The following is a 144,179-nucleotide window of genomic DNA, read 5'->3' as shown; positions in this document are numbered from 1 at the left end:
AATTATCTTTCCTAAACAAGCCTCTATACAAATATTGATTGAGCTTGCAATTTCATTATTAATACCTTTGGTTATTGGGCGTTTTAGAGTTAAATACCTTTGGTTATCGAGCGTTTAGTTTTTAATTACCTTTTCGTTCACGCATCGGAAATGGACTGTGACACAGAACTTGTTATGTTCAACTTTTGCCCCAAGCACTTTCTTGGTCTTATCCTCCAAAAGTTTGAAAACCTGTCCAATAATCCCAGCACTAATCAACTGATAAATCACAAGAACCATGCATGGATAGCTCATTGAAGTCATGCAAAATTATTGCATGCAGCAGTGATAAAAGTTCGTAAAACTTGTTATGAAAATATAAGTATGAATCTCTCTCTCTCTCTCTCTCTCTCTCTCTCTCTCTCTCTCTCACACACACACACACACACACACACCCACCCATATATATGGGTAAAAATCAAAGGAAAATAAAAAATATATAATTGAGAATATTACTGGAGGATTAAGGTAAGCTCTTTACTGATCAATTGCTTCAAATTAAATAAATAAATAACGTATTTATATAAATTTAGAAATATGAATATAGTACATAACACATTTCAACCGTAATTGTGTGCCCAATCCGGAGGTTTACCTCATCAATGACAAGCGTAAACTCTTTGGCTGGCTGGACGAGTACCACCTCCTTCCCCTGCATTTTCCATTCCAATGCACATTTATAACACTCAACAAAAGCCAAAAAGAAAAAAACGACAAGGTGCTACATTCTTCTAGTGCCACCCATCATATAATCCCTCCATAGCAAAAGTATCCATCATGAAACAAGGTGCTAAATTGTATTCCCAAAAGCAAAAGCATCCATAGAATTAAGGCTAGCCTGGTTGCTTAATTATACCAATCATTTGCTTTTAATACTGCAAAAACATACACTATTAGGAGTACTTGCTTAGATTTCAATATCAACTATCATTTGTTTAATCAAAACCCCACTAACTCCCACCCCCCCCCCCCCCCCCCCCCCCAAAAAAAAAAAAAGAGGAGGAAGAAGCAAGAACACAATGGATTTAAGGTACTGTTTAGAGCTTTTGCCATTACTTGAAAGCGAGCTGGTTTTACCTTTTCATGTGATGCCCTTGTCTCTTCACAATTAACACCACCTGCACCAGTATTGCATGCTTCTCTAGGTCCCATGATGTCCATCCCATGACTACCTGCATAGTATAGCTCTGGTAGTTGTACAAACTCATATATCTGCATATTGCACCCCAAAAAGATGCTAGATAATTTGGACTTGACTGAAATCATAATGCATAAAATTCCACATATATTGCTATCTCGAATGATTATTTAGACAATCTTCCTTTTAAGTACAAGGCCACAAAGCACAATGGGATCTACTTTTATCTCATCACAGTGAGAAATTCAGTTTAGAACACCACAAAAATGAAAGCTTACACTTCAAACACACAGAAAGATCAAATTCTAATTACAATGCTTAATCAAATTCATATATAGTTATATATTAGGAGGCAATAATTGATCTATGTACAGGACAACCCAAGGCTTTACATAGATTAAACAGTTTGGATACCAAGTAAGCCTACATAATTTTTTATTTTCCCATTTTTTTGGGTATTTTTTGTTTTTAGACAAAATAATAATAATAATAATACCTTTTCTCTGCATCTTCCAGATATGATTGCCGTTGGAAAAGTAATAGCCACTTCCTTCACAATTGCACGCATCTGCAGAAATTTCAACCCAAACATTTGGAAGAAATTAAAAGGTTAAATAAAAATAAACACACACATTTATACACACGTGTGTTTTGTGTGTGTGTGTGTGTGTCTGTGTGTGTGTGTGTGTGTGTGGGGTTATAAAACAACCAATCAATTCTCAAGCAAAATTGTGTGTGTGTAAAAAACAACCAATCAAATATCAAACAAAATTATGAAAATTATCAAGCAAAATTGTGAATGATAATAATAAACTAATTACCACGCAAGGTTGATAGAACAAGATTAGTGAACTAGTAAATTAATATTATCATGTAAGGTTGGCATGAAACAACACCTCGTCGGACATAAAAGCTCGTTCAGGGTCTTCTACAATGGGTGAGAGGGTTCCATCATAATCCAAAAACACAGCAACACGCTTGCCACTCGCAGCTTCAATTATTTGATCGAACGTGTCCAGTGCAGAGGGGACCTTTGCCTAAAAATAGGGGAAAAAAAGGGTTTAAAAATCAGAAAATAATTCTAATAATTCCTTCTAATAAAAGAAATCATAAGCCCAAAAGGAAAAATGATGTATGTATTGACAGAAAAATGCTAAAGCTACACACACACACACACACACACACACACACACACACACACACAATTAGCATCAAAACACACAGATATCAAACTCCAAACGAAACCTGGATCAAAGAAGCAATTAGAGATAAACCTGGATATTAAGATCAAAATGCAAAATTAGCCTAGGACTCAATATGATATTAAATCTCTATTAGCATATGAAGATATAGAAAAATAGACTCACAATCCATGCTCTCTGGCGTAAATCACTGGCTTTGTTGAAAGGCTCATTGTGTGGCGTTGTAGGCCTGTTTCGAGGGGGTGAGGACTGTTTCATGGCCTCAAGCCACCCATGCACCACAGTACTGTTCTCGCTGTTCAGGAGGCTTAATCTTCTCTTTGATGAAATGCGCCCACCAGTACTGATGGTATTCGTGGTGCCAACTGCAGCATTGATGGTGTTAATGACACCGCTAGTGGTGCTAATTGCAACATTAGTGGTACTAGCCGGACCATTAGTGATGCTAATGACTCCATTGGTAGTGCTAATTGCACCCTTAGTGGTGCTGATGGTAACAGTAGCTGTTGTGTCGATTGGAGCGTTAGTGGTGGTGATTGCTAGTGTTGATGCAAGGCTATGGGTGTTGCTTGCTGCAGCATTGCAGCAATCCAAAGATGGGAAAAGATCCAAGGATAATGGCATACATGAAGAACCCACACTTTGCTTTGATCTTAGAGTAGACATCTTCAATAAAAGTGAAGCAGTACTCTTGATATTATGATGAATGCTCACTAGCTAGGCTTGTACATTTGCCTGCATTCACAGGAAAAGAGAAACCCACTTGAGACACTCCCACTTTTCCTTTATTTAAAAAAAAAAAAAGCCAAAGAAAAATCCTGGTTTACAACCAGAATGTACTTAGGCCATCCCAAAAAGGAAAAAAAAAGAGGGAAATTTCAGGGTTTTTTTTTTGGTGGTTGGTTTTTTTTGGCTACCCTTCTTAAGCTACTACGTGTTACTAATTACAAGTCAAGCACTGAAGGATAAAAGTATCACAGATATATTAATCATGACTACTGTTTGTATTCGGTAAGTATTCAGATTAAAACCAAGAGGTTTACTAGTAGGTGTTTGCAACTTACTTTAGGCAATGAGGGCTGCAGCTCTACTTTAGAATGTTTGCATTAGGAACCACTTAGATAAGTGAAGGGATTAGTCGCCTTATTAAGCAAGTGGAAGACACTAATCCCAACTAATTACTAAGCTAATGATCAAAGGCTCCAGATAAAGTTAGCATCTCTAATTAACCAACACAATGGAGAGCAATGAACGTAGAGGCAAGAAAGGTGACATGCACTAGTGCTCAAAGATTAACAAGCAGCTTAAGACCGATGATTTGTAATAATAAGAGGGGGGGGGGGGGGGGGGTAAATGATTAACAGGGATTATTAGTGTTTGGAGGTAGGAATGAAGGGGATGAAGTTTGCATTCATATATATAGACAGACGTATATAATGGAGGTAGGGGAATATACTCTAAAGGACAGTGGTGTCAAGGAAGCAGTTCACTTGCCAAGCGCGCCAGCCCCCAAAAAGAAAGAAAAAAAAGCTTCACCATCATCATCACTTTCTTCTAGTAATTGACTCTGATTCCTACTGGCTACTGGTAATGCCTATACTGATACTGAATTATTTTGAATAATTTTGATATAAAGATTACTCCTCCTCCTAGAATAACATCTTTGAATAATTTTTGATGGTGGGCACTACTGCGAGATTCACTGAAGAAGGGATGGGCGATAGAATTGTGGAGTTGGATGGGCTACTGAGAGAATCATCGAAGAGCTTTTTATTAGATGGTGGGCAATTGAATTCAGAAGCTTACTGTGTACCGACATGAAGTGTGAAATAATTCAACAGTTTGGAGCGATGGGAAATCTTCATCAATGGAATTGAATAGAATAATTGGGTACTTGGCAGCTTGCAATCTGGCAAAGCAAAATTTCCTCACACATGGGAGGGCTTCAGCAATAAACACGTAGAGATTGTACACAGACACACTCTGAGAAGGTAGCATTGAACACACACATTCTCTCTCTCTCTCTCTCTCTCCCTCTCTCTCTCACACACACACACACACACACAGACAGTCATCAATCCCTCCTCTGTGTGTGTGTGTTGTTTGTCAAGGGATTGTCTTGTCTTGTCAGACCTCCCCCCCTCCCCCCACCGTCTTCTTGTCCCTTTCAGAGCTTCAAGAGGACCTTTTCTCTTTGGCCTGCAGACAGAGCCTCAGGAGAGAGTTAAGGCCTGCATGGGTTGATCTGAGAGCCTTAGAAGTCGAGTCCTCCCACATTGAACGACACAACCTGATGTTGATGATGATGATGATGATGATGAAGAAGAGGGGAAGAAGGAAAGCCAAGTTCCAACCATGAACCAACAAACAAAACAGTACCTTGCCTAGTCACAAAGCCCTCTTGTTTTGCCCAAACAAAAAAGAAAAAAAGATAAAAAGAAAAAAGAAGCATGCCAGAGTTGGTGATGATGATGTTGAACTCTCTCTATGGAGCCACAAAAGGACTCCTCCTCCCTCCCTTGCACACGTGCCTCGCTTTCACATCGCACGTGCTTGGGTTTCCCCATTGGCAAAAGGCTTTGTAGTGCAGAGCGAGTGAATTGCTAACACGTGCCATGAGGGCCCTCTTATAAAAAATCTCCCCTCCACTGCCATGTCCATTTTGGAGCACAGCTGGGTGCACACAACTCGGAAAGTGCACACACATTAACATTTACACCTTGTTGGGCGAGCACTGCTTTCATTGGTGGTGTCTCCCTTGTGTGTACTCTCCCCCCAAGAGTCCTCGAGCAAGCCACCTTCCCCACTTGCCTTTGCTTCCTCTCCATTTTGGACTTACCATCTTACAACATTTCACACTATTCCAAGTCATAACCCTCCACACCACACTAACCACTCCAAGTCATAACCCTCCACACCACACTAACCACTCCAACTAGTCATAACCACTCCACCTTCCACACTAATCCAAGTCATAACCCACTCCAACATCCACTCTAATCCAAGTCCTAACCCTCCACACCATACCCCATTCACACCCACCCATGGACTTTTAAAAACCCACCCTTTAGCATCACTCATACACATGCTCACAGTGCTTTATGCTTCCTCCGTGCAAACAAATATTACCCAAATTGCACGCTCATGGACACGTCATAACAAGACATGTTAGTTTATTTACATGCCAATTTGATCTATTCACAATTTCAAAACAAAGTGCGATTTTTTATTTTTATTTTTCTATGCACAACAATCGACAAAAGGGACAGCTTGTGGCACCAATTTAGGCAAGCACTTGCCAAGACCAATCATCATCACATGAGTTCGAGGTGGCACTCGTGTCCCTAGTCAAGGAAGAAGTTGTTCCCACACACTACGACAAGGTGGAGAGCCCCTTTCCAACTACCACAACTAGCAAATTCACATGTCAATTACATAAAATACCTTCTATATGCCCTTACAATTTATAGCACCCTACATGGACGTGTTATCGTCTTCAACAATCCAATTCAAGACTTCATGTATCATTGGGGTTATTCTACTTTACCTCTTCTTCTTTTTTCCTCCCTTTCTAAAAACAAAGTACAATCATTTGCAACATCATGCTACCCAACCACCATAGCTTACAATGTAAAGCCTACATTTCTTTCAAAATCTATTTTTAATGCTTTTTTTTTGGCAAAGTTTTTCCTTATCAATTCGGCATGTCTCAACCTCATTTTCCATTCTATTACCTCTTTTGTTTTGTACATGGGATTGGTCATTGGAGGAATTAAGTCTCCCCCCAGATTGTGTGGAACCATAATTTGGAATGATTCCACATACATTATTGGCACTTTATAATGACCCAAGTACCATAGATTGAAGGAATCACATCATTGCTAATGTATAACCTAGATGAGTTTTTTAACATGGTAATTCATGTGCAACCTGCTTAAACATGCCAACATATGCTAGTCTAAAAGGGATGTAGTGCTACCAAAAAATAATGATCAAAGCTAAAGGAAAGAAATAATGTTTTCGAGTTATAATTACATTCCATTCACCTACATTATCTTATGTCATCTAGGAAACTTTATGCCACATGTTTTTCATAAGCCAAATAATTGACATTTGATCGTGATTGCATTAGGGAATGTGTTGAAAATGGTTGTTTTGTGTTGAAGTATGCAACCTTGAAAATCGAGAGCCATGTTGCACTCACTTGTGTGAAGGACCATGGGTAACTCTATATTTAAGTTACCCCTTGTCTTCTTTGTAACTATATAATGAAGGAAATTTTAAAATAAGGCAGCCTTAATATTTCATTTCAAATCAATGTCATCATTGGCAAGCCTATGTTCACCACTTTTCTCTTTAGAAAACTAGAAATATAAAGTTAAAATATTATCAAACTTGTATTTTTTTTGCATGAGAACGTTGAAAGAGTTGCTAGAGAAGAATCATTGCTCAAGTTGATGAATATTGTTCCATTTTCCAATCCTGGAGCTAGACCTACACTTTGAGATGTAAAAGCTTTATTCTTTATTCTCTTTTAAAATAAAAAAACAAGTATCAGATGTGATTCAACCCCACGATAATAAGCCTTCTAGTTACAATAGTCCCAATAAGACTAATTAAAATTTTTAGGGCTACATAGACTCTTTCATTGTGGAGAATTCTATTTTAACTTTGAAGGTATGATTGAACTTTATTTATTACTATTCATGTCTATATCTAGGGTATCCCTTAAGCTTGCACTACTCCATACATTGCCCACGTATTTGGACAAGTTTCTCGACCAAAATTTTGATCCACAAGAGCTTTTGATAAAAGGCTTTCTAAATGTCCCTTGAGCTCTGATTGAATATAAACTTTTGTGTTAATGTATATTCTTTCTATCTTTGAGTGTCATTTCGATAGTTTCGATAGTTTCGATAGTTTCCATAATGCACTTAAGTTAAGAAATCATATAATGTTGATGATCATATATTCTACATATCTTCCAAACTCATTACAATGTGTTTTTAAAAGTTCCCAAAAACACCTTTTTTCACTTCTTTTTATGCTATATGGCACCCTCTTTCAATTTCTAAAATGGCACCTTCTTTTAGTTGTTTTTACATCATATGTTTATTGTGCTATGCTTACAGGTCATATTATCTCTATAAATTCTACCCCTATAGCTCATATAGCATGTATATCTCATTGTTTGTTAATCACTTTAATTACAAAAGAACTCATCAATACTAAGTAACTTCTTTAAATTATTATGAATAAAATAAGAAAAAATGCTACTTAGTTTTTTTATAAAGCTTGAGCCTATGTCCATGGTCGTATATTACATTGTGTAAGTTAAATGTGAGTGAAAAACATTTCCTCGCATATGAGAACTCATTAGTAATTTCTTCAAACTATCATGAATAAAATATGAAAAAATGCTACTTAGTTTTTATGAAGCTTGAGCATTTGTTTGTGGTCCTTGTGATTATGTGTTTTTATGAAGCTTGAGCATTTGTTTGTGGTCCTTGTGATTATGTGTTTTTATGAAGCTTGAGCATTTGTTTGTGGTCCTTGTTGTGATTATGTTATTTCTCTTTGTATATTACATGATGTAAGTTGAATGTGAGTGACAAACATCTCCTCATATTTTTTCTCATACCAAGTATAAACATAAAAAATGAAAATTTCTCTAGAGCGGTACTTGAATCAAAACACCTTACCCTTTGAGATGCAGTAGTAAAATTGTGACGCATGCATGTATATACATATCTCTCTTCGAAAACGGATCCACTATTATAATGATTTTTCACTTTTGAAGGCCTTTATCTATACGGAAAATGAAACAGCACTCACTTAGTTAAAGTGAACATACATCACATGAAGAAAAAAAGAAGAAACAAAATGAACAAAATTTGTGATTAACGTGGGTTTCCTCCTTTTAAAAGAGAAAATAACATTAAAGCATTTCTGATAATTGTATCATTTGAAGTGTTAACCTTTAAATGTACATAACACTACTACAACCTTTCAAAAGTTTATGGAAAAACATATGATGCCCACTCTAGACAAGACTTACCTACTATAGCACACATCTGAAGATGATAAATCCACACATTAACTTGATGTGACCAAAGTCTTAGTTTCCATTATTAGGCATCCCACTACTTTCTTCTATTTTTAGGGAACTACAACGATGGAAAAGTCTTATAAATGCCTTATTAATTTTTGTTGTTCATTTTAGAAAGATAATTAGAACTTAGTATTCTTATACTATGAATTCATAGCAATGTTGTGTGTAAAAGTTTGTGATTACTTTTGTAAATTTTTAATCGTGTGCATGGTTGATTAACACAGGTTACAACTAGAGAAGGAAACATTTCTTTCATAATGGCTTTCTTTTTGTGGAAATTACCAAGCACAGTGCTCGTGTGTGATTCCACACTTGAGAGACAATTTGATATCGTACCTCTTACATACACTTAAAATCCAAAAGAAAGGGTGTTTGTTTTTGAGAGATTAAATAATTATGTAGGTTCTAGGGCTCTAAAAAATAGGTGTTAGTTTTTCCATTGTAAGAACCATCACAACTAAGCATTGTGCAGATTGAAGAGGTATTGAAATATGTTTCTCCTTAAAGATTCCCTTTAAGAAATTCAAAATTGGCTAAATGGCTAAAAAATTAACATCATTATTTTTGAGAAAGGCTTATTTTACATGCCTTTGCTATTTTCTTAAAGAAAAACTCAAATTATATTTCCAAAGACTCTAAAAATAGCTAAGAAATTTTATAATTATTTCATGCAAGAAAAACTTAGTGAAGAAAATAACCATTTTCAAGGGTTCTAACAAGGGCATTAGGGAAAATTTTGACTCAAATTGGGCACTTTAAGGATTGCTACACATTCTCTTAGGAGGCCGGACACTTGGATGTCGGTCAACCCTCCCCAAAATCTTTGATTCTCGTTCATTTCTCAACCGGTTAGAGTGGTCAAATGACTCAAGTTCTAACTTTTGAGATTTACTCATAAAAAATTTGCCAATTTAAATCTCAAACCATGGTTCAAACCCCCCAAAATCTAATGTTGGACAAAGGCTACAAACAACAAGCTAAAACCTCAATACAATGGAAGTGAAGGTTAAAAACCAAGAATCTAAAACCTCAACACAATGTCCAACATCGGATTTTGGAAACTACAAGGTCGGACATGGAACAAGAAGCTAAAACTTCAACACAATGGAGGTGAAGGTTAAAAACAACAAGCTAAAACCTCAACACAATGTCCAACATCAGATTTTGAGGGGGTTGAACCCTCAATTCAATGTTAACATTGAGCTTGAGGTCCAAATCTGCCAAAAACGTCGAGTTGAAACCTTCAACTCGATGTTTAACATCTAATTTTGGGTTGTTTCAAACCCAAACTTGATGATGTTTTTGAAAGTTCAAATATCATGTTTGGGTCACTTGAACTCTCAACTCAATGTTCAAGTTCAAATTTTGCCATTTTTATTAGGAACAATTTTTTCTTTACCTAAACTTTCGTTGGATATGTTCGGCCTTGATCGATTCCTCCCTTTATGCACGTAATCATAAGATCGACACCATAGTTGAATTTAAGTAGTAGGATCTTCATACCTTGAGAAAAGTTTTTCCTTGATGATTTTTTGCACCCTTCTAAAAGAGTGTTTGGACAAACTTGGATTACTGAATAGTTAAAAAGTCTTTTGAAGGTGTGATTTATCACCACAAATAAATAGGCCTTTTAGAAAATGTTGTAATTGTTTTTGATTACTTTATATCTTGATTTTTATTTTCAAACGTCACACATGGCACTCAAGTTCTTGTTCTCAAGTCTCATTAAAAATAAGAGTTTCTTGCCTCACCAACTGTGGGGCAAGAAACGTTGCTATAAAAGCTCTACACAAGGTTGAAATGATGTAACTAGTATGCTACTCCTAATTAAAAGAAACTGTGAAACCTAAATTGTACTATAATCATGATCATTTCTCTCAAATGTTTTCTAGTCTTAACATAATCTCCCAAATGGTCCTTTTCTTCTACACTTAATTATACTCAGCACCTTATGTCTTGAACGACAATGAAGTGCTTGTTATGGCTCACCCTAACCCTCCTTGAAACGCATCCAAAAAGAGATTACCTGGTGAACCGCAACTGTCTCATGAGGATCTTTCCAATGGGCCGAGCTCGTAACCCTTGAGGTCTCCAAGCTCTACAACTCTTTGAGAAGCAATTCCACCGCGTCTCCAAGTGCGAGCGTTGTCACACCGCCGCGTTGCACTATGGGTCCTCGTCCCTCCTCTTACCTCACTTCACTCACACACACTCACTAGCATGCATTAGGGAGAGAGATTAGCAAGAGGATTAACAAGAGCAAGACTCAATTGCACAATGGGAGAGTATGTTGTATTATGAGAGAAATTCACTTATATACATGGCCATAAGTGTTCACACTAACTTAAACTATGGCTAGCCGGGCACTTTAGGCTCATAAGAGGCCTAATGCTATTACAATGATTACTCTCATAATATATCCATGAAGTACATCACTTAGGACATCATCCTAACTTGCTACCACACGCTCTTGAAGCGGGAATCGCCATAAATACTCCATCACACCATTACGGTGGCGGGCGCCCGTCCAACTTGTAGCTTTGGACACTATTGCTTCATATCATGAATGTATGACCCTTTGGTGTGTATCTATCGTGACTCCTTGATGTAAGATAATGGCAGTAGCTCTTGTTAATCCTAGAATTGGATTAACAGTGCTTTAAAACATACATAATTTAGTTGTTGAATTGTTGACTATTACATTCCAATTAGTTAGCATGACTTGATTTTGGTTAGCTCAAAATTAGGCCTTTTGCATGGTGGGTTCACAGACACACACACGTGCATGTACACACCAAGTGATTTAAAGGCCATAGTTACACTATTACACACCCCAAATGATGTCTCTCTCTCTCTCTCTCTCTCTCTCTCTCTCTCTCTTTCCCTCTCTCCCTCTCTCTCTCTCTCTCTCTCTCTCTCACACACACACACCAAGTGATTTAAAGGCCATAGTTACACTTACACACCCCAAACAATCTCTCTCTCTCTCTCTCTCTCTCTCTCTCTCTCTCTCTCTCACACACACACACACACACACACACACACACGCACACACACACGCACACACACACAAAATGATATGATATAAATTAATTGCTACCTCGTCCTCTTCTTGAACTTGTGTAGAAGGCTTGTTGCTCTGAACTGTTTTTGTTTTGTGAAGACTGTTGGTCTTCACCCAAGCTCTTCTCTTCTACAATCAACATAGACACCAAATCTGTGAAATTAGGAATGTTTTCCTCCCGAGTCTGAATAGATGTCTTGAACGCCTTGTATTGTGGCCTGAGACTACGTAGATAGACTTCCACCTTATCATCATCGTCTATTGAAACGCCAATAGATGTAAGGGATTCCACAATACCCTTGATCTTCAATGCATAGTCATTCATAGACATACTCTTTTTCTCCACAGTATGAAGTTCATTCTTCAACTGTATCTTTCGGGCCTTGGTATTCATTTCATAGAGTTTTACCAAGGTGTCCCATGCCTCCTTGGAGGACTTGGCATCCTGTATATGCCCAATCATGGTATCCTGTACACTGATAGAGAGCTAATACATAACTTTTCTGGCTCCTTGGTTCCAATCCTTGAACTCTTTCACATATGCAGCAGTCGGATTGATCTCCGATATCTCCGCCGGTGCCTCTTCATGCTCACCTGCTATATAGTCCCAGTAACCCTTTTCCCCATCAGGAAATTTGTCAGCTTGAACCTCCAAGCATGGAAGTTGTTCTTATCAAGCTTCTCAGCAACAATCTGGTTTATGCCATCATTTGACATCTTGCGAGACACACAAATTTACCAGAAACAACACTCTGGTGGTTTGTCCCTACACAAACTGTTATATTTTCTGCAGCGGTACTGTACTACACTCAAATGTCACAACCCAGTGACCTCAATGTGCATACATACACCCAATGGCATCTGTTGACCTCCTTGCAATACACACAATGTCTGCACAACTAATCTGTCTTCCTGCAGTTCTTAAAACAGAGTTCTGTAGAGAATCGATGACTTACCCACAGTGCTCAAAATCGCCTGCTTTCTAAAAAAACGGAGGTCGTAAAACAGTTCTTAAAACAGAGTCTTGCAAAGAATCGATGACTTACCCGCAGTGCTCGAAATTGACTGCTTTCTGAAAAAACGAAGGTTGTAACGCGCTCGAAACGCGTTTTAGGCCCAAAAAATTTTGTTCGATAGGACTGTTCAATAGGATTGTCCGATAGGACACTATAGTTGCCCTTTAGCTTTACTCCCGCGAAGAAAGCTCCTCAATCAGAGATCGTTTGCCGGTGCCTCCCGTAGAGCTCCCGACAAGGGTGTAGTCGCCAACACAAATAGGGAAGAGTAGATGAAGCTCTTACCCTCGTACCGCTTCCTGTGCTTCTCTTGCTTGCAGCTCAGCCCTTAGCATGAACCAAGCTCTGATACCATGAAAAGATGCAGGGGAGAAGAGAGCTTGAGCTCTTGCAAGCACACACACACACTCACAAAACCCTAAAAGAGAACACACAAGGTGAGAGGCTGAAAATCTTCTTCTTCTTCTTCACACAACACTCAACACTCTATATACAAAGATAAGAGTACACCATATTTAAAGGTACTCAACCAAATACCTACTAGGGTTCTCTATAGTGTGAATCCAACTAAATGAGCTGGCGCTATAACTATGCCAGCTCTAGAATGGTTGTCACACAGCCTGTCATCCCACTGGCCGCATATCACCCATGATCTCACCAACCATGCCAGTGGTGTAAGTGGGGCCTATCCCCCATGCGGGTCATCAATGTCCACCGCCTCACTAGATGAGCTCGATATCTCAACAGTAGCATGATAAGCTCGCTACTTCGTGATAGTTTGGCAAGAAGTGGGACATTTTTTAGCCTCCCGATTTCGTGTCAAGCGTATCTCGCACAAGTTCACATATCTCAGTCTCGTCGAGATATGTGTAGGCCATGTAGGTTCATGAAAATTAGCCACGCAATCTCAATGTATCTTAGGCGAGATAGGTGGAGTTGTTGACTAGATTGCCCAGTCATGGTGCCATGCCAACTCAGTATGTATATTTATATCTCGGGTGAGATAGGTGGAGTTGCTAACTAGATTGCCCGATCATGGTGCCATGCCAACTCAGTATGTATATTTATATCTTGTGGGTGAGATATGAAAATTGATTAAATGTTTCTCGGGTGATATACGAAAATTAATTTATCATATCTCGGGTGAGATACAAAAGTTTATTGAACATATCTTGGGCGAGATACAAAAATTGAATTAATAATATATGCGTTAAATTGAATTATCATATCTTGAGAATGAAATTGAATTAATAATATATTGAATTATCATATCTCGAGTGAGATATTGAAAATTGAAAGCATATCTCGGTCAAGATACTGAAAATGAAATTGGATTAATATATGCGTTAAAAATTGAATTACCATGTCTCGGACGAGATAAGAAATCGAGAAAACATATCTCGGGTGAGATATAGTAAATGAAATTGGATTAATATATGCTTGTAATTAATTTACCTTATCCTCGGGCAAGAAACAGAAATTTATTTAACATATCTTGCGCAAGAAAAGGAAAGATATTTAACATATCTCGGGTGAGATATGGAAATTGAAATGAATTAATATTTTTGCGTGACAACAAAAATGAATGTCAGTGTGGCCACGTATCTTGCCTGAGATATTTGTACCCTAAAACTCCTAAACTTTCCTCGTCTTTTATTATTTGTTGTCCTTTTCTTGTCTTTTTCTGAGCTTTTAATGAGTACCTGCACACTAGATCTCAATCGACCTATCACCTACTACTGCTGTTGATCTCGCCCGAGATATTTGTACCCTAAAATTCCTAAACTTTTCCTTTCTTTTATTATTTATTGTCCTTTTCTTGTCTTTTTTTGAGCTTTTCACGAGTACCTGTCCTCGCGCCGTTCATTGGATCTCAATCGAGTTGTCACCTACTACTGCTGTCAATCTCGCCATCAAGTAATGGTTTTTTTAAGCTTTGAGCAAAACATTTCTATTAAAACCTTAATTAATAAAACTTGATTATTGAAAAGCTTAATTAACGAAACCAATCTTACAAATATTACGTGGATCGAAAAGCTTAATTAACGAAACCATGTTTGATTTAACACAACAAAACCCAGTCTACATTCGATGAGATGTTTGATTTATTTCAACGAAACCAGACTGCATTCGATGTCAACGTATCATGTTTGATTTAACACACAACGAAACCAGTCTACATTCGATGAGATGTTTAATTTATTCCAACGAAACCAGTCTGCATTTGATGAGAAACTGAGGAGAAATAGAGGCCATCCTGTATCACTACATCATGAAAAGAAAAAATTGAGTATCCACCTGCATGTGCTGGCCTCCTGAGACATTGTGCCCTCTCTATGGTGACACCTTGGGTCCGTAGTATAAGGTTTTAATTATTTGTGATTTATTGTTGGAGACTAGCAATCTAGTTTGTTTGAGCGTTTGTGACATGGATTTGCCAATCCCAAAGGTCATTAACCTTTGGATTTGACAAGCCCAAAGGGTGTTAAACTTTGGAGTGTACTCTTTTGTCAAGATATTATGCACAAATACTCAGACATATTTTTAAAGGAACCGCTTGTTAATCCAATTCTAGGATTAACAAGAGCTACCGCCATTATCTTACATCAAGGAGTCACGGTAGATACACCAAAGGGTCATACATCCAAGATATCAAGCAATAGTGTCTAAAGCTACAACTTAGACGTGGGCACCCGTAATGGTGTGACGGAGTATTTATGGCAATATCCGCTCAAGAGCGTGTGGTAGCAAGTTAGGATGAAGTCCTAAGTGATGTACTTCATGGATATATTATGAGAGTAGTCATTGTAATAGCATTAGGCCTCTTATGAGCCTAAAGTGCCCGGTCGGGCCATAGTTTAAGTGAGTGTGAACACTTATGGCCATGTATATAAGTGAAGTTCTCTCATAATACAACATACTCTCCCATTGTGCAATTGAGTCTCGCTCTTGTTAATCCTCTTGCTAATCTCTCTCCCTAATACATGCTAGTGAGTGTGTGTGAGTGAAGGGAGGTGAGAGGAGGAACGAGGACCCATAGTGCAACACGACGGTGTGACAACGCTCGCGGCGGGAGATGCGGTGGAATTGCTTCTCAAGGAGTTATAGAGGTTGAAGACCTTGTGGGTTATGAGCTCAGCCATTGGAAGGATCCTCATGACAATTGCGGTTCACCAGGTAATCTCTTTTTGGATGTGTCTCAAAAGGAGGGTTAGGGTGAGTCTTAACATTTTTGGTGCCGCTGCTGCCGGGGAGTCATCCCTTGGCTTTTTCCATCTTTTTGTCTAATCTATGCATAATCCATTGCCCATTATCTTGATTAGTGGTTTTCCATGAAAAAGATGTGGATTTGATGGTGATTTGTGTGAGATTTGGTGTAGAATAGCTCTCTTTTTTGTTTTTGAAAAGAATGCTTTTTGCTTAATTTTTAGATTAATTTATTATTTTTGTGGTTTTTCATGTTCTTAGGGCTTGCACATAGTTTGTATTAGGCTTAGTTTGCATCAATTGCATCAAACAATGCAAGAGAATGCGTTTCTTAGTGAATGTTCGCTCTCTTTAGTTTAAACATAGATCTAAGATCATTAATTTTAGTTTAATTGTGTGTTTTTGTTGAATTTATTTGGATTAGAGTGTTAGCAAGCATTAGGACTAGCTTAATCTTTCAAAAAATTTCTTAAAACCATAAAAGAAAACCCTTGAATTTGACTAATTTCTCTTAATAGACTAGTTTTTGTTATTAAGGGTGATTAATCTTGATCAAAAGGCTAAAAATTTAGAAAATGTGTTAATTGGGGTCTAAATTGATCATTTGAGTAGTTGAAATTATGGTTTTTGAGTGTTTTTAGAGCATCTGGATACATCAAAACACCTAATCACATCAATTTTTTGATCAATTGGAGAAATTTGACTCTCTTTGCTTAATTTTGCCTTAAAAAAGGAGACTATAATTAAGAGTCTAATTAATCTCCTAATTTAGATTAATTTATATAATTGTTGATATACATAGATTAGTTTTTCCTTGCTCTATCCAATGGTGTGCTTAATTGTGTGAATTAATTAGGGATTAGTGATTAATTAGAGTCCTTGACTAGTATAAAAGAGAGAAAGATTACTGAAAGGATTAATCCTTAAGCACTTTTTTACATTACTCATTAAGGCTAATGAGCATTCAATGAGAAGATGCTCATGAGTTGTCAATTTGTCCATTTTGGGGGTCATTTATGAAGGGTGTAAGGTGTGTCATTAAAGGGTTGACTTTTTTGATTCCACTTATCTTTTTTGGAAAAATGCCCATATCCCTTTCATTCTAAATTCAAAAAATATTTTTCCCAAAAAGGAAAATTCATATTTTCCACTAGACTCCCAAAAAAGAACCCACGTGAATGAAAATCTCACGTGAACGGAAATATGACGTGAACGAAAATCTCACATGAACGGAAATATGACGTGAACGAAAATCTCACATGAACGAAAATATGACGTGAACGGAAATCTCACATGAACAAAAAAATCACGTGAATGGAAATCTCACGTGAATGAAAATATGACGTGAACGAAAATCTCACGTGAACGGAACTCCGATGAAAAAAGAAATTTAAAATTTAATTTCCACGTGAAGTCTCGTTCATGCGTGCAGAGTGTTTCACGGCGTGAAACAACAGTTCACGCGGCTCCAAAAAAAAATCAAAATTTAATTTCCACGTGAAGTCTAATTTATGTGTGAAGAGTGTTTCACGGTGTGAAAACAGCAGTTCACGTGACCAAAAAAAAAAGCCATAGTTGACTCTAGAAACCATGTATCTCCTAAACCATGTATCTGATAAAGGCGCTCTACAGCTCATTGGAAAGCTGACATCGAGCTCTTCGACTTTGGACTCGGTCGTCCGAAGTCAAAATCGATCATTTTGACCTCTGACCAGCAGCCTCAAAATTTGACCCGAAAATCGAGGCAAAAAATAACCCACGAAAAATCACAAAAACAGTGCGAAAACGACGATGAGCTACTTTTTGAGGGTATAAACGATAAAATCGCAGACAAATCAGGAAAACAAAGTTGTACTCCAAAAATACAACTCCCTCATACAAAGTTTTTCAAAATTCCTTTTGGAACACCCTCAAAAACGTGCTGCGAAACAGGAAAAAAATTCTCAAAATGTTTTTTCGTCTTGAGACAGTGATGGAAAATAGGTTTTAGGACCTCTTCTTCCATCTGGGAAGTTCCTAGCATACATTTTTTTCGAAAAAATATCTTAGGTTGTTCACGTACGTATAGCGCCTAAGCTAATTAGGGCAAACGGACACCCGTTTGATCCAATGAAGCATACACCAAGCCTCTTGAGGCTGTAACGGGCTGTGGGAAAGTAAAAAAAGAAAAAAAAACTGTGAATGCTCATTAAGGAGCATTTAGGCACTCTGACATGGTCAAAATAGAGGGATTGCCTACAATTACACAAGGACTGAACCCAATGGCTGGCATCTTCGAGCCATTGAGATCTATGCCGCCAATTCACCTCCCCATGCCATTGACCATGCCTATAACAAGCGTGTCATCGGGCTTTACACCCCCTGTCACTTCGATTCCACTAGGCTTTGGCCCCTTGCCTAACATTCATGCTAATTCTATAAGAACCAACCCTTTCCTGGATGCCCATACCTTGGACATACTGACTAGTCTAGGCTAGTCGATGGTTCATCGCATTGATGCCAATGCTCAAGACCAACTTCAAAACTTTGAAATCAGCCTTTATACATGGCTTTTCCATACAAGGTGATCGGTGGAGTGCAACAACACAACTCTATTCAATTGAACGTCAACCAAATGAATCCGTTAGAGATTTTATCCTTCGGATAAAACTCTTGGACTCACGTTGTGTCATGGGAAAAATTCAATGATGTTCAATTGAGGAGATGTTTCATAATGGGCTTAAAGAATAACAACTTACATAACTTGATCATTGTATCCAATTCGGAAACATTCGATCAATGTTACAAAGAAGCAATACATTTACATGACAACATGCTAGAAGATGATCATGCTACGAGATGTTTCTCATCTAAACCAAGTGAAGCAATGGCAAAATAAAGATTGATCTCAGAATTGACATTTCTAAAATTTTATGTAGCCTTGCTTAAAACCTTATAGCTAACATCTGTAAGAGAGGATGAAAACCTTCAAAACCAGACATCCTTAATGCCTATAAAAGGAACGAGCGAAATGCCTTGTGATGCAATCACTAGGACCATCCCAATACTCATTGTGCATACAAGGCACTTGTTTTTCTATACTGCATGTATTGTAAAACCTTTGATCATGATACTAAGAAGTGTCCCGCTTCATCTACAATGGACTCAAACTCTCCATCTCCTGTGCACAAAACAAAAACTGTCCAAAGGGTAGAAACTTCTCAGGAAGCAGTTAATCAGAAATTTCAGTGTTTCTATTGTCGTGGACCTCACAACGTGGCAGACTGCACAGTTTGGAATACTTTCATGCCCATAATCACTGACACCTTGCAATCCATGTGTGAACGATGTGGCATTGATCACATGTTCCAAGATTGCCCAAGATGAGTTGCTTCAATGTAACTTGTCTCACAAAATACAACTCTTAACATCTTAAGTGTACAAAATGGGCAACTGGCCACAGTGCCATTGAATGTGCTTACAGGTTTACAAGCGCCAAGGCACGACAAACAGTCAAAAAGAGCGCAAAAGACAATACCTTAACATGGGTAGAAGAACATGCTTTAAAATAGAACACAACACCGTCCACAAAAGCCTATGCGAGTTCCTCAAAGAACTCCACCAATGCAACAAGTGTGGGTACCAAAAACATTGCTGCAAGCACAAGGGTACTACCAAAGAAATACCAAATCTTGTATCCCCAAGTGTATCACAAAGTCTCCTAAGCTTGCACAAATAAGGAATCCTCAACACTAAGCACATCGGCCACCAAATTATAGTGTTCATCAAAGATGGGTACCTGTGCATGTGCTTCAACAACAAGGATACTATGATGGTAATTCCATCATATAGTTGCCAAAATCAAGCAATGTGAAGAAAACCTCACCACCGACTTCAACCCCAACAACTTCACCTATAGTTCGACAAGAATAGAGGCCCAAGAAACAGCAAGCAAATCCCTCAACCACTCTCGTGCATCCAGCACCAACACAAGAGCTTGTTTGTTCAAGCAAACAATCACCAGTCTTCCCTACTGCCTCGACATCATTTCAGCAAAAAATTCAAGATCAAATACGGAGACTTAAGAGCACATCAAGAACAAAATAACAATGCTCTTGTCACCCCTCTGGACATGATAAATGATCCATCCTATGCAAGTGCAAACATAGTTGTAAAGTCACGACCCATGTCAGTAGTATCTTGCTGATCCCAACTCTCTTGAGTCTAATTGCATCATAAGATTTCATAAGCAAAAATCACTCTCTTTTTACAAAAAAAAACGCATCAAAAAAGAAAATCATTGGTTATAGTCATCGAAATGCCTGGAACTCCCACCAATCTTCCCAATTTCATGATTATTTGTGGGGTTATCAAGGTCTTCACAAAAAAGTGATGATTCTCTTTTTCTGGAGTGAAAATTGCTACTCCATCCCACTTAAACCATTAGCATTCTTGCCCAATTTTGTAATCTTTCACCTTCATCGCTGAAACCATTAGCATTCTTGCCCAATTTTGTAATCTTTGTGTGCTCATTATGTCTTCACGAGTCTTCGTGGACATATTCCTAAGTGTCTTTTGTCTCTTCATTGTCCCATACGCATGCAAAGCCGCTCTGTTGTGTCCAACCAACCACTCACACCCCTTGGCACATATGCATGTATCACCGACCCTGTAACCTATCATTACGAGACCACGTGCGGACACCGGTACTGCAGTTTGTGGAGTTTGCCTCGGTGAGTTTAACACTTGGGGGTGATACACATTAGGGTGCCACCACTAGTTTCATCTTTAATGCCTTGTCCGCTCATTGGCGAGATTGCTAGGTGTCTGACTTGTTGTCAGTGTAGAGTTTGGCCTATATCGCCTTTGGGGGATAGAAGACTTATACCCAGGGTCAGCAGTGAACTGTGGATCTTGTCTCACACACACGGAGGCCCATCGACAGCACTGATCATCGACGGGCTATCCTAGATATCCTCGCAGATGATGGATATGTTGCTGAGGATATGCCTTAGGATTCTGAGATTCTCGTAGAGAGGAAGACGAGGCACAGAGAGTACGATGGGCCGTATCGATGAGTTTATCTTACAGGCTCGGAAGAAGGTCGCTTTACGCACCCTAGTTGGAGCAAGGAGTGTGGTGGACCGAGGTCTTGAGGCACGTATCAGGTCGATGGAGCAGTCTACACGTGGTCCTTTTGCTACTCTCGTCGTGTACGCTGACCTCCCCTTATGGGAGATGAGGCACGAGCATACAGGCGAGGCAATTGACCAGGAGCTTAGTGATGTAGCTACTGCTACACGTGGTGAGTCCTCAGCCATGGCAGAGGAGTGTCTTACTCAAAGAACCATTGCAGAGAGGGTTATACAGGAGCCAAGGAGGAGGAGATAGTGAGCACGTCATCCTAGAGCTTATCAGGTCCTCTCAAATGAGGATTAGCCATCATGTAGATGTATATCGCATCATTCTTTTGTATTGACCAGTCTACATGCCATTTGTATCTATGGCCTCATGTTTCTATGTATAACATCCACCAGTTGTATCACATTTTGTTTTATATATTGGACTATGTCTTTTGTGATTTTGTATTTCTATAAAGTTTTATATATTGGACTATGTCTTTTGTGATTTTTTATTTCTATAAAGCTTGTACATGTAAGGTGCCATGCTATTCTTTGCATAGGGGACCCCTTGGGCACTATGCAAAAATAGTCGGGTGGCAACAAACTATCCTGCCCATTTGGCGTTTGATAGTGGTGATGAAACTTTGCGAGTGGAGGGGTAGCAACCCCATGGACCCGTTCACAAAATTTCACCCGCATTGGATGCCGTATGATAATGATGCCCCACCCAAACCCGCTATTTTTTTGCATAGGGGACCCCTTGGGCACTATGTAAAAAACAGCGAGGGTGGTAGCACATTGTTCACCCACATCAAGCGTTCGATGGTGGTGAAACTTTGTGAGTGGAGGGGTAGCAGACCCATGGACTCACTCGCAAATTTTCATCTACATCAGATGTCATATGATAATGATGCCCCACCCAAACCCCCTATTTTTTGCATAGGGGACCCCTTGGGCACTATGCAAAAAATAGCGGGTGACAGCACACCGTCCTGCCCATCCGACAGTGAAACTTTACGAGTGAAGGGGTAGAAGCCCCATGGACCCGCTCACAAAGTTTCACCTACATCTAACATCGTATGATAATGATGCCCCACCCAAACCCGCTATTTTTTGCATAGGGGACCCCTTGGGCATAATGCAAAAAATAGTGGGTGTGGCAACACACCATCCCGCCTATCCGCGGCATCCGATGGTGGTGAAACTTTGTGAGTGGAGGGATAGCAGCCCCATGGACCCATTCGCAAAGTTTCACCTGCATCGAATGATGCACGATGATTGATGCCTCACCCAAATCCGCTATTTTTTGCATAGGGGACTCCGTAGGCACTATGCAAAAAATAGCGGGTGCCAGCACACCGTTCCACCCATCCGGCATTTGATGGTGGTGGTGAAACTTTGCAAGTGGAGGGGTAGAAATCCCATGGACCCACTCGCAAAGTTTCACCCACATCGGGCACTGTATGATAATGATGCCCCACCCAAACCCACTATTTTTTGCATAGGAAGCCCGTTGGGCACTATGCAAAAATAGCGGGTGGCAACACACTGTCCCGCCCATCCGGTGTCTAATGGTAGTGAAACTTTGTGAGTGTAGGGATAGCAGCCCCATGGAACCACTCACAAAGTTTCACCTGCATTGGATGCCGTACGATAATGATGCCCCACCCAAACCCGCTATTTTTTGCATAGGGGACCCCTTGGGCACTATGCAAAAAATAGTGCAAGGGGTCCCCTATGCAAAAAATAGTGGGTGGCAGCACACCGTCCCGCCCATCCAGCATTCGATGGTGGTGAAACTTTGCGAGTGGAGGGGTAGCAGCCCCATGGATTGGCTCACAAAGTTTCACCCACATCGGACGTCGCACGATAATGATGCCCCACCCAAACCCGTTATTTTTTGCATAGGGGGGTAATGCGAGAGGATCAAAAGTGGTGGGGGGTAATGCGAGAGGATCAAAAGTGGTGGGGGGTAATGGTCCTCGCTCTGACCTCAAGTAGTGTGAGATGATCAAAAGTGGTGGGGGTTAATGCTCCTCGCTTTGGCCTCAACACTTGCTGCAACCAAGGATCAGTCCACTCTCTCATCTCACATAGTGAGTAGTCACCATTGATGCATGGCCTGCACAAGCATGAATGGCACCGTGTGAAGCTGGTGGGGTCATCATAGGATGTGCTCTTAATGGAGTGTAGCCTAAGTGTGCCATCCACTGTTGCACAATCTAGAGAAGCACCATCAAAAAAAGGACACTATTGTCAACACACTAAAAGAACCTTTTGACAATCATGGCATCTCGCCGAGGGAAGGAAGGGGCAACACTAGTGGTCAAATGCGCATTGCACCAATCCACTACATTATGTGCATCTCGAAAGTGCTCACTATCATGATGGAGCTGGTGACATCTAAGGGCGCGTTTGACACATGCACCTGCACCATCGTGCTACCCCTTTTCATGCCTTATCTCTTGAAGAAACTCCAAATCACCTAGTAGCATGCCATGCGATGCCAAGAATATAGCCCCACATCCATCAGACCATATCCATCGCCCTCTCCATGTGCCTCCATGCCAAAGTTGGTGAAGCTCTAAGAATGAGGGAGACTCCAAAAATTGGGCTATATATACCAAGCTAGTTATCATTTCGTTGTCGGTTAAATTAGATTATAAATAAAATCTAGATTTTTACATATAATGATATTTTTGTAAAATACTAAAAAATATTAAAAGATAATTACAATTTTTAGAAATTATGAATGAATTGATTATTTTAAGTAACAAATATTATTTTTTTGTTTATTTAATAAATAAAATTTATTTTTATAATACATAAAATTTATTTGATTAATAAATAATATTAAAACTTCTTTAGATATATTTCAAGTTTTGTCCCAAAAAGATATTTTTAAAAATTATGAATTTTTTAAATAGTAAGAATTTATTTAATTGTATCATAATATTCACTTGATTGAAAATTTAAAAAATAAATTTTAATAATATTTGTTAAATAAATAATATTATTTAATTTAAAAATTATATCTATTTTTTATTTTTTTGGAGGAGAGCCTTAAAAGTATATTACATAATTTTGTTTCAAGATTTTTTTAATCAAAAATTTTATTTTAAAAATGATTTTTTATTTTTTTGTATTAATTAAATCATGAAATATAATGGTGAGGTGGCAGGTGTTTTGCCATGTGGCAAAATTTTGCTCACATGGAACCTCCACGTGAGCATTCCTCATGCTCAAGTGTGAGGTGGCAATGCCATGCATGTATATGATGTGTCATGCCATGTAGGCATAAAAAGTCAACCAAGTTAACTATGCTAAGGTGGCAAGATGACATGGACATTCTTGATTATGTGAAAATGCCATGTATGAATTTTATGTGGCATGCTATGTAGGCTTTAGGGAGTCAACCTTGTCGACTAAGCTAAGGTGGCATGATGACATGGAAAAATGCTTATGTGGAGTCTCCTCCATATGATGTGGCATGTACATGTAGGACTAAGCCTATGTTACCATACCTCAATTGATTTCAAATGGCATACTCTCTAGGTTTGGTGAAACACCAAGCCTAATAGGCATCCTTTGTTTTAGACTTTGGGCGGAGAAACAGTGAAATTTTGATGAAGATGGCTAGAAAATGGGCTTCCCTTACTCGCATATACTGCAGTAAAGAAAGTTGGAAAATGCAAATGCCAAAACTTCCATGCACAATGAAACAATCACTAAAATAAATTGGATTTCCGATAAGGGGGTGCCATTTGAACACCCACTATATGTATAATGTGCCCCAAACACCATGCCACTAAATTCCAAACATAACTATGAGAGATTGGACCTTTGAGTTGTGAATATGCCTATTTTTAGGCTACCTTCAGGGTGCCCAACTATCAAAAGTGGTGCCCCTTACCTTGCAACCACCCACTTATGTAATAGAATTCTTGCACAAGATTACAAATTCAACGCTTGTCCAAAATTTCAAATTAGATGGGTTAATGATAAATATTTTAGTATTCTATTTTTTATAGATTAAAGATATTCTATTTTAATAATAAATTTTGAATTAGATGGGTTAATGATAAATATTTTAGTATTCGATTTTTTTTGTAAATTCAAGAAGTAATTCTCTATAGTAATAAATTGGAATCATAGAGAAAACTCTTGAATCTATGAATTTGCACCTTCCATTTACTTTTTAGTTTCATAATGTCACAAAATCAAGTGTTTTTTTAAGAAATTGTACCAATTTTAATTGTTGAAAAAACTCAAAATTTTATTCAATTTACAGTACCACTTTACTCATGAGAAGGTATTTTTGAAATCCTATTAAAAATTGTTTTTTTAATGAAATCTTTTAGAAGATGGAAAATGTTTCTTCCAAGCTAGCAATATTACCTACTCAATCTTCAATAGTGTTACTAGGGCTAGCATGGGCATGATATAATGTGGTGATGGTGAGGTTAGGTGGGTTTCTAGGCCAAAGGGGTTGTGCTTTTATGCTCTCGTGCTTTGTAGGAGTATAGTTATAATAGTTACAATATACAATAAGGATATACACATGAAATAGGGGTTGTGCCTTTGTGCTCGTGCTTGCTTAGAATAGTTACAATATTAAAAAAATAGTTAAAGTTTGTGCCTTTGTGGTCATGATTTATAGAAGGATAGCTTATAATAGTTACAATATTTAAAAATATTTCTAAAATAAGGATATGTACATGAAATTATAAATCTTAGCCATTATAAAAAGTTGTGCATCCTTGTGGGCACTTAAAATGAAATTTGTAGAAATGGTTAATTAACAACTAAGAGAAAAAGATATTCCAAATTGCGAGTTAAATTCTTTTTGCCTATCAAGAACTCCATTGTATAAAAGGCTATGAGTGAGAATTATTATCGTCTCCTAGAGGCAACTAATAGGACACCCAACTTTTGTAACCAATAAAAGTGAACCATTTCAAGGACTAACAATAAAAAGTGAGTTCTCTAAATGATGGAAAGTTTACCTTATAAGAGTAAAAATATAATAACATCTTAATCATTTGATTAGATGATGTTATACAACATTGATGTTTATGGTACTAGACTTGACTTATGGGCTTAAAAGAAGAAGCGTACAACATGATCAATAGTTAATATTTTTATGTGTTTCAATCCTCTTTAGAATCTTACTTTCAATATTTATGACCTTTTGAAGATTCCATATTTTTAGTGACAAATGTTCTTTTCGGATCTAATCAATCATAAATAATTATAAAAAATCCTTTTATTTGGACCCTAGTTTATTGCATATTTTTCAGTATTTACGTAGAGTTGACCTGTATCAAAGAACCTCAAAAATATTTTCTACAACCCAACCTCTATAAACAGCACACAGCCAATTCCTTTAGTTTCACATACTCTTTTGACCTCTAAAAAACACAAAAATATAAAGAATAGACCTTGATTGGAAATACACTCTACTTGAGTAAAAAGATATTGGTACTTGGATGCTAATTAAGTGCATTTCATTAGAAAGAAGTATCTATATGATGAATAAAATACAATCATACATGACTTGTATCTTACAAACTATAAGTACTCATATGATGAACAATGAAGCACGTAGAACTTCAAAACCTAATGTTTTGAACTTATTTAAAACCCACTAATAGAATAACCTATGGCAAAGCCACGAGTGTTGAACTTAATTTCCACTATTCACTCCCCCCCATGCCAAACATTCACAACTTATGAATGGGAATTGCAACAAACATACAAGCTTCACATCAAGCTTCCAAGAGAATATGGTCCATTGCAAAAGTAAATAGGAAGAAAAGCCACACCTAGATGAAATTTTTTAAGCCTCAACTGTGATAGTGTAGATTCTTCATGAAAATATGATGCCATAAAGAGAAATAACCTCAAGGTCCATCCAACAGTCTTCATGCACCTTTTAATAGTCCTATAAAACTTATGGTTGTTTTAAACAATCCTAAATGTTCACTTCTTTTTTTAAGAGCACACACCAAAAGAACAAAACTCTGCTCTTATGCATGTTAAGCAAACACACATTTGCAAAGATTTAAACCTCTCTCTCTCTCTCTCTCTCTCTCTCTCTCATACACACACACAAACACACACACGCACGCGAATTAAAATCTCTCATAGCACACATAAATCAAGTCTCTCTCTCTCTTTCTTTGCTCTTATGCATGTTAAGCAAACACACATTTGCAAAGATTTAAACCTCTCTCTCTCTCTCTCTCTCTCTCTCTCTCTCTCACACACACACACACACACACACACACGCATGCAAATTAAAATCTCTCGTAGCACACATAAATCAAGTCTCTCTCTCTCTTTCTCTCTTCACAAGCACACACACTTGCAACTCGCATTGAGCACACACACACACACACACACACACAATCACGCACATTAAAACGTTTCTCCCTCCCTCTCTCTCTCTCTCTCTTCACACACAATCTTGGATACACACAAAACCTACATTAAACACAAACATACACATTACAATTATTTTTTAAGCCTCTAAGCAAAATCTCATCTAAACATGCATTAAAATCTCTCTCTCTCTCTCTCTCTCTCTCTCTCTCTCTCTCTTCTCACACAATCTTGGCCAAGTACACACAAAGCCTGCACATTAAACACATACACATTACAATTATTTTTTAAGCCTCTAAGCAAAATCTCATCTAAACATGTGTCAATCTACATGAATGAGTTACTGAAGTCTCTAAAGGATGCTACGAAAGGCACATGCGTCCAATTAATTTTCATCCGACCGCCCTTCGTCGCCCAACTATCACCATCCCAGATCGTACTGTACGCGTTCATCGATTGGTTGTGTAGGTAAGGCACTCTTGTCTCTGCCTCTATGTTGGGAAAAACCCTGATCGGCGTATCGTCCACAAAAAATCTGTGCCACCACATCCACACCAATGGTCCAAAAACAAAAAGCCTCAATTTTTTAAATATATTTTCACCGACCAAACCCAGCAAAATTTTGTTTAAGATAGTGTTTCAACAATCAAATTTTTAGTTAGTGATTGTGGCCATGATTGATTATGAGTATGAGGGGGATTGCCGGCATGACAGCAAAATTGATGACCCACATTTCACAATAAGAACATATTTAAATTATGAGAAGAACCCACATTTCAAAAAAAAAACATCATTGCAAAAAAAAAACCCCTAATTGCAAAAAATTAGACACATCCCCCTGACACTCTTCTTACCCTGCTGCTGCTGACTGGACCAATCTGCCTTCTGCTGCAGCATCCGGATGCAGAATTCTGCTTCAGAATCCTTCACAGTCAAAATCCCTCATCTCTGCATCCGCAGACTCCTCTAAACACTCAGACTTTACTCCAATCGAAGGAATATCACATAAAACAACCTCTGCTGACAGCTGTAAGCTCCCTGCTGCACTCAGAAACTGACTGTATCCCTTCAAAACATAGAACTGGCTCAGCTGCACTTAATTTCCCCTCTTCTGCGTCCGCAGGGGCCTCAAAAATCACCAGCCACTGCAACCAGAGCAAGATATCACTTCTACTACTCTCTCCTGCACCCAGCTGCACTCAGAACAGATCAGAATCCATCCAACTAGACTAACACCCTCAGCTGATGCAGCTGGTACCTCTAAACAATCAGCTAACCCCTCAGGAATCTATAAACAATCAATCCCAAGTACTTAATTGCACTTCTGCTGATTGTACTACAGCTTACCCTGCTGCAGACCTCTGCCTCAGGATTAACTGATGCAGAAGGCCTCCCTAACTATCCTCAGACCTCGGAATCTCACCAAACCTCATATCAACCCCTAAACTATGCTCTGCTACATGTCTTCAATCTTCAATTGCACCAAAACAGATCAAACCTGACTCAAACACTCAGATAGAGCTGGCTGATGCAGCTACTACCCCCTTACAATCAGCTCTCTCTCCGAAGACCTCTAACCACAGAGACAAAATCAACTCCAGGCCATAGGTCACAGCTGCACACCTGCTGCATACTGCCGCTGCAGAAACCCTGTGAAAACACTAGATCTTCTAGCTTCTGTCCTCTGCATGCCCTGGACCTCAGAATCACCTTACTCCAGCACAATTAAACCATGGTAAGCCCTAAATACTATTAGCTGCATATACTGATGCTCAGCTGACAGCTGAAAGACTCTGTACAGTAGCTCTTCTGTTCATGTCTCAGAATTGGACACACAGTCAACAGATTCACACATTTCAGAACTCCACCTCCACAAACTCACATAAGAAACCATCTTCTCGCAACAGGTATAGCGAAACAAGAGATAATACAGCCAATGTCACAGCTGATATTGCTGGCACAAACCAAACACCAGATATAGAAACAGGAACAGAGGGGTCTCAACAGCCCTGAGACCTTGGGCACCCTGATAGAAAGAAAATAACACAAGCTCTAAGATCCCTTCTGCTGGATCACGATAATATAACAGAGAAACGGGGGCAAGACTCTCCCAGACCTCTGGTTCCTGCGCTCTCAACCCGCTCTGACCTAGGACTCCTTTCACACCTGCATATACAGCTTACTTGTTCCTTTTTCTTTTCTTTTTTTCGTACACACCCGGGGCCCACTCAAGTGTGTTTGTATTCAGCTCTTTTTCTCTCTCCCAACGTCCTCCTTCTTCTTCTTCTGCCTTCACGTCTTCTTCTTATCTCAGAAGTCTAGGAAGAACTGAGTGCAAAAGCCATGCATTCTTGTGAAAGAAAGGGCAATGGTGACGATGATGGTGTTGGCTACGTGCGTTTGAGAGAGAGAACCGGATCTCTCTCTCTCTCTTAGAAAATGAGCTGGCATGTGGTTGGGGTATTGCAAGTGAGGCAACAAAAAAAAGCTATCATGTGCCCTAACTGACACTGATAATTATGAAGCCATCTAAAAAAACAACAGGTTGCCACGTGACAATGCAAAGCCCTGTAATATATAGAAGAGTAGAGAAGAGAAGGTTTGAAGGGCTTTGATGCCCTCTGAAGGCTTCAAATTTCAAGAGTGGGGGAAAAAGGCAGGAGGCTTAAGAAGTTGTACTGGAGCTTTGGGTTTTCTTTTGGCTCTTGCTTGAAGAGTTCCCAAGCCAGGTAAGTAGTCGCCTTCCTGAAAAAGATTAGGTTTCAACCCGGGTGGTGATTGGTCTTTTGGGTGTTTACAACCGAGCTTGTGGGCGACATGGCAGGGCACAGAGGGCCATGGCTAGAGGGTGTAGCCAAGGAAATGCCCGAGCAACTCGATGTTAATGCAATATACATTTAGTACTACTCCTTGGCAAAATGTAGGGCATCGGAGAGGATGCAGAGCACGTTAACCACACCAAGGCATATCAAGAGGGGGACAAGGAAGGGGGTTGGCTTGTTCATCTTTGTGTGGCAATTGCCAGAGGAGGGGGACGCAATTGCCAAGGGATCTCCCTCTCCTTTAACTGATCCTGGTCCGGAATGGCTTGAGCAGCTGCTATGGAGGTCGCATGATGGAGGTAGAGGCGATGGAAGAGGTTGATATCTTGAGGTTTTGAAGAACATATCCCAAAGATGTGGTAATTGGGAAGGCGATTGGGAAATCTAGGGGTGGCAAGGCTAGTGTTGGCACTAGTGGGAGAGAAACAAGGGCATGGGAAATCTAGGGGTGGCAAGGCTAGTGTTGGCAATAGTGGGAGAGAAACAAGGGCATGGGAAATCTAGGGGTGGCAATAATGGGAGAGAAACAAGGGCATGGGGTGCATGGAAGGCTTAGTGGTGGCCAAGGCAACATAAAGTGCTGATGTAGATGGTGTTGAAGCAGGTTGTGCTAAGGCCATTGGTGCTATCATAGATGATGGTGCAATAGAATAGGATGGGGGATTTTGTGGGACTAGCTACAGCGATCTCTTGTAGTGGGATCATCCATGTCCTTAGCTGCCAAATCCTTTGGATTATCCTCACCGCCCCCTTCATCACCTGGCTTAGGCTTTAGTGGACGAGGGCGTATAGTCTTGATGAATTCTTTTACCTCCCTATTCTCCTCTTCAGCTATGTTGTAAGGGTAGGCAACATGAATCAATGGTTGATATTACCGAATGCGGAGCTACACCAACATTTTTGCCATATCATTTTTTTACTGCGCACAAAGCGCTTCATGTAACAGATTTTGAGACATTTTCGAGCTTACAACTTATGTAATGCTAGATGAGAGTCATTTACTATCAAGCTTTTGACTTGTGTAATGTTAGTAGTATATGCTTAGCCTAGGAAATAAGCCTAGCTTTTATGCCCATAATGAGAACACATATAATCCCATTATTACAATTGAGTTTAGCTTTGTACTCTTGTATTGATGCTTGCTTGCTTGTTTGGATTGTAATTTGACTAATGGGAACATACACAATCCCATTATCACAATTGAGTCTAGTTTTGTGCTCTTTGTGTTGACGCTTGCTTGCATGATTACTCTCTCTTTGATGTATGCTTGCTTGTTTGGATTGTGTGGGGAATGTGTAGAGTGCTCTCTTCTTCTTGTTCTCCCTCTCCATGTCCATCTCTACCTCTTCTTCTCTATTCTCTCACTCATGTAGGTATTGAGGTTGAGATTGAGCTTTCTATAGCTACCAAAGTGCTAAGCTCCCTTGTGGTCACACTAAGGGAGGTAAGATCGAGGGCCTTAGCTTTCTATAGCTACCAAAGTGCTAAGCTCCCTTGTGGTCACACTAAGGGAGGTAAGATCGAGGGCCTTAGCTTCTCCATAAGAGAGGATTTTTGTTTGACCACAAAATGCTAAGGGTGTAATCTAGCATAGATCCTTGTATTCTTCGTTCCTTTCCTCCCGTGCAAGGCTCTAAGTGTTCCTAAAATGATAAACATCTTAGATGTGAATAATCTCATTTTGGGATAAACAAACCGCTCTCCACTGCTAAGAGGTTTAGTAACAAATGTCATGAAAAGGCACTATATACATTGTAATCTTCATAAGAAAAGCTAGCTACATCCATGCTACCTAGCTAGTTCATTAAATTTTTGAGCATCCAAATGTGAATAACGGTCAGATGTATATAAGTCATTTCTCTTATAACTTAAAGACACAATATTCCTTTGTGCTAATTAAGCTCTTGTGTGCTCCTTGCTCTTTGCTCGTGTGTGTGTGTGGGGGAGAGAGAGAGAGAGAGAGAGAGAGAGAGAGAGAGAGAGAGAGAGAGAGAGAGGATTAAGAGGATTAACTTGATGTTCTTAGTACATGTGCCTCCCTATGCTTTATGAGAGAGAGTGTGTAGAGAGTGAGAGAGGGGTGTTCTTGCAAGGCGGTGCAACAATTTCTTTGTGATAGCAAGAGGTGGTGATGCTTGGGAGAGTGGAGCTATTAGTGGAGTTGGTGGATCTTGGAGGCTATGGAGATTCCAAGCTCATGTCATGAGTGACTAATTCATGAAAATCACATCTTCAAGACTAGATCAATTATTACTTATTATGGTAACTTTACTATTGGAGCATTACTTATGTAGAATTAACACCTCATAGCTGAAGGGCAAGGAAAAATCTTAAACGTGAAAATCTAAGAGTTATTCACATCATGATTAACTGAGCTTTTGGGTAACTAGAGACTAACATATGGTAAACTTGGGTCCAGAGATTGGGATTTGGCTTGCTGGACTACCTTACATGCACTTGAGATCACGGAAAATAGTTGAAGACAAACTTGCTCTAGAAGACAATGCATCAAGCTACCAAGGATCTTCCTACCATAGAAGCATTGGATCAAGTTGCTTGGTTAGCACACATTAGAGTGTGATTTCTTGGAGATGACTGAATTCATTCAACACTAGTAGCACAAAATTAATGGAAGATGCTCCATTCGATGAAGAGTGTGAAGAGGAGAGAGCTGAAGCTTCTCCCATAATATCTTATGGTTTTTTGAACATCGCCAATGGGATATTTGGATACCCACGAGGTGTAGAATAGGAGGCTTAATCCATTGACATGAGTCGAGCAATAAATAGAGGTCAAAGACAACACCCCCCTTATAATAATCTATGCAGAGGGAAACCCTTGCAAGATAAAACACGCAAATAACTTACACTCCTAGATTTTGGAGAGATAGTGAAGGTGCCTCTAGGAACAGGAAAAACTTCTTTCCCACTCCAAAGGAGTTGGATGTAGAAGAGAAACTAAAGGAAGCCATAAAAAAGGTGTAAGCCCTAAATCACAAGAAACAAGAGTTTCTCTTCTACATCCAAAGGAGTTGGATGTAGAAGAGAAACTGAAGCCATAAAAAGGTGTAAGCCCTAAATCACAAGAAACAAGAGTTTGATGTGCAAAGGGCACTAGCTGAACAAAGAAGCTTCGGAAGATAGCAGTCCCTCGGAATGAGATCACGACAAACGCGGGTTAGAGAAGACCCTAGGGCGCACGCCTCAAGTTGTTGCTCAAGCTGTAGGAGAGGGAATTCCACCATTGGAGTCTATTCATGAAAACTCAAAGGAGGAATGGGAAACAACTACCCTTCTGGATATAGATGAGCCTAACACTAAGAAGGATGAGGAGGCCAAAGAACAAATGTACATAAGGGAAGACATTAATAAAATGATAACTGATCCTGACTTCCTTACCTGTATGTGGTAAGTGCTAATGTAGGAGATAATTATAAAAATGTAAGGGACATAGAAGGTGCTCTTTCCTCAAGGACTAGATGCAACGCTACTCTTTCCTTGAGGACTAGAGGTATAATAGACTCTCACCGAGAAGTCAATGCAAGAAGGAGAAGGGGAAGACTAGTCACATTTCTAGCGAGACTTATGTGGAAATCAAGTTTAGACTTAGCCACAACTACCCCAGCTGATTTGTTAAGAACGGTAGTTGAAATAGGTAGGAAGGTATCAAGGAGAAGGGGAAGAATAATCACTTTCCCAATGAGACCTATGTGGGAATTGAGTCCAGACTTAACCACAACTACCCCAGTTGATTTGTTAAAAATGAAAACTAAAATAGGTAGGAGGGTAGCAAGGGAATTGGGAATCACCCATATCCCCAAAAATAATCTCATAAAGCCGTATCATATAGCAAAGCTTATGGAAAGCTTTCATAAAGATGGAAACCCATCCAACACATGGAAATATTTGACTCTACATATGAAACTTGTGGACCCATTGATATTACAAAGATCCATTTCATTTTTCCTGACATTAGGTGGGAAAGCACATCAATGGTATAGGACTTTTAAGCCACATGATAAAGTTACTTTCACTCGGCTTAAGAATGTGTCCGTAGTAGTACCAAGCGTTGCAAGTGGTGATAAGTAGAGCCTAGTGGCACACAGCTCTACAACATCAAGCAGCAGGAGCACAAATCATTGATGAGAGATTATGTCTCTCAACTCAAGCATTTGAACTCTCAGTGTAAACTTTGGGAGAAGTTACTCGATGAGCAATTATTTCCCCTATTTTCAAATAGAGTACAAGATTCTAAAATGTATGATTATTTACTTTTATCCAAGCCGATTTTGTTGGATGCATGCTACAAAGGTGACCATAGAATTTGAGAATAATATGTTAGAACTGACCATAGTGAGATGATAATAAGACTCCCTCATTGGCCATACCCTCTTGTGTGTCTAAACGTCATGACACATGCTGTGGGAAAGAGCATGACAATTGATAACCTCGGCCCCATCTTAGAAAAGGTTAAACTAAAGGACGTAAGGGAACCTCTAAGAAATTATTATCTATATCCAAGAAAAGAGCTTATTTGGTATGTAAAAAAAAACATAGAGTGGCCTCATCTAAGACCTAGGCCATTGCTCTTTTATGCAAATTGTAGATGCCTAGGGAACCACGACACTCTGATGTTGCGTTGCGATTAAGTTAATACATTTAATGGGGCAACAATGTGGCTTGATAGTACACTTATCAAGTGAAGGCCTATTTGTCGTTGGATAAATGATTTGTATGGACAATCCTTAATTAAATGATCCACTCCACATTTTGTACATGTGAGTGCTGGAGATGCTACTGCTTATTGATGTCGAGCCTGATATTGAGAAACCATTTTAAGTGGGTATTCTGCAATTGTTGAGCCTAATGTTGTGTTGGAGCAACCATTTTAAGTGAGCAACCATTTGATGAGGTCCTTGGCAATGGAAACATTGTATCAGGGGCCTCCAAACTATTGTCTTCATCTTGTGTTATTTCCATTGGGTTGAGGTCTAAAATATAGGCACATCCATGGTTCCTTGCAAGTCAGGCACTATATCTCATAATAGTCATTATTAAGTTAAGGTTCATGAGGAAATTCGCTTTTCCCCAATGGTTCTTTGACCAAAATCTAATTGATTAGGGTAATCTTTGGTGGGGGTGTTGTGGTGGTAGGACTAGTGGAGATAAGGGTACGTGTATGTCAAGTACCCTTACCTTTTGGTAGGGGGTGGTTATGGTGGTAGGACTGGTAGAGGTAAGAGTATGTCAAATACCTTTACCTTTTGGTGGGGGTGTGATTGTGGTGGTAGGCCATGCAGAGGTAAGGGTACATCAAGTACCCTATACATTCCTCGTGCATAGTTTTATCCTTTGTCTGTATAGGTCCTCTCTCTTGCTACATTGTTTTGTACATATGGTGTGGATAAAGCTAAGGTAGGCTTTGACATTGGAAATTGTGCTAGTGGTTGGGGACCATATCTAAACTATGCCAAGACAAGGTAGATGTATAGTTATCATCTTCAGCCCTCTAAACATAGCCAAAGAAGACATGTTAAGCAAGTGGGTAAGGGTGACTCAATACTTCTCATCCAAGATGGATCAAATTATGGAGCCGTGGATACATCATTAACTAAATCCAGTGAGGACAACTCCTTAGTACAAGAGGTGGTCAGGGAAACACAAAAAACCCAAGCAATGCCAGCAACACGAAGAGAGTTGGCTGAATATCCTAACATTGATAAGGAGTTTGTAAACTCAAAAGCCTTAGTCCAAGATCAACACAGACTAAGAAAAAAGTGCATTACTTCTTTTAGCAGTAGTGTCCAGTAGATCTTAAAACCCACTTGGAGACACACTTGTTGGTGAAAATTATAATTAATTGTTTATAAAATCCAAAAAATACAAACATAGTCTAAAACATCCTCCTAGCCCTAAAACAGCCTACCAATGATATGCAATTTTTAACGATCTAGGCGCATTTTAGAGACACGTTTAGAGGAAATTGCGTTGACTCAATTAGGCTCTTATCAATATTGGATGAGGGAGTAGATGCTCTGCGCACACGCACACACACACACACACACACACACACATGTGCGCATACATAGTCAAATCGAGATCAGAGAGCGAGCGAGCGAGAAAGACAAGAAGCAATAGCTGGAAGTACTCGATGATAATGATATAAAATGAGTGGAGTACAAGAGTACTAGTAGCCCTAGCCCTGGGGTTGATGTGACTAACACACAAGAGTGTGTTCACACACGGAAAAAACCCCTGCCATCACAAGGTAAAAAGTTCTCGTGTGTAGGGCTATTCGCACTAGAGCTTCCAAGGCTAACAAACCCCCCTTTTGAAGTGAATGGTGTGAACGTGTACAGGGTGTAATAGAGATTGGGTAAACCCATCTACCACATTGGCCTGTGTAGGCACATAAGTCAAGGAAATCTCTCCTGCATGGAGCCTCTTCCTGACATAATGATAATGCACCTCAATGTGTTGTGTTCGTGCAAAAAAATTTGGATTTCGCACGATTACATATGCACTCTAACTATCAATGAAAATGGTGATAGAAGACAGCTATCCAATACCAAGAGCTACCATTAGATGGGGGAGCCATACACACTCCACAATAGTTGTGAATGCTGCTCTGTACTAAACTTCATAACCTAAAGTGACTATTGTCAGAACCAGTTACCACCACTATTGGACACCTTAGTGTTAGAACATCATGCCCAGTCGCTGTCAGTGACAAGCATAAAGAAGATGAATACATTTAATTGCTTGTTGCCAATGCTGAGTGCTGGGGTAAAGTTGAAATTTGCTCAACTATGACACTGCATACTGAGTATCAAGACGGGTAGTGCACAGATAATAAGGCATCCGATAGTTCACTAATAAGGGGCAACATCAAAAGCTTCTTGAGATAGCAGGATACTCCCCTCAATTGGTATAAAGTAGTAACAAAAAGCTCCATCTCTGAAACATCAAATCTATGTTGTACGTCACGAGCAAATCATCAAGGCTAATTTTTGAAACATCAATTGTATGCCCCCCCTCAATTGGTAAAAAATAGTAATGCAAAAGCTCCATCTCTAAAACATCAATGTATGATGTATGTCGAACAAATCATCAAGGCCAATTTCTGTTGAATCTGTTGATTGTCAATAGAAGTAGGCGAAAGGCCAAACGTAAGGCTGTAGCCCAATTATCTTCCTCCAATGCATGTAATGTGGAATAAACAAGGGTTGTATATCAGTAAAATAAGATGTATATATACGTCTCCAAGCCATAGCACACCTGAGAGGTCAGACATCACCAACAACAATACACATCATGTGTCCCTCCTCAAATGCAAAATCCATAGAGAACTTTGTTGACAATTTCTAAAAAGCATTATCAGCAAGATCATCACTAGGATCAATGTCAAGCATAGCACCAATTGATAATCCTGATTCAAACTCAAGGTACCAATCAGCATTTGATAATGACAAAGAAGAAGCAGGCAAATCACTGCATGTGACTGTTAAAGCATAGCCATCATGTGCGAAATTTGCTTCCTCTACATTGCCAATTGTGGTGGCATAGCAAGACCTTGTTGCTTTTTCTACTCACTCTTTTACCACTTCCGGTGGTTCCTACAATAGTTACATCTCTTTTTCTAAGATTTGGCCCCTTCGAACTTCGAAGGATCTGACTGGACTTGTGCTTTTCCTTTAGGTTTAGCACTAGAAGTAGTCCCAGATTTCCCTTTGCCATAGTGGGAGGAAGCAAAAGCCTAATCAAAAGGAAGCATGTTGTTTTGATTAGAACAAGACTACTCTCAAGAGAGCTATCAACTCATCAAATGCATACAAATCAGGAGGCGAAGAGTGGTAGCAAATCCCTGATAGGATTCAAGTAAGCCATTGAGAACTAAAGAGACAAGTGAACTATCAGGAATGACCTCATCAATATTGATCAACTGCTCTCTTAGATCCTTGACATGGGTGAGAAATGCATCCATATATTCACCCTCAGTCACATGCTCCAAGTCAAGCTTTTTCTAGTGATAGGCAACTCGAACTTCATTGAGGATCTAATACAGAGAGGTAAGTATATCCAATGCACTTTTAGAAGAGGTACATGAATGGATATGAGGTATGACTTGCCATTTGCAGGAGAGAGTAATTAAGGCATGCACATGTGCATCTTTAGTATCCCATCTAAGTTGTTTTGCTAAAGAAGGAACAGGTGCAAGTGGTACACTTCCACTGGTGGAACCAGACTCATTGGGCCCGATAGTGGAACCATCTGACATGCTGATAGCCGGATGCAGGCCCAGCACGCCTTATGTACATACACCCACAAGTTCTTTGCCACCAGTACATGCCTCATCATATATTCCCACATGGGATAGTTGGTGCCATCCAACTTATCATCAACAACATGAGAAACAAATCATTGGTGTTTCCAGACATCTTATGCAGCAAAGGAATGTGCAAACTGAAGATATCTAACACAAGAAATAGCTTCAAGTGACTCAGAGTACCTCAAATGTCTTCTCAATGCATGTGCAAACTCACCAGATTAGCAATCTGTGGGTTGGAAGCTGCAAACAGAATCAACAGTCTCGGAATCGGTAGGTGTGAAATTTGCTGCAAAATCAATAGGTCTAAAGTTGATGTAGAATCAACATATCGAAAGCTGACGTGGAATCAACCATAGTGGGTCAAAAACTGACATGACAGTAGTAGCAATAGTAAGTCAGAATATGACGGCGTGGAATCAGCAGGACAAAATGGGTTGATGTGGATTTTGCAGATTAGAGTGTCTGGGGCAGAAGCAGCTAATTCTGAAGTGTCCCATTGTCATCAAGGACAATCCACCAGCAAATATACAATCTTAAGGGATTGTTTACAATGTTAACTGTGGCTTTTATGGGTGCTATGGTCACGAAGCCCTAGATTGTCAACACACCTACACGCTATTGCCAACACAGTGAGACCACTGCTAGCCTTGCCACCAGCACTTCCACAAACACTATCCCTTGGTCCTATAAACAAATAAAGTAATGGTTGAACATCCCATGCAACAACTCCTATCAAAGGGATGTGCAATACACCCAATGTGCTATTACCTCCACCAATCTTAGGACCACAACCACAACCACCAAGGGTGACACCTCTTAATCAAGTAAGCTTTGAGGAGCCTACTAATTATCAAGAATATGAGGTGGATGTCAAACCCATTCCACACTTCTTTTTGAGAACCCCACGGAGCTTCATCTAGACTATTATATAGTGGATGGGAGAGGGGAAGTCAAGCCAATTTATCAACTTGTCACTATGGAGAGGGGCCAGGACATAATGCAACCGAAAGGATAAGTCCTCTTGAATGTTACTACTGTCAAGGTCCCCATTCAATATAGGGAACAACCCTATTTGCAATACTACTATACTTGTAAAGAAGAGACCAACATAGGGAAGAACCCACCACACAAGGTGGTGAAAAACAAGCTATTGAGCCTAAAGATGATCTAAATTGGTTACATATGATGGCTATAATTGATAGTTGGGGAACCAGAGGATCTATATGGGTTACACCTACTCATGGTGAAGAGCTCCCCAAGGTTGTTCTATTACGAATGGTTCGTGCTCCGCATTCCGATGTCGAAGGGATTGGTTATAGTGAACTTGAGTCCACATGGGATGACTCTGACACAGGCACCAATGGTGGTGATGAGGAGTCTAAAGCAGAGACTGGAAGTGACACCAACTTCTCAAATACTACAAGAAAAAAAGAACTGACAACATTAAGAGAAACCAAGGGAAGTGAAACCAAAAAACGGCAGGGAGTAGCTATGAATCTAATACTACTAAATCTCAATCTAAAGAAAGGGATGAGGTTCCTCAAGAAACCAAGGAGTATCTTTAAAAATGGCAAAGATGAAAATGGCATATAGCCAATCATCATAAAAGGGTGCACAACAGAGGACGACTACTACCCAGTGGCTACAGTATGTTGGTGGATTCAATGCACATCACAAGTTGACGAGACTGGGGAGAGGAATTACAAAAATTTATGTATTGCAACCCTCCTCTGAGTTGATAACCAAAATTGATGTTGTTGACAAACTAAAGCTTAATTGTTTTGCTAGGCAAAAGAAAAACAAAGAGTTAGCCCAAAAAAAGAGAAAGAAGTGGAAGCTACAGCTAAAGCAGCCTTTAAAAAAAATCAAGAGAGTCAACACCTAATTTACATCCTACCCCATAGCACTATGAATCTTTTACAATCGAGGAGACCGCAAGCTAGTTTTTAATAATGCCACATGAAAACCAACAAGTGAGTTAGAAGGAGTCTATGATGGTCCGGCTGAAGTAAAGAAAGTAGATTTGACTGAACCTAGGGAAGACCCTAGGCTAATCTTTATGGCAAAAGACCTCACTCCAAGTCAGGAAGCTAAACTCATTAACCTCCTCAAGGAAAATAAGGATTTCTTTGCATGGACTTGCCATGATATGAAGGGAATATCTAACTAAGGTTGTGCAGCACAATCCCCATGGTACCAAATGCTAAACATGTCTCCATTAGCAACCTTATCCAATAAATACCAAATATGCCAAAATTGTGAAAGAAGATATTGACAAACTCAAATTCATTTATGAGATTGAACATTCAGACTAGGTTTCACCCATTGTAATTGTGCTTAAGAAAAATGAAAAACTTCGAATATGTTGATCTCAGGAAAGTGAACGTTGCCATGCTCAGAGACCACTACCCCTTACCATATTCAAAAGATGTGCTTGAACAAGTCCCAAGCAAGGAAGCCTACAACTTTTTAGATGGTTACTCAAGATACAATCAGATCTTTATTGCAGCTGAGGATCAAGTTAAAACTTTTGTATCATTGAAGATGGTGTCCTCTCATTCTCTTATGCTAATTCAATAGAGTAATCTTCTTCTCTACTATCTTATGCTATTGCTTGCTTGCTTGCCTCTTGCTTGTTGAGTTCTTATGTCCTTGCTTGCATGTATGTGAGAGAGTGAGTGTGTGAGATTGATTTGTGAGGAGGGTCGAGCTTCTATATTAGAGTGTGGCAGCATGGAGCTTTTAGGTGCTTCTACGCGACAATGCTACCTACGAGAATCCTAGGCAATCGGCTTCATGAGGTGAGTGACCCACCTTGATTTTACATTTGTGTGCTAGGCCATGGCATACTGGTTTCTTGGTTGAGCTATTTGTGCTCCCATGTGCGGTTGGGCAAAGAAGCCCCACAATATTGTGTTGTTCCTTGCATTCTTTCCATGGCACTAGGTCGTGCCATCCATGCAAGTAAAGCCTATGGATAGGTATAACCACATTGACCTCCATAAATTGTAAAGTAAAGGCCATGGATAGGTATAACCACATTGACATCCATAAACTGCAAAAGGTACACCTAAACTTGATAAAAAATGATCGATGGACATATTACATCTATAAGGAGATGAGAACACATACCTCCAAGCCCACAGGAGTACCATAGTGAACACCTTATCTATTCACAAAAGTTTTAAGCCCTATATTATAGGGACACCTCTCCCAACACAGCAAGAATATGAGCCTGCCAATCTCATAGAATTTTATGAGAAGGCAGCAAAGAATACCGATGATTACAAAAACAAAATAAGTTTTAGGAAAATGTAAATAAAAAGGTGCAAGCATGATTTGATCCAAAATGTACACCACTAAAGTTGTCAAAAGTAGAGGAAGTGTTGATTCAAAAACATGTATTGAGGTGATGCCCTCTGACAACTAAAGAAAAAGAGCAAGAGACGGAGGTAACAACATAAAAAAAACCATGCACTAAAGGGCTAAAAGATGAAGCCACACACTAGAGGAAGCAATAAGGGAACGATAAGAAAGGGAATGCACAATGGATACAAAACAGATAATTTCAGAAGAGCAACCACAAACAAGCACTTAATCATAATAAAAATTATCCAATACAGATTTAATCATAAAGCATAACCAAAGTGCTATATACCACTACCTCTCTGAGAATCTATCCTCAAAGAAAAGGTTAAATTACTCCAAGCCTCATTCCCAAGCTATATGTAAGATGAAATCCAAGAGAGTGGAGATGAATTAACACTTCAAATGCACCAATAATTGGTCGCTCATCTAACTAAAAGCATGAAGGTAGTGCAAGAGGAAGCCACTAGAGTGAAAAAGTAGAGGAAGCCACCACAGTAAAAGTAGAGCTTGTAAATGCACCAATAAGTAGTTGCTCATCTAACCGAAATCATGAAGGTAGTGCAAGAGGAAGCCACCACAATTAAAGTAGAGCTTGTAGGCACATGTAAAACTAGAATAGGCTAGCCAAGTGCCAAAAATTACAAATGGAAAACATGTAAAGCTGCAAATCACAAGGGCCACTCAAGTAGAAGTAATCATTGATGTATTGAATGCAAAAGATGCTAGGAATGTAGAATTAGAGATGTAGCTTGCTCAAAGATTAAAGCCATAGGTCGCAGAACCCAACGAGAAGATGAAGTAGCTCATTGAATGGGTGCATCACAATTGGTTTCTCTATCGGTAATAACTCCAAGAAGGGACCCTCCTCAAACTTTGACTTTGTGATTTTTTGGACTAACCTTCTCTTTCTTAGAATATGGCATTGATGTCAATGAGGACTAACAAGGGGGGATGTAGCTTTAGTACAACGAAACACATATAGCAATGTTGACCCAACTATCATAATGGCCATCTTTCATAAATGACTTTTATCTTAATGATTCTTCTCTTTCATAGCTTAAGGCTTCTAGCTCAATGCTTCTATGAAGGTAACCCCCATATTTGGATTCCAAGGTCAAAGAAACCCACACCATAAGCCTTTGTAAACCATCATAAAATGCCAAACCAAAGATGGAGTGGAGACCTAATGTAGTGCTTTTGACAATTTCATGGGTATGGAGAGAAGTGGCAACCATTTTAATAGAGCCCATGAGCTAGCACAGAGCCTCATCATCATGAGCCAGCACCACCCCAAAGAGGTTGAAAGATCCCATGGACAAACAAGAGGCAAAATACCGTAGTCTATGTGTGGTGGCAATCCCCCACCCACGATGCCAAAAAACCCAAGTGAGTGGCACATCAACCCTGTTGGCATGACCAAGCAATCCTAAGGCTTTGAGGGATCACCACAACCCCACTATGTGCACCACGCCACAACACCAAGTGGCCAGTTGGAAGGCTAAAGTTCAATCAAATGTCTCAGCAAAGTTAGCATCCAAGCTTTCATCATGGACAAGTAAGAGGTTTTCTATTATATCCACCATTAAATTACAAGATAATTCCCAACAGCCTTGTTTTCAATTGTACCAACAAAATTAGGGGTGGTGGCATCTAGGATTTCATCATGGATGAGTAGGATGTTTTGTAGCATTGCCCATTAACTTACAAGGTCAGTATTGACACCCTTATTCTTAATTGTACATATGTAAGGTATCCACCGATGTGCATGCAACTTATACTTGGGAATGATTATATATGATAGTAATAATAAGAAGTAAAGAACACCCCTAACCTTCACATACACACAACTACTTGGCTGGCCCAACACAAACACATGCACAGAAAGCATATGCAGAATCAAAGACATGCATAAACAAGCATATGCATAATCAAGCACATGCACAAAACACTCACACAAGCACTCTCTCCTCACACACACCTATCCCCCACATCTAACTGTTTTATCCCCAGGCCCTTTAATCAAGCCTCCCCGCCTCTTAAAAATCCCCCCCTCACTCTATTCTCTTTCTGCCATCATGTAGTTTAATTTAATTTTTTAAAGCTTAAGTTTTTCCTTAAACCCCTTTGTTACCCCCCTCCTCCACTCTCCTCATTTTCTAATTTGCCCCCCCCCCCCCCTTCTACACATAAAACACACACACACACACACATGCTACCCAACATCTTTCACATTCACACACACACACACAAACACCCATGCCCTATTAACTTAATCCCTCTCCTTTTTTATTTTTCTAAATCTCCCTAGTTGTCATTTTATATATTAAACTAAATAAATAAATAATATTAATTAATAAATTAATAAAAAAGATTCACCTTGTGGGAAAAGCATTTTCTCAATGCTCCGTCCTTATGTTATTACTACAGGTGTGACGGATGTGCTCTATTTTTGTAAGGTCCCCTACATGAGGAAGAGTCATTAATATGGGTGAAGGATGTGCTATATTTTGTAAGGCCCCCTTTATAAGGAGGAGCTGTTGTGGTGAGCACCCGCCATGGGCACTGTGACAGTTCCTAGTTTAAACACTACAATTCTTGCTAGATAGTTAGGAGACAACTTATGTAGACTTGGCACTCTGTGCTAAGTAGGATGCATGCTTGTGGGACTACGTGACTGTATTAGTGGGTGTTGGTGGATAGCAAACTGAGGACATAGTGTTCTCACTTTGTAGGGTCCATTTGAGGATCCAAACAGTCTCATATGTCTAATAGGGTCCCACTTGGCTGATATTGTCAATTTGTCACTTTGGACGAAGTCATGGGTTGGCCAACGTGGTAAACTTACATCCATGCCGACTACATAAAGACTATTTTGGCAACCTTTGTTTATCATCAAAATATCATTATGTTCAAGCCCTCTTGTAAGAAAGACATCCTCCATCCAAAGTCTATCTAGATTTCCATGCTCCTTACCCATTGCACATGGGTAGGTGGCCAACCAATCAGTATATAATCAAAGTTTGCAACCAGTAATATTGTTTACTCTCCCCTTCTTTCTATAATTTTGTGATTTATATTATGAAGATCATGCTTTTGGTATTGTTTTTTCTTAAAGGAGCACACAGGTGGGTGGACATAACCATCATCACTTTATAATCAAAGTTTGTAAGTAGTAGTAATATTGTTTACTCTCTAATTCTTTCTACAATTCAATGCTTTGTAAGTAGTAGTAATATTGTTTACTCTCTAATTCTTTCTACAATTCAATGCTTTGTATTGTGAAAATCCTGTTGAGATTCAAGTTGCTCGATGTCAGCTTGTGCTAGTTGCACTATGTGCTGGCATGTTAGGTAGTAACATGTGTGAGACATAAATGACCGCGTCCAGCTAGTCATAGTGTGTGGACATTATCTAGGGTTAGCAGTGTGTGGACACAACACATGTAGTGTGTTGTAGATTATGGATTATGGCTTTATGCATTGTGTGAGAAGGGACATGGCTTCCCTCTATGGTTAGGGTTTTCTCTTGTGTGTGTGTCTCCTCTCCCTCTACCTCTTTTTCATCATGGTATCAGAGCTTGGTGCTCTCTATTAGGGTTTATGAGTGAGTGAGAGAAGAGGGAGAAGAAGCTGTGGAGCTTGCCATTGGAGCTGTGGAGCTTGAAGCACACCGATTTTCATCAAATCTGAGAGCTTGGCCTATCGAGTAAGGACTACTAAACATCCTTGAGCAGGTGCAAAAACACAAACAACACTAGATTTGAGTTGGCCAAAGCAAAGAAAAATTCTGTTTTGCAAGCTCTCCATTGAAGCTTGAGTGTGATGAATGTATGAGGCAAATGGTTGCAAATTTGACAAAGAATCATGTATCTAGCAAATGGGAATGTTTTGGCAACTCATGTGCAAGCCCTACATTGAATTTGGAGCAAAGTTGTTGCATTTAAGTGAGTGGAAATTCACTATTTTGAAGCCCTCACAAAAACAGAGAAGAGATGTTCATTGTGGATGAAGATGGAGCTGGTTTTTTGCAAAAATCACTACATTGATGGATTGGGTATATACCTCTAGGAGTGTTGGGGACTCACACCTATCATCAATTATCACAACAAACCACTCAATCCTCCCCTACAGCAAGCGGCGCAGACTGAAGGGAAGAAACAAAGCTGAAAACTCATCCTCTTGTGAAGTGGAGGCCAAATTCTAGTTTTGTGATTGATTAAACCCAAAATTTTCTTAGCATGTTTGTGGTACATACACCTGAGAAGGTTTCTATGTGGTTGGTTGGAACAATTATGCATTATGGAGCTAATTAAACAGGTTGTCTTCTATAGTGATTAGTGAAACAAAGGGTCATTAATCAGCTAATTACTCTCTCAACTTAAACAATTGATCTAATTCTTTTTACATGGAGTTAGTAGACATCATTGCTAAGCTAATGAATGCCTAGTCTCTCAATTTGGACAAGAATCAAAGGAATTAGAGCACTTTTACTACTGGTTTTTCTCAAAATAGAGAAGGGGGTTTGATATTTTTGGTATGTACGCACCTTGGTTGGTGCTGATATGCAACATTGAGCTTGTTTAGGTGTCAATGCAAGTTATCCACACTTGATTGAACCACTACATTCCAATTTGAATCCTTGGAAAGTGCGACAATATAGGGTACTTTGGACTATGTATGCCAGTTCAATTTGAATGCAATCAGAGTGAATTTGTACATTAACAGTGAAGTTCGTTGAGTACTTTGGAGTATCTGGAACACTTATTAGAGTGTGGTTGAGCTAAGGAAGGCTCATTTACAGAATTGGACGTGCAGAAGGTGCATTTGCACATTGAGCAAATATGTCAGACAACCTAGTATAGATTGTGAGTGAAAAGTTGGATAGAAAGATCTTCCAGGCATGGAAGTACAGGATTAAAAGCTTTCTGAAGGGAAAAGGATTTTGGAACCTTGTTACAGGTGCAGATCCACAGCCGGAACTACCCCGACAACCTACACAACAATAGGTTGTAGCTCATAAGCAATGGTCAGAGAGAGCATACAAAGTTTTGCATTACTTGTCTATATGTATCTCGGATGCTATACTCATACATATACATGATGCTGAGAATCCCAAGGATGCATGGGATACATTGGTAAAGCTGTTTGATACCAGATACTAGTGCTCGTAAGTCTCAGTTGAGACAACAGATTCATAATGTGAAGCGGAAAGGAAGGAGTATTCATGATTATGTACAAGAGATAAAGAAGTATGCAGATGCATTGGTAAAAAACTATCAATGCTCCCATGCCTGATGATGATCTGGTAGACATTGCCTTGTGTGGTCTACAAATCTTTTGATACATTTATTTCTGTTCGGAGTATAGGTTTACCAGATTTTGATGAGTTGGTTTCACTCTTGCTTGTTGAGGAAATCAAACTCAGTGACTCTTTTCATGATGCATCTACTAGCCACATGATGATAATGGCAGAAATCAGGCTTTCTATATTCACAAAGGGGATTTAGATGCAGGGGGAGATTTGCATCACGAGGTCATGGTAATGGTCGTGGATGGCAGGATAGGTCACCGCAACAGAATTTTCAGCCTACATATGGTGTCAGAGGTGGTCGCAGGTGGATATACACCTCAGAGAGGCAGAGGTAATCCTCGTGGGAGAAGAGGACGTTGGCAAGGCCAACAAGCATCTATGCAAAATGTGGAATGCCATTACTGTGGGAAGTTTGGTCATATGGCACGTGATTGCTACTGCAAACAAAATGATTTGAGAGGGGGTAGAGCACAACATGGTGGACATTATGCACAACATGGTGGAAATTATGCAAATGGTGGAAATCTTGCATCAAGCAGTAATGATGGCAATGCAAATCACTTGTTTGCCATGAAACATGTCGCGGGATCTATGATGACAAATGGTGACAGTGATGACACTTGGTATATGGACTCTGGAGCATCAAACCATATGACTTGTAGTGGCGAATGATTTGAGCATATGAAGCCAATGGATGTGAAAGGCTATGTGGAGACAGGAGATGATTCCCAACATGCTATCACACATGTTGGAAGTGTACCCTTGTGGTGATGCACAATGGTGAAACAAAGTCTATGGCAGATGTCTTGTATGTGCCTTCTATTACAAAAAATGGTGGAACATGGTTTACAGGTTCGTTTCAACGAGCATGGTTGCTTCGTTGAGGATTTCAAAATAGATGTAGAGTCATTTGCCAAAGGTAAGAAAGAAGGCAGGTTATTTAAGTTGGATGCTGGGATTCCTTAGTTGAAATCAGCCATGTTCTCTAAAAGCCGAAATGTGGTACAGGACATTGACATGTGGGTGGCATAAAAGTATTGGACATGTGAACATACAAAGGTTAAAGAACATGCAGGCAAGAGGCATTGTTAGTGGGCTGCCTAGATTCAAGTATGATGGGAATATGCATGTCTGTGATGCTTGTCAGTTTGGAAAGCAAGCAAGGTTGCCATTTCCTAAAGAAGGCAACATGAGTAGCAGGCCACTTGAGATAGTTCATAGTGATGTTGTATGGGGTTCTCCACAAAACCCATCCATTAAAGGCAGCTTGTATTATGTGACATTCATTGATGATTTCAACAGAATGACTTGGATTTACTTTCTCAGAGAGAAAAGTGAAGTGTTGGGAAAGTTTATGGACTTCAAAGCTTTTGCAGAGAAGCAATATGGCTCTTGGATAAAATGTTTGAGGATAGATGCAGGTGGTGAATACACGTCACATGCTTTTGAGAATTTCTTGAGAAAGCATGGCATAAGAAGAAGGCAACTAACTTGCAGGTACACACCTCAGCAAAATGGTATTGCTGAGAGGAAAAATAGAGTCATTTGTGATGTGGCCAGGGCGATGCTCAATGAAAAGAGCATGCCAGATTATTATTGGGCAGAAGCGTGTGCCACAGCGGTGTATGTACTTAATAAGACACCCACAACAGCCATACATGGAAGTACGCCAGAGATGCGTCTTACAGGTTTTAGGCCAGACATTGGACACCTCAAAGTGTTTGGTAGCATAGCTTATGTGCATGTGCCAGACGAGAGAAGGAAGAAGTTGGATCCTAAGGTAGAAAAGTGCATTTTGTTGGGTATGCACAGGATCGCAAAGGCATATAAATGTTACAATCCACAAACTAGGCAAGTGGTTATCTTACGAGATGTGGTGCTTGATGAACTTGCTAGTTGGTACAAGGCAAAGGATGAGGGTGTCATTGACTCCGGTTATGTTGATGTGCATGTGAACTTGTCACAAGCAAGTTCTATTTCTATGTCTGGGCCAACACAGTCGAAGAGTAGTACTATACGTCCATGGTCCCAGGACGCTTGAGACATGAGAGTGTGACCACTGGGAGTAGTGCTGTGGATAAAGGGAAAAAGAAGGTTGAAGGAATTGGCATTACAGGTTATGAGTCGTCAAGTTCAGGAAGTTTGGATGAGGAGCTTGGCATACCAGTTTTACGCACAGCCAGAAGGATATGTACCCGAGGTACCCCACTCATGTATGCAGATTAAGGAAAGCATTATATGGTTTAAAGCAAGCACCTCGTGCTTGGAGTGATAAGATAAGCCGATATCTTATCTCCCTTGGATTTCAAGTTTCTTCAGCAGATTCTTCACTCTATGTGAAGAAAACAGATCATGGGATTGTCTTACTTGTCATCTATGTGGATGACTTGATTCTCACAGGAGACCTTGCTACTATAGATGTTATGCATGTCAAGAAGGCATTGAGTGGACAGTTTGATATGAAAGAAGTGGGTGAATTGAGATATTTTCTTGGGATTGAAGTGATCAAAGATAATGCACGGACATGGTTAGTGCAACGCCAATATGCATTGGATATGTTGGCAAAATATGGGATTACAGGGTGTAAGCCAATGAGTATACCTTTGGAGCAGAATGTGAAGCTGCGGGCTAATTTTGGTGGAGTTGGATGATCCATCTATGTATAGAAAGATGGTTTGGCATGAGTCTTATTTACATGACTATCACACTCCCGGATCTCAGTTATGCTATGGGGCTAGTAAGCCAATTTATGCAAAGCCCCAAAAAACCTCATTTGGATGCAGTGAGACGCATCATGCGCTATGTAAAGACCACTACACATTATAGTCTTCTATATGAGCATGGTAAAGGCTTGGATGTACACGGCTACACAGACGCAGATTGGGTAGGTAGCTCATATGATGATAAGAGGTCTACTAGTGGTTATGCCTTTACATTTGGAAGTGCAGTGGTGTGTGAAGACTAAAGAGTAGGTGGCCGACATCTTTACAAAGCCACTTAGCAGGGAGAAGTTTGAGTACTTCCGTACTATGTTGGGAGTACATGGGATGAGCTTGAGGGGGAGTGTTGAGAGCTTTGATAGCCCAAGCTCATTTACATCTTCATCTATGGCAGTACATCATGAGCTTGAGAGGGGCTGTTGAGATTCAAGCTCGATGTCAGCTTGTGCCAGTTGCACTATGTGCTAGCATGTTAGGTAGTAACATGTGTGAGACATAAATGACCACGTCTAGCTGGTCATAGTGTGTGGACATTAGCTAGGGTTAGCAGTGTGTGGACACAACACATGTAGTGTGTTGTAGATTATGGATTGTGGCTTTATGCATTGTGTGAGAAGGGACATGGCTTCCCTCTATGGTTAGGGTTTGCTTAATATATTAGGGTTTTCTCCTCTGTGTGTGTCTCCTCTCCCTCTACTTGTTTTTCATCAAATCCTACTTCCACCTATTGTGTTTTCTTACATGCCAAGCCTAGGACTACTCATGTGGCCACATGATGGGGGTAGGAGAAGAAGAAGAATAGGAAGAAGAAGGAGGAGGAGAACGGAGAGGAAAAGAGTAGGAGAAGAAGAAGGGAGAGGACAAGAAGAAGCAAAAGGAGGAGGTGGAGAAGCAATAGGAGGAGGAGGAGGAGAAGGAGAAGGAGGAGGAGGAGGAGAAGGAGAAGGAGGAGGAGAAGGAGAAGGAGGAGAAAAAGGATGGGCAGGACAAGAAGAAGAATGAGTGATTAAACTATCCCTAATCTTTCCTATATTTAGGCACCATCTCCCTTGAAGTGAGCACCCACTTGGCCTCTTTCCCACCTTCCTCTAGGTGCATATTTTGATCTCCACATGGGCTAGGCATTCCACATATTCCTTCATAGTTGGACTTTCTTTGAGCCTTTGAACCATAGTCTATGACTTATGTAAGGTATATAACCATTTGAGGGTCACATAGCACTCCCCCTTGCTCCTAACATTTACCCAACAACATCACTTTCTATTTCAACACTCTCCCTCAAGTGATGAACTATTACCACCATAACATCACTTGCCATTTCAACACACCTCCTCAAGTGAAGAACTACTACCACCATACATACACTAGATCTACACTGTCATTTGCTAGAGTGGTCTATCACCCATGCCTCATAAGCTACAATGTTGGCCTAAGGCTTGAAGTTTTACACAAGGGTAGGAATACAATGTTTGGGTTTAGAACAAGGTGATATAGGTGCCCTCTTCCATCAACTAGAAGAGATGTTCTAACGATAAGCCTCATTCATTTGGCACTTCTTTGATCATTATGTTTTCTTGAGTGCTCTTCTTTTTGCTCCAACAATCTCTCTCTATGTTGCCTAGTTGCCAAAAAGTTGCACGTCACTTTGACTCTCGATCTTTTGGCAAAGTATACTTTCTTCACATAGTGTATTCAAGGTCCACCTACTTTGGCTTTGATTCAGTTATCCTCGTTGATCAAGATTGCTTCAATGCTGGTGAAGGTTGGTTTGGGTAGATTCTTCAAGGTAGCCACAATGGGATGAATTCATGCTCTTTAGAAGGATTGCTATGGCATCCTCCTAAAGACCCAACACATACAAGTTGTTGCATAACACTTTTCATTTTATTTAAGTGAGCTTGGAATGACTCAATCTCTTTGATATCCAATCCTAAAAATTAAATTTTTACTCTGATTTTAGAGTTTGTTTGTTTGGCTCCAAATAGTTTCTCTAGTTCATCCCATGATCCTTTAGAATTTTCTTTCGATGTAATATGATAGATGAAACTAGCTCCTAGTCCTAATGCAATGATGGCTAAGGCTCTCTCATCTCTTCCAAGCCAAAAACTTTTTCCTTCTCCTTCTAATCTGGGCTTCCACTTTCTATCCCCCAAAGCCCATCTTTCACGAGTACAAACTTAAGCATTACTTGCCATGTATGAATACCATCACCATTAAATTTATTAACTATAAGAGGAGTTGTCATGATTTCCTTATGGAATGGCAAGGTTTTTGAAATGGAGTGACCCGATGCCATTGTCTAGCCCCTTACAAAGGTAGCAAAATGGAGTGACCCAATGTCAGTGTCTAGTCCCTTACAAGGGTAGCGAAATGCATTTCATAAGATTAATAATTTCCAATTTCAAAAATTGTAAAACCAAAGAATACCTTGTTTTAGGAGAGAAAAATAGAGTAATAAACCAAGGACAAAAGTGATTTTGATGATGCACAAGTGTTTAGTAGCACCCCAATGGTAAAGTAGAATCCTTAATGACTCAAAAAATTGATTGTAATTAGTGTTGATTATCTTGTTAATAGAGGTAGTTTTATACTAACAGAGTAGCGAATGATTTGAAGATTACAGCTCAAGTATTTTATTATTGTGCTCAACAAACTAATGTGTACACTCCCCACACTGTATACATGAACCCATGAGTCAAATTTTAGCCAAAATGATGAGATTTTTCTATTTCCTGCTAAAGTCTTTTTGAAGCTTTGAGTTGATCACATTGTTAACCCTATTTTGAAGCTTTGAGTTGATCACATTGTTAACCCTATTTTGGGCTTAACAAAGGCACGCCCTACTACAAACAAGAGTAGCACAATAAATATCATATAAAGGCACTATAGAAATTGTACACATTATGAGAAGCTAGCAAATGACCGAGCTCAGTAAGTTTTGGGTTTAAGTTTGAGCACCTAAGTGTGAATAAGGGTGAGTTATATATAAGTCAATTTCTCATAATACAAACACACAATCCCCCTTTGTGCTAAGTTTGGGAACCTAAGTGTGAATAAGGGCGAGTTATATAATATAAGTCAATTTCTCATAATACAAACACACAATCCCCCTTTGTGCTAAGTGAGCTCTAGTCATCTTCTTACTCTTTGTTCTTATCTATGGATGAGAGAGAGAGAGAGAATAGTGGGCACCCCACTACACAATCAGAGGTCATGATTGCTGTGAAATCTTAGTTTAAGCCATCATTGATTATACAAGATGTCCGAGGGCGGTTCATTGTTGTGGAAGTGGAGTTTATGGATGAAACATTATGGCTTATGGGGCTGTATGCACCTAATGGTGTTGCGCAGCGTTGTCAGTTATGGGACGATTTATTGTGTTTGTGCAACCCTAATAAGCTTGGCTTTAGGGAAATTTTAATGTATGTGAATTGCCACAACATACTTCTACACCTCACTCTACTATGGATGGGCCGGAGAGGCTCAGTTAGAATGTGTTTTCCAATCAAGTTTTGAAACAAGATATGTGGTCATACTACACCCGCATGAGAGAGGATTTACATATGCCTCTCAAACAGTACGTGGGTACAAGAGCTTGTCTGGACCAAATGTATATTTGCCAGCATGATTTGTTTGTGCCATAGATATTGTCCATGTAGGTGGAATACAATCATATTTGTCATATCATTTCCCTTTGGTATTGGAGATGCATAGCCATTCTGTGGATGCTTATAGGCCATTATTTAGGAAAGGCTCCTCTTAAGGTTAACCAGAATTTCTTGGAGCATATTGTTTTCCATCAGTTTATGTTACAGGTGTTACAAAACTTTTGAGGCCATGTAATCTATGTTGGAGTGTCAGCTTGGGAGTGTTGCATGTTCAATATTCAAAAGCTTGCTTGCCATTATGGGATTCATAATGCATCATATTTTAGGGAGAAGTTGCAGAACCTAGAATCGTTGTTAGTTGATTTGAACCAGGTGGTTCAAGAGGACGGTTCTTGCCCTGACATTGACATATATTTATTGGTTGTCCCATCAGGTTGTAGCATTGGAGGAGAATCAATATGCGAGATATAAGCTTATGGCTTGAATGAATGCCCTAATGGATTCTAATTGTTAGTCACATATATTCTTTGCTCGTTTGTAGAAAAAGCATACACATGAGAATATTGTCATGATGCAAGATAGGCAAGGACTATTGATTACTGATCCTACTTGTGTTCTAGATGTGTGCATGGACTTTTATCACCATTTGTTGGGTCTACAGGAGGTCATATCTCCTGATGTCATTACAGCTAGAGAGTCTTTGGTTCACTTGGTTCGTCACCAGGTATCAGATGTTTCGGAAAATGAATTGGAAAGAGATATTTCTACGAGTGAGGTGGAAGATGTGTTGAAGCATTTGCCTAAAGGGAAAAGTCCAAGATGGGATGGGCTCCCCAATGAGCTTTTCATGAAGTATGTTAATGAGTTGAAGGTCCCTCTCTCTTCTATTTTTCAAGAGGTGTGGAAGACAGGTATCATATCTGCGAGTTGGAATATTGGGCTTATACATCTATTGCCTAAAGTTCCATCCCCAGTTAATCTATGTCAATAGAGACCAATCACATTGATGGGGGCCATGTATACGATACTTGCAAAGGTCTTAGCCAACATGTTGTAGCAATTTCTTCCTACTTTGATTCATCTAAGGAAATATGGATTTATTAAAGGTCAGAATATTTTGCATAATATACTAAATGTACAAATTGGAATTGATTATGCAAGGGATTCAAGGCAAGAGGTGGTTATAATTCAACTCGATATTGAAAAGGCTTATGATCACGTTAGTTGGTCTTTTCTTTCATAACTTATGCAAGCTATGGGATTTGGCCCTCACATGTCTTCTTTGATTTATACTATTAGCCAACATGCAGTGACTAGGCTTATGATTAATAGTGGGGTGACTGAGCCCATTCATTTGAGGAGATTGAGGCAGGGTTGCCCACCACTTACCCCTCTCTTGTTTGCAATTGTTACACATCCAGTCTTATCTCGATTGGATAAGCTAGTAGAGGATGGTGAAGTTGTAGGGCTTACTCTTCCAAGCAGAGAGCAGATGGTCAGTCAGGCATTGGCAGACGATTATTTCATGTTCCTTAAGGTTGAAAGAGATAATGTTCAGAAGGCTATGGCTGCTGCTGCAGGGTTATACTTTTGGTCTTACTGCTACTGCACGGTTATACATTATGCAAAAATTTGCTCTAATAAGCTATACCAAGAGCAATTTGCTTGGTTTGGGATGAAATGGACAGGTCATACAAAGGGGATGCATCACACACCACTTGGGTTATCCGATTGGAGTTTATGTTGATTCACAGGCTTTGTTGGCATGGATTTCTCCAAGGATAAATGATAAGTTTGTGTAATGGAAATCTCAGGGTTGGCCTATGCATGTTCAGCTCAAACTAGCGCAATCCATTATGATTAGCATGATATCTTTTTTCTTGCCTTTATTGCCATGGACGGGAAAAGATTTATATCATATACAATAGCCAATTAGATTTATTCTATGGAAAAGAGCAAGAAATAAGCCAAGGCAAACGTGGATTTCTTGGAAACATGTTACTAGTCCAAAGAGGAGTGGAGAGGTAGCACTATTAGATGTCAAATTACATATGGTTGCTACGAGATGGCCGTTATTGCAAGATATGTGTGTATCTCAAGAGCTATGGGTGGTAATGGCTAAGGCCCTGATAGAGGAGGTCGCACTTGTGCAAGGTAATACTACCAGGATTGATGGTACATGGTGGGATGTAGTGAATGGTTCCCAACACGTTCGAGTGGTGGCTTCACCTCTCCTTTCTCATTTGATGATTTCATGGAAGGAGGTGTTGGCACACACTAAATGGAAGCCTTCAGATGAGCGATTGCCATTGAATTCTAAGGCACACCATGAATTTCTTGAGAAAATCAAGTCAAAATATTTTTATCATTTAAGAATTTTGAGATGAGCATATAATCTGAACTGACCACTTCAATTCATTACAATGAATTCGACACAATATATATATATATATATATATATAATATGAAAAATAAGAGTTTTTTCACAGTTGTGATTTTCATAAGAAACTCACGCCAAAATTATTTCATCAATTTGGACTTTTAAGGTGACTCCATGGTCTAGACAGTCTATTAGACTTCATTAGTAGTGAATTTGCACTCAAACCTAGTCTGTTAGACTTCATTGGTAGTCAATTTGCACTCAAATCAAAATAATTTGGCGTGAAAAAACCATAGTTTGGTTGTGACTATCTCAAGTTATTCACATATGACTATCTCTTAGTTGTGATTATCCTTTGAGATAGCTTGAGATAGTCACAACCAAACTAAGATCTTCTCAAGAGCTTGTCAATACCATGTAGCAATAGCAAATGATTTACCAATCACAATGTGTACATTCTAATTTGTCAAGTTTAACCAGCCTGCAATATCAAGCTTCACACAAGCTTGTGGGCAATACTTCACATACATCAACACTTCAACTAAATGTTGTAGTAGGCATTGTTTAGTCTGTTTCTGAGTAGCACAACAAAAGTTATCGTTGTTCAAGAAAACTGTAGTTTTTTTCTCATATGTTTGCAAATGAGCACATTTCATTTGCATACATTTCCACTTGCAAGCTTCAATGGAGAGCTTCAACTTTTCTTGCTTTAGCTTCCAAATACCTGCAATCCACAAGGAAAGGGTTCGTTTAACTCACCTCTTGGCCAAGCTCTATGATTTCTTTCCGATTTCCACTCCAATGGTACTTTACAACTTCTTCCTTGCTCCAAATAGCTTGGCCAAGAAGGTTAATCCGAAGCTATCCTGGACATCAAAGAGAAACTCTCAATATAACCCTTTGGGAATGCTTAATGAAATGGAAGTTCTATTCAATTGGAACTAAACCTATATCTTGTAAGGTATAATGTGTTGTCTTGGGAAATGTGGACCTCTCATTAGACCACCCACCCCTCACACCATCCACAAATAACCATTACCATGATTCCCAGTTCGTGACCATTGATGGTTTTGAAGATCAATTTTATATTGGAACTAGACCTACGTCTTGGATTTTTTTTCCCAAGAAAAATATCCTTCAATTAGTTAAAGAAACACAGGCACAAAGGGCTAGATACAACCACCACAGGCTACATAAAAACTCGCCTCATATTTAAGGGCAAGAGTCAAATGATCGTGAGGGGAAGAGATGTTTCTCCTCCAGCTAGCCGCTCTGTGAGGGAGAAGGCTATCTCTCATACAGAGGGAGGGGGTGGGAACAACCACACAGGTGGTCTGTAGTGCCAAGTGGGGTCTCCTCCTCTATCTAGTGTGAGGAAAGGACTGGGCCTCCAAAGATACATCTTGAAAGTTTTATGTGGCCCCCTTGCAAAGGTGTACAATGAAAGAGAGCATCATCCTTGGGAGGGGATGGATTATAACCATTGATTGTGTAATTAGTTAGCGGAAAAGAACCCTAACACTCAAGCTAGAATGGTTATCGTACCCTTGGTGGATAAGGGCACCCTACACCTATCAAGATCACAAGCACTCGTCTCACTATAAGCCATCACCTCAGGTATCTCCAAACACTCAATACTCCTCTTGCCTTGTCGCATGTTAAACACCCCCTCATACCATTATGGAGACCATTATGGCGATCTAAAACCTTGCTAGAAAAGACGAATACCACCACCCTGTAAGAAACCATAGTGCCAGGCCCATGAGAGGGAGTGAGACTGGAAGGAAGAGATGGAGAACTTAAGCCATGGTGTGTAAGAGTATAGACATGGATGGAAGAGAGAGAGAGAGAGAGAGAGAGAGATAGAGAGAGAGAGAGAGAGATGGGATAGCACACAAGAGAGAAAGATTGCATTAGTAGACTTCCACCATGTACAATGTTTTAATAGGCTCCAAGGCCTTATCTTTTCACCCTAAATAAGATGGTGTTCACACCTAGTGTGTTCATACCACTAAGGACACTTGACCAAACTCTAGACTAACTCTAAAAAAAGAGGGTGTTCACACCACTAAGGACACTTGACATACTCCTCCAGACTAACTTTGAAGTACCCAACAAACCCCCCTTCAAAGTGATGGTGGAGTTGTATGCATACCCTTGAATAGTCCCATACTTCAACATAAGCAAAGACTAGACATGGACCCTGTAACAAGCTCAAAGGCTAAAAGCATGGCTCGGAGGTTCATAAAGCATAGCCCAGTGTAAGGACTCAAAGGTTAAGTTTTGCCCATGGGAAAAAGATAGCTTGCATCGGCATACCAAAACAACCCTCCTTGCCTAAACGAGGGCGAAAAAGGGAATAATGGAGAGAAGCCTTTTATAGAAAACAAGGCATTACAAAATTCAAAAGGATCCAAAAATACAAAACTCGGATTTTGGTGACAACCCGGGCAAAGAGCCCATGACTCCAAATAAAAAAGGACTAAAAGTTAAGGAAGAAGCCAATGAAGATCCTTTTTTTATCATCGTTTGCAAGCCAATGTGACTTGGGGCTCATGCATAGTTTTCGAGGAAGATACCATCGAGACGAAGCCCATGATCTTGAAGAAAATCCTAAAGTTGTAATAATGGGTGCTATAGTGCCGTGGATCACATACATGGTGTCGAAGATCCCACAAGTCATGCATGTGAAGGCGTTCGATGAAGACCAGACAAATTGCTTAATGAAGGAACCATAAGACATAGCCCATGTGGTGGTCAAAGCAACGTTGGTTGAAGCACATTTGTGTGGCTCGTGCCTCCTATTTAAAGGAAGCAAAACAATGAAAAAGCTTTTGATTTGTTGTTCTTACCAGAGGATCAGAGAAATACTGCACATGATGTAGATAAAGTTGATGGCTTGTGTTTTGCTACTCTAAAACTTCTCCATGGGTATGCTACTCTTGTATGCATGCATGGTGTAGATTTCTATAGAAAACCCTTTATTGATGATTATTTAGAAGGCAGCCATATGTATGTGTGAAAAACCCATAGCTGAATGTACTCAAGCTTAAAATTTTGGTTGGTGGGAAAATACTTTAATCAAATGTCCAATTCTCTTAGATCTTTGCCTTAGACTCTCTCTCTCTTGGTGGGAAAATACTTTAATCAAATGTCCAATTCTCTTAGATCTTTGCCTTAGACTCTCTCTCTCTCTTGGTGGGAAAATACTTTAATGCAGGCAGAGAAAAGGAAACGTTGGTGGCTCAAAAGAGGATGATGTTCAATGATGATTGATAAGAAAATGCAAGGCTAGATTGAGGGTAGCCAATGCTATAGCCTGCCATCATGGTGCAACGATGATTGAAAAGAAAATGCAAGGCTAGACTGAGAAGCAACCAGCCTGCCATTGTGGTGGAGAAGCGGTGGCATGGATGGAAAACGCAGCCATACTTCTGTTAGGGGCTGGGCTATTCTCATGTGTTTTCCTTTACATGGGCAGCTTGAGTAGGTTGCCAACTTTTAGCCTTGTGAACATGGCATCAACACACTGAAGAAACTTGTGTGACACACTACACTGAAGAAACTTGTGCGACACACTACACACTGCAAAGGGGATGAGAAGGAACGATAGAAAAAAAAAACATAAAGCTTCATCATGAGAAAAAAAAATTGCAAAGGAGAGGGTGATGATGATGGTGATATTCATGTGGGCAATGTAAAAAACGGAACTTGAGAGGACTTCGCCCATGTAAGAAACCATAGTGCAAGACACAAGAGGGAGTGAGTGGAAGGAGGAGATGGAGAGATCAAGCCATGGCATGTGGGAGCATAGACATGGATGGAGGAGAGAGAGAGAGAGAGAGAGATGGTACATCACACAAGAGAGCAAGATTGTACAACATAATGATGAATGAATTATAAGCATAAGACTTCCACCATGTACAATGCTTTTATAGGCACCAAGGCCTTATCTTTTGACCCTAACTAAGAGGGTGTTCACAAGTGTCCAAGAGTTAAGACTACCTACTCCATTTGTGAACAATTATAGGATAAGGCTTCAATTCTGTAGTGTATGCCAAATCTAATCCAAGATATTTCTAAACCATTTGGCCTCCTAGGCCACCATTTTATGTGAATATCGAGATACCAGGTGACTAGGTTGCTCAACTATGGTGTACTTCTCATAATTGGGGGCATACAAATATGAGGCTTAGACAATACAATATAAGGGTGGAGCATTGATATGCAACACCTTTGGTCCTATTCACGTGCACAGAGAGAGAGAGAGAGAGAGAGAGAGAGAGAGAGAGAGAGAGAGAGAGACGTCCCACTACACCCCCAATATATATTTTAGCATCATGAAGAGGTCTCACCATATGAGGGGGACATCATTATAGCTCTATGCTCTATTATGGAGATGATACTATTATTGGATGAGGCATGCATTCCTCCCACCCCACTATACATACTTGCATCTTGTATTAGTATCCTACTTGTACTAGCTTTTCATCAATGCATGGCTACTTGTACTAGCTTTACATCAACACATAGCTACTTGTACTAGCTTTACATCAACATATATACATAGTATAAGTAGCTAGGTTTTTTCTTTTTTGATTTTTTAGCTTTCCCATGGATCAATATTTTCTTTGTATTAGTTTTTTGTCTTGTAGACCCTTTGGGTCATTTGAAGACATTAATATGACTCTCTCTCTCTCTCTCGGTCGTGTCCTCTATGATCTATGAGTGAGAAATGCATGAAAAGGATGACATATGATGAGGGATTTCTACCTACTCACAAGGCCTATGTAGCATGCACATGGTTTTTTTTTTAAGTTTGATTTTTATCTTGACACCCACTTTACTTATGAATCATGTGCAACATCTTTTTGGTCTCATAGAGCCTTTAGGTATTTTGTAGACATTAATACAATCTTTCTTAAATGACCACTTGTCTATCTTCATTGATGTGGCCATGGTGTAAGCAAGGTCTTACCTCTTGAGATTTCACTCAAGGAAAGTGTCTAATGATTTTACAAAGAGAGGTTTTTCCAAGATTCAATGACAGTAGATGTTCTAGAAACCTCCCCCTCCATACAGGTGCATGTTGTGGCATAAAAAATCTAATAAGTCAAAACCCTTAGCATTTCTTCTTGATGTTTGTGCTTTGCTTTAAAATAACTTTGAATGATGCTAGTGATGCCCAAAACACCATTTTTCAATAACCAATGTGATATTGACCCTCGTAATGGTTGTGAGCTAAAAAAATGCTAGTCTGGTTGAATCTCACCAATCTCTTGATGAAATGCTACAAGATTTCATTTGTGTGTAGCTTATAGACCCAATTAACCATATCCATATAGTAATGGCTTTTATGGGCTTTTTCTTCTTGATGTTCTTTTTGACATTTGTGCTTTGCTTTAAAATAACTCTAAATGATGCCAGTGATGCCCAAAACACCATTTTTTAATAATCAATGTGAGATTAACCCTCTTAATGATTTGAATCTCACCAATCTCTTGATGAAATGCTGCAATATTTCAGTTGTGTGTATTTCATAGACCCAATTAACCAATCCCAAGAGGGCTCACCTTAACTCTAAGAGATGGCGACAATTTTTAAAAATCCCAAATTCTGCAAGAAGCGACTGATAATCATGTGCTATCTCGACAACCATTTTTCAAACTCCCTTCTCTCATCATTAACAAGCACTTCACTCGGCATTGGGCAATGTTGACTTCATTGGGGAATGTTACCTGCTAAAAAAGTATTAGAAAGAGTCAAGTATTGCTCTTGAAGTGGTATTAATAAAAATGTCCTTCAAATGGAAGGGTGAAAAAATTTGAACCCTACACATGAAAAGCATGTAAGTATCGTTGCTTTTTTAGATACATTGGCTTAAATAGATATTAATTTAAAACTTTATCAATGTTACAATATAAAAACTTTTGTATTTGAACATAAATAAGCACCAATAATAAAGATTAATCAAACTTGATGTTTAAGCTTAGCACAATAATAAAGATAAGTCAAACCTGTTTAAGCTTACTTTGAAATCTTATCAAAATGGAATTCTTAATTAGATTTGAGTTCTCGTAACAACACATTACATATTACTTAGTTCTTTTTTTGAAGATATTCATTGATAGCTTATTGAGAAAGCCGATGTAGCTTTACAATAGAACCATGGTGATCGAGAAAAAACAAACTTCATAAGCAAAGGGATTATAATGGGCTAATCTGATAGTGGGTCAATAGATTAACAATTCATTTCATGACATATTGTTGCCTTAACGGATCAATGACTTAACAATTTTATTTTGTTTTGTTTGTAAATGTTTTATGGACGAACTTGAAAGGAAAGCTTTATGTTGGCGCTCTCTCAAAAGACAAACAAATAAAATATGCCCTTCACAGTGAAGGACAAATTTGAAAGAGGCCTTCTTAAGAAAAAGGATACCCTACTTGCAAAAATAAACAGTGCACCACCCTCTTTGAGGATCTTGTATGTGGGATTGTGGGATTCCAAATCTTATGATGAAGACATCAATTACATACAACACTTTAAACACAAGATAGAGCTTTTGTTACTTAGTAGTGCCTTTCTTTTGGTGAGGGAAGGAGGGGAGAGGCTCCAAGTGTAATGATGGTGACTTGGGTAGTGATAGACAAAGTCATTATGTATGCCCCTAGTATTTAGGAGACAATGCAACAAATCGATCAATAGTAATTCTTTTTTTTCTAGAAGGTGGCAGTATGGTTGTTATAGTTATATATATATATATATATATATATATATATATATACACACACACACCATACTGCCACCTTACAAAATCATCCTGTTTTTACAACTTGCTATATCAGACACACTAGCCACAATCCCATGGGAACAAAAAACCATTGCTGTCTCATACACCATTCTAGCCTTCATAGTTTACACATACAAACCAACTTCCACATCTCATCTTCTTCTCTGAAGGATGAGTGGTCCCATCTTAGCTAATACCCAAAATGCATGCCAAAGTACAAGAGGGCAAAGATAGTAGCCCCTTTTGGAGACTCCCCAACAAACACATCTCCATGAAATGAAACATGTTATGGGAATGGATTTTGATACTAACTAAAGCTTACAATGGACCATTCTCTTATCACGTGTTGATTCTTGAGTGTTGCGCACAAGGAATCATGTCACTAACATTGTGCCATTCTTTTTAAATTCTCTCCTATGGATATCAAGATATTGTCATTAGCGCTTTAGGAGCAGATTTTATACATTGCTCTCCAATTTCCATCAAAGATGTGTAGTTAAAAATGCAACAATACCATGTCACTATACTTTTGAGCTAAAACCACACTTGAATGTCAAATTAGTTTGGAGATGATTTAAAAAAAAAAGACAAATGAAACATATTATGAGAATGGATAGAGCTAGAATTGGCAAAAGGAAATTCACCACCTACAAAGGTGTTAACAAACAACTTCATGGCAAGGATCTTAGAAGTCTGTTAGGTGTCCAGAAGTTGAGAGCAGATGGTTTCATCTTGCTAAGAACACCCTAAAATTGTGCCAATTTAAATAAACACGAAGATTGAAGATTGAAGGGCCAAGATGGATGCTCCTCATCAAGGTAGCCTTGCGCAAATCTCTCCATGAACAAGCACGTCCCCTCTTCATCTTCACCAAGACTTTCTTCTCCCCCTCCGCAACCTCTGGCAAAATCTCCCTCTGCCACCCTCTTGGTATGTATTATGAACAAGAAACCTGTGTACTTGTCTCACCAAAACTCATCTAGAGCATCTCCGGCTAAAGATGGTTGATGTAGTCGTACGGAAGAGACCAAGTCAAGGATTACAGCAATGGCGATAGAAGCGAGGATGAGAGTGGTTGCAGAAACTAAATTTAAGAGAAAAAAAGTACCCATAAACCTAACAAAAACTCAAGGTACCCATGTAGAAGCCCACTTGTCGACCTGAAGGGTGCTGGGCCATGGCCATGCCAGTGACAACTTCAAGTATTATGACATTCACGTCATGGAATATGGCCCGCCACTCACTACCTTTCTGCCACCCACAAGTGGGGCAGATTGGCTAGTGCGAGGGCCCTTATAAAGGCCATGATCCACCCGAGTTCAAGTCCCACTGTTGGTCGTATATGCCCTCGTGTTGCATTCTATCGGCGTTAATACCTCTCTCCCGTAGTGTCTGTGTAATAAAAGAGTACTCTCGCACTACCTTTCTGCCACCCACAAAGTGGGGCAGATTGGCTAGTGTGAGGGCCCTTATAAAGGCCATGATCCACCCGAGTTCAAGTCCCACTATTGGTCGTATATGCCCTCGAGTTGAATTCTACCAATGTTAATACCTACCTACCTACCTACCTACCTACCCCCCTCCCTCTCTCTCTCTCTCTCTCTCTCTCTCTCTCTCTCTCTATAAATCCCCCCAAATATTCCTAGCCCACCACTCAAAAACTCCCCCAATAATTCATGGCCCGCTACACCACTTCCCCAGATGAGATGAGCTAGGCTTGAGCATTTCATGACACCTTACAAACATGCATTCCCAATTATTATTGCAGGTGTAGAAGCTTGTCGTAAATATTGAAACATATTAGTGTGAAGGATATAGACGTTCGTGTATCCACAACACATCATACAAGTATTTTGATTCAAAACACTAAACCCCCGTGGCCCTGTTAATATAAGGATCATGAAATATAGGAAGCTCACTTTCAAGTTTTTCATGCGTGCTCTTAAGCCTCAATGCATACAATAAAGGAAGTACACAATAGTGAAAGGGGAGTGTCGCTGCAGACTTTCGAATCCTGATCATTTCAAACAGTGGCCATCAATGCAAGCGGTGAAGAACTTGCAAGGCCGCAAACTGTCGTCGTCAGAAACCCACAAACACACTTGCAACTGTGACTGAGAGAGGAGAGCAAAACGATCATGAGAAGAGGAATCGGAGGAGGCACAATTGTGAGCATTGGTAAGAGTGTGCGAGTACGGTCACAGGAGACACCAATGACGCCTCTGACTGCCAGCTACACAGAGGCAACGGAAAAAAACCTTCGGTATTTGTAGCAACAGCAAGAGATGGATGTACTCCCATGTCTTTCTATTAAAATTATCAAATTTTGGCACCAAATGGGCTGCAAGTATACTGTGGAAGTGCCAGTTAACAAAGTTTACATAAACTGAAAATCATGGACACTGCTCAAGCTGCAACCTGGAGCTCTGAAATATCTTTCCCAAAAAGTTCTGTAATTCCAGCTGCTGGATCATTCTGTTTCACTAAAGATTCGCCTACCAAGACCTGCACATGATACATGCACGGTATCAGAATACCAAGCACCCCTCAACCAAGGCAAATGAGTTCTGCATTCATAACCTTTCCTTTAGTAGCATGCATTCAAAAAAAAGACTCTATTTCAATCCTTTCTACTTACCGCCTGCACTCCCGCATTATGAAGAAGAGTGATGTCATGCAGAGTAAAAATCCCCGACTCCCCAACCACCTGCACAAGAGGTAATTGCTCCAAGCTTTTAACTTCAAGCAAAAGTATCAAAGCGCAACTAGAAAGAAGAGGCGTTGAAAAGAAGATGTGCACATACCAGTATGTCCCTTTCACGAATTGTCTTGCCTTTATCTCCTTTAAGCAGCTGCACTGTATTGTTTATATCCACTTTGAAAGTCTCTGTAATATGCAAGTGAACACTGTTACAAAAGCAAAAATGTGACATGAGAGATAACTGCTCTCATTTCTCAGCATATTTACTCAACGGAAAAACTTCTGATGTGCTTTGTTAGCCATTGGGGTTAGACCAACGTCATGTCAAAGGTGTGCCCATCCCCAAGAGTCTCAGCGTCACTGTCTTTGGGATTGCCCAAAGGCTCGGCAGGTTTGGTAGAGGATCCTCCACATTTTCACTATGGTCGGGCTCCCGTCCGTATTGTTACGTGGGGCACTGTTGCTTGGGCCATTGAGGCTGCGATCATCATGCCGTATGAGGAAGGTGGGAGACTAGCCCTTCAGGTGTACTACACACTGCATGTACATCACATGCAACTCTCTCATATGCCATTGAGACCGCGATCATCATGCCGTATGAGGAGGAAGGTAGGGGACTAGCCCTTCAGGTTTACTACACACTGCATGTACATCCCATGCAACTCTCTCGTATGCATCAAGCCTATAAATACCATGACATAAAGTACCCGATGCAACAATAATATCCCCACCACCGCAATCATGTACAGTGCATCAGTCATCCATAAAACGGACCACTATCCCGGACCCAGCAATGGCCGAAACCACATACAATACACAAGAGAGAGTAATCATCCCACCATTTGCAGCAGTGAGCTCAATCTTTCCAACTCCTTTAACATAACTGGATTTGTTTGCACATGTAACTGTGCCCCCCCTCGGGAGCATCTTCCAAGGAAGAGAAGAGATGATGTTGTGATGTAATGTGCTTGCTAGCACCACTATCAAAGTACCATGCATCAGCATCTGTAACTACCATGCATACATCATGTAAGAAAGGATCATAGCTGCAGTGCACCTGGAATACCCATTCATCTTGAGCATAGCTAGCTGAATCCTTTTGTGTCAACATTAAGTGCCGATGCATCGGCCACAGACATGCCAGAGTCTTTCTTCTCCTCCTCTTTTGCAAGCCTTTTCCTGCACTCATTTATGTAGTGCCCTGGCTTTCGACAATAATTACATTTACCCTTCTTCTTGGGCTTCTCACTATATCACCCTTTTCTATATCCTTGCCAAAAGAGGCAGTTATTCCACCTTAGTCTTGTCACCAACAAAGCCCTGATATGAGTCAGGCAATGCATTCCGGATGGTAGTAGTGAGTCGTGACAAGTGAATTCTCTGGAATAAGGTCATCAATGTGGACTAGTTGTTCTCAAAGGTCTTTCACCTTCGTGAGATACTCATCCATAGAGTCACCCTTATCCAAACGCAACATATCCATAGAGTCACCCTTATCCAAACGCAATATATCCAGCTACTTTTTCAAGTAGGCCACACAAGCCTTGTTGCACACCTGATATAGTGCTGCAAGGGCATCCCACGCTAACTTAGTAGTGACACATGAATGGATATGTGGTATAATGCTCCTCTTCACTGAGAGAGCAATGAGGGAATGTGCCTATGCATCTCTAGAATCCCACATCTTTGATGTAAAGTAGGAGGTACAGGTGCTAGTATGATTGAAGCGACTATAACATCTCCTATAGAAGTAGCAGGAGCAACATGTTGCACTGCAAATACTGCGCGTTCTTCATCTCCTGTAACTATTTCCCAAAGCCCTTTGGCAACTAGTAAGTGCCCAACCAGTAAGTGCCTCATCATATAAGCCCACAATGGATAGTTAGTCCCATCAAGATTGTGTTGGACATGTCATCTCCAACTCTCTTTTACTCCATTTTATGCCCCTTTTTATCCAGATATTTATCGAAGGTCATTTGGAATTTTTCCCATATTTTTTAGGCTTTTTAGGCATTTATCACTTGCTACAATTGTGTGCCTTTTGCTACTGGCTGACTGCTTTTTATGACATGTATATAAGCATGGCCATTGTGCCTTCATATCCATTCAATACTTTTCAGTTCTTGGCTGTCTACTCTCTCGTGTGATCTCTATATGCTTCCACATATTCTCACATGGTATCAGAGATCTTGTACTTCCACAAATCAGCAAGAAGAGTTCTCAGCCTGCATTTTTTTCCCTTCTTGCTCCTTGGTGGCTATGTTTTGGAGATCTACTTCGGGCACAAATCAGCGTTTTTCTGTGCTGATTCGGGGCTGTTTTTTGCCTCATGGACAACACTTCTTGGCTGCGTTTCTCCTATAGTAGTACCTTGCTGCAATTTTTTTTCAGCCCTTCCTCTCCCTCCATAATTTTGTACTCTTTGCTGCGTTTTTTTCCCAGCCATCCCTCTCCCTCCCTAGTTTTGTACTCTTTGCTGCTTTTTTTTTTAGCAATCATCCCTCTCCCTCACTAATTTTTTCATTCAATACTTTTCACTTCTTCGCTCAAGTGTTGGATCTCTCTTGGCTGTCTACTCTCTCTTGTGTGATCTCTATTTGCTTCCGCTTCATATTCACATATTCTCACATGGTATCAGAGGTCTTGTACTTCCACATGTCATCAAGAAGAGTTTTCAGCCTGTGTTTTTTCCCCTTTGCTCTCTTGGTGGGTACCTAATTGTCGCAAGAAGAAGAGAGAAGGTGGTTCTACTAAGAAACCCCCCAATCAAACCTCTCATCCACCAACCACGCTCAAAAATCCTCTTCCACCAAGGAGACTGTCTTCATCAGTATTGAGGAGCTTCCCCCTGATTCTCCTGTTCCTTCCACCTCACGTCTTACGAATTGGGTGGTTGATAGTGGGTGTACTACTCACATGACTCCTGACATGACCATTCTTCATGAAATTCGTCCCAGCTCTTGGACGGTGTCCATTGGTGATGCTTCTGAAAGAAACACGGAAGAGCTGCCCAAGAGAACCACCAGCAACGCGGAGAGGATGAATGGCCTAGCCTGGCCAATGATGGTCTCCCCACCCCCGATCCCATTGTCCACCATAAGTGGGGGATAAGGGAGACCATGGGGCGAACTACCCCACCATAGGAGGGCTATGAAGGCCAAAACCCACTTTGTGGGATATAGCTGCAATAGCAGTTGCTGACATGGCAACGAGGAGAGAGGCAAGCGATGAAATCCAACACCAACACCCCCCCAGAATGGGACGCCCAAACGATGCCGTGTAGGAGCGAATCCGAGACAGAGCCCAAGAGCCGAACAGGATCTGATACCATGAAAGAAACGCGGAAGAGCCGCCCAGAAGAACCACTAGCAATGCGGAGAGGACAGATGTAACTTGGTTGAACACAATGCTAATCAATACACTTAAATACACCAAGATTTAATGGACAACATGCTCAATACAAGAAAAAATTTGCTGAATTAACAAGAGACGCACAATGAGCCGGAACGGCCAGCCCCTCCCTCAAATAAAGTATATTGATCTTGGGAGACTCAAGTACATAGTGTCATGGGCATTTCTGACCAGATTTCCATACCAATGCATATGAAAATAGTATTGCAAACAATGTGGTTGTGGGTGTAGACTTGCAACTCACACTACCCTCTCAAGTGCCCATGTTCCCTACCATCTCCTCTCTATTGTTCCACCAACAAATGATAGCAACAATCTACAAGAGAGCACATAAGACAAGAGAATACTACACAAGGTATGTAAACATGGAGTCCTGCTCCTCCCTCTTGCTACTTACTTCCATATTTGAGCATCAAAGCTTACCAATTGCAGGAGTCTTCGCGATGGAAGCGTTTGGAGTATTAAAATCTTCAATCTGAAAAGTCTTCAAGTGGATAAAGGGAACCCTAGGAAAGCTCCCCCTATGGTTCAACTTGAGAAAGGAAGGCTGAAATTAGGGCTTTCAGCAAAAATACCAAAAATTACAACAAAAATAAGATCTGTTTTGCTGAATTTCAATCATTGGGAGTGTGTGGGAGAGTGAACACCACTTGGAAACACTCTTGGAAGCTTGAAAAACATACTAGCAAGCTTGGATATGGAGTTGGGAAGGAGAAAGTGCAAAAAACACAGCCAAAAAGGCCTCCTGAAGGGGGCGCTTACTTCTAGAGAGGGAGGGAAGAGAGAGATGGTGCAAGCTAGGATGGACACAGGTTTTGTCCACCTCGGGACATTAGTGTGTGCGAACACAAGGCTGGTCATAATTTATAATTTGGTCGCCCAAAACTTATAAAGTGTGTACACACTCACTAATTCTTAAGGCTAGGTTTATGACCAATACTTACCACCTATCACATGCCACATAACCATGTCAGCAGACAGTTTCACACGCACAGTTCACGGACGGGCGTCCCCTTACCCGGAACTACGCATTGGTCAGGCAAGCACGTAAACAACATGCAAATTCAATTGCAAGCAAGCACATAAAGATGCTATGCAATGCAGCATTGATATGGACAATCCCCGTTCATGAGACTATACCAAAATAGACGTGCTCCAAACAAGTATACGAGATACCAGAACCAATGGAACACCAATCCTCCGAGCATTTCTAGGCATATACACACAGGCCCGGTCCCAGCAGAAACCACAATATCACGTGAGTGGCATAAATCTCTGGCATATGCAACTGCCATGACGCCAATCCAATGTACATACATAATGAGAAAGCACTTGTGGACCAATTGGGTGGGCCAAATGGTAACAACGGATGGCCTAGCTTGGCCGATGATGGTCTCCCCACCCCCGATCCCGTTGTCCACCATAAGTGGGGAATAAGAGAGACCATGGGGTGAACTGCCCCATATAGGAGGGTTGTGAAGACCGAAACCCACTATGTGGAATATAGCTATAGCATTTGCTGACGTGGCAACAGCGAGGAGACAAGCAGGCAACAAAATCCAACGCCAACAGCTTCCAACTTAATGGTAATGTGCGACTTAACTCTTCCCTGGGCCAACCTTCTACCATTCGGGGTGTGCTTCATGTTCCCAAGCTCTCCAATAATCTCCTCTCAATTTTTCGGATTGCAGAGAAAGGATATGGTGTCTACTTCGACAGTTTGGTCCTTGAGATCATCGACACCAACACCTTATAGATTGTTGCCACAGGTATCCAGGAAGGTAGTCTTTATCGGTTAAAGAACTGCTGCAACTTCTTCACAGCTATCATGCCTTGGTAGCTCATGTGGATACAAATTTGTGGCATGCTCGCTACGGACATCTAAATTATATTTCTCTGCAACTTTTTTCTTGGCAGATGGTCGAGGATCTTCCACCACAGAAACCCTCCCACTCCACTTGTGTAGCTTGTCTTCACGGCAAGCAACACCAAGATGCCTTTCCTCACAAGGCTACTCATCGGGCTTCTCGTACTCTGGAGCTCATTCATATGGACTTGTGCGGCCCCATGCAAACTACTACCCAAGGAGGAGCCAGGTAATTTATGCTCATTATTGATGATTACTCACGCAAAGTTTGGGTTTATCTCTTGGCAAAATATCTCAAGCTTTCTCCCGCTTCCACGAGTGGGTGACTTTGGTCGAGACTGCGAACACGCAGAAGGTTCGACAAGTCCGCTCTGACAATGGAAGAGAATTCATCTCCAAAGCCGTACCATGCTCTCTGCTTCTGATCTTCCTCCCTCTTCCTGGGGAGAAGCTATGAGCACTGCTATTTACATCACCAACCATTCTCCTACAAATGTGGTTTCTCATAAGACTCCAGAGGAGGCTTTTACTGAACAGAAACCTTCCGTCTCTCATTTCACAGTATTCGGTTGGGATGCCTATGTTCATATCCCTGATTCTGACACATCCAAATTTGATCCCAAGTCCAAGAACTACAAATTTATTGGATATAGCTCTCATTCCAAAGCTTACAGATTATGGGATCCAGAGTCACGATCCTTGGTGATTTCTCGCAATGTTCACTTTGTTGAACCCTCATCAGATGATTCTCGCTCTCATCCCGAGCTTACCATCAGGGTCCCTTCTCCGTCCTCGGCCACCCCAACTCCATCACCAACTTCTCTACCATCAACTTCTTTACCCCCTGCTCTCCACCCCCACTTCCTCCTTCCCAGGCTTCTCCTCCTCCTCTTGCTCTTGTGCAACGGAGGATTGCCCCCAAGATTCCACGATGACTGGAAACTACTGTTCATGATTCTCATCTCTCTGATATAGAACTTCATCAACTTGCTGGTTCTTCAGTACAAGCTTTGACACGGGCACGAAGATTACAGCAGCTTCATCATTCTTGTAACCTTGCCTTGATGAGAACAGTGATACAGTCATATGAGCCTACTATAGCCAAAGAGGCTCTTGCCCTTCCGGTGTGGCGGGCTGCCATGGAGTCCGAGATTGATTCCATTGAGAGGAATCATACATGGGAGCTTGTGGACCGATCGAGTGGGTCTTTAAGACCAGTTTCATGCTGATGGATCTCTAGCCAAACACACAGCCAGATTGGTTGCTAAGTGCCGTCCAATTTCTGGTTCGACGGATCCTAACTCCAAGCTCTCCCGTGATGATCCCTCTCCCCTCTTCGAGGACAATTCACAGTACCGGAGGCTTGTTGGTTCTCTTATTTATTTAACTTACACTAGGCCCGACATTTCTTACAGTGTTAGTGTTCTCAGTCTGTTCTCTTCCGCTCCTCGACATTCTCATTGGCATGCCGCTCTGAGGGTTCTTCGATACTTATCCAGTACCTTGGACTATGGTCTCTCTTTCAAAGGAGGCACTAAGCTTGTTGGATACTCTGATGCTGATTGGTCAAGTGATCATGATACTCGATGATCCACTTCTGGTTATTGCTTCACTCTTGGTTCCAACCTTATTTCCTAGAGATCCAAGAAGCAGAATACAGTTTCATTATCTTCTATTGAGGCTGAGTACCGTGCTTATCTGGATACTTGGTGTGAGCTGCTATGGTTGTTCCAGATGTTGAGTAATCTTGATGTACTCTCGGATTCTCTAATCCGTATTCTTACGGACAGCCAAGAGTGCCTTGGCGTTTCAAACTTCATCCTTACATGGTAGGACCAAACATATTGAGGTCTACTTTCACTTTGTTCATTATCATTACGCTAGAGTATTGTCCTTCTCAAGACAATACTCCACCAAACCTTGCTGATCTCTTCACCATACCTCTTCCTCGAGATACTATTGATCAGCTCCTTACCTGTATGGGAGCCGAACCCCCGTGCTAGAGCTGAGAGGAGGGTGTTGGACATGTCATCTTCAGCTCTCTTTTACTCTACTTTATGCCCCTTTTTATCCACATATTTATTTGATGTCATTAGGGATATTTTCCATATTTTTTAGGCTTTTTAGGCATTTATCACTTTTACGACAATCGCGTGCCTTTTGCTACTGGCCGACTGCTCTCCAAGAGATGTATATAAGCATGGCCATTGTGCCTTCATATTCATTCAATTCATTTCAGTTCTTGGCTCAAGTGTTGGATCTCTCTTGGCTGTCTGCTCTCTCTTGTGTGATCTCTATTTGCTTCCACTTCATATTCACATATTCTCACAACTTGTCTTCAGCAAAAAGCATCCCAAAAACTGCAAGTGTACTCTCTGTACCTAACTGAATGCAAGTGATGCAAAACTGCGAGTATGTATGCCATTGATCGCAATGTGAAACACTGCAAGTAGCTCTCTGAAGACCTACAAAAGTATTGAAGTAGGGATAGAGATTACTTTTTGTGATTTCTGCAAGCTCGGTTAATGTATTTCAATGCCGGTACCACCGATGGGTAGCTTGAAGACTCCCGCACGCACCCCGGTCCCCTATGCTCATTTCAGCTCTGTTTTGGGACAAGGTGAAAACTTGCAGAGGTGTTTTGGAGGCCCAAACAAACTCCGATTTCGACAATTTTTGGCTTGAGAGACTCGGGAAGAGACTAGGAACAGTGGTGAAAAAAAAAATCAAAAAAATCTCTTTCAAAATGGGAGTTGCAATGCCGTCGACTAAGCTGAGCGATGACCGGCGGTAATGGGCTAAACCACCACAAATTGGGCGGAACTGGGCAAAAATACCCAAATTGAGAAATTGAAAAGGGGGAAGGTTAATTACACTGCCGACGAGCTCGTGTGTGCACACGGCTTCCTGGAGTGGGCTATGGAAGATGGCCAAGCTGACCTATAGAGTGGCAGCTATTTTTCCTACTTCTCCTAGCTCCAATGGAGCTTTGCCTCCTTGAAAATGAAGGCCTATAAGGGCTTTAGGCACCCCAAGGGATCCTCTAACGAGAGCAAGGTAGGGAGAGGAGGTAGTTGAAGCTGCAAACTGCCACCGCATAAAAAAACGGGCTGCTCCAAGTGAGTTGCTACTGCAGATGTGAGTCCCCAGAATCACAGAGCATAAGCCTCTGATACCAAATGTTGGAGAGATGCTGCAGCCAAGCACAGAAATCCACACACACAAGAAGTACAATCATGAGAGTACAAGGAGAGGCATGTTAACAGTCATCTCATGTCGGTACCATGGAGACTGTACTGTGCTGGCCGACCTGATTTGTTCACTGGCCGACTGATGTTTACTAGCCAACTTTGATTCAGGTGCTGGCCGACTAGTTTTGTGCTGACCGACTAGTATTTTCCAGTCGTGGAGATGTTATGATGCTGTCGGCCCGTTTTGTTGTGGCCGACCAGCAGCCCAAGGTGGTATGTATACCACCCTTGCCCCCCACACCATTGTTGTACCAGATCCTTTGTATAAAGTAGAGTTACAATTCTGTGTTTCTCTCTCACAACAGTTAGTCTCATTTCCGCTGCCCATTCCGACATGGTATCAAAGCCCCAAGTGGCTTGAAGCTTGGAGACAGTGAGAGTGTCACCAGCTTGGACATTTCCCAATATGAAAGGGGTCTGGTGGACTCCAGGATGTCTAAATATTTGGAAAGTACAAGCTTTGGGAATGGGGGATTATCCTAGAATACAAAGGACCACACTCCTAAAATTTAGGAGAGTTGCTATTTTTGGCCTGACTCCGATGGAAATTCTGTTCGCGTCATTACATCTGGAATTGAGAAGATACCAAGAGTTGGCAAAGTGCCTATGACAGAATGTCTACCAGTTGGGATATTTTTAGAGATAAAGTTTACGGAAGCACCCATCTCTTAGATTGGGACATGTAGCAAGAAAGTGGACCAAAGTGAGACAAGTGGCCTGACACTTGTTAGAAAGTGGATCAAAGTGAGACAAGTGGCCTCACACTTGTCACTTCAGCTATTGTGTGGCTCTCCACTTGTCATTGTAGCCTTCTCTTACCATTTTAGCTCATGGGAGGCCCAAATCTATAAATTGGAGCCCTCTCTCTTCATTAAAGGAGGCTCTCTTGCTACACACTAGCCTCTACCACCGTTACAAGCTTCCCTAATGATGGCTACTCTCTTTCTCTCTCTCTTGAAGGCTGCCCATGAAGAATACCGGCTGTTGGGGTTTGTTTTGGAGGCTTCCATCGCGAAGAAATGCTGGAGGCAAGGGTATTTAATCATTTATTATGATTTCTAGCCATTGTACTTGTTGTACCAACCTTTGTACCTGCTGTACCAATCCTTGTACTTGTTGTACTTGCTATACCACCCATTGTACCGGCTATACCAGCTTCTGTACTTGATGTACCAGCCACTGTACCTACTATACTAGTCACTGTACATGCTGTACCAGCATTTGTACTTGTTGTACCTACTGTACCAGCCACCGTACCGACTGTACTAGTCACTGTACATGCTGTACTAGCATTTGTACTTGTACCTGCTGTACCAACCACCGTACCGACTATCCCAACCACTATACCTGCTGTACCAACCACTGTACTTACTGTACCAGCCATTGTACTTGTTGTACCGACTGAATGGAGAGTTGTACTTGCTGTACCAGCTCTATTGCATGAAGACCCGTGGTTTTTGGGGAAGAATCAGTACCCACACGGAGGTACATGGATTATGTTGTTGGCTCGGCATTTCTACAGCCTGTGTTCCAGCTTGGTAGCCTCGTGTTGGGCTGTGTTATGGCATTTGTATATGGATAATCCGGCATCTCCCGTGGGGAGAGTAAGGCCCTCAAAGCTTGTACATGATATTATTCTCCTTGGGTAATAAAATACTCCAAAGGGGGGGGGGGGGGGTCGGCCCATTCCGGCCTCTATGTGGTGTCACACGTTCAAGCTCCATTTTCAGCATTTGTGGATGTTTTATCGCTTTTATGTTTTATGCAAAGTGATGATGGATATGTGTTAAGGCTGTGGCTATGTTTAAATGTTTTAATATGCATTGATGGTATCAACAAGTGTGTCAAAGGCCCTAGTCCCCCGGGCACTACCGCCGCGAGTTTCAGAGAGCTTGAGGGTTGCTGTTTCTAGGTGTTGATTGGAGAATTTTTGGGCTGTTCGGGACGTGGAGAAGCAGGTAGAAGGCAACCATCATTGCTGGACAGCCACCTTGCATAGCAGTTGCAACCTCTTCTTCATTTTTTTTCCCAACCACCCTCCCTTCACAAGACCTTGTGAACCCTCGAGATGGCAAACTTTCCCGAGATGGCTGAGAAGCATGTAAAGATCCCCACCCTCCCGACATTCCCAATGGACCGACAGTTGGACGGGACCAATTATGGCATCTGGAAGGTAATGATGGAGTCTATCTTAGAGTCTTATGATTTGGCTGATTTCATTGTGGTTGGAGTTCCAAGGCCAGAGTTGGAGGAGGAGGAGCTTTCACTTTCTACTAAGAAAGAGCACGAGGCTCAGGCACAGTTGTGGGATCGTGTCAATGCCCGTGTGCGTTCTTTCATCTTCCTTAATCACAGACCCCAAGTGATCAATCACATCAAACACATGACGTTGGCCCGAGGGATTTGGCAACACTTGGCTTCTTTGTACAACAAGGTATCACCCATGAAGAGAATTTCCTTGGAAGTGCAAATGCGAGTGCTGAATCCTGCAAAGTCTTCGACGATGTAAGAGCACATCAACAAACTCCACGCTCTTCAACAGGAGGTCTTCAAGCTAGGAAGGAGATATCTTCAAAGGATATGGCCATCACTTTGTTGTCTCATCTTACCCCTCAGTACTCAGCTTTCTATTCTTCTTTGATCACCAATGGGATGCTCAACACCATTACATGAGAGGAGCTTGTGCTGATGGTTTTGGACCAGGAAGAGCGGTTTACGAACTCTCCACAAGGTGGAGGTTCTGAGGCTTTGACTGGCCAACGGTCGAAAGGCCGCAACAACAAGGGCAAAGGGAAGTATTCACCGACAAAGTCTTATGAGAAGAAGCCTAACTCATAGCGTGATGCTTTTAAGGCCGAGTGGATCTGTAACCATTGTGGCCATAAGGGTCACTATTGGAGTAAGTGTCCTCAGCGGAGCACCGAGAGAGGTGCTGATTCCTCGGCTACAGCTGCAAAGATTCCAGATTTTGTGCACTTGGAGATTATGGACACCGAAGCTTCATCTTCTTCGAGCAGGGAGGCAGTCGGTCTCACCACTAGGGGTACTTGGGAGTGGTGGTGTTTCTAGGCACATGACTCCTTCCCAAGAGTTATTACAGGATCTTCGATGGCAGACAAGTCACACCTTTATTGGTGACAAATCCACTATCCTGATTCACAGTGGGGCAGGTTGGAGATTATTCTCGATGGCAGAGGGGGGGAAGCATTCCTCCCAGGTTCTTTATGTCCCATCCCTTGGCTTTCATCTTTTGTCAGTGCATGAGGTTTGTAAGACTGGCATTGCGGGTAGAGTTTGATGAGCATTTTGTTGCTCTCCAGGACAAAGCAACAAGCTAGGTTGTTTGGGAAGGTGGAGTGGAGAATGGGATTTACAAACTCTCAACACTCTCTTCTCTAACAGGTACTCAACTCCGTGATTTGTGGCATTTCCATTTTGGCCACTTGAATGTGAATGCACTGCGGCGGCAGGGCTTTCCGGGACTAGATGGTGGATGGCTTGCCAGATGTCGGCAGCACGCAGGGACACTATAGTTCTTGCATTCGTGGTAAGCAACACGGGGAGTCTTTTCCGAAGCATGCTACTAGGCGGGCTTCGAAACCTTTGGAGTTGGTACACACTGACTTGTGTGGCCCTATGCAAACCCCATCTTTGGGAGGTTCCTTGTATTTCATGCTGCTTGTGGATGATCGTAGCAGGTTCACATGGATGATGGGTGTATTTTCTTTCCCAAAGGGACCAAGCCTTTGCTCGGTTCAAGGATTGGCATGTTATAGTGGAAAAGGAGTCTGGATTGCAGGTGAAGACTGTTCGGGTTGACAAAGGAGGGGAGTTTTCTTCTAATGCTTTTGTGCAGTTTTGTGCACAACATGGCATCAAGCGAGAGCTGGCCAATACAGGGTCGTCTTCAAAGAATGGAGTAGTTGAACGTAAGAACCGGACCATGGTGGAGATGGCGAGGATGATGTTAGAGCCTCGTGATCTTCCTCATCCACTTTGGGGAGAGGCTGTGGCTACGACTGTCCATACCCTCAACCGACTTCCGACGACTTCAGTACCTAAGATGACTCCATATGAGGCTTATTTTGGCAAGAAACCAGATGTCTCCCATTTCCGTGTTTTTGGGAGTGATGTCTATGTTCACATTCCAAAGAAGCAGAGGGGGATGCTTGACTCGAAGTCCTAGAAGCTTGTTTTTGTGGGATATCACTCTCTTTCCAAAGGCTACAGGTTATATGGCCCAAAGCGGAACGAGGTTGTTATTAGCACATTCATCCCAAGTTTCTCCCATGTTTGGTGTCCTTTTGGTCCCTTTTGCATAGCCCTTGATTGTAGGCTGGCCACCCTTAAATTATATATTTTTTTGGGATTTTTCCCAGCCTGGATGCCTTTTTTCCAGTCGGCCAGCTTCAGTATGCCTAGTCGGCCAGCTTCAGCATATCCAGTCGGCCAGCTCTCCCCACCTATAAATAGGTGGGCTGGCCTCTCACTTTTGTATCTTGCCTAGTCTATCTTTTGCTCCCTCACTTATGAGACTACTTCTGTCTCTTGCTTGGGACTGTATTGCTTTAGTATATTCAGCATAGTTGCTCCATATCTCTCTCTCTCTTGCACTCTCTACTCAACACACCCTAGTGCTTATTTGCTTCCGCTCTGTGCACTCTTTCATGGTATCATCGCTCCCAGTTCAGCGATTCCCTCTGCTGCCCCAGATTCAGCCCTATTTACAGCCCCTTAACCTCTGCGTTTTTCTCAGATTTGCAGCCCTCTGGTTGGTGAGTTTTCTGGACAGCTTCTGCTGATTGTTTTCCCTTCAATTTGGCTTCATCGCTTGCAGCCAGAAGGTAATATTTTCATCAGCGTTTTACTTCTACTTGGAGTTTTTGGATCTAGGCAGCCTGTTTTTTACAGGACAGCATCCCCTCTTTGGCTGCATTTTCCTCTCCGGTGGACATTCCCTTTTGCAAAGGGGGGTATTGTGGTGGTTCGGGCTTTGGTGGCAACCTTAGTACCTGTGGTGGACACTTCTTCTTCTGAGATTGTGCGTTTTTTTCTTGAGGAGAACCCAAGCTTTAGTCCTAGTTGATGCCTTTCCCTCTTGCACCCTCTTACAGCATATTCCCAAGCCCTGTGTGGCTGCCTTTTCTCTCTATATCAAATCTGCATTTTTTGCTTCCCTCTTCTGGTGACCTCAAGGTTGGAGGTCCAGTCGACAGAAGCTTCTACGTTTTTTGCTACAAGAGGATTTTCAGGTGCTGTCCAGCCTCTTAGGGCTGCGTTTTGGTGGGAGGAAGGGACCTACATCAGCGTTTTCTGATTTGGACAGTTTTTTTTATCTTATGAGGTTTGGTCCTATTGGTTGGATCAATGATGACAGCGTCAGATTTGGCTCCCGTACCACTTTCTTGTTATTTCCTAGATGAGGCAGACAAGTTGGATGGTGGTAACTTTCAGCCATGGAAGTTGTAGGTTACTGACGGACAGATCTATGGCTTTCTCCTCCTGAATTGTCAGGAGTCGGTTCTTCAACATTTCTAGTCTTCTTCCCCCCGTCCATATTGAACCTCTGCAAAACTTTGCCAATGTATTCCTTCTGAGACAAATACAACACATGCTGATTTCTGTCCCGAAGTATCCGCATACCCAAGATGTGATTTGCATCACCCAAATCCTTCATATCAAAGGTTTGATGCAGCCTCTGCTTCAAGGTATCCATCTCCTTACGAGATTTCCCGGCAATCAACATATCATCAACATACAAGATGAGGATCAATAGACTGCCATCCAAAGCTTTCTTGGTGTACAAGCAGTGATCTATGTCACTTCTCCTGAATTTCTGGGATTTCATGAATGTATCAAATTTATGATACCATTCCCTTGGTGCCTGTTTGAGCCCATAAAGACTCTTTTTCAGCTTGCATACAAGCTTCTCCTTTCCACTCACTGCATAACCCTCTGGCTGCTGCATATATATCTCCTCATGGAGATCACCGTGAAGAAAAGCAGTCTTCACATCCATCTGAATCAAGTCCAGATCATCATGCGCAACCGGCCAACACAGCTCTAAGTGTGGTCATTTTGACCACTGGAGAGAAGATCTCATCAAAGTCCACACCATATTCTTGCTTGAAGCCCTTAGCCACTAACCTGGCTTTGTATCTTGGCTTTGCATTTGGTGCAACTTTGAGCCTGTAAACCCACTTGCATGGCAAAACCTTCTTGCCTGCAGGCAAATGCACCAACTTCCAAGTTCCATTTTTGTGCAGAGAATCCATCTCTGACTTCATGGCACGCTCCCATAGAGCCTTGTCTGCCCTCTGTAAAGCCTCCTTATAACATGAGGGCTCCCCACAGTCAGTAAGCATCAAGTAGTCAACCCCTGGAACAAACCTGTTAGGGGGTCTGGAGGGTCTAGTGGACCTCCGTACCCAATGACCATCATTTGCAGGTTGCTGTCCAGCCTGCATATCACCCATTGGTGGCTCCTGTTCCATGCCATAAGGCTGAAAAATCATGCCCGGTATTTCTTCTAACTGTGGTATATCCATAGGGATATCTTCTGCCATCTCTGGTTGTCCATTTGGACCATTTTCAGCACCATTTAAGGGCTGGTTTTCCTGCTGTAATGGCTGATTTACAGCCCTTGGTTGTTGTCCATGATGTCCATCATCATCAAAGATGACTCTGCCAGGCTCCTGTTGCCTTGCAGGCTCCTTATACATGCATGTTTCATCAAAAATGACATCATTGCTGCGTATGATCTTTCTATTCATGGGATCCCAAAGTCTATACCCCATTTCACCTTTGTCACCATATCCTAGGAATATGTATTTGTGAGACTTAGGATCAAGTTTGGTGCGCATTTCCCTGCGTATGTGCACGTACGCAACGCAACCAAACACTCTCAAGTGCTTGTATGACGGAGGCTTCCCTGTCCATACTTCTTCTGGCACTTTCCCACCAAGCCTCGTGTTAGGTGACCTGTTTATTAGATGAACGGCTGTCATAACAGCTTCAGCCCAAAAACCATGAGGTAATGTAGCATGTGATAACATAGAACGGACCTTCTCCTGTATGGTCCTGTTCATTCTCTCTGCTGTCCCGTTTTGTGGAGGATCATAAGGAGTAGAGAGCTCCCTCTTGATGCCTTTAGCATCACAAAAGTCCTGAACCTGTTTGGACATATACTCTCCACCATTGTCGGAACGCAAAGCCTTCAGTGTTTTGCCAGTTTGATTCTCAACATGAGCAACAAACTTCTGAAACACTGAGAATGTATCACTCTTCAAACGAAGAGGATAAACCCACACCTTACGTGTGGCATCATCAATAAAAGACACAAAGTATTTTGCCCCTCCCAAAGAAAGCTGAGGCATCTCACATACATCTGTATGCAGAAGCTCTAACTGAGCATCTTTCTGTCCAAGAGCTTTCTTGTGGGGGCACTGTAGTTGCCTACCATATATACAATGCTCACAAAACTGAAAACTTGAAAACTTTAGAGAAGGCAAGTAACCCAAACGAGACAATTGCTCCATTCCTTTGACACTCATGTGTCCCAACCGGCTATGCCGCATAGAAATTTCCGGCAGCTCGGTTGCATTTACATTAGCATGGTGACAAACACCTGCATGCATGAAGTAAAGAGTGTCCACCTTAGAGCCTCTGGCAACAACCAGTGAGCCCTTACTAATCTTCCACTTTCCACGACCAAATGTGGTAACATAATCAGCATCATCAAGCTGTCCAGTAGAAAGCAAATTCTTCTTGATCTCAGGCACATGCCTGACATCATGGAGCATAAGCTGTGAGCCATCTGAAAACACAAGCCTCACATCACCTCTGCCAAGAATCTTGCATGCATGGTTATCACCCAAATAAACCACTCCTTCATTGCCAGCAGTATACCTGACAAACAAGTCTCTGCAACCTGTGACATGAAAGGAGGCACCTGAATCAATGATCCATGAGTGCATACCATGACCACCTGTAAGAAGTGAATGGGCATCAAGTGAAGACGTAAATAGGACCTCATCTTCACTGCCACCTGCATGTGACACATTGATTTCTTCAATCTTGACTCCACTTTTGCCCTTTGGCTTTACATCTTTGGCTTCATCTTTCTCTTTGTCTTTGCCTTTTCCCTTTTCCTTTTGATCATTTTTCCATTTGTAGCATTGCTTTTTAATGTGTCCCTTCTTGCCACAATAATGGCATTCCAAATCCTTTTTGGAGCGAGACTTGTTCCTTCCCCGTTCTTGGCTTTTTCCCCTTTGCTGGGATCTCCCACGTGCATTCATTGCATTGGACTTTCCAACAGAGTTGTTTTTCCTGTTCATCTCTTCTTGAAGAAGAGCACCCTCAACATCTGCATATGACAGCATAGCATGCGAATTGCTAGTGGCTGTCCTGAATGTGTCCCAACTCTCTGGCAAAGTGCATAACAGAAAAGTGGCTTTGAACTCATCGTCCATTGCCAACTTTTGATTAATGACCTGGCTGACAATACCATTAAACTCATTTAGATGGGCTGTCATAGACGCCCCTTCCTTCATCTGAAGACCTATGAGTTTCTTCAACCAATACACTTTGCTTGAGGCACTTTGTTGGGCATACAAGTCCTGCAATCTCTGCCACATTCCCCAAGCTGTCTTCTCTTCACGAATGCTGAAAAGTAATGAGTCTGACACAGACAACATGATAGTAGATCTTGCCAGCTCTTCCCACTCTTCAGCAGTAAGAGAAGCGGGCATTACACCCCTTTCTTTGATAGGCTTGTGCTGCTTTTTTTGGAGCAACACATTGTAGCACTGGGTTTGCCAAATATCATAATTATGCGAGCCTTCAAGCTTCTTGAGGTGAAGCAATGAAGAGCTCTCACCTGTGGTTGCCATAGCAATATGCAACCTGTCAATGCCTGACTCCCTGCAAGTGTGCAAACACTGCACCAAAAAGCACACAAAGTGCTCACAGTTGTTCTCCCAAGCTTTATCTCCCACTGCGGAAGCACAAATGCAACTTTTCTCCCACTTTATGTGATGAAATCACCAAAATCTGGTTGCTGCAGATTTTGGACAGCACCTTAAATGTGCTCTGTTGCCCTTCCAAAGTACTGTACAGCAGTACCAAGTGCTCACCAATGATGTACCAAACCTGTACCGGCAAGTACAGCAGCTGAAATTGAACCTTTTGGTCACTCAAAACAGTGTACAGCCATGCCAAAACTTGCACAAAGCTGTGCCAAATCTGTACCAGCAGGTACAATAGCAATAAATGCTCTCCTGGCTGTCCAAATGAGTGAAAATCAGACTTTTACAGTCCTGTATACTGCATACAACAGTCCCGAACAGAAATTGGGCAAAAGCCCCTTGACTGCAAGCTGATTTTTTGAGGATTCAAGGCATAAATGTCTTGCCTGTTGCTTTGCCAAGCTCAACAAGCATACGAACTTGAAAAGCCCCTTGATTTAAAATCAATTTTTGAGCATCCAGAGTGTTCACGATGCTTCCCCCTGGCCACATATACATCCAGTACATAAAAGCCCCTTGATTTACACGCACATTGAGTGCTTGTAACGCATCAACACATTATCCACAGCATCAAATGCGATTGCCTGCATGAAAATCAATCCAATCGGCACAAAAGCCCCTTGATTTGCACTGCAATTTGCTGCAATTTTGCCCAAATGTGCGATTTCTCACATCATACAGCATGTATGAGTGCTTAATTGCACAATTACATCAAAAGCCCCAAATTTCGACATCCAATTTCCTGCAAATTGATCCTGATTGTGACCAATTTCCTGCAAATTGATCCTGATTGTGACCAATGTCACCCAATTTTGCCAATTTTGCTCAAAAATTGAGCAATTGGGCACCTGTACCTGCTCAATTGTTGATTGTATCTGCTCAATTGCAAATTTCAAAAAAAAATTGAGGCAAATACCTTGTAATTTCTGATTTTTGTTGCAGGAAAGGAGGGCGTCGATTTTTTGCTGTTGATGCTGCTGTACACACTGACTCTGTGTATGTTGAAGGTATTGCTGATGCACCTGCAGCTGTACGGATGGCTGGGCAGCGTAGCTCTCCTCAGCAGGCAACGTGTTGCTCTTCTTAGGCGTGGCTATGAGAGGCGCCGTGGCTACCACCCTCTTCTGCCAGCTTCACGACATAGGCCGCCTGGTGACGTTGAGGCGGGCCTTGTCGGACTGCACCGTGGGTGACGTCGCCTATTGTATTGACGCCTAGTGCAGGTAGCCAGCTGACGATTAAAGCCTTCGACGCCTACCAGTTGACATATTCGCCTTGTTGACGTATTCGCATGCTTCGCCTAGCGCCAGTCTACACCCCGTGCGCTGCTACGTTCACCGCTTGTGACCAAGCGTCTGCTGTAGGCGATAGCTTGGGGGCTAAGCTGCTGCGCAAGGAGGTCAAGGCTCTTCCGTTTATTTTTCTGCTAGGCGATAGCTTGGTTTGGACCTTGACTTCACTGTGTCCATTGAAGGGGGCCTCGAGACTGGGTTTCGACCACCGCGCACCAACCAGCACAAGAAGGGGACGACTGTCAGCAATTGCAGCTGCCTTGTCCTCAGCAACACCTGAAGAAAATCCCACTTCTTTCTCCTCGAAGGAAGTGAAGCTCTGATACCAGTTGTTGTGTGGGAGAAGGAAGAATTAGGGTTAGGTTAGAGTATTCATGTGGGAGACATACACAGAGAAACAACAAGAGAGAGAGAGAGAGTTGTGGGGATAAGTCAACTCATGAGGCATATGTGTGTGACTCCCCTATCACACATGTATATTGCACTAGTACACATAGTGCACTTAGTACATTAAAAGTACTAAGTGTACTATGTACTATAACTTATGGGCTTGTACACACTATAAGGGTGGGCATAGTGCCTTTACCCCAACAGTGAGACTTAGGATCAAGTTTGGTGCGCATTTCCCTGCGTATGTGCACGTACGCAACGCAACCAAACACTCTCAAGTGCTTGTATGACGGAGGCTTCCCTGTCCATACTTCCTCTGGCACTTTCCCACCAAGCCTCGTGTTAGGTGACCTGTTTATAAGATGAACGGCTGTCATAACAGCTTCAGCCCAAAAACCATGAGGTAATGCAGCATGTGACAACATAGAACAGACCTTCTCCTGAATGGTCCTGTTCATCCTCTCTGCTGTCCCGTTTTGTGGAGGATCATAAGGAGTAGAGAGCTCCTGATGCCTTTAGCATCACAAAAGTCCTGAAACTGTTTGGACATATACTCTCCACCATTGTCGGAACGCAAAGCCTTCAGTGTTTTGCCAGTTTGATTCTCAACAAGAGCAACAAACTTCTCAAACACTGAGAATGTATCACTCTTCAAACGAAGAGGATAAACCCACACCTTGCGTGTGGCATCATCAATAAAAGACACAAAATATTTTGCCCCTCCCAAAGAAAGCTGAGGCATCTCACATACATCTGTATGCACAAGCTCTAACTGAGCATCTTTCTGTCCAAGAGCTTTCTTGTGGGGGCACTGGAGTTGCCTGCCATAAATACAATGCTCACAAAACTGAAAACTTGAAAACTTTAGAGAAGGCAAGTAACCCAAACGAGACAATTGCTCCATTCCCTTGACACTCATGTGTCCCAACCGGCTATGCCACATAGAGATTTCCGGCAGCTCGGTTGCATTTACATTAGCATGGTGACAAACACCTGCATGCATGAAGTAAAGAGTGTCCACCTTAGAGCCTCTGGCAACAACCAGTGAACCCTTACTAATCTTCCACTTTCCACGACCAAATGTGGTAACATAATTAGCATCATCAAGCTGTCCAGTAGAAAGCAGGTTCTTCTTGATCTCAGGCACATGCCTGACATCATGGAGCATAAGCTGTGAGCCATCTGAAAACACAAGCCTCACATCACCTCTGCCAAGAATCTTGCATGCATGGTTATCACCCAAATAAACTACTCCTTCATTGCCAGCAGTATACCTGACAAACAAGTCTCTGCAACCCGTGACATGAAAGGAGGCACTTGAATCAATGATCCATGAGTGCATACCATGACCATCTCCTGTAAGAAGTGAATGGGCATCAAGTGAAGACGTGAATAGGACCTCATCCTCACTGTCACCTGCATGTGACACATTGACTTCTTCAATCTTGACTCCACTTTTGCCCTTTGGTGGCTTTGCATCTTTGGCTTCATCTTTGTCTGTCTTTACCTTTGCCCTTTTTCTTTTGATCATTCTTCCATTCGTACCATTGCTTTTTAAAGTGTCCCTTCTTGCCACAATAATGGCATTCCAAGTCCTTTTTGGAGCGGGACTTGCTCCTTCCCCGTTCTTGGCTTTTACCCCTTTATTGGACTTTCCAACAGAGTTGTTTTTCCTGTTCATCTCCTCTTGAAGGAGAGCACCCTCCACATCTGCATATGACAGCATAGCATTTGAATTGCTAGTGGCTGTCCTGAATGTGTCCCAACTCTCTGGCAAAGTGCATAAGAGAAAGGTGGCTTTGAACTCATCGTCCATTGCCAACTTTTGATTTATAACTTGGCTGACAATACCATTAAACTCATTTAGATGGGCTGCCATAGACGCCCCTTCCTTCATTTGAAGACCTATGAGTTTCTTCAACCAATACACTTTGCTTGAGGCACTTTGCTGGGCATACAAGTCCTGCAATCTCTGCCACATTCCCCAAGCTGTCTTCTCTTCACGAATGCTGAAAAGTAAAGAGTCCGACACAGACAACATGATAGTAGATCTTGCCAGCTCATCCATATCTTCCCACTCTTCAGCAGTAAGAGAAGCGGGCATTACACCCCTTTCTTTGACAGGCTTGTGCTGCTTCTTCTGGAGCAACACATTATAGCACTGGTTTGCCAAATATCATAGTTATGTGAGCCTTCAAGCTTCTTGATGTGAAGCAATGAAGAGCTCTCACCTGTGGTTGCCATAGCAATATGCAACCTGTCAATGCCCGACTCCCTGCAAAATGTGCAAACACTGCACCAAAAAGCACACAAAGTGCTCACAGTTGTTCTCCCAAAGTTTATCTCCCACTGCGGAAGCACAAATGCAACTCTACTCCCACTGTATGTGATGAAATCACCAAAATCTGGTTGCTGCAGATTTAGGACAGCACCTTAAATGTGCTCTGTTCCCCTTCCGAAGTACTGTACAACAGTACCAAGTGCTCACCAATGATGTACCAAGCCTGTACCGGCAGGTACAGCAGCTGAAAATGAGATTTTTGCTCATTCAAATCAATGTGCAGCCATGCCAAAACTTGTACAAAGCTGTACCAAATCTTTACCAACAGGTACAGTAGCAATAAATGCTCTCCTGGCTGTCCAAATGAGTGAAAATCAGACTTTTACAGTCCCGAACACTGCATACAACAGTCCCGAACAGAAATTGGGCAAAAGCCCCTTGACTGCAAGCTGATTTCTGAGGATACAAGGCATAAAAGTCTTGCCTGCTGCTTTGCCAAGCTCAACAAGCATAAAATCTTGAAAAGCCCCTTGATTTAAGATCAATTTCTGATCATACATGGTACATTAGCGCACATGAAGGCATCCAGAGTCTTCGCAATGCTTCCCCCTGGCCGCATAAACATCCAATACATGAAAGCCCCTTGATTTACAGGCACATGGAGTGCTTGTCAGGCATCAACACATTGCCCAAAGCATCAAATGCGCAGGCAAATCAATCCAATCGGCACAAAAGCCCCTTGATTTGCACTGCAATTTGCTGCAATTTTGCCCGAATGTGCGATTTCTCACATCATACAGCATGTATGAATGCTTAATTGCACAATTACATCAAAAGCCCCAAATTTTGACATCCAATCTCCTGTAAATTGATCCTAATTGTGACCAATGTCACCCAATTTTGTCAATTTTGCTCAAAAATTGAGCAATTTGGCACCTGTACCTGCTCAATTGATGATTGTACCTGCTCAATTGCAAATCCCAAAAGAAATTGAAGCAAATACCTCGTAATTTCTGATTGCAGGAGAAGGGGAGGCGTCGAATTTGCTCTGATGAGGTGCTGCTGCAGAAATCTGATGCTACTGTTCGTGCAGACCTTTGTAGTCGGGCATTGGATGACAGGCGAATGACAGTTCAAGGGATTGTGGGTTCGTGTCCCACCGGGCGTGCCAGGAGGTTGTCTTCTTTCTCCACCTCGCCTACTCGCGTTTGCTGTTGACGCTGCCCCACGGCTGCATCCAGTATTGCAGGGCAGCGTGTAGGCGGCCTCTCTCACCCCACCAGGCAGCGGCAACGTGTAGGCGAATTCTTTAGCGTGGAGTCAAACTGACAGGCGACGGGCTCCACCTCCTTCACCACTTCGCGCAGGCCTCCTCTACGCCCAGCAGCAAGCCGTCTAACGTCTAGTAGCTTTACGCTTTGTGGCCAGGCGTCTACACGCTTCCCCATGATGTCCACCTGTCGTGCGCTATTGTGCGCTTGGTGTTGCTTATGCTGCTGCAGGCGCTGCTGCTGCTGCTATAGGCGCCTGGCTGCGCCTGGTTGGCTGGGCAACCCGCTCAGCTGCCTGGCTATTGGCTAACTGCGCTAGGCAGCCTGGGCAACCTTAGCTGGGCTGCATGGACTGGGCAAGGCGACCAGTTGGGCAGAATGGACAGTGCGACCAGTAGAGAAATCAGCGCCAAGAGGGAGAGGATCAAGACAGCTACCTAAGCTCTGATACCAGTTGAATGGGAGAATTAATTAGGGTTAGGTTTCATGTGGGAGACATACACAGAGAAGCAAGGGAGAAAGAGAGAGAGAGTTGTGGGGATAAGTCAACTCAAGCATTGAGTGTGTGACTCCCCTATCACACATGTATATTGCACTAGTACACATAGTGCACTTAGTACATTAAAAGTACTAAGTGTACTATGTACTATAACTTATGGGCTTGTACACACTATAAGGGTGGGCATAATGCCTTTACCCCAACAGGGAGTTGGTTCCGAGGCCGTCAAAACGGTCTGTCATTGGTGTCAAGTGGATCTACAAGACCAAGTATACGTCTGATGGGTCAGTGGACAAGCAAAAGGCCAGACTTGTGGCTAAGGGCTATGCTCAGTGGCCAAGCATCGACTATGTCATGTGCATGAAATGCCATTGACATTCTCTCGAGTAGTCCAGAAAGGGCAGCCAGAAAAAGACCAGAGTTTAGGAGCATGCTATAGTTTGGAGCCAGTGTTGGACTTGGAGCAAGGCATGGAAAGGATGGAAGGCTCTGTCGGCTACACAAGAGGCTGTCAACTGCAGGACAGAGCTGTCGGCTGCACACAAGAGAGGTGGCTGGACCAGATTTAGGCGGCTGCAAACAAGCGCTTCAGCGTTTATGGAAAACAGGTTTAGTCCTCTACCCGACCAGCTTTTATGGAGAAGATGCCAAGTTGGCTGGCCGACCAGCAGTCGGCCAGTTCTCCTTGTGTCCAAAGGGGCTATAAATAGCATATGTGCTCATGGGATAGATCATTCATTCCTCTAGGGAATGGGTCCTTAGAGTAGGACAAATTTTGGTGTTTACCACCTTTTATGCAAGGCAGCCTATGGCTGTAGATTAGGTATCTTTTTGTGCCATATGAAATATACTGAATTTTCCAACATATCTATCTCTCTCTCTCTACTCTCCCTTCTGTCTGTGTTTTTGCATCAGCATGTTCTGAGTGGTGTTTAGGGCTGAAAGAAGACCCCCAGAGCTTCCGCGTGTTACATTGGTATCAGAGCATCAGGCTCAGCAAAGCTAAACACTGATTCAGTCCCATATGATGGTGTACAGGTCCAAGGTACAGGAAAGTACACGGATACGAAGCCCAAGGCAGGGAACACAGGAACGGGAAGAGCTCCCAGAAGGTTTGTGGGGATGGCAATCCTGTGAGCTAGATAGGTTCTCAGGCAACGCTCCCAAGGGAGGATTATCCTCCAAGGGGTGATGTGAGAGTGCCAGACTCATGTCTCGGGAATGAAGACCAAGACAGTGTTCAGAGTCAGGGCAGGAATGGATTGGGGACTGGAGGGAACAGATGCATAGATCTTATTCAGAGTCAGAGTGGTTTTGGAGACCGGGCCGGGTTTTCACAGAAAAGGGTTGCCAGAGACAGATGGATGACAAAGGGATTCAGGGAACAGAATGGGATGATGACACTCATCCAAGAACAGGTTGGAATCCCGTCATCAAGTTTAGCAGAGGGGAATGTCATGTGCATGAAATGCCATGGACATTCTCTGGAGCTAGTCCAGAAGGGGCAGCCAAAAAAAAGACCAGAGTTTAGGAGCATGCTACAGTTTGGAGTCAGTGTTGGACTTGGAGCAAGGCATGGGAAGGATGGAAGGCTCTGTCGGCTGCACAGGAGGCTGTCAGCCGCCGCAGGACAGAGCTGTCGGCTGCGCACAGAAGAGGCGACTGGACAAGATTTAAGCGGCTGCAAACAAGCGCTTCAACGTTTATGGAAAACAGGTTTAGCCGGCTGCCCGACCAGCTTTTATGGAGAAGATGCTCAGTTGGCTGGCCGACCAGCAGTTGGCCACTTCTCCTTGTGTCCAAAGGGGCTATAAATAGCATATGTGCTCATGGGATAGATCATTCATTCCTCTAGGGAATGGATCCTTAGAGTAGGACAGATTTTGGTGTTTCCCACCTTTTATGCAAGGCAGCCTATGGCTGTAGATTAGGTATCTTTTTGTACCATATGAAATATATTGAATTTTTCAGCATCTCTCTCTCTCTACTCTCCCTTCTGTCTTCGTTTTTGCATCAGCATGTTCTCAGTGGTGTTTAGGGCTGAAAGAAGACCCCCAGAGCTTCCGCGTGTTACAGACTATGAGGACACTTTTGCACCGACAGCGAGGATGACCACGATTCGGACAGTTCTTGCCTGCGGTCTTCTCCCTGTCTTCTGGAGCCATCTTCACCTAATTGTATATGTTGAAGCCATCTAAAATGGAGTACATTTCCTTTTTGGCTACCTCATCTAATAAAGAGTCCGTGAATGGGAGTGGAAAGGGATCTGAGTTAGTTGCGGCATTGAGCTTGCGGTAGTCCACACACAGATTCTATTTTTCATATTCTTTTTGGGGACTACCATGATCGGGGATATCTAGGAGGCATTTTACACTGGCACTATGAAACCCACTCTCAGTAATTTGTCAATTTCTTCTTTTACTCATTTTGCACAATTTGGGCTCATTCTATACCACCTCTGCTATCCTAACAAGTTGATGCTGTGCTAGAACAATTTAGGGTCAATGCCCTCCATGTCTTTGTAAGTATGACCAAGCTTGCCTCTTCTCAGCAGTGGTCGGTGTATCAGATGGATGTAATATCTACATTCCTAAATGGTGACTTGCAGGAGGAGATGTATGTTGAGCAACCTCCAAGCTTTGAGGTTTTGGGATCAAAGGGTATGGTTTACAGGTTACGGAAGGCCTTGTATGGTCTTAAAAGATTGATTCCTTCTTTCTGTGAAAAAGGTTTCCAAAGATCAGTTGCAAATCCGAACATGTATCTCTTTCAGGAACGCAGTGTGGTCACCTTGATTATCCTCTATGTGGATGATCTTATTCTCACTGGCGATCATGTGGAGCACATAGCTGTGACGAAGGCTGCCTTGTCAAAGGAGTTTGAGATGACAGATTCAGGCTTACTCCATTTCTTTTTGGGATTGGAGATTTGGCAGTCCCAGAGGGGGTTCTTTGTTTCTCAGTAGCGGTATGTTCATGAGTTGCTAGAGGCCATTGGGATGGAGAATTGCAAGCCTATTTCATCTCCGATGGACCCGAATACCAAACTTACAATACATGATCCTTGTGAGCAGGTTGATGCCTCCCTTGTATCGAAAGCTTGTTGGTTCATTGATTTGGTTGCTGAACACTAGATTGGACTTGAGTTTTCTAGTGGGGATGTAGAGCTCATTTATGCAAACACCTTTGAAGACTCATTGGGACACAAGATTACGGATCTTGCGGTATGGTATCAACAGGGTACGAAGGATCTTGGACTCTTCTAACATTGGAGGGGGAACGAAGGACCAAGTCAGTCTCCAAGGTTGGAGTGACTCTCATTGGAAAGGAGATCAAGACACGAGGAGATCTACATCAGGCTACGGATTTACCCTTGGCTCAGGAGCTATTTCTTGCAGCAGCAAGAGGCAGGCAACTATTGCCTTGTCTTCTCTGAGGCAGAGTACCGGGCGCTGCTTGTGAGGTGGTGTGGCTGCGGAGGTAACTTGGCGAGATTGGGTTTCCTCAGAAGGAACCCACGATCACCCAGTGCGATAACCAGAGCTGTATAGCTATTGCTCGGAACCTGGACTTCCATGCCTAGACCAAGCACATAGAGATACAATATCACTTTGTTCATGAGAAGATTTTCGCTGGTGACATCTTGCTTATCTATTGTTCGACGGAGGACAATGCGGCGGACCTCTTCACGAAGCCTCTACCTCAACAGATCCTCCGTCAGCACTCCAGCTCACCGGGGTTGGTTCCACATCCAGGAGCTAAGAGGGGGTGTTAGCAGTCATCTCCTGTTTGTACCATATTACTCAGTAGGAGTGAGGGCCTCTATTGTGGGTGTGCCCGCCTAGTTAGGAATTTTCTCCATTTTTCCTCATTGTCCATGTTTTCACTATTTTTCTGGCCGTGGAGGTCTGTACTGTGCTAGCCAACCTGATCTATTCACTGGCCAACTGATGTTTATCAGCCAACTTTGATTCAGGTGCTGGCCAACCAGTATTTTCCAATCGTGGAGATAGTATTCTGTTGTCGGCCTATTTTGTTGTGGCCGACCAACAGCCCAGGGTGGTATATAAAGCACCCTTGCCTCCCACACCATTGTTGTACCGGATCCTTTGTATATAGTAGAGTTTATACAGCTTCTCTCTCTCCTACAGTTCTGTGTTTCTCTCTCTCGTAGTAGTTTGTCTCATTTCCGCTGCCCATTCCGACAAGGGACACAAAGCAATGTTGTAGATTACGTGATAAGTGGCCAAAAATACAATCTAAGATGAACCCTATAATGAAATAAGGGTGGGTTCACACCTAGAGTGCACAAGGGAAAAAACTCCTCTTATGGAGGGTAAAAAGTGCCCCGACTGGTCCTACTAGAGTTCACCCATCACGGCCATGGCATAGATGTCTACAATTTGGAACCGTGACCAGCAAGGGGATGAAAGAAGAAAAGCTGAAAATCTGAAGCATTGGATTCATTATCGACACAAGACAACGAAAAACATCACAACCCAAGTACTCATCACCATGCGACCCGGACGTAAGTTAGCATATTACAATGCTCTAGACAAGCACCCTGGGTAGGATTACTATGAGGAATTTTGAGACCCCACAGTGACCGGCATACGGTCCAAGAGCTTAGAGGGCATACCACGGTGAGTAGGTAGTTTGAGGAGTGTCTTGGGAGGATTGTCCCTCGAGCACTCTCCAAGACTTGGTTCCAGGGTTTCAATGATCAGGCCAGAGCCCTTGGAATGGATTTGTATGACGTTTTCATTGTATTTCATCATTTGGTTTTGTCCTTAGAAATCTGGTGACCCTACTTGGCACCCTCCCGTGTGTACTTGTAAAATACTCCTGTCTCTAATAAAGAGGTGGAGATCGATCCGACCTGGCTCTAATGTGGTGTCAAATTATCTAACACCATTTTGTTTTTGTTTTTGAATATGTGAATGGTTTTGATTATGCTATTATTATATAATCTTTTTTATAGCTAAGCGCTTCATTACGCCTCGTGTCTGCTTTCAAAGTGCATATCAAATGATTGTAAAGACATGATATTGAAAAGCCTTTTTTCTTTTCTTTTGAGTAAATAAAGAATTGCACAAGAAAAGAGCAATCATATTAGTTGTCCAAAGTTCATATATAAATCAAAACACTATCAAACTCTTGTGTATATGTCTCATACCAAGATCTCGGTTGTTTATTCCAATCAATTTAATGCCCTCAATGCCCAACACACGATCAAGCTCTTGTGTATTGTGGACCTATGACATAAAACCAACATCAAACTAATCTATTTAGCAATTTCATTATATTGATCCCATGAAAAGCAAGATTTGTAGGTTATTGAAAGAAATTGCAATTTAGTAGTCAAAAAAATCAAATTCCATGAAAAAGATAAAGAGAGCCTTGCACAAAAAGAAAAAAAAATCACCAAAGCGACCTACTACCTTTGATAAACAAAATATAGCAACAAAAGTTTTCCAAAGTGTCCCTTCTGAGGTTCTAGATGAGCCCAAAACGGAGGTGATCAATGAGGCACAATACTGATTTTGCAGCAGATAATCATCCATTGCTTCAAGCATGTCCCCGGCCATAAAAGGTGTTGGTATTTGATTTTCAAGATCATGGGACACACAAATCTGTTTGGCTTGACCATGAATTCTTCACCGAATGTCCGGCATTGATGACAAACTACTTCGAGATAATATAGATCCCATCAACAAGCTGAGCAAGAGGGGATGTCACATGCATCCTACACTTGAATGCCACCTAGACATTGACACTAACCCCTGAATGATGATATGTGGTACATGTGCATATGAATCATATGAGTGGTGCCCATATGGAGTCCAAGGCATGATAAGATGTTTTAGACATGTGTATGGTGCAACATATGTAAACCGGCCTTGGTCTTCGAACAAAACCAAAGGGTGGTGCGAAAACAAACTTGCACACAAATCACTTCAACACCTAGAAAAGAAAAACAAACAGGGGGAGCTAGAGTGCTCTTGCAAACAGTACACGAACACCGATTGGCCCCAAAACGCAATGGCGCCCCTTGCGGTATTTCTTTAATTGATTATAAGAGCTTTGATTACGATAAGGCTAGAAACTCAGCCGTCACAGTAGAACCCCTGAAGCCTGCAAAGTCCCTACATCATGGCTTCTTGTTCACTCGGCATCCACAAACAAGTCCAGCCATTGTTCACATCAAACGACTCCCACACATTGAGTCCTGCATACAAAAGCTTTCTCCCATGATCAAGGCCGCCACAACCATCCATAGCCTCTCACCCTATGAACACATCACACCCTGACACATCCAATGCTCCTGCACCGTCACAACGACTCCAAACTGTTTCCCAAGAGAGAACTCGCATCACAGCATAGCATACCATACAGTCGACACACCTGTACCAACCCCCTCTACCTTCCAAGGGTACTATCCATCTCAGCCATGGATTTCCCGACCCCTGTCCAATCAGCAGCAAGGCTGTACCAAAATGTATACACTGCCTGCATGTGACCTATCTCCTAGTGAAACCAAAAACATGTTTCCTCGAGAAACCTACGACCTGTTTCCACATGAAACCCTTAGGCTTGTTTCCCCTTGAAACCTTTGTCTTGTTTCCACACAGAACTATACACAGCGCCATTCAAAGACAGTGCCAACAACGGCATACATCCAGTGACTTGTTTCCTCATGAAACATCTGGAAACATAGATACGCCCACAACTGTAGGTCCCTCTGTTCCTTTCAAGCAGGAAGAAAGCAATCTGCTCTATGAACATGCACCCATGCGAGCTTGCATCACTTCCATGCCAAGAAACACATCCAAGTGACCTATACTTGCAGCCAACCAAAATAGCCCATAAACAGTTCCTGGAATCCACTCTCCAAGCTGCCAAACCCCTCCTCCCAAGAGAGAGAGAGAGAGAAAGAAAGAAAGAAAGATTGTATTAACGTCTCTCTCAGGCCAAAGAGAACTGGCCTATGAGACAAAACCATGTACAATGTATGTGGTATCTCTGAATATCAGATGGTGCTCAGTGCACAATACAACAACTAGAAGAAAACTAAAAGAAAACTGCTACTGTGAGGTCAGGATGTATGTACATATATAAAGATGGAGCACTACTGGGGTAAATGCACAAGTATATGCCAGGGTGATACAACGATGCTCAATGCAGGCATGCTCCTAGTCAGCTCCATCCTGTGGTGAGGGGGGGGTGTAATATGTCATACATGTCAGCGCTAGTTGTAATGATATGCAAGATGGCCGCCAGATCAATTGGTCCCAGCTGTCCTCTCTCCTGTAGTCGCCTCTAGTGTCGTGCCTGAATGTCCCTGATCATATGTCGATGTCTGTGGGAAGGTCGGTATCCGGGCGCTCGTGGCCGCAATGCTCGAGTCTCCTCTGCTCTCCTCAAAGTGACTCCTCGGCCCATCACTATGGGATCTGGCATGGCTGTCCTCTGGAGGAAGAAATCGGTCAGCTGAGTCTGTCAAATCTGGGCTCTCCTCTCTCCTGACTAGAGTAACCTGCTCTCTGTGTCTATATATCTCTAGTAAGAAGCGCCCAAGTACTTGTTGGTGTGATATCTGCAGGATGGACTGAAAAGATGTGTCTGCTCCTCTGAAGAGAGTACGGTAGGCGGCTCTGATCCCATCATAATATGGACATTTGCATACAAAGTGTGACTCGCTCTCCACATCTTCGCTGCATAATCTCTCCTCCCACGGGATGCGGATTGCTCATCCAGCCTCAATCTCCAGGGGGTGTGATGAAACTCGGAGCTGTCCAATCACTACTCTCAGAGCATGTGGAAGATATAGATCCATGTAGTGCGGTCTCTGAATGAAACCATCATAAGTCAAGCATCAAGAAATGATCTTTGTAGTATGCCATCTTCGTACGAAGAGGCTGTGATGGTGTCACCCATATGCGCATGATATGTCTCTGAATCAACTCCTGCCTGATGACTCTATTCCTCTCAGTGTGTGAGGGAGAGGTGTGGGGCATGTAGATCATACTGGGTAGGTGGTAGTCGGTCCATATCATACCCAAAACTCTAGAGCCACTGGACTACCTGTGTATACCATGAGCGACTGTCCTTTGACTCTGCAAGCTGCCTGGATGCCTCAAAAGCAATGCGCGGGAGTTGGTCCACCGGCATGTCACTGAGTCTGTGCAAGAAACATCCTGTCTGAAAGAGTGCCTCCACTAGCATCGGTGGTGCAGCAAACTCTGCTCTCACAATGTCATGGGGAACGGAACCATCCGGGATAGCAGTATGACCTGTGGGCGCTCTATCTGGCTCCATGTGGAGGCTGCCAAGCCTGGTGTCCAAACTGGGGCTGCGTACATCAGGGCTGGGGTGACTTAAGTGTCAAAAAGTCACCCTTTTGTACAAGGCTCCTGGAAATGTGCCTGATGGCTCTGTCTCTCTAGCATAGCCAAGGCTGCATAGGCTCGGGTGAGTCAATCATGGGCTGCCTGCGTCATAGAGAATTGCCCGGCTCTGCTAGTGAATGTAATCCCCAAATATACATAAGATGTAGAGACCTCTACTTGGCTGCCCTCAAACATAAAAACAGATCTCCTCCTCATTGCTAGCGATGTATGGAAGATCATAACCTTGGTTTTCCCAAGGTTCACTGTGAGGCCTCTGTCTCTGCAGAAAAGCTCTAGAGCCCCTAGATGCTGCTGTAGTCCCTCCTGTGTCTCTGAAATCAGAATAATGTCATCTGCATATAGCATAATATGTACCTGTGTGTCCGAGATCTACCCGCCGACTCCACCTCCTCGCTGAATATAGTCTGCTACCTCGTCGATGTATAGCCCGAAGAGGGTGGGAGATAGTGGGCATCCTTGCTTCACACCAACGGTGCTAGCAAAGTCTGCAGACATACCTCCTGGGCATCTGACCCTGGCTGCCACACTCTCATAAAGAGCATAAATTCCCCACATCATCTCTGTAGGTACTCCTAGTGTCATGAGTCTCTGAAAGAGCCGCTCTCGAGGAACCGTATTGAACGCTTTGCGAAAATCCACAAAGCAGCAATGTAAGCGCCTGCCCCGGCTCCTGGCCTGCTCTATCAGTATCTTGAGAGTGAAGACATGGTCAATGGTGGAGAAGCCTCGCCAGAAACCTGCCTGTCCAGGGGCTCGGAGACTGTGGGCCTCTGCATAGTGACTAAGCTCTGCCTCCAATACTGCCCCATATAATTTGGACAATGTATGACCAACCATGATAGTCCTGTAGTTGGCTGGGTCCATACGTCCCCAGCCTTATGTAATGAAAGGTGACAGAGTCTCTGCTGCATATATAAGGTGCTCTCCCTGGAGGCCTGTGTGATCCGCGGCTCTCCCATGCTGTAATCTCCGTATAGCTCTAGTGACCATCTCGCTGGTGAAGAAAGTAGGGGCTGTGGGGCGCTGCTCTGATGGCTGAGGGATAGGTGGCTGGGTTGGGATCTGGTATAGTCTCTCCGTGTAAGCATGCCATGTAGCGAGTCCTCTGTCGGTGTGGGTGGGGAAGGCTCCCTGAGCTGGAGCCACATCTGCATCCCGGCTCATTAGCAAGGAGAAAGAGAGCGAGAGAGAGAGAGAGAAAAGCGCATGGGCAAGGCTGCTGTCCAACCCACGCTCCCTACTGTCCAGCCCTGCCAGTCCTCAAAGAGCTGCGCTCCCTGCTCAGCTCTCCTTTTCCTGCAGCCCAGCCTGCCAGCCCCCTCATGAGAAAGAAGAAGGCAGCGTGTACGTGCTGTTCTGCCCGCCTGTGCTCCCTGCTGACCAGCCATCAAGAGAAAGCACCCAAGTCTCAGCGTACCACCCTGCCCGCCAGCCAAAAGCACCCCAGTCTGCTGGCCTAACCAACCTGCCAACCTTTTTGCAAGGAAGGAGAAGAAGGCGTGCTGTTCAGCCCTATGCGCCGCCTGCCATGCCATCTGCTCGCCCCTCTCCAAGAGAGAGAGAGAGAGAGCCAAAGCGCGTGTGCAGTCCCCACTGTTTTTCCATCAGAAAAGGGAGGCATGTCTCTGGAGTCCAGCCCTTTGTGTGCCAAGCGAGAGAGAGAGTGGGTGAGCCTGCTGAGCTGTGCGCTGCCCTGAAGTTTGCCCGCCTGTGCTCCCTGGTGACCAGCCGTCAAAGAGAAAGCATCCAAGTCTGCTGGTCCGACCAGCCTGCCAGCCTTCTTCACGAGCTAAAAAGCACACCACCCCCAATAATAGCATAAACCCTCCAAAAAAGGCCACGATTCACCAAAAAGAGTGTTCTTTTATTTTAACCTTTGTCCCCTCCAACCTTTGTTCCCATGGGTTATGAGAAGGGACTTTAATTATTCATTTGGCCCCAAACTGGTGCCATTCACACTGTCCACCATGTCCCCGTGCACACTTGCATACTATCACGAGAAAAACACAAGGTTGTGACAACATAACTATTATGCGGAAACGCGCTTATTGATGATTAATATTAAGCAACAACAAAGATTAACACTAACTACATGCACGATGATGACACAAAGAAATATAGAGAAGGGAAAGAGAGAGAGAGACTTTATCTAACCTACTCCTACTATATATTACTGAATGAATTAAGTAATTACAATGATTGGCAAAGATCCCAATCAAATATGAGCCTCGAATTATACAATATGTATACACTGATGCTTATTGTCCTCCTATGTGCGTTAATGGAAAATGTCAACTTGCAGGTGTATGTGACCATAGTTGCAATTAAACGCGTTTCATTCCATCTGAATGAAACGAAACGTTTCATTGGAATGAAACGCGTTTCTTTCATGCTGCATGGGAAAACCTACATTTTTCAACGTTTTATATCCAGAGTGTCACGATTGTGACGTATATATGTATCAGATACCCTCTTCATTGCTGATTCCTGTTGCACATGCAAAGAGTAACCAGCCAAGGGAACCCCTACCCTCGATTGGTTGCGACTCTTCGCCAAAGGATGTACCTCTTCATCGAATAGCCACATCCCTTCGACGAATGGTTGTATCCCTTGATGAATGGTTGTGCCTCTACATCGAATAGACACATCCCTTAGCCTAAAGTTGTATCCTTTCGTCTATGGTCATGTCCTTTCGTCAAAGGACATGCCTCTTCAAATGTGTCTCTTCATCTCCTATATAAGAGACCTATTGTACTCAATTTAATTCAATTCAAGTCAATTCAATCTTCTCTCAAGTGTTCTCCTGAAGGCTCTTGTTCTCTAAGTTAAGTACTTAAGTAGTAATTAGTACACAATATGAGGGATTAACAACATAATCCTCACAGTGGTATCAGAGCAAAATTTTTCCTACCCATGGGTTGTGAAACCCTCACCCTCTCCGCGGCACTCCCTCGTCCACTCCTCTTCTCGGTGTTGTATGGAAGCAGCAGAGCAATGGTGGACTTGGTGTAAATCTTTGCCCATGGTGATGTAAATCAAAAAATATATATATTCCACACCCATACACACGCACCGTGTGTGTTTCAAAGAGGGAACCCTTGCTGTATACCTGGACTACCCCCCTCCCTGCTGCCGGCGGTGGTGGTAGTTGTTCGCTGCATGGCAAGAAACCCCTCCCCTCTCTGCTGAGTATGGAACACCCCCCCCCCCCTCCTCGCTTCGTTCGCTGCAGGCCGTGAGCCCTTGCTCGCTTTGTGCAGCTGCCGACCATGAGCCCCTCGCCGCCGAATATCGACCGCCCTCCCCCTCTTCGCATAGTAGCTGGCGGCGCCTTTTCGAAGCGGCGCACCTTTGCTCCGGTCGGCTACATGATCCAGGCCCCGTCACCTTTACACCATTTTTTTTAAAAAAAAACTCAATAACATTGGCACTTGGGTCTCTACTTATAAAGAAGAAAGGACGTGCGCTAGTGTGAACCGAACCCCCCCCCCTTCCGTTCGCGTGTCAAGCGCCCCCTTTTCCGTTGGTGATTCGGCGACCATCCTCCCCCCAGCTGTCAGGATGCCGCCAACTACACGTTCGCCTGCATCCCCTCTCCCGGCTCTGCCCACGCCACACTGTGTGTGCGCTCTCGCCATCTACGTGCATGCTTCATGGACAATTTTCCGGAGGAGCCCGACATGCACATCTCCTACCTGAGTTACATCGATGAGATCCCCGAGGCTCTTCTTCCCGAACACAGCCCTCCTCGTGCGCCCACTCCGGAACCGGTGCCACTTTCCGCCGATGCTGGGTGGATTCCAAGTCTCCCGCACTCTCCTATCTCAGTAGCCTCGGCCTCACAGGTCTACCGCATACATGTCAGCAGCCCGCATGTAACCGAACTCGACACTTGGGCGATCTGGACTATCTTCCTCACCTGCGAGCCACTGCAACTTACTCATTTCGAGTACTTTCTGTCACGGTACCCTCAGTTGGCACACTTTCTTCCAGAGTGGAGTGTGGATGGCCTCCGCAATATCTCCTCCACGCGCACTCCTCTGACATTCTACTGCGAGATCTTCGTCTCCGATTATACTCCATTATCTCCGGTGCCCAGCTCTTTGGCAAAACCAAATGAAGAAGTGGAAGCAGACGAAGTAACCTCCGAGGACGATCCCTTTTGGGTGGACCTTTCCTGCTTCACCTCAGTACTCTCTCTGAGTTCTCGAGATGTCGACTTCGCACGACAATGTGCCACCCGCCGATCCTCAGATGGAGGCCTTGCAGATGACCACTCTTCAACAACAGATGGAAGACTTGCAACGGGCCCTTTTCGACGGTATGGCATCAATGCGATCACAAATGGAAGACATGCAACAACGGCACCAACACCAGCGGGAGGGATCCAGGTAGTCACAGCGAGCGCGTCGTTCGCGTTCTACAACATCATCATCATCATCGTCGGTGGGCCAACAAGACGATCCCTCAACTCCTCCCGATCCGACCGCCGAGGTAGACAATGTTGAACTCAAACTTTTGTATAAATTAATGACCACAGCACAGACAAGAAAGATGGATATCAAGTTACCTGAGCCCTACAATGGCCGCCGCGATAAGCGGTTAATCGATCACTGGCTCTACAAGATGGAGTTTTATTTCTCAAATACTGAATTGCCCGAAATCAAAAAAGGTGGCATTGGCCAGTACCCTCTTGAAAGATACCGCCTTCCTTTGGTGGCGACGCAGGATTTCAGATGGCAAGTCTACTCCGACGTGGGATAAATTCCGGCGTGCTTTTCGCAAGGCTTTTGAGCCTGCCAATGCAAACTTTCATGCCAGGTCCTCTCTCCGCCTCCTGAGCCAAACTGGCTCCGTGGCCGCGTACATCTCACAGTTTCAAAAACTGGCTCTCGAGATAGCGACACTCAGCCCCTCTGACCAACTTCACAGCTTCATTGACGGGCTTGAACCCACGATCCAAGACGAAGTCCATAAGTACAATCCTGCCACCCTGGATGAAGCAATCTCGTATGTCGAGCGCATTAGTGATTACAGGCGTCCTCCCAGAAACTTTTCCTCCGGCGCCCGTTCTTACAAGCGGAATCGACCCAATGGACTAGCCAACCCCAGCGTCCCAATCCTGGACAACCCAACTCTCGGCGACCATATTCTGAACAACAGTCCTTCCGGTCGCGCTTCTCCGGGCAAGCTCCCGCGCCAAACGCAGGATCCTCTCAGACCGAATCCTCTGGCAGCAGCAGAAACCGAGATCGGTCCCGACAGGACCGTCGCAGCAATGATCGGCGCAACTTCAAGCGAGAAACCTCTTCACGACAGCAAACCTCTTTATCGACTGCCACTTCATCCCAACCTAGTCGTCTAGGCCTCTGTACAATTTGTTCTGGCGATCACCGGTGGTATGAATGTCCTCAGCGCCCTAAACCCTCCAACACTCGGCGCAATTCTCAGATGGACAATTGCCACCATGCTGATCATGACCCGCCTCCTGTGAAAGACAAAAACAAACAAATAGCTTGTTCTGTTCGCGTTTCTGAAGTTGTCAATACCGTGATGCTTAATGGCATCGTGTCATTGCTTTTGACAGCAGGAAGTTTTCAGCCATTCAAAGCAGGTATCCTGTGTATGATAAGGAGTTTTTGGCAATCATGCATGCTTATCGGACTTGGAGACATTATCTTCTTGGAGCAGATTCAGTTGTACGTACAGATCATCAATCTCTGACGTACATTTTCACTCAACCTCTTATGAACTCTCGACAAGGCCGATGGGTTGAATTCTTGGCTAATTTCCACATGATTATCCAGTATGTTCCTGGTCTTCAGAATGTGGTTGCAGATGCTTTGAGCCGCATGCCTCGAGCCACTAATTTTGCCATCACAGATCTACAAATGGAAATCCCTGCTTGTTTCAAAAATGAGTATTTGACTGATAGAGATTTTGGAGATGCGTTCCATGCTCTCAAATCTTCTAATTCCAGTCCTGCAAAAATGAACATGTTTGCAACCTACACCATCATGGATGAGTTGCTGTTCTTTTCTGATCGCATTTGTGTGCCTCATAATACTTCATTGCGGAAGATTCTCATTCAAGAGCATCATGAAGTTCCTTATGCTGCTCATCTTGGTATCAACAAGACATATCGGCTTTTGTCTACTACATACTTCTGGCCTCAGATGCAGCAAGATGTTATCAAATTTGTCAAAGCTTGTCATTCATGTCAGATAATGAAAGCCTCTCGACAACTTCCTCAAGGGTTACTTCAACCGTTGCCAGTTCCCAATGAGAGATGGGAAAGTATCAGTATGGATTTTATTACCACTTTGCCTCGTTCATCCAAAGGCAATGCTCAGATTCTTGTGGTGGTTGATCGATTTTCCAAAATGGCGCATTTCATTCCTTGCAAGAAAGCTGCTTCAGCCCCAGATGTGGCGTCATTGTTCGTGCAACAAAAATATCAAAAACAAGCCAACAAGCATCGTCGACATGCAGATTTTCAAGAAGGAGATTTGGTCTTGTTATATGTGGCACCTCACCGCTACAAAACAATGAAGTCAGTTTTTCCAAAGCTGCGACCTCCCTTCTATGTGGCTTTCAAGATTCTTAAGAAAAATTCAGTTGTCAGTTACAAGTTGGAACCTCCACCTTCATGGGGGAAGGTTCATCCGACTTTTCACATTTCTTGGCTCAAACAGTATGTTCAAGGAGATTCGCCCATTCCAGACTTATCTTCATATGTACCAGAAATTGAAGATGACCATATTATCCTTGTTCCAGAAGTAATTCTTGACGTGCGACAGAAGGAAACAAGAAGAAAGTTGACTACATAATTTCTTGTGAAGTGGATGGATTTGGATGAGTCTGATTCCACTTGGCAAACAGATGAAGAAAAGCAGCAGTACCCTAATCTTCTTCAGGAGTTCTTTAACAAACGGATGTCTATCATTTGACACATGGGTTTTATTTTAAATGGGAGGGAATGTCACGATTGTGACGTGTATATGTATCAGATACCCTCTTCATTGCTGATTCCTGTTGCACATGCAAAGAGTAACCAGCCAAGGGAACCCCTACCCTCGATTGGTTGCGACTCTTCGCCAAAGGATGTACCTCTTCATCGAATAGCCACATCCCTTTGACGAATGGTTGTATCCCTTGATGAATGGTTGTGCCTCTACATCGAATAGACACATCCCTTAGCCTAAAGTTGTATCCTTTCGTCTATGGTCATGTCCTTTCGTCAAAGGACATGCCTCTTCAAATGTGTCTCTTCATCTCCTATATAAGAGACCTATTGTACTCAATTTAATTCAAGTCAATTCAATCTTCTCTCAAGTGTTCTCCTGAAGGTTCTTGTTCTCTAAGTTAAGTACTTAAGTAGTAATTAGTACACAATATGAGAGATTAACAACATAATCCTCACACAGAGAGCACGTTTTTCGAAAAAACGTCTACAGGCGACTGGAAACTGATTGAAGGAGCTCCTGCCTTGCACAAATCAGCTCCTCTAGTTTACTATTTGTCATCATTCATGCATGATTGGATCTATCAATCTTCAACATGCTTTACTTTGTGTATTTTAGACTTCAGTTTACTTTTTTTGTATCAGCTCAAGATTCAAACATTTTGTAATCACTTTGAGTGCCATTATTGAGTAGTTGCCATTATTGATGATGAAATCCAGATCTTGATTCTTGATGTTGCCAGTTTATTTATGCCAATTGGTCAATGACTCAGTTGGGTGCCCACTGTAACTCGGTCACCAAGATTCTTTAGTTTTAGCTTGTAAACATGTTTTAATGTGTAAATGATGCATGTTTAATATTGTTTTGCAAGGAAAGCAACATATTTTTAACATATTATAAACCTGTATATAAATTTTGAGGCTTGTCCCCCCCTTTTTGTATGAAACGTTTTTGAAACTTCTGGAAAATGTATGAAACGTTTCTGAAACGTTCATGAAACACCTGGCAACCATGTGTGTGACTATCAGGCCCAAAAGGGCTGCCAAGGGAGGGCCCAAATAGATTCTCCATAACGGCCCAAGAAGGCCCTCATTATTTACCTTTCAAAGGCCTAAAAAGGCCTTTTCTCCTGGTCGGATGGGCTGGCCGACAAGGCCAGATGACCTGCCCTTTTTGGGGGGGCAGCACTATATAAATGTGCCCCTCCTCCATCGTGCTCATTATCGGCTCAACCAACACACATCAACCAACGCATCCAATGCAATCAAGCAGCTGTCGCTCTACCACTGCAGCACGTCACTGCAGCCGCCCGGTTGAACACACATCATCTTCATCAAGCTGCGTTCAGCAGCGTTCTGCAGCAGCAGATGATCATCACAACATTCATCATCATTGAGTTTCATCACTGATCCGGCAGCGCCCTGCTTCACGCCATTCAGCATCAGGCGCTCCACTCCATAGGATCAACACCATCCTGCAGTTTGCCGCTTGCTCCTGCAGTTCATCATCTATCATCAGCGCTGCCCCTGCTGTACCAGCTCTGCGCGGTGCTCCGTCATCATCCACACCATACAGCAGCCAGTCTCCTCCCACAGCATACCCTGCTTCACCATCATCAGCAGCAGATTTGCGTTTTCTCAGTCCTGTGTTTGCAGCATACAGCCTTCTACATCACTCGGAGTGCCACCGTTGTCTTCGACGGGAGTCTTCGTCATCAACTAAGCCTCTTGCTTCGGCTTCGTCTCTGCTTCTTCGCCAGTCTACTTCATCAGTACCTCACATCAAAGGCCCTCTTATACTGGATTACATTCACCATTATTCATATACTCATTCATCCATGTCATGCTATGTTGATTTGCTTTGATCTCTCGCACATCTGGTCCTTTGGTCCTTTTGCCCTCACAGGTGTACTTTGTTGATCCAAATGTCGTGGTTACAAGCCCTTAGTCTTGGCTCTCTTGGCCTTGGCCTTCGCTGTGCAATCCCTATATCTAAATGCTCTTGAACGACCCTTGACTTGCCTTTACATAGGGATTTCGATTGCAAGTCTATTCAAGTCGGCCAGCCCTTTTCAAGCCATAAAAAGTTATTGAAAATGTCATAAAATGTGTTCATATTGTGCTTAACACTAGTCCCAACCATTGGTGCATGTGTTGGGCACAACAGCCAGCCAGCCCGTCTTACAAAAGGCCCGATGGACCTATGAGACAAAAGATGATTACAAGTATCCATGGAATATCATCATCACGGAAAACTAAAACAAAATTAACACTAGAAACCTAGTAACTAAAGCTAAGTGCTAGTAAATGTCATAAAATGTGTTCATTTTGTGCCCAACACTAGTCCCATAAAATGTGTTCATATTGTGCCCAACACTAGTCCCAACCATTGGTGCATGTGTTGGGCACAACAGCCAGCCAGCCCGTCTTACAAAAGGCCCGATGGACCTATGAGACAAAAGATGATTACAAGTATCCATGGAATATCATCATCACGGAAAACTAAAACAAAATTAACACTAGAAACCTAGTAACTGAAGCTACGTGCTAGTAAATACACAAAACAAAAAGGGGAGTATGCTATAAAGTTTACAAGAATGATCGTAATGCATTCTCTATCATGGAGGGGAGGGGTCCATCGAGGAGATCCATCATCGGGCAGGAGAGGGTGGCTGCAAGATTTGAATAGTGAAGAGAGGCTGAAAAGAAGAGGCCTTCATCGTGCATCGGTCATGTGTAAGAATCATATCGATCTCGGCCCGATGGACAGGTGGTGGCCGTGGTCCAAGGAGCCGGGTCGTCTCACAACTCGGAGCACTGTGGCTTGCGGTAAGAGTGACCCCTATGCTCCTGGACATTGTCCTAGTCTGATGAAGTGCCCGATCTACTAATGGAGTAGGTATAGCATGCTAGGGCTAGAAGAAGTTGATGATCCTGAGCTGGGCTGAACTAGCTTGTGAGGTCTGTGCTCTATGTTGGGGTAAAGGCATTATGCCCACCCTTATAGTGTGTACAAGCCCATAAGTTATAGTACATAGTACACTTAGTACTTTTAATGTACTAAGTGCACTATGTGTACTAGTGCAATATACATGTGTGATAGGGGAGTCACACACTCATTCTCATGAGTTGACTTATCCCCACAACTCTCTCTCTCTCTCTCCCTTGCTTCTCTGTGTATGTCTCCCACATGAAACTCTAACCCTAATTAACTCTAACCCTAATTAACTCTCCCATTCAACTGGTATTAGAGCTATCTTGATACTCTCCCTAGAGCCGTCAATTTTTGCTGCCCTGCACTGGAGGTGTGTGAAGCGAAGGCTACAGAGGTGAAACCGGTGGCACTTGCTGTTGGCTAGCTTGGGTGTTGCAAGTGTCAGCTGATGTGCAGTGCAGCAAAGCGCTGCACAGCAGGTAGCAAATCAGTCGAAGGCAACGTTGGTCGCTAGTCAGCTGGCTACTAGGCGTGACCAAAGCACTCAAACACGGCAAGGTTGAGTCGGCGGCAACAAACACGCCTACGAGCGAGTACCCGTAGCGCGAAGGGGAGGCAGGCGAGCGAAGAAGAAAAGCAGCGGCGCACCTGCTGCGCCACGCTGGTGATCAAGCTCTTGTGAGTGAGCATCACACCCTTGGGCAGCCCAGTGGTGCCGGAGGAATACGGTAGAGCCACCACGTCGTCGGCGTCGATCACCACGTCAGGGAAATCCTTCTCGTCCGCTTCCAGCAGGACGGAGACGTGTTCGAATCCTTCTACTGTATTGTCGATAGCGAGAATGCGGATGTGCTGTTCACACTCTTCTGCCAGCTTCACGACATAGGCCGCCTGCGTGACGATGAGGCGGGCCTTGGCGGACTGCACCTGACGATGAATCTCCGCCGGCTTGTAGAGGGGATTGGCGGTGGTAGCCACGGCGCCTCTCATAGCCACGCCCAAGAAGAGCAGCACGAACTCGGAGAGCTACGCACTTACGCTTCTGTGTATAGAAGCTCCAACTAGCTGCAGTTCATCTGCACAGATTTTCAGCAACAACAGCATCAGATTTCTGCAGCAGCACCTCATCAGAGCAAATTCGACGTCTCCCCTTTTCCTGCAAATCAGAAAATTACCCGAGGTACTTGTTTCAATTTTTTGGAATTTGCATGTCCAAGTTGCAATTGAGCAGGTACAATCATCAATTGAGCAGGTCAGGTGCCGAATTGCTCAATTTTTGAGCAAAATTGGCAAAATTGGGTGACATTGGTCACAATCAGGATCAATTTGCAGGAAATTGGATGTCAAAATTTGGGGCTTTTGATGTATTTGTGCAATTGGGCATTCATACATGCTGTATGATGTGAGAAATCGCACATTCGGGCAAAATTGCACCAAATTGCAGTGCAAATCAAGGGGCTTTTGTGCCGATTGGATTGATTTGCATGCAGGCACTCGCATTTGATGCTTTGGGTAACGTGTTGATGCCCGTCAGGCACTCAATGTGCCTGTAAATCAAGGGGCTTTCATGTATTGGATGTATATGTGGCCGGGGGGAAGCACTGTGAAGACTCTGGATGCCTTCATGTGCGTCAATGTACCATGTATGATCAGCAATTGATCTTAAATCAAGGGGCTTTTCAAGATTTTATGCTTGTTAAGCTTGGCAAAGCAGCAGGCAAGACTTTTATGCCTTGAATCCTCAAAAATCAGCTTGCAGTCAAGGGGCTTTTGCCCAATTTCTGTTCGGGACTGTTGTATGCAGTGTTCGGGACTGTAAAAGTCTGATTTTCACTCTTTTGGACAGCCAGGAGAGCATTTATTGCTACTGTACCTGCTGGTACAGATTTGGTACAGTTTTGTACAAGTTTTGGCATGGCTGCACATTGATTTGAGTGAGCAAAAGGTTCAATTTCAGCTGCTGTACTTGCCGGTACAGGTTTGGTACATCATTGGTGAGCACTTAGTACTGCTGTACAGTACTTTGGAAGGGGAACAGACCACATTTAAGGTGCTGTTAAAACCGGTCTATGGACACATAAAGCGGTAATTCATTCACAAATAACCTGGACTTACTCAGACACACAATCACAGAATCCTCGCTCCCTCGCTCAACAACACATTGGCCCCAAAGTCCGGCGCCCCTTGCGGTATTTCTTTATTGTTAAAAAGTTGGAAAATACAAAGCACGAGTGCAACAGAGCACTCTACTTGCACCAGCTGAGTTTTACAAATTCTGGGAGAAATTTGCCAACATAACTGCACTAAAACTGTTCCATAACATCTCAGAATGAGTCCCAACTGACAGGCTCACTTCCATAGGCATCAGACTACCCAATGGAGTCCAAAACATCACAATTCAGCTTGCTGTAATTTTCTGCACAGACCTGTTTTCAGCTCTGTTTTCAGCCCAAATTAACCCTTGTACTGTCCTGGAAGACTTTAGCAAAGTCCTACTGCATTCTGGCATCAACCGGGCAACATAACAGCCCAAAAACAGCACCTACATAGTGCTGAAACAGCGTTGTATTGAAGAGGTTATTACCCTCTTCCGTCCCTGCTTTGGTGTAGGAACTAACTACACCGGTTCCTGTTCAAGGAGGCAACTAGCCTTTGCATATAAGCATGAAATTCACACAACTGTACCTGATTTTATCTGATGAGAGCATTACCATAGTCTGCAAGAGAAAGAGAGAGAGAGAGAGAGGCTGTGGGGAGCAAGCTCAACCCTCAATACATGAGTTGCAGGGCAAGGGAGTGCACCACAATAGCTCTTAACCTGCAACAATCCACCATAATGGCTGCAAATGAGCCTCATTCAGCCCAAAATCCCACGCTTCCCCCTTCCCAGTGTGGAAAATGCACATAAATTTGACACTTGGCACATTTTTAAGCCTTTTCCACATGCAATCTTCCAAGCTAAAAATCTCCTGACTGGTTCACACTCTCACAACAGTCCTTTGCCAGCTTTTGGTCCCCTTGACATTCTGCACAAACTGACGCGAAGACTTTTCAATTTTGACACTGCCAAAAATAGCAGTTCCCTAGATTTTAGGGATGATGTCATCTGCATTCCTTCTGGTCTCCTGACCATCTTTGACCACTATGGTCACTTCAGAATTTGCTTAGAATTCAAGATACATTCACATTTCGGTGGCGGCCACTTACTAGTGTAAACCGGCCTATGCCCTCATTCAGTAGCCATGTCCTGGACACTGTCATTCATCTTTCAGTGCAGTTCTCAGGCTTAGCCAACCACCACTGGTCCAAAGTCCCACTGGCTGACCCATTCTGACATTGCAACGGCCCAAGCCCTTCCAAGAGATACGGGGGGAAAACAACAGCAACCAAAGAGAAAGAAAAGAAAAATATATATATATATTTATAAAGAAATGTAAATAAAGAAAACAACTGCAAAAAGTTTCACCTCCTGGTGACATACGCCCCTCTTGAAAGAAGCAAGCGACCTCGATTGCAAGTCCACATGCAAATGGATGACACAGGACGATCACAAGATTCCCCAGGTGATTAGTGTCATTGCATGTATCTCCTTGCGAACAGATGACACGGGGCGATGACAGGGATTCCCCACTACCATTTGTGTCATCGCATGTTCAAGCCTTTCAAATACATGTTTCCGGATGCAACACAGGGCGATAGCACGTGTCCCGCACTATTAGTGTCACAACACGTATAATCATTCATTGAAGTGTAACAGATACAACTTCAAAGCACTGAAAGTTCATTCATTGATTAAGTCATTGACAACAAATGTCAAAACTGTACATTGCCAAACATATAATACAAATGTACAGGTCATTCAAAATTCAGGTTCAAAAAGCAGAAATAACTGGGACAGACTCTCCTTTCAGCTTCACATCCAGAACATGAGTCTTGTCCCTATGTACAATTGTGATTTTCCTGTTGAAAGCATCCAACACTGCATGTTTCCTATGACACCATGGAATTCCCAATAGGACATCACATCCTTCCAAGGGCATGATAAGAAACTCCTCTGTGTCGACATAACTCTGTATATGCATGCGAAGTTTGCCAAGTATAGGAGTGACAGGAACTGAATGCCCAGGGCATGCCAAATCAGCCTGTCCAACTGGTCCCATCTCTTCAGCACGAATTTCCAACTTGGCTGCCAATGTCGGTGAAATAAAGTTGGTTCGAGCACCAGGGTCAAAGAAAATCAGCACTGTAGCATCTCTGATTTTACCCCATGCTCTGCACAATTCTGTCGCATCATCACATGGCTGGTCACCAACCATGTCAGGTATCAATCCTACACTCGGCATTGTCTTCTTCTTGGGTGGCCGTTGTTTATCCTCCGCATCTTTTGCTGGCTGTTGTGGACATTTTGCAGCCATATGCCCTTTCTGTTCACAGATGAAACATTTCCCAGCTTGCATCAATGCCTTTCTCTCTTCAAATGACTTGCCATACAGTGGCCTCTTCTGTCCTTTGCCTTGAGGTTCCTTCTTCACTGTGCTCTTGAAACCACCTGAACCTCCCTGAAGCAGTGCATTAGCCATGTTTGCATTCTCAATTAGTTGAGTCATGTTGGAAACATTGGTCTTAATACAGTAATCCCTGATCTCTTTGGGCAAACCACAGCAATACTTCTCTATTTGCTCTGACAATGGCACTGTCCTGTAAGAAGTTACTGGCAAGAGTGCATCCCAAAACTTCTTATTGTACTCTTCCAGATTTGCACAATTAGCTGCATCCAGTTTGTGCCATGCTGTCATTACATCCACTTCAAAAGTGTTTGTCAGCCATGCAAAAGAGAACTGCTGCTTGAATTGGACCCATGTAGCAGGTGCCTGTCCTTGCATCAACAGTGAGGTCCACCACTGCAATGCGTTAGCTTTCAAGAAAGTAGCAGCCTTCCGCACCTTAGAAGACTCTGTGAAGTTGCCTCCAGTGAATGCTGCATCAAACTGCTGAATGAAAGTCAACGCTTTCAATTTGTCTTGCATCCCACTGAAAGTCTCAAACTTGACTGCTTGACCACCTTCTTTGTAATCCTTTTGCTTACTGCTCTTGGGGGTCAAGTAATCATAGACTGGTGGCTGTAAGAATGGTAAATCCTTCTGCACTTTCTCTGCACCAGTCCTTGCTGCCCTTTGTCCACTAGGCTGAGAAAATTCAGCCACATTAACAGGTGCTGCAGGCATCAAAACTGGACTGAAATGTGTCTGAAGTCCAGGCTGCACACTAATGTTGGCATAAAGAGGGTTCACAAATTCTGTAGGCATCAGTCCTGGTGACCCTCTTGGCATCAAACCTGGCAAAGCTATGGGCGGTCTAGCCATGGCCTGGAAAATAGACCCACCACCAAAATAACCAGGTTGGGCAGCAACCAAAGGAGGAATGGTCGGCAGAACCATTTGTGCATTACTGCCCTGACCATTAACTGCCTGATCCTGTGCCTGTGTAACATGCTGCACTGGATCAGCTGCCACTGCTGGTGTCTGCTCTACATGCTGTGGCATCCTTGGGACTTGTTCCTGTGCCCTCTCGACTGCATGCTGAGATGATTCAGCCTGGGAATCCCCTGTCCTTGACTGCAAATATCTCTTCATCCTGGGATTCTTCACCAGTTGTTCAAAGGTACCAACCATGCTCAGGAGCTGCGCATGAAATAAATCCTCTTGTTCCTGTTCTTCTACTAACATGGCTGGCTGTGACAATGGTTGTGTCCGCTCAGATGCTGACACCTCTGGCACCTGTCATCTCTCTACGGTGTCGGCGGGTAGAAGAGGAACTCTCTTCTGCCGGGAGGTTTCCTGTTCCCTTATCTGCCATGCTGTCTACTGAGCCCTCAAAGGAATCCTGTATCCAAAGAAAGATCTCGTAATCTTTCTCACCTGTAATCAGCTGTACCTCTCTGTGTGTGTCTCTTGTTCACCCAATGCAATCCGTGTCCGGGCTCTTGCAGAAAAGAGGACCCTGTCCCGGCAACGGAACCATAAAACCGGTCTACGGACACATAAAGCGGTAATTCATTCACAAATAGCTTGGACTTACTCAGACACACAATCACAGAATCCTCGCTCCCTCGCTCAACAACACATTGGCCCCGAAGTCCGGCGCCCCTTGTGGTATTTCTTTATTGTTAAAAAGTTGGAAAATACAAAGCACGAGTGCAACATAGCACTCTACTTGCACCACTCTTTGCGCACTAGAGGCCGAAGAGTTTCTTTAAGACCCAACACAAATTTATGAACTTGCAGGAAATCAGGAATATGCTCTGGCACTTTTAGCAAAACTTCCCGATACCTATCCGCATATTCTTGAACAGAATAGTTCTTCTGTGACATAAAGAACCAAAAATCAAGCGCTCGACTGCGCTCATCAGGTGGCACAAAGTTATTATAAAATATAACTTTAAAGGCATTCCAGGTAACAGGCTCAGCTTTGTCCTTTTCTATCTTCCTCCACCATCGATGAGCCACATCGAGGAGGTTATACGTGGCTTGCTGAATCTTAGCCACATCATCATTTATATGGCACAGCCTAAAACATTGCTCCCACTTGGAAAGCCATTGTTCCACTGCATCTGCTGTGCGAGCTGCTGTATTGCCATTATATTTAGGCGGTTTGAGATCTTTAAGTTGCCACTTGGCTCGCCCCAAAGTAGGCACTCTAGCCGAAGTTCCTGGCTCTCCAAGACCGCCTTGATTGATTTCCTCATCAAGAGGGATGGATATAGACTTTTCTAATTCTTTTCCCCGCATTTCAGTCAATTCTTTCATTTGATTAAGAACTAATTGCATAGTGTTTTCCATAGAATCAATACGAGCAACCATAGTAGTCACATCAAGTGTTTCATCCTCGTCATGCATGGTCGAATCAGGCACCTGTTGCTGTGAGGATTCTCCTTCCATGTTTTCTCTTTTTTTTTTTTTTTAATGACTTGATGAAAAGAGTATAGGAAAAGCACCAAAATATTTACAGCTAGCAAACTGTCACACAAACACTAATTGCACTTGTAACTTCTGCACTTTATTGTCTTTGAATGCAATTTACCAACATAACAGCTTAAAATGCATGATAACCCCAAAAACTATGCATCAATTGCCCCAATTTTGCTCAAAACATGTGATTTTGATGCGAAACAAGTCCAAATTTGCCTTTTTGATGCAAAAAAAACAGAAATTGCAGAGCCACAAATTGATGTGCAATTCACTCTATGCACGCATATCCACGCATAAACACTGCCTGTGCACTTTATACATGTACTAGAACACCCTTTTGAAGCATTAAAGAGTCAAAAACGCATATTTGGCACCAGTTTTGAGCATTCACGACGGACTGCAGCTTTCGCCAGACGTCTGCACCATCCTCAACTTTCCAGAGGCGCTGAGAGAGCTTGAACTGTTTGAACAAAATCCCACATAGGCAAACACCAGCAGAAGGCGAAGGGTTTAACATGCAAAGCGTGGCCCTCTTTCTTTCAAAGCAAAAGAGAGAGAGCGCTCTCTAGCGTGTGGGCTGGGTTGACGTGCGCACACCGCTGGCCGCTGGCGGATTCCCTGCGATCCCTTCTTGTATAATCGGCTGATTGCAGCGTTTGCTATGGCGCAGCGCAGCCCATCTTTTTTTTTTTAATTTAACCTACTGCACCGCTACCTACTGCACCGCTTTCTTTCACCGCTTATTTTCCAACGCTCGTAACCAGACGCTCCGATACCAAATGTAAGAGGACTCAAAAAAAAAGACATGTGTGCGCTTCTCACCTCCCAACCAATATAGCCCATGAGCTTCTATAAATGGAAGTCCCCTAGAGCATGTTCTTACCTCCTTATCAAGCAAAAGGTAGAAACGCTCTCTTAGCTCCCATTCCCGCGCTCCTTGGCTAACCCCCGAGCTACGGACCTTGGCCCACTAGGCCCTTGCCCGTGCACATACGAATAATGTCCGGTCTAGGCCTAATTGCCTCGGACTAAATTAATGTAAATGTTCCCAACCAATATAGCCCATGAGCTTCTATAAATGGAAGTCCCCTAGAGCATGTTCTTACCTCCTTATCAAGCAAAAGGTAGAAACGCTCTCTTAGCTCCCATTCCCGCGCTCCTTGGCTAACCCCCGAGCTACGGACCTTGGCCCACTAGGCCCTTGCCCGTGCACACACGAATAATGTCCGGTCTAGGCCTAATTGCCTCGGACTAAATTAATGTAAATGTCTAACAAGAGATGCCTCGGATTATACTTGTTGGAGCTGCGTAGACATAGAGAGGGTCTCTTGAGAGGGAGGGGATCACAGAGGGAGAGCCTTACGAACCTTATCTAGATCAATTCTCACACCATCAACAAAGATGACATGACCCAGATACAAGTGTTCCTGCTTAAAGAAGTCACTTTGACTCCTTCGTATATAACTTCTCTAGTTTGAGAATCTCCAAGACAACTCTAAGATGTTGTATGTGCTCTTCCAATGATCTCAGTATGTCATCCAAGAAGACAACAATCTACTTTCCTAGATATGGACAAAATAAATCATTCATCATCTACTTACATCATGAAACTCTTTAAAAATATCATCCAAAATTTGTTTGCTCTTTAGAAATTTCATATATATCCTCGGCCGAAGCCTGAGTCGAGTTTACATCAAAAAATCCACGGGGGACATCACCCCTAATTACATATAATTCACTGTCGTGAACAAAAGAGAGCCTATGAAACTGATAATCTAACATTATCATCTTGCTCCTATCAAAAAACCGGGACATTCCCAAGATCAAGTCCACCCTGTCATGAGGTGGAAGTCCAAAGCCTCCCGACAATCCTAAATCTGGGCAAAGTTCGATTGATCCCACACTTCCACGTCTATACCCTTAGCAAGATTCACCACATAACAGTGATCACTTGCCATCGTGGGAAGCCGGAGTGTCTACACCAAACGTGAAGAAATAGTAGCGCAATTGTAAAACAAAATCCACACCCGATGGTGGACGCCTATGGATCCCTCAGATAGGCTCACTAACTTGACACCCTTGGCAACTACTACTATCCAAATGATCAATTTCAACAGAACAAGTTGTCCTTGAATAGAAAACCCCTTAGTTTTAGGCCAAAACCTTGTAAGCCTAATATTTCACACTATATATATAGTGGGCGGGCACTGTATTCTAAAAGGCCACCCCTTTTATAAAATAAAAGTGTGGGCACCCCTTTTAATATTTTTAAGTCAAATACTTCATATTTTGCAAAGCTGGAGAAAAACAAGTTTAAAAAAAAATAAGAACACCTTGGCTTTTTTTCCCAAAAGCGAACCTCGTATATACATTTGGATGCTAATGTGCACTATGGGCATAGAACCTCTACACTGGCTCCCTCGTCACAACCATTGCCAACCTCACCATCTGTGCGCCTCTAAGCACCTAGCCGTACAGGTGACGTCATCAGCCATACATGCCATCACACACCTGTTGTACGATCTGCTGCTGTACATCTGCGCGATCTGCTGGCCATACAGCTGCGACGCCTGCTAGTCGTACTACCACCTGCACACTGCTGCTGTACTACTGTAAAACGACCAGCTAACATCAGCTCTGTCATACTGCTGATGTCATCATCTATGTCATACATCTTCCTGTGCACTACTGCCGTATTGTACACCTTGCTACACCCTGTAGTACAGTCACCTGCACTTAGCCATACAGCTGCTGAACAACTGCCATACATTGCTCACATGACAGTTCTTGCTTCTTCTGTACTACTCTCATGGCATCTTGGATGCGTTTTGATGGTGTGAAGATCCCATGGGCTGCCTTTACAATTGACCGCCACCCTAGCCTCAACAAAAGCTGGAAAATGTGGAAAGCTCTCGAAGACGTCGGAAAGTAATCACACATCCGGAGCACTCTCTTTGCCATGGGCACGTGTAGATCTCTGCAAGGCAAGAGGTAGGAGAGGGTGTGGTGCATTAGGTGGTTGATCTCTAAGGAGATCAACCTTACCAGGTATTTTGTACCTCGGCACAGAATATCATGTCTCCTACTCCTTGGGGAGAGGAGGGATAGTGACAGAGGAAGAGTAAACTGGGAATGTGTTCCCTAAGCACCCCTCCTGGGTATTATTTGTTTTGTTACTTTTATGTTTCATTAGAAATCTGGTGATCCCAGACATCCCCGGCTTGTCCACAAATACTTCTTTGTAATATGAGTATTACCAAAGGGAGGGTCAGCCCATTCTGCCCGGTGTGGTGTCCAGTCTCTTATTATTGTTTATTTTATTGTTGTGATGTGGATGTTTAAATCGTTCACTAAATTGTCATCTCATCTTAATTCATGTTTAAATAGTCAAGCGAATTCCTTAAACACTCCAAAAGGGTTACATTGGTATCAGAGCTTTGCTTACTCATTTTTGTGGATTGCCAAAGGAGGGGTTTTCATTTAGGTGCCTTTGTCCAAGCCAGAACCAGAATCCAAGCTCAAAACCGAACGAGTGAGCCAGCAAGTGAATGTCTCCAAATCCAATTTGGAGGTGGACAAGATCAGCCCGACATATCCCAAGGAGGTGGATTTCTCCGAATCCAATTTGGAGGAGGTTCAAATCACTCTGACAAATTTCTGAGGAGCTTCAGAAGAGTCTCCAAAGCCAATGAGAAGAAGGATGAGGCTATATGTAAATAGCAGATCCGGTGGACATGGAGCGAAGTCCACAGATGGATCAGAGCAGAATTGGAGCAAAAGTGTATGGAGCACCCCAATGCTCCCAAGTTCAATAGGAGGGGATGTCATGTGCATCATGGACATGCTTATTCTCGCTAACAAGTATATGGGCAGATTTAGGGGCACATTTGGACCTGATTTTGCAGCACTTCAAAAAGGGGGGGGGGGGGGGTGGGGGGGGGGGTGTCAGCCCATTCTGGCCTTGTGTGATGTCTGGTATCTTATTATTGTTGTTATGTGGATGTTGGAACGGTTCATTAAATTGTCATCTCATCTTAATTCGTGTTTAAATAGTTAAGTTAATTCCTTAAACACCCCCGATGGGTTACACAAGTCACTCTTTTTATTGACTGAACACTCAAGCTGCCTCGCCATTTAGTCACTGCTAGCAAAGATGAACAGGCTAGTGCAACATGCATGCTTGGAGAACATGGATGGAATGTTCACCATGCAAACCCTAAGTTGACAACATGAATTATTATATAGTTGCAGTGTAGATAAATGCAGTGATGAACATTGACAGTTGTACGCCACTATGGGTCACCTTAGTATAGTCAAACATATCAAACTAGATCTTGGTAGAGACTCATATCAACTTTGAAGCTTATAGCTTGTTGCCTATAGATCCAGCTACATTCCTAGCTCGTGGATAAGCTTATAGCTTGTTGCCTATAGATCCAGCTACATTCCTAGCTCGTGGATAAGCTTCAACCTCGAAATCACGAGTATAGAAACTCTGTGATTAAACGATGGCTCGTATGTCTGACCTTGTATATGGTTCACAATTTTATTCATGTATATAAATAATACATGGTGTAAAACCCAACTCATTGATTATTCACATAGGTTTAAGGAAAACTACCACAGACCTCTACAAGTGCTTCCATTCCCAACTTTTTGCATATTTTTGTCATGTATCGAAGATCTTGATCTGGCAAAACTGCTGCGATCAAGAGAACTGCATCTGCTCCATTCAATCTTGCAAAGTAAAGCTGCCAAGCATCAATAATAAACTCCTTGCATAGAAGAGGGCACTGCATGATACACCAAACAAAGATTGCACTCTTGTCAGATGAAACCATAAATAATTCTAAAACAGCTTTTTTCCGGATTTGGCTGCAACCTAAAGCACCTGAACGCCAGCAGTTCGAACAGCTTTCAAGTACTCAAAGTCTCCCTGTAAGCCGAGCATTTAATCAAACTTAGAACCAGCAGAGCAGAGGTTGAATTAGAAAGGATTGCAGCATGTTTGCCATAGATATTTACAGCATACCTGAAAGTATTTGGAGTCGGTCAATACACTAAGACAGGCAGCCCCACCTTGTTCATAGGCTTGGGAAATGCGAACCTACAGTAACCACCACCAGCAAGATTTCAGATAACCACGATTTGTGCAGATCAAAAAGTAAGAAGCAAAGACCTGTTCACTCAAATTTGGCCCTCCTTCACCAGCTTCAATTGAAAAGAACGACTTAGCTTCACATGTATCATAATGCAAATGAATACCGGATCAAAATTGGGTTGAATGACACCTCTACTGGGAGAAGCCTTCTTCACTTCGGCAATGAGAGCTGGCACACCCGTCTCCGCAGCCCTTCTTGTTAGAGCTCCAACAAAATCTCTTGCCTTGGGTGCAGTTGGAAGAGCTTGTAAAATAGTTACCAAAGGCATTTTTTCTTTCATCTGCCAATTACAAATTAACCCAGGAGATTAGTAGATCCAAACAATAGCACAAGTATAGTGGGAAACTTGGGTAGTCACAAAGAGAAGCCGACATCTTTGTTGAATTGATAATGCGATGCTACTGTAAAACTATGTCCACCTACAATACTAAATGAGGGACTGTGACCACAAAACCAACACAAGTTTCCTCAGGCTGACAGTCATGTTGTCAAATGTCAATCCTCACGAGAGACTCCAGGTCCTGTCTGGGACTGCTAAATGAGATTAAAAAGAACCCCCATCTTGGAGAGAACGTACAATGACTACTCTAATAACCCAGCAATGACTGGCAGCAAGGGATGACAGCAATTTTGTTGGATTCAAAGTTTCTCAATAAATGCCTTAAAAGCATCCTTATTGGTCTTTAGAGAAGTGTCACACGCAGAAACTAAAAAGATCACATCACAAGGCAAAAACATGAAAGTCCCATGTCATCTGTGCATACGTGTGTGTGGGGGTGTGTGCACCCATGCATGTGTACGAGCCTGGGGTGTGCGTGGACATGCATGCCTCTAAGGACCTCTCTCTCTCTCTCTCTCTCTCTCTCTCTCTCTCTCTCCACCCCCCATTATATTGTTTGTATATGGGCTCCACCGATCCATGATGGTTCACAGTTGTATCCAGACACATGCACACTTTTTCTTTTCTTTCTTTTCTTCCGATGACCGGAAGAACACAGTTGTATTATTTTTTGTCTCATAGGCCGACTTTGGCCTCTCGTAGACGTTAATATATCTTTCTTTCTTTCTTCTTTCTCTCTCCAACCTCAATGAGGTGGAGAACAAGTTACACCGGCACATCATGGCCCTCGAAGTACGGGTCACGGAACTTGAACAAGAGAACACGGCACTCAAGGAGGAGGTGAGTGCATTGAAAGTGGAACTAGTGGCCGTCAAGAACACCAAGAAGGAAGAAGGGGAGATCAATGGCAACACTCTCACGGCCATCAAAGAAGAGATCTCCAAGGAGATCACAAAGGACATGGAGGGGAAACTCGAAGCCAAGCAATCAGGATGGGTTGAAGTGGTGAAGAAGAACATCCGTAAAGAAGTGAGGGAGGAGACTAGAAGGGAAGAACACCAAATCATTCACACCATCATCGAAGAGGAGAAGATGAGGCAGGCCCGCCGCCTCAACATTCGAATCACAAGTATAGCCGAGACACCCTACTCCACTCCCGAGAAAGATGGAAAGCTTCTATGCACGAAGCTCAGCTCTACAGGGAAGAGGACCCTCTCCCCTTCACCAAAGCATGGAGAGCCGGAAAAGACTCAACACGCAAGCAAGCCCTCATCCTCCAGTTTGCAGGAGAGACGGAGAGGGCCACCTTCATGAGGAAGAGGGTGATTCTACGAGGATTACAGGGAGATCCCATCTATTTGGATGACAACCTTACGAGGATGCAAATAGAACACAGGAAAACATGCATGCCGAGAGTCCTACATGCCCGAAAAGAGGGCAAGAGAGCATTTTATCGCGATGGCCGTGTCATCATCGATGGCAAGGCCACCGATTAGCGCCAGGCAGCCTATGGGACATCGGCTATGGAGGATCCAAATTCACAGATACACATAGCAGTTTGGAACTACAAGGGAGCACTTTGGACACATCCTGGGAGGATGTAGGAGGTCATGGACGGACGGGACATCATACTACTTACAAAGACACACCAGAGCCCAGAGAGGGGGCTACCCAAAGTAGAGGGTTATCCGTGGGAGTCTACACACAGGGGGACCACACGGCAGAGCACATCGAGAGGATCTGGAGGTATAGCGCTACTCTTCAGGCGAGAGCTACATGAGCGCCTACAGGTGGTAGCACGTGACCACGAGGCTAGATACATGTGGATCAGACTGCAGCACTCGGCAGACAAGGTGTTATACATTGCTCTATGCTACTTCTCTCCTAGAGGATTGAGATACGCCATGACAGCAGAGGAGGAGAGTAGAGAGGAGGAGGAGGACACAGGGCCATTGGGAGAGTCACCATATGCAGCCCTTTCAGATGAGATCATACACTACTCCAACTGGGGAAAGTCCTTATGGGGGACTTCAATGCGCGGACACAGAGCCAACAATGCGGCATTTATGATTTCGGGAACCCCGAGGTGATGTACACACTAGAGGTGGAGGACACAGGAGCTTGCAGGGTGTCAGAGGACATGGGGCCGGATAACACCAGATATGGTCATCACTTACTTGAGTTGGGAGCCCGACACCATCTCGTTATTTATAACGGGATGAGACAGTGGCAAGATTCAGGAGCACTGACATGCTTTCCACGGTCAGGGGTAAGCACAGTGGACTACATCATGGGGTCCATGGAGACCACACAGACAGGGACATCTTTCACCATCCCCCCCTCTCCTATTGGTGCGGATCAAACGTACATGTGGGCTACACCAGGTAAAAGGCATGTCAAGGAGCACTCGTGTAGAGCCTTGAGCAATGTCGTGAGAGAGAGGGAAGTGTCGGCGTGGAGCCACTCGAAAATCAGAGATAGAGAGAAGAAGATACGCTGGCTGGGGGGAATTCGTAAGAGCCCAAGAATTGGGCCCTTTTTCCTTTATTATTTGGGGGGTCACTTTGACCCTTAAAAAATGGTCCCTTGGCCAAGTTCAATGTGAACTTGGCCCAAGGTTTTAAAACCTTCATAAAGCCTTTAAAAAGGCTATGTACAAGTTATACAAATGATAGAGGGGTCATTTAGGCCTGTAACCCAACAACCTCCCACTTAAAGGCATAAATGGCGCCTTTAAGTTAAGCAACTCCCACCATCTGTATGCATAGCTGATGTTGTGCTTTGGGTAAGCACTTGGTGAGAGCATCTGCTGCAGGGTTTTGTGACGTATGGACCTTAACCATGGTGATAAGGCCATCCTCAAGCACTTCTCGAATGAAGTGATACCGCACATCAATATGCTTTGTGCGCGCATGAAACATGGCATTCTTTGCCAGACATATGGCACTCTGGCTATCACAACCAAGCATAGGTGCCTTGTCAGGCAAACCAAACTCACTGCATAAACGTGCCAACCATATGGCTTCTTTGGAAGCCTCAGTGGCTGAAATATATTCAGCCTCTGTAGTAGACAGTGCAACTATCTTTTGTAGTCTAGAGCACCATGAGACAGCACCTCCTGCAAGAGTAAATACATAACCACTTGTGGATTTGCGTGTATCCACATCACCAGCCATGTCTGAGTCACAAAATCCCTTCATTTCCAAAGGACCCTTACCATAACAGAGGCATTTGTTTTTAGTCCCTTTCAAGTACCTCATAATGGACTTTACTGCATCCCAATGCAATTTGCCTGGATTAGCCATAAACCGGCTCACAACTCCCACTGCATGGGCTATGTCAGGCCTAGTAGCAACCATAGCATACATAAGTGAACCACAAGCTGATGCATAAGGAACACTTTGCATTTCATTGGTTGCTTGATCAGACTTGGGGCAATCTTCCTTGGAGAATTTCACATATGGCTGTAATGGCACACCAAGAGGCTTTGCTTCAGCCATGTTAAACCTGTCCAGCACTTTTTCAATGTACTTTTCTTGAGACAAGTACAATATGCGCTGGTCCCTTTGCCTTCTAATCCTTACTCCAAGAACATGTTCAGCTGCCCCAAGGTCTTTCATTGAAAACGCAGATTTCAGCTGCTGTTTAAGAGCATCAACAGTGCTTCTTTTCTTCCCAGCAATCAACATATCATCAACATAGAGCACAAGAATAATAGGGCTGCCATCCTCATCAAGTTTTGTGTACAAACAATGATCTGCATGGCTTCTTTTGTAACCATGTTTGAGCATAAACGCATCAAACTTTTTGTACCATTGTCTAGAAGCCTGTTTCAGCCCATACAAGCTTCTATTGAGCTTACATACCAAATGTTCCTTTCCAGGAATAACAAAACCCTCGGGCTGTTTCATGTAAAGCTCTTCCTCAACATCACCATGCAAGAAAGCTGTACGTACATCCATTTGGTCCAATTCCAAATCAAGGGCAGCCGCTATGGCAAACAATACACGCAAAGTGGTCAGCTTCACGACAGGAAAGAACACTTCCTGAAAGTCTATGCCCTTTGTTTGCGCATATCCCTTTGCAACCAGCCTTGCTTTATACTTGGGTTTTGCATCAACTGTCTTGATTTTATACACCCATTTGTTAGGAATGGCCTTCCTCCCTTTGGGCAATTCAACCAAGTCCCAAGTATCATTAGCATGCAAAGCTTTAATCTCTTCCTGCATAGCAAGCTCCCACTTGTTGCTGTGCTCACATGTCTTTGCCTCTTTGTAAGTAAGAGGCTCACCCTCATCTGTCAACATAATGTAATGCAAAAAGGGATCATATCTACTCACATTCCGTCTTGGACGAGTAGAACGCCTCACCCAATGATCCACATTATCCGGAAATGGGTCTACATCAGGTGGGATGACAACATCATCAACTATGGTATGCTGTCCATCATTTTCAGCACCATTTTCAGCATTGTTATGTGGCTGCAAATGCCCTTCAGGAGCCTCATTTTGCTGTCCAACATCATCTGGCTCATCAACATTTTCAGTCATATGTGGTGCATCCTGAGGGTCAAAAATAGGCCTAATAGGTGGCTGGTCATGCTGAAATTTGACCTTTTTATGGTCATGCTTTGAGGCACAATTGTTTTGAAGCAGCCTTGCCTCATTAAAAACAACATCCCGGCTGCGCACAACCTTTTTGAGCTGAGGTAACCAAATCCTGTAGCCCATTTCGCCTTCTTCACCATATCCCATGAAGAGGCCTTTAATGGACTTGGCATCCAGTTTGCTTCTCAACTCAGGTCTAATATGCACAAAAGCTTCACAACCAAAGACGCGTAAGTGATCATATGAAGCAGGTTTGCCAGACCAAACCTCTTCAGGGATGTCACCTTTCAAAGACATGTGAGGGGATCGATTGCATATATGCACTGCAGTTTTCAAAGTTTCTCCCCAAAATCCATGAGGGAGATTAGCTGTGGACAGCATGCATCTCACCCTCTCACAAAGTGTCCTATTGTATCTTTCAGCCACACCGTTAGAAGAGGGGCTGTATGGAACAGTAAGCTCCCTCTTAATGCCCAAATTTTCACAAAATTTATTAAATTCAGCACTTGTGAACTCTCCCCCATTGTCCGTACGCAAGCATTTCAGCTTTCTACCTGTTTGGGTGGTCACAAATGCATGAAATTTCTTAAACGCAGCAAAGGCTTCATCCTTAGATTTAAGCAAATAAACCCAAACTTTCCTAGAATGATCATCAACAAAGGAGACAAAATAATGTGCACCCCCCATAGACTTGGTAGGCATGCTGCAAACATCAGAATGTACAAGATCAAGCACATAAGATTTACGAGAGACACCGGAGTAATAAGAACGCTTCACTTGCTTACCATATTGACATTCATTACAAAAGTCAAGCTTTGTGCCTTTAGCATCAAGCTTATTCAAGTTACAAAGCTTAGTAAGGCCTTTTTGGCTCATATGGCCAAGCCGCTTATGCCACAACTCCATGTGAGAATTAATTTCAGCCAACGCAATAAACTTGCCCAACAAAGCCTTTCCATGTAAGCAGTAAAGTGTCCCTTTCTTTGTGCCTTTCACAATCATCCTTGAGCCTTTGGTCATCTTCCATGATCCTCTCTCAAACAAGATGCTATAACCATGCATATCCATCTGACCAACAGAAAGCAAACTCTTCTTGATTCCCGGCACATATCTAACATCATGCAGAACAAGCTCATTCGTGCCATCTGTGGAAAGATGCACAGTGCCAATACCCTCAATGGAACATGCATGATTGTTTCCAAGGTATACATGGCCATGGCTGCCTGCAGTAAAAGTAGAGAAACACTCCTTGATAGGAGTCACATGAAACGAGGCACCGGAATCAACAATCCAAGTCTGGGATAATGCATCATTTACAGTCAACAAAGCATCAATAAGATCACTCTTGGTGATCTGCATATCCTGTGTGTGAACATAGAGAGAGGCATCAAAAGCATGAGCATCGTCAGCTGACAAAGTGGCACATAGGATGTCCTCTACATCTGACAACTCCTCAATAACGACACTAGAGGCCACATTGGCCTTCTCCTTGTCCTTTGAGCTGTCCTGTGCGTCAGTCTTGACTTCCTTCTTCTCTTTCTTTTTGTCTCCGCCATTCTTCTTCCTTTCTAACTCTGCCTTGTAGTACCTGCATTCGGGTTTCTTGTGACCTTTCCTGCCACATTGATAGCAAGTCACCTCACCCTTGCCTTTGCTGGCATTTCCCCTTTCCTTACTCTTACTCTTACTTCTCTGTGCATAAGGAGTCTTCTTATCTGTCCTGCCTCTAACCATGTTGGCTGAGCTGCCTCCCTCTCCCCCTACTTTCCTCCTGATTTCCTCATTCAGTATAGAACCCCTAACACCATCAAAGGTCAGATTGGGGTTATTTGACAGTGAGACCACCAATGTCTCCCACGAATCAGGTAAGGTCATAAGCAAGAAGATAGCTTTCAGCTTATCATCAAAGGGAGGCATGCCTGAATCCTGCAACTGCGATAAGGTACCTGTAAACAATGACAAGTGCTCTGCAGCACTCTTGGACTCATCTAGCTGCATGCCAACAAGTTTCCGCATTAGATGCACCTGATTGACTGGCGTTGTATTCTCATACGTCGCCTTTAGCTTTGCCCACAACTCAAAAGCAGTAACAAGCCCCTTGAGATCTACCAAGATCTCGTCGGAAACGGCCATCTTAATGTAAGTAATGGCCTTCTTGTTCAAAGTAAGCCATGCATCCTCAGTCATGTCCACTGGCTTCTCTGCCTCCAATGCCCTGTCACAATCCTTAAGGAAGAGGATTCCTTGAATCCTTTCCTTCCAAAGGTCGAAACCTGTACCCTCAAAGCGCCGGATCTCAAAGAGATTCTTTACGTCCAAGGAAGATGATGCCATAGTCGCACAAACGAGAGGACTATCGTGCTGAAATTTGGGGCAAAATGCACCAAAAACAAAGTATAACCTCACAGAAACGTGCACTACAGCTCCAAGTGGTCACAGGAGCAATTTGAGCCAAAAGGGGTCAGTCTAGGCACAAAAATAAAGTTCTGAATTTTCTGCGCAGAAAATTTCAGCAAGCGAATTTGTGCCCAAAAACAACAATTTTAGTTGTTTTTACCCTCAAGAGACATACATAAGGCTAATGCACAGCCTTTAGAAGCATGTAGGAGCAAAAGCCCCAATTTGTAGCATCAAAAATGCAGAGAATTGAGCCACAAATGGTCATACATAGGCAAAACTCACTCAATGTGCATAAATTACAGCAATTTGCACTTTCCTCAATTTAAATACATCAAGCGCACACTTGCAAAAACCTGCGTAAATCTGAAATTTGCTGAATTGACCTGTTTTGGAGACCTGTTTTCAGCAATTTCAGTGTTTTCGGGTAGCGTGGACCAAGTACCTGTGTTCCCACAAGTTAATACATGATTTGCAAAACCTGTATTTTGCTGTTAGAACCTGTAATTTGCTGATTTGGGCCTGTTTTCAGCCTGTTTTAGGTCAACTTTGCAAGTCCGGAGCCCTCAAGTGTACGGGGACGAGCCCTTTGGCGATGAATTTGCAAAACTTCACGTGAAAGATGATCTTCTTGGCTGAAAATCAGAGTTTGTAGGTTTTGGAGCAAACCCTAATTCATGCTCTGATACCAGTTGAAAGGGCATGTGGGCTACACCAGGTAAAAGGCATGTCAAGGAGCACTCGTGTAGAGCCTTGAGCAATGGCGTGAGAGAGAGGGAAGTGTAGGCGTGGAGCCACTCGAAAATCAGAGATAGAGAGAAGAAGATACGCTGGCTGGGGGAAATTCGTAAGAGCCCAAGAATTGAGCCCTTTTCCCTTTATTATTTGGGGGGTCACTTTGACCCTTAAAAAATGGTCCCTTGGCCAAGTTCAATGTGAACTTGGCCCAAGGTTTTAAAACCTTCATAAAGCCTTTAAAAAGGCTATGTACAAGTTATACAAATGATAGAGGGGTCATTTAGGCCTGTAACCCAACACCTCTTGCTGTCACTGGTGAGCTCCACACCAGCACCCACATAGGCATCACATACTACTTTCTACTTCACCCATGACCTGGCAGACATATATGAGCATCATGTATATGACGGGCTACTTCAGATGGATCCCCTGTCACCTCTAGACAAACTCACCACTCAGATGTCATCTCTACTACAAAAGGCCACCACCCGCAGCTTCCCCCATCATACACACATTGCACACACAGATAGATCTGGGAGCATGACCTAGAATCGGTGGTATGATGATGAGTGCAGAGAGCTATATACAAACACCTCCGTGCCCAGACAGCACTGGGGACCATTACACAGAGACAGGCGAGCCGACAGATAAGGACCCTCACACGCCGTAAGAGGCATGCATATGAGGAGGCATAGTACTGGGATATATACCACCTACTCATGAGTAGAGATATAGCCACTGCATGGCGCAGGATGAGAGAGCCTCGCCCTCGTACCCCAATTGAGGATCCACACACATGGCACACATGCAAAGAGCCTCTACCATATCCCTCAGCAACCGCCCATACCACAGCCACGGGAGCCCCGCCCTACCACCTCTACTTTCTTTACCGCCTCGATGGTAGAGAGAGCTATCCGCCGGTTACACCATGGGAGATCGGCTAACCACACTGGTATACAGAGTGAGCATCTTATTTATGTAGCTGACACACTGGCACCCTTTGTTGCTCACCTCTTTAATAGGGCACTAGTGGAGGGCCTACCAACTAAGTGGACTATGCACACCATCATGCCTCTCCACGAAGCGAGAGACATGCTAGACCCACCCCAGCAACTACAGGACTATCATGATTGGTCATACATTGGCCAAACTTTATGGCGCAGTGCTCGAGGCAGAGTTGAGCTCATATGCAGAGAAGGAGGGACTGCAAGCACCAGGGCAGGCTGGATTCCGATGAGCTTTCTCCACTATTGACCATATATTCACTCTGAGATGTCTGATTGATCAGGCTAGGGCGCGGGAGAGGAGATTATACTGCTGCTTTGTGGATTTCTGCAAAGCATTTGACACGGTGCCACGGGAGAGACTCTTCCAGCGCCTCTAGTCATTGGGGATCCCATCAGAGATGGTTTGGGGCATCTATGCTTTATATGAGCAGGTCCTCAAGCGCATACGATGCCCCGGGGGGCTATATGATGTTATTGCTAGCACCATAGGTGTGAAGCAAGGATGCCCACTCTCTCCTACACTATTTGGGCTATACATCAATGAGGTGGCTGACTTCATTGTTCACGGTGGCGGAGACGGGGTACACATCTCAGGTACCACAGTCCACATTATGCTATATGCATATGATATTATTTTGGTCTGTCAGTCTCGCGGATGGGACTACAGCATCATCTCCATGCACTCGATGACTTCTGCACACAACGGGGACTTACAGTGAACCTTGGGAAAACCAAGGTCATGATTTTCCACACCTCAGGGCCGGTTCGACGACCACAGGCCATCTTCACACTAGCAAGAGGACAGGTAGAGGTGGTAGACTCATATGTGTACTTGGGGATTACATTTGCGACTCCGCCAGGAAGATTTACTATGGCACAGGCAGCCAGGGATAGATTCACACGAGGGTATGCAGCTCTGGCCATGCTAGAGAGACAATGTCACCAGGCACACTTCCAGGAGCCCCGCACAAAGGGGTGGTTGTTTGACACACTAGTCACCCCTGCTTTGATGTATGCTGCACCAGTATGGGCACCTGGGCTCGCCACCTCCACATTGTCTCAGATAGAGAGGCCTTAGATTCTCATGCTCTCACGGATGATCCGTAGCAAACCCTCCGTCCCACAGGACATTCTTCGAGCGGAGTTTGCTGCACCTCCTATGCTAGTAGAGGCCCTCTTCCAGATGATCTGCTTCATACATAGGATCAGAGATATGCCATCAGATCGACTCTCACATAGAGCTTTTGAGGCGTCCAGGCAGCTCACAGAGAGTGGAGATGGTATTCACAGATGATACAGTGGCTCACTCAGCATGGTCTCAACATAGATCACCTGCCACCTTTCCAGTATGATATACATGCACCACACATCCAGCTCTCTCACTGTCACGATTGTGACGTATGTATGTATCAGATCCTCTCTTCATTGCTAATTCCTATTGCAGATGCAAAGAGTAACCAGCCAAGGGAAGCTCTACCCTCGACTGGTTGCGACTCTTCGCCAAGGGATGTACCTCTTCATCGAATAGCCACATCCCTTCGACGAATGGTTGTATCCCTTGATGAATGGTTGTGCCTCTACATCGAATAGTCACATCCCTTAGCCTAAAGTTGTATCCTTTCGTCTATGGTCATGTCCTTTCATCTAAGGACATCCTTTCGTCTATGGTCATGTCCTTTCATCTAAGGACATGCCTCTTCAAATGTGTCTCTTCATCTCCTATATAAGAGACCTATTGTACTCAGTTTAATTCAATTCAAGTCAATTCAATCTTCTCTCAAGTGTTCTCCTGAGGGCTCTTGTTCTCTAAGTTAAGTACTTAAGTAGTAATTAGTACACAATATGAGGGATTAACAACATAATCCTCATAGTGGTATCAGAGCAAAACTTTTCCTACCCGTGGGTTGTGAAGCCCTCACCCTCTCCGCGGCACTCCCTCGTCCACCCCTCTTCTCGGTGTTGTATGGAAGCAGCGGAGCGATGGTGGACTTGGCGTAAATCTTTGCCCATGGTGATGTTAAAAATAATAATAAAAAAATTCAACACCCATACACACACATCGTGTGTGTTTCAGAGAGGGAACCCTTGCTGCATACCTGGATTACCTCCCTCCCTGCTGCCGGTGGTGGTAGTCGTTCGCTGCATGGCAGGAACCTCCCCCCCCTCTCTGCTGAATATGGAGCACCCCCCCCCTCCTCACTTCGTTCGCTGCAGGCCGTGAGCCCCTTGCTTGCTTCGTGCAGCTGCCGACCCTGAGCCCCTCACCGCCAAATAGCGCCCGCCCTCCACCTCTTCGCATAGTTGCTGGCGGCGCCTTTTTCGAAGCGGCGCACCCTTCCTCCAGTCGGCTACGTGATCCAGGGCTGTCACCTTTACACCATTAAAATAAATAAATAAATAACATTGACACTTGGGTCTATAATCAAAAAAAAAAAGGGGCGTGCGCTAGTGTGAACCAAACCCCCCCTTTCCGTTGGCGATTCGGCAACCATCCTCCCCTGGCTGTCAGGATGCCACACGTTCGCTCCCCTCCCCCCAACGATTCGGCGACCATCCTCCTCCCGGCTGTCAGTGGGTTCTCCCGGCTCTGCCCACGCCACACCGTCTGTGCGCTCTCGCCATCTACGTGCATCCTTCATGGACAATTTTTCGGAGAAGCCTTACATGCACATCTCCTATCTGAGTTACATCGACGAGATCCCCGAGGCTCTTCTTCCCGAACACAGCCCTCCTCGTGCCCCCACTCCGGAACAAGTGCCACTTTCTGCCGATGCTAGGTGGATTCCAAGTCTCCCGGACTCTCCTATCCCAGTAGCCCCGGCCTCACCGCATACATGTCAGCAGCCCGCATGTAACCGAACCCGACACTTGGGCGATCTGGACTATTTTCCTCACCTGCGAGCCACTGCACCTTACTCATTTCGAGTACTTTCTATCACGGTACCCTCAGTTGGCACACTTTCTTCCAGAGTGCAGTGTGGATGGACTCCGCAATATCTCCTCCACGCGCCCTCCTGTGACATTCTACTGCGAGATCTTCGTCCCCGATTATACTCCATTATCTCCAGTGCCCAGCTCTTTGGCGGAACCAAACGAAGAAGTGGAAGCAGACGAAGTAACCTCCGAGGACGATCCCGAGGAAGTGGAGGACCCCGACTTCGAGTATGAGGATTCCGTTACTGCCTCTCCAGCAGCTGTTCCTTCCATCCTACATTTCAGGTGGACCTTTCCTGCTTCACCTCAGTACTCTCTCTGAGTTCTCCAGATGTCGACTTCGCACGACAACGTGCCACCCGCCGATCCTCAGATGGAGGCCTTGCAGATGACCACTCTTCAACAACAGATGGAGGACTTGCAACGGGCCCTTTTCGACGGTATGGCATCAATGCGATCACAAATGGAAGACATGCAACAACGGCACCAACACCAGCGCGAGGGATCCAGGATGTCCCAGCGAGCGCGTCGATCGCGTTCACCGACTTCATCATCATCCTCGGTGGGCCAACAGGACGATCCCTCAACTCCTCCCGATCCGACCGCCGAGGTAGACAATGTTGAACTCAAACTTTTGTATAAATTAATGACCACAGCACAGACAAGAAAGATGGATATCAAGTTACCTGAGCCCTACAATGGCCGCCGCGATAAGCGGTTAATCGATCACTGGCTCTACAAGATGGAGGTTTATTTCTCAAATACTGAATTGCCCGAAATCAAAAAAGGTGGCATTGGCCAGTACCCTCTTGAAAGATACCGCCTTCCTTTGGTGGCGACGCAGGATTTCAGATGGCAAGTCTACTCCGACGTGGGATAAATTCCGACGTGCTTTTCGCAAGGCTTTTAAGCCTGCCAATGCAAACTTTCATGCCAGGTCCTCTCTCCGCCTCCTGAGCCAAACTGGCTCCGTGGCCGCGTACATCTCACAGTTTCAAAAACTGGCTCTCGAGATAGCGACACTCAGCCCCTCTGACCAGCTTCACAGCTTCATTGACGGGCTTGAACCCACGATCCAAGACGAAGTCCATAAGTACAATCCTGCCACCCTGGATGAAGCAATCTCGTATGTCGAGCGCATTAGTGATTACAGGCGTCCTCCCAGAAACTTTTCCTCCGGCGCCCGTTCTTACAAGCGGAATCGACCCAATGGACTAGCCAACCCCAGCGTCCCAATCCTGGACAACCCAACTCTCGGCGACCATATTCTGAACAACAGTCCTTCCGGTCACGCTTCTCCGGGCAAGCTCCCGCGCCAAACGCAGGATCCTCTCAGACCGAATCCTCTGGCAGCAGAGCAGAAACCGAGATCGGTCCCGACAGGACCGTCGCAGCAATGATCGGCGCAACTTCAAGCGAGAAACCTCTTCACGACAGCAAACCTCTTTATCGACTGCCACTTCATCCCAACCTAGTCGTCTAGGCCTCTGTACAATTTGTTCTGGCGATCACCGGTGGTATGAATGTCCTCAGCGCCCTAAACCCTCCAACACTCGGCGCAATTCTCAGGTGGACAGTTGCCACCATGCTGATCATGACCGGCCTCCTGTGAAAGACAAAAACAAACAAATAGCTTGTTCTGTTCGCGTTTCTGAAGTTGTCAGTACCGTGATGCTTAATGGCCAAAGTACCAACCCTATTCCGGTGAATCTTTCCAAGCAGGTCCTTAGTCTTCTGGGTTTCATTGGCGACCATCCCATCAATGTGCTGGTGGACAGTGGCTGTTCCACTAATTTTGTGGGTACTTCTTTGGTTCACAAGCTTCGCCTACAGACCCGACATTTTGTGGATGCTTTTCAAGTAGAGCTTGCTGATGGTTCCTTCCTTAATTGTAACAAAAAGGTGCAACAGCTTCAGTTCCAGATTCAAGATTACCAAGATCACCTTAATTTTTTAGTGATGCCGTTGTCACATTATGACATGATACTGAGACAATCTTGGCTGTATCGATATGATCCTGTGATCAGCTTTCGTTCTCATTCAATCCAGTTATACCATGATGGTCGAGAGCTGGAACTTCGGGGCCTTTTCAGTGCCAAACCCATCACTGTTGTCTCTGCCCTGCAAGTCAAACGCCTCGTCCGCAAGCGTGACTGTACAACATCCTTGGTCATGTTACGGGAGATTGAAGCAGAAACTAGTGAGCATTCTCAAGCCTCGTCATCAACAACTGCTTACTTGGAGCAACCCTTCTTCAGGCCTTTTCAGGATCTGTTTCCGAACGATCTTCTGACGACATTGCCTCCTCCTCGTCCTGTGGATCACCCGATTGATCTTATCCCAGGTCAACCTCCTCCAACCCGAGCTCCATACCGTGTTTCTTACTCTGAATCTCAGGAGATACAAAGGCAATTACAGTAGTTGCTCGACAAAGGTCACATCCGTCCCAGCAAAAGTCCCTTCGGAGCTCCGGTTTTGCTTGTCAAAAAGAAGGATGGATCAATGCGGCTTTGCATCGAATACCGTGCTCTCAATAAGCTGACAATCAATATCAAATTTCCTTTGCCTCGCATCGATGAGTTGTTCGAACAACTGCTTGGTGCAAAGGTGTTTTCCAAGATTGATTTGAAGTCCGGCTATCCTCAAATTCGTATCCCTAATGGTGATGAATACAAGATAGCCTTTCCGACAAAATATGGCCATTATGAATTCTTGGTCATACCTTTTGGGTTAACCAATGCCCCGGCCACTTTCATGACCCTGATGAATGAAATTTTTGGGCCGTACTTGGACAAGTTTGTGATCGTTTATCTCGATGATATTCTGGTTTGTAGTCGATCTATGGTCGATCACAAAGAGCATTTACAGATTGTCTTTGAAGTACTACGCACCAATATGCTGTACATCAACAAGAAGAAGAGCGAATTTTTCAAGAACCATGTGGAATATCTTGGTCACATCATTTCTGCTAATGGGATTGCAGTAGATCCTAAGAAGATTCAGGCGATTGTGGATTGGCCATTGCCTCTCACCATTTCAGATGTTCGATCTTTCTTGGGACTTGCTAACTTTTATCACAACAAGGTGCATAGGTTTTAAGAGATTGCTGCCCCTTTGACAGAATTGACAAAGCTGGACAAACTTCAATGGCCTTCTTAAGCTGAGCAATCCTTCAATGATCTCAAGCATGCCTTGACGACAACCCCGGTCTTGGCCATTGCAGATCCCACCCAGCCCTTTGATGTAATGACATCGTGCTTCTGGTCGAGTTTTGATGCACAATGATCGTGTCATTGCTTTTGACAGCAGGAAGTTTTCAGCCATTCGAAGCAGGTATCCTATGTATGATAAGGAGTTTTTGGCAATCGTGCATGCTTATCGGACTTAGAGACATTATCTTCTTGGAGCAGATTCAGTTGTACGTACAGATCGTCAATCTCTGACGTACATTTTCACTCAACCTGTTATGAACCTCGACAAGGCCGATGGGTTGAATTCTTGGCTAATTTCCACATGATTATCCAGTATGTTCCTGGTCTTCAGAATGTGGTTGCAGATGCTTTGAGCCACATGCCTCGAGCCACTAATTTTGCCATCACAGATGTGCAAATGGAAATCCCTGCTTGTTTCAAAAATGAGTATTTGACTGATAGAGATTTTGGAGATGCGTTCCGTGCTCTCAAATCTTCTAATCCCAGTCCTGCAAAAATGAACATGTTTGCAGCCTACACCATCATAGATGAATTGCTATTCTTTTCTGATCGCATTTGTGTGCCTCACAATACTTCACTGCGGAAGATTCTTATTCAAGAGCATCATGAAGTTCCTTATGCTGCTCATCCTGGTATCAACAAGACATATCGGCTTTTGTCTGCTACATACTTCTGGCCTCAGATGCAGCAAGATGTTATCAAATTTGTCAAAGCTTGTCATTCATGTCAGATAATGAAAGCCTCTCGACAACTTCCTCAAGGGTTACTTCAACCGTTGCCAGTTCCCAATGAGAGATGGGAAAGTATCAGTATGGATTTTATTACCACTTTGCCTCGTTCATCCAAAGGCAATGCTCAGATTCTTGTGGTGGTTGATCGATTTTCCAAAATGGCGCATTTCATTCCTTGCAAAAAAGCTACTTCAGCCCCAGATGTGGCGTCATTGTTCGTGCAACATGTCTTCAAATTGCATGGTTTGCCGAAGACCATCATCTCAGACAGAGATCCAAAGTTCACTGGACATTTTTGGACGTCTTTGTTCAAATCTCTTGGCACGAATTTGTTGTTCAGTTCAGCCTATCATCCTCAAACACATGGACAGACTGAAAGAGTCAATCAGATTTTGGAAGAAATGATTCGACATTACATTCAATCCCGTTTGGCATCATGGGAAGATTATTTACCACTCGTGGAATTTGCTTATAATAATTCCCATCATTCAGCAATTGGATTAACTCCATTTCAAGCATCATATGGGCATACTCCTCTTGTGCCTACAAACTTTGTTTTACAACACAAAGTGGCGTTGGCAGATCAATTGGTTCAGGAGATGCAAGATGTGCTTATGCAAGTTCGAGATAAATTGGTCCATGTGCAACAAAAATATCAAAAACAAGCCAACAAGCATCGTCGACATGCAGATTTTCAAGAAGGAGATTTGGTCTTGTTATATGTGGCACCTCACCGCTACAAAACAGTGAAGTCAGTTTTTCCAAAGTTGCGACCTCGCTTCTATGGGCCTTTCAAGATTCTTAAGAAAAATTCAGTTGTCAGTTACAAGTTGGAACTTCCACCTTCATGGGGGAAGGTTCATCCGACTTTTCACATTTCTTGGCTCAAACAGTATGTTCAAGGAGATTCGCCTATTCCAGACTTATCTTCATATGTACCAAAAATTGAAGATGACCATATTATCCTTGTTCCAGGAGTAATTCTTGACGTGCGACAGAAGGAAACAAGAAGAAAGTTGACTACAGAATTTCTTGTGAAGTGGATGGATTTGGATGAGTCTGATGTTAGAAGTCATCTCCTGTCTAGTTTTATACACCAGGGCCTTTGTTGTGGGTGTGCCCGCCCTTATGAGGTGTTTTTCCATTTTTCCCCACTCTCCGTATTTTTCCCCTATTTTTTCCCATTTTTCTGAGGCTTGGGAGGGCTGCCAGGTGATGCCAGGAGCACCCCAGTGCTGGCCGACTCCATGTTGATCAGTCGTGGGCTACTGGGCTGCTGTCCGACTGTTTTTTCATTAGTCGTGGGCATCTGGATGCTGGCCGACTGCATTTATACAGTCGTGGGTCTTTTCATCAGTCGTGAGCACTTTAGTGCTGGCCGACTGCCCTCCCAGGGAGGTATATATAGGTCCTCAGCCCCCATACCTCATTTGTATCATATTCGGGATCTTCTTGTGTATATCAGAGCAGAGTTACACGCCTACATCTCTCTCTCTCTTGTGCTGTTTTTTTGCCTGCGTTTTTGCTCGTGTTCCCAGATTTGGTCATCATCTCCGCTGCAGATTCTGACATGGTATCAGAGCCCTAGGCTCTAGATAGGTCTTGGGATTTGTGTGGCTGATTGGTGGACTGTTTTGGGCTGATCGGGAAGAGGAGAAGCAAAAGGAAGGCGGGCTGATTTGCTGGACAGCCACTTGCAGGTATCAGTTCTTCTTTGTTCCCACCCACCCACCCTTTTCAGAGTACATCCCCGCTATGGCAGATCTGTTTGAGATGGCCGAGAGACATGTGAAGATCCCAACACTCCCCACGTTCCCGGTGGACCGTCAGTTGGACGGGAGCAACTACGGCATATGGAAGGTGATGATGGAATCCGTTCTGGAGTCTTACGACCTCGCCGATTTCGTCGTTGTTGGTGTTCCACGGCCGGAAGTAGAGGAAGGGGAGTTACCGTCAACCCGAAAGGACCGGGAGGCCCAGACACAGATGTGGGATCGTGTCAACGCCAGGGTCCGTTCGTTTATTTTCCTCAACTGCACACCACAGGTAATCAATCATGTAAAGCACATGACGCTGGCCAGAGGTATATGGCAGCATTTGGCCTCACTTTACAACAGGGTATCGCCCATGAAGAGGATTTCCTTGGAAGTACAGATGCGGGTTATGAGCCCTGCAAAGTCGTCGACGATGCGGGAGCATATTAACAAGCTGCAGGCTCTTCAACAGGAAGTTCTTCAGGCTGGGAAGGAAATATCATCAGAGGACATGGCCATCACGTTGCTGTCACACTTGCCCTCTTCGTACTCAGCATTTTACTCTTCTTTGATTACCAGTGGCAGGCTCAGCACCATCACGTGGGAGGAGCTTGTGCCCATGGTCCTGGACCAGGAGGAACGATTCACGAACCCTCCTCAGGGTGGAGGTTCGGAGGCCTTTACTGGCCAACGGTCGAAAGGCCGTAACTCGGGCAAAGGGAAGGCTTCATCGGAGAAGTCTTCTGAGAAGAAGTCCGACGCTGACGCGAGAAACTAAAGGCAGAGAGGACCTGTAATAATTGTGGCGAGAAAGGCCACTACTGGAGGCAGTGTCCCAAGCGGAAGACCGAGAAGGGTGAAGATTCCTCAGTAGCAATCATGAAGACTCCGGCTTTTGTGCACCTGGAGGTGATGGACACCGATGCTTCGTTTTCTTCAGGCAGGGAGGAGATTGGAGGACTCTCCGCAACGGATACCAGGGATTGGATTCTCGATAGTGGTGCTTCCAGGCACATGACTCCTTCCCGTTCCGGTTTACAGGATCTCTGCAGGCTTTCTGGTCATATTCTTACTGGTGATACGTCCACTATCCCAGTTCACAGTGAGGGCAGGATGGAGATAGTTCCCGATGGCAGAGGGGGGAAGCATTCCTCCCAAGTGTTGTATGTTCCGGCACTTGGTTTTCATCTGTTGTCAGTGCATCAGGTTTGCAAGACTGGCGTACGGGTGGAGTTTGATGAGCATTTTGTTGCTCTCCGGGACAAAGCAACAGGCCAAGTGGTTTGGGTAGGTGGAGTGGAGAATGGAGTTTACAGGCTTTCAGCACTCTCTCTCCCAGGTCCTCAAGTTTGTGAAGAGTTGCAGTCTGGTAATGGACACTTAAGTGTGGATACGCTGCAGGTGCGGGCTTTCCGGGACCAGATGGTGGATAGCTTGCCAGTAGATGGCAGCAGTTGGCAGGAACTTTCCAGTACTGATGTTGGTAGTTCTTGTGTTCGTGAGTCAGAGGAAGCTGAACAGGTCACTTATGCTCTGATGTCTCGTCGTGTTCGGGACATAGAACTTCCAGTAGTTGAGGATGTTCTTTCCACGGGGACCTTTCGGAAAGCCAGGCAGGTGACAGGTGCTTACTTACAGAAGGAGGTGGTTTCTCCAGGCTTTGTGGTTCCGGATTCAGAGGAAATTATGGCCCAGGGGCAGTTTTACGGAGCAGGAGGAGGTTACATTGCAGGTTTGGGCTTCCACTGGAGGAACCCATGGTCATCCAGAGGCACTTTGTTCGTGAACAGATCGTTGCTGATGACATCTTGCTAGAGTTCTGTTCGACGGAGGACAGTATGGTGGACCTCTTCACGAAGTCGCTCTCTCAGGACTTCTTCAGGCGGCACCCCAGCTCCCAGTGGTTGGTTACACAGCCAGGAGCTGAGAGGGGGTGTTAGAAGTCATCTCCTGTCTAGTTTTATACACCAGGGCCTTTGTTGTGGGTGTGCCCGCCCTTATGAGGTGTTTTCCCATTTTTCCCCACTCTCCGTATTTTTCCCCTATTTTTTCCCATTTTTCTGAGGCTTGGGAGGGCTGCCAGGTGATGCCAGGAGCACCCCAGTGCTGGCCGACTCCATGTTGATCAGTCGTGGGCTACTGGGCTGCTGTCCGACTGTTTTTTCATCAGTCGTGGGCATCTAGATGCTGGCCGACTGCATTTATGCAGTCGTGGGTCTTTTCATCAGTCGTGAGCACTTTAGTGCTGGCCGACTGCCCTCCCAGGGAGGTATATATAGGTCCTCAGCCCCCATATCTCATTTGTATCATATTCAGGATCTTCTTGTGTATATCACAGCAGAGTTACACGCCTACATCTCTCTCTCTCTCTTGTGCTGTTTTTCTGCCTGCGTTTTCGCTCGTGTTCCCAGATTTGGTCATCATCTCCGCTACATATTCTGACATCTGATTCCACTTGGCAAACAGATGAAGAAATACAGCAGTACCCTAATCTTCTTCAGGAGTTCTTTGACAAACGGATATCTATCATTTGACACATGGGTTTTATTTTAAATGGGAGGGAATGTCACGATTGTGACGTATGTATGTATCAGATACTCTCTTCATTGCTGATTCCTGTTGCAGATTGTAACGCGCGGAAGCTCTGGGTAGTCTTCTTTCAGCCCTAAACACTCTTGAAAACCTTCTGATGCAAAACGCACCATCTGATGCAAAAACGCAGGTAGAGAGAGAGTAGAGAGAGAGAGAGAGAGAAGTGCTGGAATTTCAGTATATACTATGGTACAAAAGGTACATATCTGTACAGCCATGGGCTGCCTTCATAAAAAGGTAATAAACCCTACAATCTGTCCCCTATGGGACCTCTAATGACTCACACCCCTAGTGGGAGTGAATGAATAAGACATTGAGCACTTGGTGGCTTTTATAGGGTCTTGGACAAGGTGGGAGCTGGCCGACTGCTGGTCGGCCAGTATTAATGCATTAAATGCTCTATTAATTCAGCCGACTGGGGGTTCCTCCTTGATCTTGATGCGCATGCTGCCTACACCTTGCTGACGTCAGCCGACAGCTCTCTTCTGGCAGCCAGCACCCTCTGTCCTGCAGCCGACAGCCCCTCTGACCCATGCTTTGCTCCAAGTCCTGCTCCATGTCCATCTTCTACTGGTTCATAGTCTTTATCTGCTTGCCCCTTCTGGATTTAGTCTTGGGAAAGTCCATGGCATTGCTGATGCACATGACATCCCCCTCTGCTAAACTTGATGACGGGAATCCAACCTGCTCTTGGATGACTGTCATCATCCCAATCCTGTTCCGAAGTCCCTTTGTCATCCTCCATCCCTGGCAAACCTTTTTTCTCTGAAAATCCGGTCTGTTCTCCAAACCACTCTGTCTCTGATGAAGATCTATGCATCTGGTCTTCCTCTAGTCCACAATCCATTCCTGCCCTAGCTCTGAACACCGTCTTGGTCTTCGTTCCTGGAACTGAGTCTGGCACTCTCACATCACCCTTGGAGGATCAACCTCCCTTGGGACCGTTCCCTTAGAACCCATCTGGCTCACGGAACTGCCATCCCCATCTGGCACTGTGGAACACCACCAACAAACCTCCTGGGAGTTCTTCCCGATCTGTGTTCCCGCCTTGGGCTTCGAATCCGTGTACTTTCCTGTACCTTGGACCTGTACACCATCATATGGGACTGAATCAGTGTTTAGCTTGGCTGAGCCTGATGCTCTGATACCAATGTAACGCGCGGAAGCTCTGGGTAGTCTTCTTTCAGCCCTAAACACTCTTGAAAACCTTCTGATGCAAAACGCACCATCTGATGCAAAAACGCAAGTAGAGAGAGAGTAGAGAGAGAGAGAGAGAGAAGTGCTGGAATTTCAGTATATACTATGGTACAAAAGGTACATGCCTTCATAAAAAGGTAATAAACCCTACAATCTGTCCCCTATGGGACCTCTAATGACTCACACCCCTAGTGGGAGTGAATGAATAAGACATTGAGCACTTGGTGGCTTTTATAGGGTCTTGGACAAGGTGGGAGCTGGCCGACTGCTGGTCGGCCAGTATTAATGCATTAAATGCTCTATTAATTCAGCCGACTGGGGGTTCCTCCTTGATCTTGATGCGCATGCTGCCTACACCTTGCTGACGTCAGCCGACAGCTCTCTTCTGGCAGCCAGCACCCTCTGTCCTGCAGCCGACAGCCCCTCTGACCCATGCTTTGCTCCAAGTCCTGCTCCATGTCCATCTTCTACTGGTTCATAGTCTTTATCTGCTTGCCCCTTCTGGATTTAGTCTTGGGAAAGTCCATGGCATTGCTGATGCACATGACACAGATGCAAAGAGTAACCAGCCAAGGGAACCCCTACCCTCAATTGGTTGCGACTCTTCGCCAAAGGATGTACCTCTTCATCAAATAGCCACATCCCTTTGACGAATGGTTGTATCCCTTGATGAATGGTTGTGCCCCTACATCGAATAGACACATCCCTTAGCCTAAAGTTGTATCCTTTCGTCTATGGTCATGTCCTTTCGTCAAAGGACATGCCTCTTCAAATGTGTCTCTTCATCTCCTATATAAAAGACCTATTGTACTCAGTTTAATTCAATTCAAGTCAATTCAATCTTCTCTCAAGTGTTCTCCTGAGGGCTCTTGTTCTCTAAGTTAAGTACTTAAGTAATAATTAGTACACAATATGAGGAATTAACAACATAATCCTCACTCTCTCTCTCTCTCTCTCTCTCTCTCTCTCTCTCTCTCTCTATGAGCACATTTTAGTGCCTATGTGCACAACCCGAAGTGGAATGTATGGAATTGATGTACTGTTTTGTCCTATACACCTTTGAGGCATCCAATGGACATTAATATATCTTTCTTCAACCGCCCAACCACTCTAGTGATGGGATCCAATTAAGAATTTGGTTAGGTTGTACCGGGTACCAGGGAAAAGAGTTCCCAGGCCCCCTAACCGGATATTCATACAAACTTAAAACTAGTCACACAACTTACACAGCCAATATGAAATTGCCTTTCACAGATTCAACAGTATTTAAAACAATCATTTAATGAAACTATAGTGTCACTGATCATAGTCCTCTAGTTATCCAGTTGAATCCTTATTTCCAAACATTCCTCTCCCCATGTGTGTGTGTGTGTGCACGCAACCTTGGCAAGTGTGGATATGTGTGTACACGCAGCAAGCACGAGGGGGTGTGGGATGGTGGGGATGAGTTTGTTTCACAGAGACAATGACATGAATGTTATTACAAATCTATTACATGATTTATTTTTTTTTAAGAAATAATTTTAAGAGTCTGTGGACGTGTAGCCTAGTGTTGAATGTGTTCTTTTTCCAGGATAAGGACCCGGATCTCAACCCAGCTACCGACACCCACTGGACGTGATCACTGTCTATCATTCAATACTTCTCTCAAAAAACCCACCAAAATAAAAAAGGTAATTTTGAAAAACCAGGAAACCGAGTACATGCCTGGGCCACTTCTGAATCTTTGTTCCAAACGATTTCTTCCAGTATGTTTCGGGGAGTATTTCCTTCATTCACCAATCTGAACTCGAAAGCACCAACATGATGCTGGGGAGGGCCAGTGGGAGGTCTTCTTCGGATGTTTATACCCTGACTCGCTAGCAGCTCTGCTTCCTTCCTCCTTTCCTGCCACTCCCTCCACTCTGGAGGAGCGGCAAAGAGCGCTTCATGGGAAGATAGAGATGGGTTATTGCTTTCGAGCATGGACCCTTCTTCTCTGCCTTCCTTCTGCAATTGCAAGCGATCAGTATACACGGATGAGTCCCTAGCCCTAATTCTTTCTGCAGAAAAAAACCTAAACCTGATTCCTGCTCAAGATTTTCCTTAACCCTAATAACAGGAAATACCTGCCTCACAAGAAACTCTAGCCCTGAATTTTCCTTCATAAGACAAGTTTAATTGTTGAAAACACACGCGTAATGGCATTGTGTGCAGAAAGGCATGAATCTGACCTCTTGGGAACTGCAGACCACTGCAAATGTTGCGCATTCGGATATCCGTCTTTGCGGCCTCAATTCTAAGGCACAGAGCTGAGTGGAAGGCTTGAAAGAAAGGCGATGAATGGATTGAGCGGATGACTGAAAGAGAGAAATCGTCCCGGAAGAAGCAGCGAGAGCCATTGCCACCTTAGAATCCAAAGAGGGCGAGAAAATTTCCTGTTAGTTGACATCACGTTTCACACTTCATCCCGCTCTGTCCGCCGGTCGGGTTTCTAGCTTTTTTGGCCTTCCAATAAAATCCCTTTTAAAAGTTCTCTCTTCTCCAAGTTACTGCTAGGTTATATGATTTCTACATAGCAAGCTTCGACAAAAAACGGGTAGTCCTGGCACCCATTGATATTGTTGAAGGCAAAGCAAAGCCAAGTAGTAGAGTTCTCATTTAATCTCAAGTAGTAAAGGAAAAGCAAGATTCGGGTGACAATGATCCACAAAATACAAAGCAATATTTATCTTGGGTAGCCTAAGATACTTGCACAAAAGCAAGCATCGAGAGAAGGCCACGTGGCTACCCAAGGTAAAAAGCACGCTACATGAACTCGTACACCAGCATCTTGTACACATCCCCTTCCTCGCAGAACCCCAATAGCCTCACCAGATTTTGGTGATGGATCTTGCCTATGATGCTCACCTTCGCCCTAAATTCCTTTTCACGGCCTCTTCCTTCACTGCTATCTCTATGTCGTCCCACAAAACGCCCTTGAAAACGGTCCCAACACACTATAGCCCAATGTCAAGAGGAATCCATTAGTCTGGCAGCCTCTAGCTCCTCATAGGTGTACCTGATGGGAACCCCTTGGCTGTTGAAATGTGCAATGTAAAATGTGTGAGAGTGAATCTTGGGCTTAATTATGTGAACACGCCCTAGAGGTGCTAAAAATTATCTTAAGTGTGTGGATGGATAAGAGTGCCACATAGATGGACACATGTACGGATATTTGGGCTTGAGGCTATCTATATTAAAAGCCTCTCGTTTGTATGGTTCATACATCATATGCAACAGAGATTGTGTGTTGAGTGTGCTACTCTCTCTCTAAGCACATTGTTTTGGCCAAAGCCTAAGTCTATCTTATGGACTTTTAGTACAAAATGGCTCCAAACATTCTACACCCAACAAGTCTTGATATTTGTGCAGATCCCATACTTCAAACTGCACGTTTAGACCTCAGAAATGGTTTCCATCGACCTGCAGCAACAACTAGTATGGGTTTACAATGGTAAGTGTGAAGATGCAGAAGATGAGTTTTCCACTTCATCTGAATATTCATTGAGCTCTTCTCGTAAAAGAGGGAGGTGAATTGGAGCCATTCTTCCAGTACATCTTGAAAATCGATAAATAAATTATGGCCATGTGTGATAGGAGATTGACCTAGCCGATTAAGCAAA

The 144,179-nt window shown here is 43.2% G+C and overlaps 3 protein-coding genes across 3 annotated transcripts in view; all 3 read right to left on the bottom strand.

The window, feature by feature from the left end:
* The window catches only part of LOC147636405 (putative trehalose-phosphate phosphatase C), a 4,729-nt gene extending 1,615 nt beyond the window's left edge, over positions 1-3,114 (bottom strand). Inside the window, exons 1-6 of the mRNA XM_086801844.1 lie at positions 2,545-3,114; positions 2,074-2,214; positions 1,674-1,745; positions 1,117-1,251; positions 635-691; positions 130-231 (exon numbers count right to left, since the gene is read on the bottom strand). Coding sequence (XP_086657970.1) covers positions 130-231; positions 635-691; positions 1,117-1,251; positions 1,674-1,745; positions 2,074-2,214; positions 2,545-3,045 — 1,008 coding nt within the window. The 5' untranslated portion in view covers positions 3,046-3,114. The remainder of the gene's footprint in view (positions 1-129; positions 232-634; positions 692-1,116; positions 1,252-1,673; positions 1,746-2,073; positions 2,215-2,544) is intronic.
* Positions 3,115-64,381: 61,267 nt separating this feature from the next.
* On the bottom strand, positions 64,382-143,050 carry LOC147636403 (Aldolase-type TIM barrel family protein). Its single transcript, XM_086801848.1, has 10 exons — positions 142,749-143,050; positions 142,243-142,524; positions 119,130-119,306; positions 118,897-118,971; positions 118,756-118,800; positions 118,493-118,657; positions 93,763-93,841; positions 65,400-65,482; positions 65,234-65,302; positions 64,382-65,100 (listed from the first exon to the last, which is right to left on the bottom strand). The coding sequence occupies exons 1-10, from the start codon at positions 142,914-142,916 to the stop codon at positions 65,002-65,004; spliced, it is 1,242 nt and encodes a 413-aa protein (XP_086657974.1). The 5' UTR covers positions 142,917-143,050; the 3' UTR covers positions 64,382-65,001.
* LOC147636404 (uncharacterized) lies at positions 107,969-112,622 on the bottom strand. Its single transcript, XM_086802025.1, has 2 exons — positions 111,210-112,622; positions 107,969-108,052 (listed from the first exon to the last, which is right to left on the bottom strand). Exons 1-2 carry the CDS (start codon positions 112,620-112,622, stop codon positions 107,969-107,971), a joined length of 1,497 nt encoding a protein of 498 aa, XP_086658151.1.
* Positions 143,051-144,179: the final 1,129 nt, after the last annotated feature.

This window comes from Cibotium barometz, chromosome 8 (assembly GCF_041138505.1).
Source record: "Cibotium barometz isolate CiBa-2024 chromosome 8, ASM4113850v1, whole genome shotgun sequence".
Lineage (NCBI taxonomy): Eukaryota > Viridiplantae > Streptophyta > Polypodiopsida > Cyatheales > Cibotiaceae > Cibotium > Cibotium barometz.
The sequence above is the reverse complement of the archived record's forward strand: the minus strand, read 5'-3'. Positions and strand labels throughout refer to the sequence as shown.

Coding starts and splice junctions, on each gene's coding strand:
- LOC147636404 (XM_086802025.1), bottom strand. CDS start 112,622: ATGTTAGTAGAAGAACAGGAACAAGAGGATTTATTTCATGCGCAGCTC. Junction 108,053..111,209: donor TAGGATTGATACCTGACATG/GTTGGTGACCAG, acceptor TCTGATTTGCAG/GAAAAGGGGAGACGTCGAAT.
- LOC147636403 (XM_086801848.1), bottom strand. CDS start 142,916: ATGGCTCTCGCTGCTTCTTCCGGGACGATTTCTCTCTTTCAGTCATCC. Junction 118,658..118,755: donor TTCGAACTGCTGGCGTTCAG/GTGCTTTAGGTT, acceptor TGTATCATGCAG/TGCCCTCTTCTATGCAAGGA. Junction 93,842..118,492: donor GAATGGAAGCACTTGTAGAG/GTCTGTGGTAGT, acceptor TTTATGTCATAG/GTCCACAATACACAAGAGCT.